Raw genomic sequence first — 115958 nt, forward strand, 5'->3', positions numbered from 1 at the left:
GACGTATTGCCTTAAGTAATGATGTCTACAAGACTACAGCTGATCGTCATCGTCGTTATGTGGAGTTTAAACCAGGAGACATGGTTATGGTTCGCATAAATCCTGAGAGGTTCCAACCTGGTGTTAACACAAAGCTCCATCCAAAGAAGATGGGTCCTTATAATGTGCTGAAACGTATAGGACCAAATGCTTATGTGCTCGAATTACCTGAGGAAATGACCATAAGCGATGTCTTCAATGTAGCTGACCTACATCTTTATGTGGAACATCATTCAGATGATGGTGACCTGGAACAAATGCTAAGGCTGCCCCAACTTACACCACCTCTTGAAGATGTTATTGAAGAGGTTTTGGATGATACTTACAAAACCACTCGTCATGGCACCGGTTATCACACTTTTCTTGTCAAATGGAAGGGACGACCACGGACTGATTGCACTTGGATTCATGCTGATGACTTCAAGCGACTCGATCCTGACTTATATGAGCGTTACATGTCTTTCACCCATTCGTCGGAGACGAATGTTTTCAAGTCGGGAGGAGCTGATGCAGATCTGAAGACCTACATCCGTAGGAAGCAGGCCAACAAGAGTAACTAGAATGTGGCCTTACCTTGTTGATGTATGATAATGAGATCTTCAAGGGCGCTGTCAAGAAGGATAGGATGCTTCCTCTTATGGATAAAATTAAATCTCGTTTACAGGGATGGCAAGGCAAACTCCTTTCAATGGCTGGTCGTGCAGAGCTCATTCGGTCTGTGATCTTAGGTATGCCTATTCATAATTTTTCCATTTATTGGTGGCCTGAATCGGTGATTAAAACGGTGGAACGCTGGATTAGGAATTTCCTATGGTCTGGGGATATTTCCACAGTGAAGAAAATCACTGTGAAATGGGAAGAGATATGCCGACCTAAGGAGGAAGGGGGTTTAGGTATCAGGCGATTGAGGGATGTCAACTGTGCAGTGATTAGCAAACTTGTGTGGCAAATGAAGCATGAAGGATCTGCTTTTAGTTCCTTTTTGCGAGCTAGATTTGTGAATGAAGGTGGAGACCTCAAGAAGGGTTATAGAGCATCTTCAGTGTTTAAAGGAATTGCGAAGATGTGGAATTTTGTATCTCTATCTGAGCGGTGGATGGTGGGTACAGGTGAGGACATATTTTTTTGGAAGGATCGATGGATAGGTCCTTTGTCTATTGCTGAGCTCTGCCCCCTCCCTTTGTCCCATTTTTCCTATAGCAATTGCAGAGTGGTAGATTTTATTGAAGATGGTAAGTGGTGTTTTCCCCCTATTCAGTCTGAATTTTTAAAAGATATATTCAAAGCTATAGGGAATATATCTTTGCCACAGGGTCAGAAAGACCGATGCTGCTGGTCTCTATCCTCCTTAGGAGCTTTCTCCACTAAATCGGCCTGGGAAGCATTGAGAAAGGTTTCTCCTAAAGTGGGCTGGGCAAAAATGGTGTGGAGCTCGGTTTTGATCCCCCGCCAATCAGTTTTTGGCTGGAGACTTATACATGGAAAGCTTCCTTGTGATGACAAGGTAAAAAGAAAAGGAGTGCTGCTCCCTTCTAGGTGTGAGGTGTGCAATAAGGCTGAGGAGTCTATAAATCACTTGTTCTTGAAATGTGATGGAGCTGTCTACATTTGGAGGGCGTTTGCTGAAGTATTTGGTTTTCATTGGTCCTATCAGGGGGATGATTTTTTAGCGCATGTTTCATGGTGGACTCAAAAATCCAAATCCATTGGACTGTCTCAATTGTGGATGGCTGGTTTGATTCTTGTTCCATACTTTATTTGGATGGAAAGGAATTCGAGAAGATTTAGGGGTCTCCATCGATCTTATGGTCAAGTCTTTCATACAATAATGGAGGAAATTAGAAGACGTGGCCCAGGAAAAAATGACAGAATAAAATCTCGACTAGATTCTGAGAGATGCTTGAAGCTTAATATAGAGGTGCCAAGAAGGAAGATTAAAGGGGTGCAAGAAATTTTCTGGCTGCCTCCGATGGATGGATGGTGGAAGCTAAATTGTGATGGCTCGTCCTTGGGTAATCCAGGGAATGCTGGAGCAGGTGGCATTATAAGGGATAGCAAGTGCCAGATTGTAGCGATTTATAGCTCCTATTTAGGAATAGCTTCAAATTTCCATGCTGAATTTCAAGCTTTAATTGAAGGAATTGAGAGAGCAAGAGAGCTGAATTGTGCATCTCTGTGGATTGAATGTGATTCGGGCGCTGTGGTGATCATGTTTCAAAGGGGCTGGGTCCCGTGGTTTGTTTGGCAAAGGTGGTCTTCCCTTATTTCTTATCTCAGTGGTATAAGATGGAAAATCACTCATTGTTATCGAGAGGCAAACCCTATAGCAGATTTCCTGGCGCAGATGGCTGCTAAGAAGGAAGCATCTACATCAGTGGTGGCATGGCCTCCTGAGGTGCTTGACTTCATGGCTGAGGATGCGATGGGCAGATCGCGATTCAGATTTTATTAGTTTTTCTTTTTCTGTTATTTGGCCTAGCACCTATCTTTCCGCTGATGGCAATGCCGTAGGTGGGGATGGGTTCTAGGTGGGGTGATTTCTGGTTGTTTTGTTTTTCTTTGGATCCTCTTTTTATGGATCTTCTTTGTACAGTTTCTTCTTTTTTCCCTTTTCTCTTAATATGCATGACCCTTTAGAGAAAAAAAAGAGGTTCATGATCAATGTGTTCATGTTTAAAAATAAATAAATAAAAAAAACTGTTGTTAGATAAAAATCTTTAAATATTGATAATTAAAATTTTTACATAATAATTAAGCACTTATGAATTTAAGAGTTATTCACCTCTTTAAGATCAAAACTTAATAAAAATATAAACCCATTATATATTCAGAGTTTAAAGGTGCTGCAAACCTGTAGGATCATCTCCAATCAAAATAAAAATGTTAGTAATCATCCCCAAAAAGATCAAAACAAATTTATGATTAGTGTCTTCACGCTATAAAAAAAAAAAAAATGTTGTCAGATAAAAAATCTAACAATAATTGATAATTTAATTTTTTGTCAATTATGCAAGATCATATTCAATTTAAATTTTCCTATTATCCATTGTATTATTGATACTTTTATTTTAATTTCATTATGTCATATTTTAGGGAAACCCAAAAACTCCTTCTTAAGTTGTATGTTCGATGATTGAAAATGAATATTCGGAGGCAAAAAAGTTGAACGATTTCAAACACCTTTCTTCAGCATAAGAATTTAATCGAATAACATTAGTATAATACTTATTTTATTTATTCTTATATTGACAATAATTTTACAGAAAAATAGAAAAATCATTCTTACAAAATCCATTATTTTGGGATTTAGATAAAAGAATTTCATATATACAAATAGTGTGTAATAGAATAAAAAATATTATTTATTAAAGAGGTTTATAATCAATGTGTTCATGCTGTAAATATGAAAAAATGGTAATTTACAGTGCCACCCCTTGGAGAATGCCAATATTATAGGAACACCCCATCTCTTTCACCAAATTAGACTCAGACCCCTTACTGTTAGTCGCTGTTAAATAAGGAGTTAAAATGACTGTGATACGCTCAGACCCCCTACCATCCCAAATCAGATCGTTTCCTACCTCAGTGATAAGCACTACTGCAACTGATGAATTTAATGGCAGTAGTTACCATTTTATGGTGGCCCCACCGCTGGCATGATTAGAGATGGTGAGGATAGCTACTAAAGGTTGATGGCTGAAAGGAGAAAGCACAGAAAACATAGGCCAACCGCCAACCCAATTAGAGTTTCTGTGGGTTCATAGCAAGGATGTGAGGAGTGAAAAAAAACCAAGCAAATCAGGAGGATATAAGATTGGATCCGGAATAACAGAGTTACCAAAAAACCTTATTTCCAGCATGTGGAGTTACACTCGTGGAATTATATGATAATCTGTTGTGTATGGGTGAGGGAAATAACCCCATCTGCTTGCAGGTTTCAGTAGAAAAGTTAGTAGAGGTCAATCCATTTGTGGAAGAGTTTCAAACTTGTGTCCTCTTTCAGTAAGCAATAAAATTTGAATTTCCCATTTCCAGGACAAAGTTCTAAGACCAGATCAATAATTGTGGAGGTACTAACACTCAGGATCCCAAGAAGCAAATAAGAGAAACGATGGAGATCAGCCCTCGCTTGTGGGACTACTAGGGTTGCCGAAACAGGGGGCATGGAAGAAAGTAACGAAGAAGAAGAAATCACAAGAAGGGAGAGAGAGGGGGAAGGACACACAAAGGCCACGCAGGCACTCTTCAGACAAACCCAATTTCTTTCATTCAATTCTCAAATATGATTTCTCCATTGTGTCACAGCAAATTTAAAGAAGAAACACCCTTTCATACAAATGAAAACTACACTAAAACAAGGAAATTAAAATATGAAACAATATCCTAAGTAATCTACCCAACTTGTTAAATGGAGAAGGAAAGGAAAGGTTTTGGAAACGAATTTTTTTTCTGGGTTCTGTTTTGTTCTCAAAACTCCAACTATTAAACAGGGGAAGAGAGATCAGTCTCATAAATCCATTGACAGAGAGGGTCATCGCCGGACCCAGATGAAGAGTCGGAGAGAGAAGAGGAGACAGTCATGTGGGCATCATGGGACTCGAGGAGAGATCAAGCAGGGCGGTCTAAGTCAGCAAGAGAGGAGAGAGACATGAAGAAAGGGAGGATCGAAGATAGGGCATGGATGGTTGATTGAGCCTTGGAAATAGCTTCCCACCATGACTGCATCGGATTAGGGTTTTCGGTCGCCACTGCTTCTGCTATTCACGGAGAGTGATTATCGGTGTTCTGAACGTGAAGGTATATTAGGTATGGATTTTGGGATGGGGACTTATCAAATGGGTATATTAGGTACTTCACCTTTTATAAGGGCATTTTGATAGTTAAAAAATATATATATAGTAGCTGACATCAACATATAAGGTATATTCTGTAACAATGATTGACGGCAAGGGGTCCGAGTCCAATTTGGTGAAAGAGAGGGGGTGTCCCTCTAATATTGGCACTCTCCAGGGGATGACATTGTAAATTACCAATAAAAAACTGTTGTTAGATAAATATCTTTAAATATTGATAATTAAATTTTTTACATAGTAATTAAGTACTTACTATTACATTGTTACTAAATCCAATTTAGTTTCTATTGTTGTGACAATATAATATTTCATCACCAATTTACTATTTGGGCACTATGAATTTAAAAGTTATTCACCCCTTTATGATCAAAACTCAATAAAAATATAGAACTCATTCTATATTCAAAGTTTAAAGGTGATGCAAACGTGTAGGATTATCTCCAATCAAAATAAAAATGTTTGTAATCACCCTCAGAAAGATAAAATCAAATTCACGATTGATGTGCTTACGTTATAAAAATACAAAAGTTGTTATTAGATAAAAAATCTAACTATAATTGATAACTTAAATTTTTATCAATTATGTAGGATCATATCCAATTTAAATTTTCTTATTATTTATTGTATTATTAATATTTTTATTTTTATTTTATGAGTTCATATTTTAGAGAAACCCAAAACTCCCCATCAAGTTGTATGTTTGATGATTGAAAATGAATTTCGGAGGCAAAAAACTTGAACGATTTCAAACACCTTTCTTCAACGTAAGAATTTAATCGAATAATATTAATATAGTACTTATTTTATTTATTCTCATATTGATAAAAAAATAATTCTTACAAAATCCATTCTTTTGGGATTTAGATAAAATAATTTCATATATACAAATAATGTGTAATAGAACAAAAACGATTATATGTTAAAGAGGTTCATGAACAATGTGCTCACGCTGTAAAAATAAAAAAGATATTGCAAATAAAAAAATTAAATATTGATAATTAAATACTATCACACTATTTTTAAATCTGACTTAGTTTATATTTTTGTGACACTATAAAATCTCATCACCAATTTACTGTTTAGGTTTTATGAATTTAAGAGTTATTTACTCTTTAAGGTCAAAACTCAATGAAAATATAAACTCATTATATATTCAAAGTTTCAAGGTGCTGCAAAACTGTAGCATCATCTCAAATTAAAATAAAAATTTTAGTAATCACCTTCAGAAAAATCAAAGTAAATTCACAACCAATGTGTTCACACTATAAAAATAAAAAATCTGTTGTTAGATAAAAAATTTAATAATAATTGATAATTTAAATTTTTTTCAATTATGTAAGATCATATCCAATTTAAAATTTCCTATTATCCATTGTATTATTTATACTTTTATTTTAATTTTCATATGTCATTTTTTAGGGAAACCCAAAAACTTTTTCTCAAGTTGTATGTTCAATGATTGAAAATGAATTTTCAGAGGTAAAAAATTTGAACGATTTCAAGCACCTTTCTTCAGAGCAAGAATTTAATCGAATAACATTAGTATAATACTTATTTTATTTATTCTTATATTGATGATAATTTTACAAGAAAATAGAAAAATCATTCTTACAAAATCCATTCTTTTGAGATTTAGATAAAAGAATTTCATATATACAAATAGTGTGTAATAGAATAAAAAATTTTATATGTTAAAGAGGTTCACGATCAATGTGTACACGTTGTAAAAATTAAAAAACTGTTGTTAAATAAAAATCTTTAAATGTTGATAATTAAAATTTTTACATAATAATTAAGCACTTATTATTACACAGTTTCACTTAGTATCTATTTTTGTGACACTATAATATCTCAGCACCAATTTACTGTTTGGGCTCTATGAATTTAAGAGTTATTTGCCGCTTTAAAATCAAAATTCAATGAAAATAGAACACATTCTATATTCAGCGTTTAAAGGTGATGCAAACTTGTAGCATCATCTCCAATCAAAATAAATATGTTAGTAATCACTTTCAGAAAGATCAAAGCAAATTCACGATCAAAGTGTTCACGCTATAAAAATAAAAAAGTTATTCTTAGATAAAAAAAATCTGACAATAATTGATAATTTTTATCAATTATATAAGATCGTATCCAATTTAAAATTTTCTATCATCTATTGTATTATTGAAATTTTTTATTTTTATTTTATGAGGTTATATTTTAAAGAACCAAAAAACTCCCTCTTAAGTTGTATGTTCGATGATTGAAAATGACATTTTAGAGGTAAAAAAGTTGAACGATTTCAAGCACTTTTATTCAGCGTAAGAATTTAATCAAATAACATTAGTATAATACTTATTTTATTTATTCTTATATTGATAATAATTTTACAGGAAAATAGAAAAATCATTTTACAAAATCCATTTTTTTGAGATTTAGATAAAAGAATTTCATATATACAAATAGTGTATAATAGAATAAAAAAGATTATATGTTAAAGAGGTTCACAATCAATGTGTTCATGTTGCAAAAATAAAAAAAAATTATTGTTAGATAAAAATCTTTAACTATTGATAATTAAAATTTTTATATAATAATTAAGCATTTATTATCACACGGTTACTAAATCCGACTTAATATCTATTTTTGTGATACTATAATATTTCAGCACCAATTTACTGTCTGGGTTTTTTGAATTTAAGACTTATTCACCATTTTAAGATCAAAATTCAATGAAAAATATAGAACTCATTCTATATTCAAAGTTTAAGGGTGATTCAAACTTGAAGCATCATCTCCAATAAAAATAAAAATATTAGTAATCACCTTCAGAAAGATCAAAACAAATTCAGGATCAATGTGTTCACGCTATAAAAATAAAAAAGTTGTTGTTAAATAAAAAATCTAACAATAAGGGATAATTTAATTTTTATCAATTACATAGGATCGTATCCAATTTAAATTTTCCTATTATCTATTGTACTATTGATATTTTTATTTTTATTTTATGAGGTCATATTTTAAAGAAACCCAAAAACTCCTTCTCAAGTTGTATGTTAGATGATTGAAAATAAAATTTCGGAGGTAAAAAGTTAAACGATTTCAAATACCTTCTTCAGTGTAAAAATTTAATCGAATTACATTAATATAATACTCATTTTATTTATTCTTATATTGATAATAATTTAACAAAAAAATAGAAAAATCATTCTTACAAAATTAATTCTTTTGAGATTTAGATAAAAAAATTCATATATACAAATAGTGTGTAATAGAATAAAAAAGATTATATGTTAAAGAGGTTCACGATCAATGTGTTCACGTTGTAAAACTAAAAAAACTATTGTTAGATAAAAAATTTTAAATATTAATAATTAATTTTTACATAATAATTAAGCACTTATTATCACACGTATGGGTGCAAGTTTGGCCCTGATGGCCCGAATCCACCCTTGGCCCGCCTTGATCCTGAACAAGTACCAAACCAAAAATTTTGGCCCTGAGGGTGGCCTGACCCTGAGTCAGGGTAAGGGTCGGTAAGGGTTGATGTCTTTGGCCTGCCCAGCCTACCCTAAACCCGGCCCTGATGTTGACCTTGTTAACCCTGAATTTAACCAAATTTTATATATTGTTTGATATTAAGTCATTGACATCTCAAAACTCCTAATATATCTTCTCACCGTTCTCTTTTGCTTTTTTTTACCAAAAATAAAAAAATCTCTCTAGCTTTTTTTACCAAGAAATTTATAACTATTTTTTTATCTCCTCTTTATTATGAATATTTTTTATTTTTAAGTTATTTCATATTTTGCAGGTTCAGGGTCAGGGTATACCTAGCCCTTGATGGCAAACCAAGGATAGGGTCAATCAGGGTTAGGGTCAGGGCTAGGGTCATCCTGGCCCAACCTTGAAAAATCGGGGCCAATCAAAGTGGGTAATAGTTGGGCTGAACCCTGAAGGGTAGGGCTAGGGTTGAAGTTTTGCAGCCCTGAGTTAGGGTCAAGGCTGGTTTGGGCTCAGTTAAGGAGATTTAGGGGTTGGGATAGGGTTTTAAGAAAATTAGCCCAACCCGGCCTTGTTGCACCCCTAATCACACGGTTACTAAATCTGACTTAGTATCTATTTTTGTGACACTATAATATCTTAGCACTAATTAACTGTTTGGACTCTATGAATTTAAGAGTTTTTCACCCCTTTAATATCAAAACTCAATGAAAATATAGAACCCATTCTACATTCAGAGTTTAAAGGTGACGCAAACTTATAGCATCATCTTCAATCAAAATAAAAATGTTAGTAATCATCTTTAGAAAGATCAAAGCAAATTCACGATCAATGTGTATTATCAATTATGTAGGATCGTATCCAATTTAAAATTTTCTTTTATCTATTGTATTATTGATATTTTTATTTTTATTTTATTAGGTCATACTTTAAGGAAATCCAAAAACTCTCTATCAAGTTATATGTTCGATGATTGAAAATAAAATTTTGGACACAAGAAAGTTGAATGTTTTCAAACACATCTTTTCAGTGTAAGAATTTAGTCGAATAACATTAGTGTAATACTTATTTTAATTATTATTATACTGATAATAATTTTATAGGAAAATGGAAAAATTGTTTTTACAAAATCCCTTCTTTTGGGATTTAGATAAAAGAATTTCATATTTACAAATAGTGTGTAATAGAATAAAAAATGATTATATGTTAAAGAGGTTCATGATGATCAATATGTTCATGCTGTAAAAATAAAAATCTATCGTTAAATAAAAAAAATATTTAAATATTGATAATTTAAAATTTTACATAATAATTAAGAACTTACTATTACACTATTGTGAATATTAGTATTATGTATAAACCTAGTAACATCTTCTTCTGCACCATATACCGTATTAGAATCTCCCGCTCTGGCTGTCATGAAAATACATAAGAAAATGTTAAATCACATAGGTTTTTATTTATTGAGAGGAGACAAAGAGAGAGAGAGAGAGAGAGTTTTATTAACTTTCAAAACATCCTGATATAGATAATTCTCATACGGTGGAATACAATTCTTCTAATTCTTAATTCCAGAGTCAACTATTTGTATATATGAAATTCTTTTATCTAAATCATAAAAGAAGAGATTTTGTAAGAACGATTTTTCTATTTTCCTGTAAAATTATTATCAATATAGGAATAAATAAAATAAGTATTATACTAATGTAATTTGATTAAATTCTTACGCTAAAGAAATGTATTTGAAATCGTTCAACTTTCTTACCTCCGAAATTTCATTTTCAATCATCGAACATACAACTTGAGAGGGAGTATCAATAATACAATAAATAATATGAAAATTTATATATACCTCCCTTTAGGTTTAACCTAATTATATGCACCCTAATTACATATACAATTATCCTACTGGTATGCATCACCCGTAAACTAAATATAAAATGAGTTATATATTTTCAATGAATTTGATCTTAATGAGTGAATAACTTTTAAATTTATAGAGCCCAAACAGTAAATTGGTGCTGAAATATTATAGTGCCACTAAAATAGAAACTAAGTTCGATTTAATAACAGTGCAATAGTAATTGCTTAATTATTATGTAAAAATTTAAATTATCAATATTTAAAGATTTTTATCTAACAATATTTTTTATAATTATTATTATTTTTTACAGCGTGAACACATTGATCATGAATTTGCTTTGATCTTTCTGAGAGTGATAAGTAACATTTTATTTTAATTGGAGATGATCCTACAGGTTTGCATCACTTGACTCTGAATATAGAATGAGTTCTATATTTCCATTGAGTTTTGATCTTAAATAGGTGAATGACTCTTAAATTCATAGAGCCCAAACAGTAAATTGGTGCTCAAATATTATTGTGTCACAAAAATAGAAAATAAATCAGATTTAGTAACAGTATAGTAGTAATTCTTAATTATTATATACAAATTTAAATTATCAATATTTAAATATTTTTATCTAACAACAATTTTTTTATTTTTACAGCATGAACACATTGATCGTGAATTTGCTTTGATCCTTCTGAAGGTGATTACTAACATTTTTATTTTGATTGGAGATGATCCTATAGGTTTGCATCACCTTTAAACTCTAAATATATAGTGGATTCTATATTTCAATTGAGTTTTGATTTTAACAGGGTGAATAACTCTTAAATTCATAAAGCCCAAACAGTAAATTAGTATTGAGATATTATAGTGTCTCAAAAATAGGAAATAAATCGGATTTAGTAACAATGTAATAGTAAGTGATTAATTATTATGTAAAGATTTAAATTATCAATATTTAAAGATTTTTATCTAACAATAATTTTTTTTTTATTTTTACAGCGTGAACACATAAATCGTGATTTTCCTTTGATCTTTTTGAGGGTGATTGCTAACATTTTTATTTTGATTGGAGATGATCCTATAAGTTTGCATTACCTTTAAACTCTGAATATATAATCGGTTCTCTATTTCCATTGTGTTTTGATCTTAAAGGGTGAACAACTCCTTAATTCGTAGTGCCCAAACAGTAAATTAGTGTTGAGATATTATAGTGTCACAAAAATAGTGGTGGATGTAATTAGGTCAAACCTCAAGGGAGGTATATGTAAATTTTCATATTATCTATTATATTATTGATATTTTTATTTTTATTTTATTATGTCATATATTAGGAAGCCCAAAACTCTAAATAAATATGAGCTAATAAAATTAAAATAAAAGTATCAATAATAAATAGATAATGGGGAAATTTACATATACGTCCCTTGAGGTTTCACCTAATTACATCCACCCCTCGCGTTTTATTTATTACAAATAAACCTAGTCAAGCTAACACCGTGAAAGAGATGTTAGTTTTAAAATAGAAAAGACTATGTTACCCTTTTATATCTTTAACTAAAAGATCCAACAACTTAATACCCATATTATCCTTTCCTATATGTAAACCTAAAATCCCTAAATTGAAGGAGACAATTGGTTTAGGGTTTTGTACAATTCCTTGTTCGACAAAGATGGAGAAGGTACATCTTCTGGCAAAGGTCAAGAGAGAACTTTCCTTCTTACTGCTCCTCTACGTCCTCTACTTTGCCAAGACCATCATACCTGCCATCATCAACAAAAGTTTAACTTCACTTAGATATATCAAGAGCACTTGTTCCGACTGGTTCTCAAGGCATGGTATGGGAGGGAGTCTTAAGATTGCCATTAGAGTCAAATCTGAACCACGAGAATGGTAAATCGTACAATTCTAGCACAACAAGCTAAAAGATCAAACCATAATACCATGAATTGGGAAAGTTCAAAGTTAAGCAACTTGGCTTGCATGGAAAAAGACTAAGAATCAATTTGCTTAGATTTCTAGTTGATAGATATGTAGATGATCGTTGTCGTAAACGAATCAAAATAAACCCTAACTAAACTATGAAATAGTGGTAAGAAAGGGGTCGAACCCACAGAGAACCAGAAGGCTAAATCTACTAAGATTGATGCGAATGTTGTTTTGAAAATCAAATTTGTAAAATTCAGAATTGAAATTAAAATTAAGTAAGCCAATTAACAATAATAAGAATTAAAAAGAAGAATTACTTTGAATCCGTTTTGGTATTATTATCAATTTCTGGTTCATATTTTGGTTCACTGAAACTACAAGTTCTAATGCAACCACAAAAACACAACCTATGGCTACATTAAGCATAACCTATTATGTCAAGCACTATCGTCTATCCCTTTCGCTTAGCATGCTTAGTTTGATTGGTTAAATGGCATCATTAGTGTATGCAAAAAATCAACATAAAATACCATTGTTTGAATAAAATAATTGAATTACAAAAACAAATATTCTAAACTAATTTATCTATTAAAAATTATCCACAATGGAAAGGGATCTTTAACATTAAACAATCAAGTATGAATTTCAACCAGAAATTAAATAACAATAAATCAAAACTTCATCAAAACCTAAGGATAGAGAGGGGACTTAGCTACTCATGGTATTAATGAATGAATAGCAGCAATGATGATGGTGGTGATAGAACCTTGATGTAATGGCAATGTCTCTATGCAATACTATCCCTAAAAAATCCATCCCAAGAAGGTGTGATCCCAAAAGAAAGGAGAACTATGAGAACCAAGAAAGAAAAACCAACTAAGGATGATGGGTGTGAAGGGTGTGATATGGCAGCCTCTAACCTAGAGAATGGGTGCGTAGAGTCTTTCGAAACAGAAGGACCAAAAGAGAGATATAGGGAGAAGGAGGGGTGTGTGATGGTAAAGGTGGAATTGGATTAGGAGAGAAGAAGGAGATAGAAGAATGCGTGGGTGAGAAAAAAGAAAATAGGAGAGGGAACCGTGGGCAATAGTGAGGGCATGAGAGGGATTGGTGAGAGATGAGAGAGATTCTAGGAAAATCAAAGAGAGAGAATAGTGCGTGCGTCCGAGAGGATGAGAGTCCAAGAGAGAGAGAGAGAGAAATTTGGTGAGAGAGGGAAACTATGGGAGAGAGAGATCGATAGGGATAGGAAATTGAAGAGAAATTATAGGAGGTGGAAAGCTAGCCAAGTGTGGGAGATATTTTAGGGAAGCGATGGGAAAGAGAGAGGGAAACAGTGCATGGGACGAAGAGATGGATAGATTAGAGAAAGAGATGAGAGAAAATAAGGGAGATGTTTTAGGAAAAGTGGGAGAGGGGGACTCATATTCTGTTTTGGAGAAGGAAAGAGAAAAAACATGAGAGAAAGTAGAAGAGGGAGAAGAGAATGTGTGAAAGAAGGAGAGAGAGAGAACCGTGGGGTTTCTCTCTCTTCCACAATTTCCCCTTTTTTATTTTTTTATTTTCTTTATTCCATTCTTCTCTTGGAAATTCTAAATCTACCTTTGATCCTTTGCCATTAGTTATATACTGAACCATCTCTATCCATTTAGCATCAAACCTGTGTTCATTTCTTGAAAACCCTACAATCAAAGATCATCCAAATATGTGGTCAAATTAGTCATAAAAACCCAATTAAAAATAACAATTGGATATTAATTTCATGAATAATTATGAGCCGATCAGTAAATCACCAAAAATGGTTAGAATCTTTAGGTTTGGAAAGATTTAACTTAAAATTGAGTGAGAGATTACAATAATTTAGCTCGGATTATTGCATGTTTTTCTCCAAAATCAGAGGTGGACTCATCCATCTTGCAACCTAATAGTATGATTCTAATTCTAATTTAAATCCATTGTTTCCTTTTTTATTTTTTATGATTTTAGATCCTTTTCTTAAGCAGAAGTATAGGGTAAGAAGATTTGCCATCTGAGATAGAGGTAACAACAACGACAACCGCAACATCATTAGAAACAACAAGTGTGGTTGGGGATGTTTGAATATGAGGAAGAGGGTTGAGGTCGAATGAGGCAGAGGCAACTACTTAGCAGGAACAAGACCCTTTTTTCAGCCAGAGACTCGACCTCATGGACTTATCTTCTCATTAGACTTAAAGTAGCAACTTTGAGCTAATGTCAATGAAGTTGTTACTTCTGCTGGTTGTGGTGGTGATGGTAGTGGACCCAATGGACCTAGAGGCGACGGTGGCGGCGATGGTAAAGGACTATCTCTACATTAACGGGTGATATCGTAGGAGATGAATGTAAAATAGGGTTCGTAAAATTGCCAAAGATGACACCTCCGCTGGAAGGTTGAGGACGTTAGAGATAGGGTTGTATTGAAAGGGTAAAGGGGTAAAAAAATAAAAAGACATTAAGAAAGGGTAATATGGGCATAGACAAAAATATGGCATAACTTAATGGTTTAAAACTCTGATCTCACAGTGTTATGTTTCTAGGTTTATTTATAATAAATGAAACACAAGGAGTGGATGTAATTAGGTCAAACCTTAGGAGAGGTATATATAAATTTTCCTAAATAATTTTTATGAAATATAACTTCTTTCTAGTGTTATACATCTACCTTTTTCAAACTTCTGAAGAAAAAAAAATTTGACTTTCTCATCTTCGGTTATAACTATATTATAAATTATATCCTTACTAACAAAAAAATTAGTTTCCTTAAGAGAGTAAAGTCCTTTGATAAGTTCTTTGCAATATAAAAAATAAATTCAATGCTAAAATTAATAATAACTGAAAAATAATGTAGTAATGTATCAAAAAACTTTTAAAAAAATTAGAAAAAAAACCATCATATTTTCTTTAATCTCCCTCTTGGAAATACATAACATCTTTCCTCATTAAAATCATATGCAAGTACAAAAGTCTCCCTGGTGGAGCCTTACATAATCTTTTTTCCATAAAAGAAGGCTCATGAAATGATTGTATTGTTCCTAACTCATCAATCATCAAGACAATGCTTGATCTAGGGCTTGCTCTGGTGGTTCAACACTACTCTCTTAGGAAAGTGCTCAAGGACTTGGTCAGTGGATCAAGTCCCAACATTTAAGTCATGGTATTATTGTGTATTAGTTTAATTGCTCTCTATATGGTCTCTTAGTGGATCTTCTATGGCCTCTTGTGAGCCATTGAGCATTGCACAATAAAAAAATATATATCATTAATACATGTTGTACCACGAAATTTAATCTCACATCAACTGTACCTTGGCCATGGAATGACATATAAGTGGCAACCACCTTCACATGCTAAGATGTACTTTAAAGTCATATGGTGAACCTTAATCAAAGCGGACAATATCATAGCATGTAGGGCCCATCGTGGATTGTGGCACTTTTTAGCATTAGAGCCAATGTGTGGGGGAATGTTGATGACATAATCTCACAACAGAAGTGTAGGTATTGTGCCATGGAATTTAATCCCACATCGGCTACACCTTGGCCATGGAATGTCTTTATAAGTGCCACCCATTTTCACATGTCAAGACACATTTTAAAGTTGTGTGGCAAACCTTAGACAAAATGAATAATATCATGGCATGTGGGACTTGCCGTGAATGTGGTACGTTAATATAATGGATGTATGACTAAGAAAACTATTGTGAAAGTTAAAAAAGAGAAATGCACATAAAGGCCATAAGCTTGTATTGGCAGTCATGATAATAAAATACGAGAGAAAATATCAAAATAAAACTCCGCAGTGAGAGCATCTTACATTGGGTACGTCTTTTCTAGAAAATGTCAAAACGATAAGAAGCTCATAGAAATAGAAGAGACTTGATCCATACACTATATATCACACATATATGGTAGGTTACCCGAAGGTTGGGCTCTAGCATAAATCCAGGGAAGGTCGATAGCAGTAGTTTATAGTAGTAGTAGTTTATAGTTGTAGTATTAGAATAAGTGAGTCCCAGTAAGCCCCTTGCTAATCCCTTTGTGGGTTTGCTGTTTAGCTCTTGCCTGGCATAGTGGCCCTTGTACTAACGCCCAATTAAAAAATAAAACAAAAACACACATGCAATAATTAGGAGACAAGGAATGGAGACCATAAGAACTTAGATATAAGACAATAGATATGCACTAAAGAGCATATGCAATAATAGGGAGCAAATGGGTGGAGATCATGGGAGTTTAGATATGAGACAATAGACATGCACTAAAAAACATGGGGTTATTACAAGTATGACATGAAATATGGATATCTATGGGAAAGCATCATATGAGCATTGGTACAGAAAACAATAAAATACACATGATAAAGCTTGGTACTGAGATACAATAATAAATATTGATTTTTTTTGTCTAAAGTGAATTTACTAATAATGATGACCACATGTACAGCCTATGGCTTCAAACTTGCATAGTCTAGAAAGCCACAGAGTGGAATGCAACCACTTTATCCTATACATGATGGACAATGCCTAGCATCTGCAACATTGTTGATAACATGTGGAATATATGTAAATGAAATAGTTTAAAAAAATGATATAAAAATATTTGATGATCTGGAGCACAGGCATCAACATCACATCAACATCGTAGACTTTGTACAAAGATACATAAAAATGTGATCTCAGTTTCTACATTACATGAAACAACACAAGACATATATAGATGAATATCAAGCTATGAAGGTTAAAAACAACATTAAATACAGATGAAGACATGCTTGTAAACATGTTTATAATAATTAAGATGGATATTAAGGAGTGCTAGATATGAAAATATGCATATAAATACACTACAACACATGAAATAACTTATGTGTGGATAATAGCACACTCACACCTTACTTATGGATTTAGGGTATCGGTATCATCATATTAGTGGATACATATCAACCGATATGGTTGTTTTTTATTTATTTTTTTTGTACTGGAACAACTTGATACAGACCAATACGATCGATCCGCGTAGGTATTAGTAGCGATTGATACCAGTGCTAATATTGTGAACAAATGAGTTGCATGACTAAGAATGAATGAAATATTTACCCTGAAAGAAGCTCCACCCTCCAATGATAAGATTGTCAATTGATATGATTTCTGTTTGGTGTTGGTGGAAAAAATAAGAAACCAAAATGGTGCCATAGCGAGAATAATAATGCAATTTTCATATTAGTCGGTATGATTTTTACTCGGTTTGAAAATCCAAATACTTCATTTTTTTCTACAATTGAAATTTTTGGGTACTGATGATGATAATAATAATAATAATAATAATAATAATAATAATAATAATAATAATAATAATAATAATAATAATAATAATAATAATAAAGGAAAATTATGCCCCTTCCTTGTAGTTTGCCGAAATTACACGTGGATCCAAGGGTTTGAACAAATTACGCCCCCCTCCCCTAGCATAAACGGTGTTAGTATGCTGTTAGTTTTAAACACCAAAAGACCATATTACACTTTAGTGAAAAGCGAACTAAATATGATACGACCATTATACCCTCTTGCATTATTCACTTCTACACTCCCCTTCTTCAATCTTTTTTAATACCAAAATTAAAACAAACCAGATAATGGAAATGGAAGAAAACGAAGGGAATCTACGTACCGCTTGAGAGTAGGCATTTTGGATTTCAAATTCCGCTATCACCAATTAAAAGGATAACCAAAACTGAAACAAAGGCAAGTTCCTCTCTCGATTCCGATAACAAACCCTACCTCCGCCGGAGTTGCCCTATGGGCATCTACTGGTGGTGATGGCGGGGATTGGGTAGAAGTAGAGAGGCCTTGGCCGAGATTTGTTAGAATAGAAGCGGCTTCTTTGGCTTTCTCCTTGGCAGCCATTGCCACCTCTGATAACTTCTCTCCCACGCTCTGATCTGAGGTGGCTTCCTTAGCTTTATCCTTGCCAGCCATTGCCGCCTCCGATAACTTATCTCTGATGCTTTGATCTGAGGTGGCTTCCTTGGCTTTCTTCTTTGCAGCCATTGTCACCTCCGACAACTTTTCTCCAGCAGTATAAAGAAAACAAAGGTTGGGCATATAGGTTGAAGTAAGGAACACGTTGTAGCCTTCAATCAAAACCTGTTTTGAATGGGTAGTGGAAATAATCATCAAATGAAGAATGATTGAATCTCTTTTCCTGTGTAGCTTGTGTTAGGACTCCCTATGGGTTTGAGATTGAAACCCTATGGAGGAAACCACACAAGAAAAAAACAAGAACACGAATCTAATAAAATTATGGAGGATCGATTTGTACCTTTCACCTAGTATGCTGAAGATGATTGATGTTGTTCACTCCCACTTTCGCTCTATTGGCTTGGCTATGGATCTTCTACAACCCCTTAAACCTCCTTGGTTCTCTCACTTTAGTGGTAAAGTGGGGAAGAGTGAATAATGGTTGTAGGGACCCAAAACCTAGTATTTATAATACTGTCCTGCACTCAAAACCCTAAACCACAATGGGTTGAGCCAGCATATCCCTAAGCTTGAGAGTGGACCGAACCGGTTCATGCAATTTGACTCTCACCCATTTAATCAACCCGAATAATTAATTTAGCCCATAAATCCAACAATCTCCCACTTGGGCTACATTAATTATAAGGATGTCTTTTAAATTGGTGTGGCCATAGAATCTTATTACATTAACCACTCTTACTGTGATTCAGTTGAAAAACCACTCACATCGAATAACAGCAGAAGATACACCTCAATATACGGCATACAACTTTCTGTTATTACAAACATAAGTAAGTTTCTTAACACGAATCTATGTGGGATACCATCATAGAAATATTGACATATCCTCAAATTACACTGTTGTCATTCTATGTAGGTCCTTAACTGAGATATTAACCTTCACTGTGGCAAATCGCCTTTAACCTGTGGTTAATATCTAACTGTGGCCTTCCGCCTATAAACTGTGACAAATATTGCCTATGAACTGTGACAAATACTGTCTTAAAATGTGGCAAACATTACCTTTTGAATTGTGGCAAAATATTGCCTATAAACTGAGACAATTACTGCCTATAAAAACATTTTCAAATGAAATCATAAACCAAATATTTCAAGAAATAACTGTGCATAATGTAAATGCTAAAACTTAACCATAATTCATCAAACTGTGCCCCAAAACATATGGGCTAAGGTTCAAAACATAAACAAATACTAAACAAAACCAGAACTCCCACTAATCAAGCATTTCAAATAACTGTATGTAAAGAAATCCTAACTACTTAATGTGACCAAATTTTACTTGCTCTCAATTGCTGATGATCAGTCTACCTCACCCTTTCTTAGTATCATTCTTCTTATCAACCCCAGAATTCTTCCTTTTCTCTAACCATTTCTTGAAAATAAAACAGTCCTTCTTCACATGTCCTTTCTTATGGCACCAGAAACACTCTACGTTGTTGGTATTCTCTTCATCCTGAGCCTTTTGAGATGTGTCAAGTTCTTGAGAGCTATTAGTCCTGTCATATGGCTTGACGCTTCCTCTGTTGGAAAAATTTTTGTTCTTTCTGTTTGGTCCACCAGAAGATCCCTTGTGAAAAGTTACATGTGCACTCTCAAACCTAGTTTGTTTCAATTTTTCTTCCTCTTGAGTGCAAATGGAAATGAGCTCATTTAGGCTCCAATCGTCCTTCAGTGCAATGTAGGTAGATTGGATAACCTTATACTGACTAGGGAGGATATTCAGTGCAATGTGTACAATATATTCTTCATCGATCTGTATTCCAAGATCCTTAAGTTTACCAGCATCAGTAGCTACACCCAAAATGTATTCTCTAACACTCCCACATCCATCATACCTTGTATTCATTAGCCTGGTCATCAATGTGGTTTTCTCAGCTTTCTTGTTGTATTGAAATCTACCTTTAATAGCATCCAGGAATTCTTTTGCAGTGTCTTTGATCTCTATGTTCCCACGTATAATTTCAGGAACTGCCTTTTTTAAAACCAGTATGCACTTTCTGTTTGCTTCAGTCCATTTCTTAAACTTGGTCCTTTCAGCACTTCTGCTCGAGTCTGTGAGAGGCTCAGGTTTAGGCTCCCTAAGTGCCAAGTCTAAGTCAAGAAGACCTAAATGCAATTCTAATTCCACCACCCACTTTTGATAGTTGTTACCAGTGAGTATTGGGATGGAAGATACATAACTTGAGGGAACTGCCATCTTACTACAGCAGTAACAACAACACAATACATGCCAAATATCAAAATATAAACCATAATATAAAAGCATGTAATACCATCAATATATTTTAAATAAGAGTTACAACTAAAAATGTATCCCTATCCTTTGGGACAGGAATTAGCTGATGCTCTTATATTATTCTTTTAACTGTGAAAACAACACTAACTTTGGAATTCAATCACCTTTACTGTTGGAGAAGATACAATCGAACTGAATGTACCACTTTGGTGGGTTTCACTCAGTTCTATCATATCTTTCCCATTGGAGATGTATATCTTTATGTTCAAAACATACATATAAATGTCACTAGGACAACAATAACCATACAAGAGTCACAACCGCAACTACATTCCTATCCTTTGGGCTAAGAATGCACTGGTCCTCTTGTAAATTTATATTTACTGTGAAAAGAACAATAACTTTTGAAATCCCCTCACCTTTGGGCTTAGGAACCTCTAGGTTACTGTCATTTTCTTAACTTTGGTGACATCACCTTTGGGCAAAATTTTTTTTTTCTCTCTCCTCCGGCAGCCGGTTTCCGGCGGCGCGTGCCGGCGCGTCCGGAGGTTTCCGGTGACGTGCGGCATACCGCCGCGACCGTCTTCTCGTGATCTACAACTTTCGTGAAGAAAGTTTTGCTATACAGGATCTTTAAGTGATGGTAAAATTACGATTTTTATGATTTTCATGATTTTTATGATTTTCATGATTTTCATGATTTTTAATCAAATCAAGTTTTAAGTAATAATCAAAATCCTCATGTACAAGAAAAATTCAATCGATTCTTGTACCATGTGGTCTGCTCTGATACCACTTGTTAGAACTTCCTATGGGTTTGAGATTTAAACCCTATGGAGGAAACCACACAGGAAAAACAAGAACACGAATCTAATAAAATTATGGAGGATCGATTTGTACCTTTCACCTAGTATGCTGAAGATGATTGATGTTGGTCACTCCCACTTTCGCTCTATTGGCTTGGCTATGGATCTTCTACAACCCCTTAAACCTCATTGGTTCTCTCACTTTAGTGGTAAAGTGGGGAAGAGTGAATAATGGTTGTAGGGACCCAAAACCTAGTATTTATAATACTGTCCTGCACTCAAAACCCTAAACCACAATGGGTTGAGCCAGCATATCCCTAAGCTTGAGAGTGGACCGAACCGGTTCATGCAATTTGACTCTCACCCATTTAATCAACCCGAATAATTAATTTAGCCCATAAATCCAACAGCTTGTCCCAACGTTCAATTTTTCTTTCCCTGAACCCAAAATTTAGAACAGCCGAGAGGATCGATCAATTTGGAAGCTCTTTCAATTGAGAGATCGCCGACTGGAAAAAATGGTGGGGATCAATCTAAAGCCTAAACTGCAAGTCTTTCTATATGGGTAAACCTTCTTAATGGGTGGGAGCATCTGAAAGCCATTGACATTTGGAAGTTGGAACCAAAAGGTACAATGGCTGAGAGTAGTTGCCACCTGTCTGTTTTATTTTAATACCCCCCATCCCCATCCAATGGGATTATTTTGCCAATGGTGTGGGTCGTCGGGTTAGGTAAGGCTAAAGCAGAGAGGTTAATCTCCAAGAGCGAGAGGGAAAGCGAGAGAGACCTACCTGCCTGCCTTTCTTCGGATCATCAGCTCTGCTCTTCACTCTCATCCTATACTTGAAAGGGGTAGGTCTTTCACACCAGAATAAAGTGAGAGAGAGAGAGAGTCCAAGATTTAATTAGTTTCTCTCTTTTTTTATCGTTGCCTCTACGAGGTCAATTTTCAACAGGTATATTGTCTGTAAAACCAAGGCTTGGGGGTTCATCATCTCCTTTGCTTTTTTACCCTCTTGAGTTATCTATCAATTTACTTTTGAAACAATAAGAAGAAGAAGAATACAACTAGGGAATCATCAATTACAAGGGAAGGAGGGCCCCGGAGAAAGCAGGAAGGGATGGGTGTGGTCAAGGCGGTGATCGGTGATGCGGTGTTGACTGCCATATGGGTGTTTTGCCCTTCCATGCTTCGAGCCTCCACCTCCATTATCCAGAAGGTTCTGGGATTCCAAAGCATCGCTTCCGCCCTCGTCATCACCACCAACCTCGTCGCCTCGTCTTACTCTTCACCTTGCTTGGGACTGCCATGGGTGGAGCCAGCTTTAATCCCTCCGACAATGCTTCCTTCTTCGCCGCCGGTATCGGAAGGGTTGACATCTGGAAGCCATGGGTGGAGCCAACCTCTTTTTCAATGTTAATGGCTGAGAGGTTGGGCGGATAGGCTAGATTTGGGTATATAGGCTGACATCTGGAAGCCATTGACATTTGGAAGTTGAAGCAAACAGAGTTAAAGAATAGGATCTCTTTATCCTTCTTTTGTTTTGTTTTAATGGAAGGAAATATAGGTAAGTTGATGTGTTAAAAAGGGAATTTTGGGTATTGGATATCATCATATTAGGTGAAGTCATCAATTAACGGATATAATCTGACAAAGACTAACAGATTAGATCTAATTGTAAGAATCTTAAAACGTGCAGGGGAGGGGGACGTAATTTGTTCAAATCCTTGGATCCATGTGTAATTTCAGTAAACTACAAGGGAAGGGGCATAATTTTCCCCAATAATAATAACATGTGATATTTCATATATAATTATTATACACTTGTATTCTTATGAAATTAATTATCACTAACACAATTGTCTCCCACTATTGCTTATTAAATTGACCATTTGGATCTATATGTTAAGATACATATATAATATATAGCTAAGAAAACGGTAATTGGTCGTGTGGCTACTACACCAATGCCTAAGCCAATGGGAGAGCGCACATGGGTATCCACCAAAGAGTGCATGGGGGTAGGGATCAGTTCATAGAAACCTTTGAGAGGGAATCAGATGAATTACAACTCTTTTTCCCATAATATATATTGTGATACATAATATATTATTATTATACATGTGCATTTTCATTTTGGTTCAAGAAGAGATAATTCGGTATGGTTTGGCTCATACTGAACAATTTTGCATTAGACATTGAAAATCATACTAGGGGTGCACTTGGGCCAGGTTTGGCTGGGTTTTTTAAAATCCTAACCCAACCCTGCATCCCCTTAATTGGGCCGGGCCCAACCTTGCCAGGGCCTAAAAAAAATCAACCCTAACCTTCCCTCAGGGCAGACCGAGTTGGGCCAGGCTTTTGAAAACCACAACCTAGGGGTGTCAACGGTCCGGGTTGGTGCGGTTTCGGTCCGGTTCCACCGGTTTCGGTGTGAGTTTGGAAGTGACCGAAACCGACCCATTAAGGATTTATCGGTTTCGGTCCGGTGTCGGCTTCGGTGCGGTTTGGGTTCGGGTTGGTACCGGTTTGGATTTATTAGGTTCATTTTGGTTTGGATCGGTTTTTTAAACCGGTATGGAGCCATTAGGAAACAACCAAATGATAAATTGTTGAACTTCGGTTTCTTAAATCGATTTGTAACCGGGTTGGTTTTGGTTTTTGGTCTAGTTTGGATTCGATTTTCCATACAAATGTATACAAAACTATTCAAATTTTGATTTTTTTAATGAATTTTGGAGTGTTTCGGTTTCTTACCGGTTTGGTTTCGGTTTCGGTCCGGGTTTTGAGCCGGTTTCGGTTTGGTTTCGGGTTCATCCGGTTTTCGGTGCGGTTCGGTTTGGTTTTGGGGTTACAATACTTGAAACCGAACCGAACCAATAAGGCTTCGGTTCGGTTCGGTCCGGGTTGTTATCGGTTCGGTCCGGCCGGTTTTACCGGTTCGGTTTAGGAATTGACACCCCTACCCCTATGCATAACCATTGGTATGGTATGTGATTCTCACACGCTTCTTGGGACCCTTCACTATTTTTTTTTTTTTAATAATCTTTATTAAAATTGTACGGGCAATAATTCTTAGAGAGTAAGAATAATATTATTTAAGACTTTAAGAGGTGGATATGGTTGCCTCAACCTTTTGGCCAAATGGAAGTGTTCATTCGTATGCTACCAAGAAAAAAAAAAGTTTCAATATTCAATTGGGTGTACATACGAAGTCCCATAGGGTTAATCCATTTTAAGGGTGTCATTTTAGGTTTTGCCTGGTAGGCCTAACCGCGACTGTTTAAAGTTCGAATTGTCCCGACTCATTTATAATCGGTTGTTTCTAGTGCAAGGGTGCAATTTGACAATTGTGTAATTGGGATTGATCAATTATTAATCTGACATATTTAAAATTTGATTAGAGATAAATGATTAATTAGCATGTTTAGCCAGATTAAGGATCAATACCAGATCGACAGTTTATAAATAAGATCAAGATTAGCATATGAGGCCCAATTATTAAAATGGGCCAATCATGGTGTGAGGTCCTAAAGTTGGCAAGCTTGATTAGGTTTGACTGATTGATACCCCTAGTCCAGCCGATTTGAACCGAATTGAATAGATCAAGTCGACTTAGATTTGATGGACACTTGTCCCTTACCTAGAGGTGTCAATCAGTCTCGTTATTATTTTGATCAAGATGAACAGTTTCAATCAAGTTCAATTTGATCTTTTATCGGGTTGGCTTAACGGACTTTTATCGACCTATTATTAAGGTTGTTATATATATATTAAATATGATGAAAAAACATATTTTCTTTATAATAATATTATATAGTTTTTTATCTGATTTTTTTGGTTTTGATTTGATTTTCAATTTCTGTCAGTCAAGTTTAGTTTTCTACCGTGTTTTCATAAAATTTTAAACCTAAACCAAACCAATAAGGATTCAATTTGATACATTCTTCCCAATCAATATAGGTTAACTCTATCAATTTGAGCTGGTAATCTGACATCCCTGGCTGTACCCAATTCAGAGTTTTAAAACCTTGGACAAGAGTGGCATTCATCTTTAAGTGAGACAATGATAGTGATGATAATGATGTTTAGCGGGTAATTTATTATAATCAATAAATTGAACCATGTTTTTATATATGGGGAAGGTTCCATCTAAAACTAACTAGAAGTATCAACACTCTGTTTAGGTCACTTCCATTGTGGGTGGGTTACTAGAAAAGCATAAGATATGATGAGCTAATCAACATGACTTGTCCTTCTGGTTAGATGATTTGATTAGTTTCTTAATTATTTCAGATTTTCTCTATTGTTTAAGGTCAAGTGGGGAAGATGAGATCCATTTTATCATTCAAAAAAAAAAAAAAAAAAAATCCTTTTAACTTTTGGAAAAGAATCTGAGAATGTTGCCATTTCACCAAACACCCCTCACAGCATCCATGTCCTTGTCACTACGAAGACAAGATTCTTTCTTTCTCTATCTCTGTCTTTTTCCTCTTACTTTTCTCATTTTTCACTTCACCATCTTTTCCAAACAATTTCTTTTTCAATCACGTCTTCTTTGTTTTGTTATAAAAAATTTCGTATAAATGATATTTTACACGAAAATGGTGAGCTGTGGTGCCTAAATTTGGGCCGATGAAGGATTGGAGATCGGTCTCTATCGATATCGATACAATACAATCTATACCAATATTTGAAACCATTCCTGATTGTTATCTCTTTTCCCTCCCAACTTATCAAAAAAAAAAAGTAAGATTGCATTTGGTAGTCATCTATAAAAATGTTTATAATGTTTTTTCATTGTATGGAAAAAAAAGAAAAATGGAATAAAGTGTTTGGTATCAACTTGGTGTTTTTTTATTTTTATTTTTAACGAAAATAAGAAAAAAAAAACTAAAAATGCAAGATGATGGAATGACAAAACTTTGTTCTGTCATTTCAGTTTTATTCTAAATTAAAAAAATAAGAACTAGGGTAATCATGCTTGAAACAAGTTCATCAAATACTATTTTGTTTGTTTTAAAATGATATTTTGATACAAAAACTGAAATTTATATTTTTAACATGAAATGTTGTTTTTGAAACTGAATGACTATCAAACGCCTTCTTAATAAATTCATTTACAGTTCAAGATATCATTATCATATCAACGGATATCTGAGACCTATTAATATCGTCAATACCTAAAACTGATACGATCAGAAAAAATTAAAATGATCCAAAAAAACCAATCTCGGCTTGAATATGAATAGCGGATCTTAATTACCAATCTCAATCCGATTCAACCAAATCGGGCAATACATTCCGATTCTTTGAACCATGGTTTTTTGTTTGGTAAGATTCTTTGAATCATGGCTGGAAGGCAGTGGCACTAACCTAAATTGGGGAAGCGAAAAATGAAAGTGAACACCTTCCGATGCCAATCCAACGGTATCTAAGCTCTGATGGGGGTAACTAAAGTAGGTTTGAGGTCTCGTTTATCTGGCACGGAACCTTCCAAGGTGGGCCCACGCACCAGGCATTATCGGAGAAATGGCGGTCAAAGAAATAGAATTCTGGGTTTGAAGCAACGTTGACGCTTCACCCTACACGTGGCATACTCAAGTGGTCTCTGCTTAGCCCTAACAATTTCCCACGTTTCCACTTTCCGTAGCCTATCAGCCCTTACCAACCCACCATATCCAGTCCAGTGTCAACCACTCAACCTCTACCATCCAGATTCCACAGGCTGATGGATCTTAACAAATGGGCCAATCACCTAACTAACATCCATCGATTCGTTAGTGGTCCCCACCATATGATCATCAAATCAGCTTCTAAACTATAGTTCCCATGTTATTTATGCCAGTGTAGGGAGGAATCTACTCACCACACCAGTGGTGGTAATACTTTGACAGCGGCAGCGTTTTTTTTTTTTTTTTTTTTTTTTTTTTTTTTAAATGATAGTAAACTTAATAGGTCAATTTTGGGCATGTCATATGAACTGATAATCTCATGTTATTCATAAGCTTTAGTTAGTCTATGAATGGTGTTTGATTGATAGGAACATTAGGTGATAAGATCCAACCAACTCCCAAGCCCTTAAAATCTCCTCCTTAGGGGTAGAGGTTAAATATATAATATATTATTATTAATATATGTATTATAATAAGTTGGTTAGAATATTAGGGGTAACAACAACTAACGAATGATTCATCAGGTGTAACCACTTAGCTTACATCTTGTCTCAATCTTTTTCAGTTTCAGTCATTGCTTTTGTTTGATTAATATGTTTTGTTGTTCATAGAATGCCATAAGACAGTTGCCATGTATTGTCTTTTAAGTCTTTAATTAATTTATTAATTATATTTAAGTATTTGAGCTTTCTAATGGTTTAACATAAAAAAATAATAAACGTGCAAAATCTGAGAAGATACTACTTGAATATTCTAACATAGAATCAGTACATGAAATTTTATTGAATTTCAAAGAAATTATATTGAGAAGTAATCTGCAAGGAACTCTCAACGCATATGTTTGCTTTTTATTTCTGTAAAAGAAGCATGCTTAACACAGCCCTATAATGTAAAGGTATAGGCATTCGAGTCACATTTAAATTAAATATTGGATAAGGATAAAAACTATTAATTATCTTCTCTTTTTTGAGTAAAAAACTATTACCATTTGATGTGAATCGAATAAGACAAAGGGTAATTATAAATATGATCTTATTACACTTTTTAGTAATGGCATATAAATTTATTTTTACCTTTAAAATATGAAGAAAGTCATTATCTTAATGTCACAGTCTCAGTATAACCAACCGTGATTACACATAGGATAATCCAAAAAATAGAATAACACAAGATTTGATCATAGCCCAAGGATGGGACATAATAACACAAGAACCATGCATCTATTTAATAATAGAAAGCCAATCAACTGTTGGGTCAATTGGCATCAAGCCTTATCATCATTGAACAAATTCAAGTAGAAATTTCCAGGCCTAAAATGATAACTTGATTTAATCATAAGAATATAATCATATATTCAATTATCAAACAACTTAGCTATCAACCCACAAAGCGTGATACTATACTTTTATTTTAGTGTTTAATGAAAGGGTGCATCATGGTGTAATCAAAGTGCTAATGAGAAGTTGTAACTCTTTTTGGACTCTCTTTTATTTAATTTATAGAAGTATTTTAAGTTATGGGTAAAATTGAGTGTTCAAAATAATTTGAAAGTGACTCATATTTATGTCATTTATGAGAGTTGCTCTTGTCTTGCATGTTGTCCGACAACACTTGTGAACCCCGATATAATTTAGCCCATGTTGAAAAAAGAAGCATGTTGTAGTAAAACTCTCAAAGGGAAAAATGATGAGGTTAAGATCTGTTTTTCACCAATTTTAATTACAACAAAATATTTCTTAAAATAAAACATGGTTTTTCCTTGGTGTGATCAGCTCAAATATTAGTATTTTGGGTAACGAAAAAGTAACCCTCAGTATGGTATTTTGCCATATGAGATTGTGATGATTTATTGTCGCCACCTTTGTTACACCAAGATTAACACACAACATTTCCAATTAGAGCAAAACTTATTAGAAAGGCCCAATGGCCCCAATATTTGCCACATGAAAGATTCAATGGGTCCAAATTTTATGGACAAGTAGATCCAAGGTGTCTTGCTCACGTTTAATTTTCGTTTATACAATTTTTTTGGTAAATAGTCCATACATAATTTTTCCTATGGCAAAATAGGGGTTTGAAATGCATGCACATATATAGGAGTTATATTAGACTTTGCATGTATTAGATATCCAATGTTTAGAATTGTCACTTCACCATTCCATGTGGCGCAATGAGATTGGCCACTTTCAATAGCTTATCAAGATCGGACCATTCAAATGACTTTTTTTTTTCTTCCAATTAATATCAACAATAATTATGTAATTAATTCAAAATATTAAATACAAAAAGAAGGATCCCAAGAGATTTTTTTGGCTAAAATTCAAAAGAGTTACTATACTAAAATTTGATTAAATTTACTAAGGAAAGCTAACCATTACTATGCACCAAATTTGAATTCCAAGCTAACTATCAGTTAGCATTTAAAACTGCACATTGTGCCAAAACCTACGAAATGACCATTCTTGATGTGGTTTTAGAGTAGACGTGATTCTTATAGTTAAGAAAGATATCAAATTTAATGGTCTATCTCGTCTTTATATTCCAGGGTTTTTTTTCTCTTTGTTTATTCAAGGGCTAATAATCTTTAAATGATTATAGGTTTTTCACTTTTAGATGGTAGGCTTCGCCTCGCTTCTTCACCCAGTGACTGATATATCTATTCATTACTGGGCTATTCCCACGTACTCACTGACAAACTGTACTAACTGATGGGCTGATCCAGGTAGCTCAGATCTAGGAATGTACTACAGGGAGCATGCTGACTATTCTCATCGACATTTAAAAAGGCATCCTGTTCCCTTCTGCTTCAGCATGGTAGACCTATTCGGACCACACTGTCACCTAATCGTTCACCTAACATATCACGGTTTTAGATTGAAACAAAAAGATGACAACCTTGCCCTAGAATTATTCTAAGTAAAAATCTACAAGTTGTGTGCATATATTAGTATCTTACTCACCATGCCAATAATATACATCAAAATAATTTATTGTGAGAAAAATATAATTTTTTTTGTACAACCATAAAAAGGAAATTTATTAAGCTTCATCAAGCAAAAAAGGATATACAAGCTTTTAGAGATCAAAAGAAAAGAAGATTTCAATAGCCTACAATGAGGGTCAGTTCACAGACCAGTTTGAAATAGAAAGGGCTACAACATTCGCAGCTTTACACACGTATAAAAAGACAAACCTCAAAACAAGTTTGAAGAAGCTGTAATTCCCAAATGATAGTGGTAATCTCCAGCCACTGCTAGATTGAAGCTTCAACAAGGCAATAGACATGAAAAGTGTTCTTCATTTTCCTTAAATTTTATAAGACAACGCATGTCACATTGTAGAGAAAGCCATGCAATTGGAATCCCATTTTACTGCGTAGTGTTGAAATCTACCTCGATTATATTGCAAGGGAAAATAAGAGTACCTGATCGCGTTCTCTACGATTAGACACATCGAAGCTGATTGAAACATCTACCTACCCTTTCATTGGCCCACATGTTGACACAGTTGTCACGTGATCAAGGACCATTCTATCTCCCATATTTTAATTAAAACCATGCCTCCACTATTAGCAATTGAGTACTTTATTCCTAACTGGTTACCTCAATTCAACCTGAAACCTAAATCGTCTCGCTAGTTGCCATTATATTCCTAGATTGGATCCAAACCCTACCTAGTTAACATCAGATCCCTCTGATTACTGTATCCTTCCACTTCTCAGTTTCTAGGTTGAGGTTTCAAAACTTGTTGGATCAACAGAATATACCTACAGAATAACAGTTTAAGAACCACACCCAATTGGCTTGGAAACCTACTTTATACTTGTGTTGGTAAAACCCAAACCTTCAAAGTGAAATATAAAAAGTTTGGTTTTCCAGACAGGCACCTAATTCTACAATGGAATGATGACTTAAATTCCTATCAGAGGATAACCACTGAATGGCCTTAAGTGACCCACAAGTCAAATTTCACTCTTAGTCATTAATTCTCCAAACATGCAACCCCCATATATTGGCATCTTCCCTTGTACATTTAACCATCCATTCGTGGTCCTAATCCTGAACATATTTTTTTTGGTAAAATAATCCTTAATTCTTTAATAGCCAATTCTAACAGGGCTGAAACTTGACACACAAGCAAAGGGCCTCAAGATCTAAATGTCCACAAAATTCTAACATTAACATCCCCACATGCAGATTTGGACATCTACATCAAGTAGTCCTATAAATCTACTCATGTAAAAACCCTACTCTCCTAAACCCTAAAAGGTACCGTGGCCTTGTACCATCATGGGGACCAATGGGAGTGCACAAGGAAACATCAACAGCAGTGAGGACTTCCATTTTTAATGGGGGCAAGGCATCCATCCCACCCCTCTATGTGTCTTGGTGTATAGACCATGCTGCCCTCTAGGTTTCTTTTTCCCAAAATAACAATATCCGATCGCCAAGATCTTAACAAGACATATTCGAGCCTGTAAGTTCTAGGCCATACAGAATTCATCAGACCTCACAGCCATTTTTTCAACTCTACATGATCATCTGTACCAAGTAATCTAGAAAGAGCATGGAAATAGATTAAATGTACAACAATATTAGAATAGCATCAGACACGCAGGGCAGAGGACTTCTTAGAATCGCCGGAATTCCTTAGGAGGCTTGAAGTTGAGTGGATGAGTTTCCGGAGTGGCATTCTCATCTTCTTTCCACATCTTAATGGTTTTATCTGCCTCACAAGTAACTAGCCTTGAACCAGTTAAATCATAAGAGAGAGCATATATGCCAGCTTCACTATCCAGTGACCCTGAAGAGACAAGCATCCATCAGTAAGAACCTTTCCAACCAACAATAATGACCACAAAGAGGACACTTGAGTACCAAAATGCATACCAGGCTGCACAATGGTTTGAGACTGCTGAAAGTTATGCCCACTCTTCCAATCCCAGAACCACAAGCTCCCATTGTCACCTTCAGTAATAATGATAATAAATAAATAAAGAACAAAACTAAAACAAAGTTTCACATTATTCTACAGTCCTAAAAAGGAATGCAAAAAGTTAGTGACACAGATGAGAGACAGCAATCCAGGGCTAAATTTGGCAACCACCAATTAGTAACAAGAGACATATCATGCTAAAATGTGCATGTAACAGATTGGATAATATGTTGTCCTTCTGTACTTAGCCAGTAATTTATCTCTGTTTTGTCTATGAAATAAGCTCTATTAAACATACCAAACCAAGATACCAGATAGCTAGTTGGCTCAATCTTGTAAATTGTGACCTTGTTAACTTAAATTTAAGAGCTCAGAAGGTATTAAGTTGGCAAGGTTACCTCCCGTTACCATCACACCCTCTTCATTGACCGCCATTGCGTTTATGATTGTTTTCTGTTGGGAGCTGGCCAAGAAAACATTAATCAAGTCGGAATCTGAAGCGAAAAATTTAAGCCACTTTTCTCAAACAGATAAAGGTTCATGCACATCACAAATAAGTAAAGTCAATTATGACTTGACTAACAGAAAGATGATTAAAGTATTGAGAAACTAATGATAACTATCAGTTTACAACCTAAATTCACATCAGACTTCAAAAAATATAAACTTGAGCAGTGGACTCATACAACAAATGTAAGGGGAGGAAACAAGAACAAAGGAGTGTAGCTCATCGGCACAATTTAGTCTTACATGATTGCATTGAAGTTCCACGCTAGATGATCAGCAAAAATAATTGCCCTGTATTCCTAGGCTCAAATTGTATACGGCTGACAGACATTTCAATGGGTAATGACCAATGGCAGCTTCATGTGAAACTATTTACTCATCAATGTCGGTCAGATTAAAATTTGATGGTGCAATCAAAGCCCATCTAGATCATTACCCTTACAGGCACGTGTTCAAGCTCCATAATGAGCCATTGTGAAGGCATATCCAATATGCCAGCTTATTTGGTAACTAAAGATTCAGAGCTGATATGACAGACCTAGATTGAATCCATCTTCACCCACTAACCAGCTAGCTACTAACCAACTTCCCTACCCAAACAAAACGGAAGGAAATAACCAATGGCAACCAATCCTATGCCTCAACAGATACCATTAAGATTACTGTTTTGTTATCCAGATTTGGCCTACCAGGAGTATGAATCAGCAAGGTGCTTCCATGGTTTAGGAAGATGACCAAATAAACTTTCACCTTCCATGAACATCAATTATTGTGGATGAAAAAGAAAAAGAACTGCATTGCAGATAAGAGATGCAGAAACCATGGGAAAGGACACCATTAAAATAACCGGATTGTTATCCGGTAGTGGCTGGGAGCATGAATAAGCAAGGTACTTGCATCGTTTAGGAAGATGACCAACCAAAAGTTTCACTTTCCATGAACATCAATTATTGTCAATGAAAAAGAAATAGAGCCGTATTGCAGATAAGAGAAGCAGAACCAATGGAAAACCGAGGTTGAAGTACCAAGTAATCTGGCAGATGGATACCGAAAAGAAATGAGTGAATCACCTTCAACCATAATCAGACCAACCATAGTTTTTAAGGCGCTGCTAAGGTGTCGCCTTACCAGCGCCTTGGCGCTGATGCGGTCTAGAGATGGTAAGGCAGTGCTCCACCTTACGTGAAGTGGTGCCTTACTTTTTTTTTTTTTTTTAACACATTTTAAAATTACTTGATGAAGATTCCAAATATAGATTTTTTATTGGTAGGTGTATGGTTTTGTTAACACTTGAGATGTATGGGATTAGTTTTACTACACCAAAAATAACCAAAACAAACAAAACAAAAACACGATTCAAAAACAAGGTTTGGATTTTGTCAAGGGTTTTAAGAAAGGGCTTTGAGAAGGAATCAAGGAACAAGGAAGAATCACTGATCCAGACGATCATTTTGCTCCGGCAGTGGTGAGCTTCATTCTTCTTTGAGAGGAGTAAAAATATAGTGGATGACCTTAGGGCTTAGGCACTCATTTTGGCTTCATAGAGGTAAGTATTATAAATACTTGTATTTTTTGTCTTCTTTTCTTTATATTTATAATTTTGTTTCATATTTATATATTTATATATTTATATTATATGTTAATATGATTAATGATCGATGATTAATGAAGATGAACTTAGTTTATTCATTTTATTGATTTGTTTTCTTGATGAATATCTTACATTGGTATGAATATGAACCTTTAATATTTATTTTACATATGAGTAATAGGATTCAACTAAGTTTTGAGCCAAATAGATTGGTTTTATAAAAAAATTACACAGGAACGCTTTAGTCAATAAGGCGACGCTTTATGCTCGCCTTATAGCTAAGGCACTCCGAAAGACCCTCAAACGCCTCCATTGCCTTACCGCCTTAAAAACTATGAGACCAACATAATCTGTCATTACTATTGAATAATGAGTTCTAGAGCTCAACAGATGCTTCACAAGTAGAACCGATTCATCTACACACTCATCCAAGACATGGAACCAGGAAAGACTTTGTTTATAATCTATAACTGTAACTCAGTAACGGATAGACATGTATAAATCATTCCATAAAAGGTTATTTAGTCACAACGATATTCTTGTACGCAAGCCAATGATATTCTAGACATCACTGAGAGTCTGAGAGTGAGAATGCAAGTATTTCAACAGAATCATCCCTATCAATCACCCAACAACCTAGTGTAAGTATTGTCATAGGTGTCATAGGGGGAAAGTACAAACAAGCCACGTAAGCGTCCAAATTTCCTGAGGAAAGGCACATGCCCAACTGAAGAAAAGCTTTATTTTGTCAAAATAAAGTCCTAGAAAAATATGGAAAAATAAGTTAAACTTTGTTGAAATAGTAAAATCAAAAGCATGCATAACAATTTGTCAAATTTAAATTTGCCCATTACATAATAATGGCGATGTTCGTAGCACAAATAAGAAACCAAGACTAAAAATCTACAACAAAATGTCTACAAGAAACTTAATGCAAAATCTGTAATACTAAGACAACTCAATAAACAAAAGCCTATATATACTCTTTGTATTCTGTTATTATATGTTTTGGCTATTTAGTCTTATATTCCAATTTAAATATCATACCACATTACCCCTACCAAGAGAGTATAATTGCATAGTTTCACTCACACAATCGCCATTTGTGCTTTTCTCAACACAGCGAGGCGCAAAAGAAGCAATAAAGCACATTTCCAGATTGAATACCTGTGCCTGGAACTAGTGCAAGGCGCAAGCTTGCTTCACCTTGCGCCTCAGATACATCACCTGGATCAACTGAGGCAATAGCACCTAGATTTTCCCCTCACTATGAAAGATCGAACCTTCTTCCAAATCTTGGAACAAATGCAATAATCAAGGTGGCCAGGTATCATGTCTTTTTCTATTCCTTTCCTTGAAATGTTTGGTTTATGAATCAGACATGCTGTGTGTTTAGACCAGCAACAATCAAATGAAATGATCAATCACTTTGGCCAACAGATCTTTTGAACTGCTATTTTATTCATTGATCTGACTTTGTACCTAAAAATTTTCTCCTCAAGACAGACACGCTACTGAATACTTGTTACACACTTTCTATGTTCCATTGTTTAGCATCCGGAGTTTATCAAAGTCATTCTCACATCAACTTTCCGCTTTAGAACAGAAAAAGCAAGGGAATGACTCCAAGGGAACTCAAAAAGTTCAACATGGATGCAGATTCAAATTATAATTAGACATAACGGCAATCATGTAGCCAAACCTCAGTTGGGATAAGGCTCAGTTGAGTCGAGGTGAGTTGAGCTGAGCTGAGCTAGTTGAACCCCATATGGAATAGCATGCACATCTTACATCGAGGGCTATAAACAAACATCTACTCTTTTACAGTATGAAGAAGAAAGGACTCACCAACACCATTCAGTAATAGAGGCCAATTCCAGAATGCCTAATTATTCCTCATATGACATACATGCTCAATAAACTTAGCATTTCATTTACATAATTCTTCCATATATATATAATAAAAATAAGCCTCCAATCCCTAATAAAATTGGATTTAGAAAATGCTTCAGATTTTAAAATATTGTTTAGGCACCAGAGAAAAACGTACATCTAGAATTTCCAAAGGAGGAAATACATAAATAATCAGCTTATTGAATACTCACAGCATGTTGTGCAAAAACTCTCCTTTAGGAAGGTTGAATTTCTTTATGTTGTCAGCTGAAGCAGAAGCAAAAGCATGCCTGAGATATAAAAAAGATGACATCAATTCAGGAAGAAACAAAAATACCCCCCCCCCCACAAAGAAAACAGAATAACACACACACGCACACATATGCATATAGAGGATATCTAGTAGCACTGTCATACCAAAACAAAAGGTACATGGAAAGTAACCAATCACATGTTTAGGTATTTACTCTTTAGGATGTTGTGCCATTGCTCGAACAGACTTCTTATGGTGTGTGAGAGTTACCATTGTTTTTCCTACAAGAAGAAACTAAGAGATAAGATAAAGAAAAAAGCTTATATGGAAAATCAAAATGACCACAAAACAGACAATTACCATAACGAAGGTCCCAAAACTTAATGGTAGTGTCATGGGAGCCAGTTACAACTTGTGGATCCTGAAAAAGAGAAACGAATATCTAAGCTTGATCATAATAAGTCAAATTGTGCATTACATACAAAAATACCTATCATTCTTATTCTAAAGATAAATGTAATATAATGTAAGTTCTCACTGTTAATGTCCAACAAATAACTCAACTCAATTCAGCATCAAAATAACTAAACGGGGTTGACTACATGTATCCTTTTTTTCCAACTGAATTTATTCAAAGCCACACTTGCTACTGTTCTAAGCTATGAATGTCCTTCCTCACCACTCCTCCTAGAGTCATTTTAGGCCTACCCCTGGCTCTTTTAGCTCCTTTCAATCTGAATCAAATCACCCTTCCTTACTAGAGCATTCAAATGCCTCCATTGCACATATCCATGCCACCTCAAACAACTTTCTTGCAACTTATCATGTATCGAAGCAATACTCCTAAATTAGCTCCAGTTTGTTCATTCCTAATGTTTTTTTTTCCCCTATTTTTACCACCATCTATCTCAGCATTATCATTTCAACTACACTAAGTTTGTTTAGATGTTGTTTCTTCATTGTCCAACATTCAACTCCATATATCATGGCTGGTCATATAATTGTTCTATAAAAATTTTCTTTGAGTTTAGAAGGAATGCATCGATCACACAACACTCTGGATGCACCCATCTACTTCATCCGCCCTATTCTAATTCTTTGTGTAACATCATCCTCTATTTCTACTTCCTTATTTATGATTGATCCTAGGTACCTAAAATCTTCACTTTGCTATATCTCCCATCATCAATGTTCACCCCCTCCCTCTCAATTCTATCGTTACTAAAAGTTACACACCATATTGATGGGGACATCCAAGTGTACCAGAGGCGCCGCCACAAAGACTAGCCAGTTTCACTGTGGCTGGAAGACAGCTGCAAGGAATAAGAAGAATACCGCAAGGAAGAAAAGAAGGCTGCCACTAGTCTCATCTCTCTCCTTTATTCTGATTTGTACAGCCAATCGTGGGCCCCACCTTGAATAGCTGGCCTAGATTAGGAGGATGGAGAGTTGGTGTGATTTGGACTATTAGTTAATTACTTTAATTGTCTTTCTAAATTAGTAGTTTTTCTTTACATATCCCCCAAGTCTTTGGGTTAGATTAGGAAGCTTAGTAATCCTTTTACTTTCCCCCCAAGTCTTTGAGTTAGATTAGGAATCTATTATTCTCAAGTTAGTAGTTTTTTTATTATTGAACTACAATTAGGAATTTTTTTTTTTTTTTCCTATATGTGTAAGGCCAAGGGCCAACGATTTGATCATGGAAAGTTTAAGACAAAAAAAAAAAGACTCTCTCTCTCTCTCTCTCTCCAAAAAAAAGAAAAACCTGAGGTGCTGATTCTCTTCCCTCTCTCCCAACGTGAAGCAGTCTTCCCTCTCCCCTTGGTGAGCTCTTCTTCTTCTCTTCTCCATTAATCTGAATACAAGGTACCGATCGAACCTCCCTTTTATTTTCCCCTCCCCTCTCTTTTCTGGTTTCTTCTCTTTCTTCATTCATTGTTCCCTTTGCTGATTTATCTGTAATACCCTATTGCTACTGTTTTGGGTGATTTTTTGACATTAAATTTCTTGCTGTTTTTTCTTTAATTGGTTGATTAGACTGAGGAAAGTACAGCACCTATTCTCTAGAATACTTACTTAACTTGTACTCAAAACTGATGATGTGCTACCATGTTCGCTTCCCCATATTACCCAATTGAAACCTAGTTAACTTGCATGCTTCCTTCAAGGTTATTATTGTTCATTGTTGCACTACTTTCTGGCTTTGACCTGCATGTTCATCATTTTATTATGCTGCCATTCTTATTCCCAGCCCCAGCTTAAGCTCTATTGAACTCAATATAGTCCACGTGGACAGCCATCGTAGGAACCCCTATTTTCTAGGTAAACCCCTACATCACATACACTCTATTTTTGTTCTATTTATATTAAAACCTTTTGATTCCAAGGTTGATCTCCATAATTCCAACTTTGCATTTATCTATGTTTTTTGTACCATCCACCAAAACAATATCATCAGCAAGAAGCATGCACCAAGGGATCTAATCTTGAATGTCTCTAATCAACTCATCTAGGATTAAAGTGAAAAAATATGGGCTCAAAGCTGATCCTTGATACAATATAATTGCAATTGGGAATTTACAACCCTCTCCCTCACCCCATATTTCTTACACTAGTCATTACACCATTATACATATCTTCAACTAAGTCTACATATACACCCGAAACATTTTTCTTCTCTAATACTAGTCAAATTAACTCTCTAAGAACTATCGTAAGGTTTTTCTAAGTCAATAAAGACTATCTGGAGATCCATCTTACATTCTCTAAATATTTCCTTTAATCTCCTAATCAAATAAATAGCTTCTATGGTTGATCTTCCTGGCATAAACCGAAAAATGATCATCCTAAATATCAGTTTCTTGTCTTAGGTGGGTTTCAGTTCCACTCTCCCATAATTTTATAGCATGACTCATAATTTTTATTCCTCTATAGTTATTACAACTTGGAATATCTTTTTTTTTTTTTTTTTTTTTTTTTTTTTTTTAAATCAGAACCACAATGCTTCCCCTCCATTCATTTGACATTTTTTTGGGCTCATAATCCTATTAAACAACATAGTTAGCCAAGATTCCACAGATTCCTACGATCTTCAAAATCTCTACTAGAATACCATTTGGACCTCTTGCTTTAACTATTCTCGTCTTCTCTAAAGCTTCCTTTACTTCAGAATCTCAGATACCCTATTTTTTCGTGTATGCATGTATAGCCTATATAATATTTGTGATTTCTTGATGGTTATACAACTTTCTAACACATTATTATCTATATTGTTTTCATTTATTAAGATGTAGAAATAGATTTTCCATCTCTCTTTAACATGCTCATCACTTATTAATAACATTCACTTTTAATGCATCTAAGATGGTAGAAATCTCTACTCTCCTTTCCCTCATTTTAGAACCTGTTAATAGTGTGAAAGGGAACATAAATCCAAATTTGCATGCATAGGTGTCAAGGCAGTTAGTTCGAGGGGGGGGGGGAAGGCAACACCAACAAAGCGCCTATGACTTTCTGTATGTTGCAGTCTCAACCAAAATCCCATAATCATTTTCTTAAACAAATCTGCATACCGTTGGTCTAGTAAAAACTGAGCAAACTGTGTTATCATGTCCAGAGAGAGCGTGAATCTGCATCTTACTACGAATATCCCATACCTGAGAGGGGAAATGTTTAAGTTGCATTAAAACACAGTAATTCCAAAATATGAAATTAAACAAAATTATGAATCAGTAGGACCAACAATGCGCCTATGACTTTCTGTATGTCTTCCAGATGCATGATGAAGAGCTAAGACGACACAGGAATATATTCATACCCGACAGACTGAATCACGTCCTCCAGTAAGCAAAACGTCAATGGTGGGATGGAGAGCCAAGCAGTAAACACCACTTAGATGTCCATGATAAGACCGGATAACCTGAATGGAGAAAAATATAATGCGAAATTTAAATAATTTGCAAGCTTATTTAGAGAATTGAAACCTAGAGTTCTGGATAAAAGTTTGATAATGAAATAGCAACCTTGTTCTGCTCAAGATCCCAACATTTTACTTGTTTGTCATCACCCGCAGAGAACATGTAAGTATGAGTTTTGCTCACTGCAAGGCCTACATAGGAAAAGAATTTCCACCACAGTTATACCTGATTCAGAAGTGCTTTTCCACAGAAGAGCACATCAAGTTTAGACAACACAGCAATGTCATAACAATTACTACAAAGGAACTAACCACGTATCTGTTCAATGTGTCCTGTTAATGTGAGCTTTAGCCTTCCACTTGCTACATCCCATATCTTCTCAAAGCATCCCAAAAGGAAAAAAAAATGTCAGCTTATCAGAAATTTCTCTCAGCACATCATTAAACAGTATACCTCCAAAAGATAAAGGCACAAATAAAAGCATAAACAATTTTGAAGATCATGAAAACTGTTTATCTCACAACAGAGATACTGTCCCCATGCTGTTTGAAGTACGATTCTTTCAGATGGAGACATTTGTTTCTCATCATCGTAGATCACAGTCCATAACAGTATATCCATCCTGGTAAGATATTAGTAAAATGTTATAGGGTCACCTATTTTAATAAAAAAAAAAAAAACAACAATTATGTAATGGAAACTTATAAGGAGAGCATTTTATGGCATTTCTGTTTACTAAACATGATTTTAGCCCGACCAGAAACTAACTGAATAACAGATTTCCTCCCCGCAAGTCTCTTTCTAGTCTCAACAGATCCAATGATATAGTATTCAGTGGTTCTCAACTTTAAAAATACTGGAGCCACTCCAAACCAACAGAATCCTTGTCTACCTATTCTACGAAGGCACATTGCATACTAAATATTTTCTCTCCTCTATTTTCAGCCTTATAGATTCTACACCTGTACAAGTTCAATTAGGGGTGTCAAAAAGTGGACGAACTGGTGAAACCAGACCGGAACGAACCAAACTACCCCAAACTGAACCGAGAGCTTAATGGGTTGGCTTCAGATCAAAGCTTTTATAACAATTTGGTTTCGGCTTGGTTCGAGCTAAACTGACAAGCCTCACTCATAAGACCAAGCCAACCCGTACCTGAAACCGATCAAGTTAAAACCGAATTTGTACCCTACTATAAAATCTCCTTAACTGTCTAACCCTAATCACTAATCAGCTAAGAAGCAAGCGTAAGGCGGTACTGCATTAAGGACTAAATCCCTAAGCTAATCTTCGTGAATCTCCTTCCTTCTCGATTCTGAAATAGGTGGAATGCTTATGCCTTCCTCTCCTTCAAATCAAAGTCAAGTTTCAAGTTTCATCTTTTCAATGTCCAAGCAGAGAAGAGAAGAGAGGAGAGAAGACAAGCCCTGCCTGAAGTCTGAAAGTCAACTCTGAAGAGAGGATGGACTGGATCTTTTTCTTCCCATCAAACCCGAAGAGATGCATCAGAAATTCTATTGTGTGTTGTGAAATGGATCAGAAATTCTAAAGTTATTAAGGCACTTGCAGAGATATGACTATTGGAAGAATAGCAGCAACTCTTCTTGTGAGCCGATATATTTCATTGTAAATAGTTAACGATGTTTTTACACTATGACAGTATGACGATGACCCGTGGGTTCTTTCTGATAAGCAGGCTTCTTCAAGGAACAATTCTGCTCCAAAGCCTCATTGATGAAGGTTGAAAATACTGTTTTTCCTAATGAAAAGAATGATTCTAATGCAATATAATGTAGCACATTTGAAAAGGCAAAAGTAGTAAGGGAGCCCAGCCCATACAAACCACTTGAAAAACAGAGGAAGGGAGTTCAGCCTAACCCATTCGAAAAGGCAAATGGAGGGTCGGTTTAATATCAGGCTGGTAATGGATTGATTCCGGTCTGGAACCAATCCAAAGTCCAAACCAACACAAACCTGATAAGTATAAACCGGCATCGAACCAAATCCAAACCAGATCAAAACCAAATCTTCCTTAATGGTTTGGTTTCAAAATAACACATTCTCACACCGAAACCGATTCAACCCAACCAAAACCAGACCGAACCAACCAATTGACACCCCTATGTTCAATATAGCCATTCCTTTCGTGAAGATTACTTTTTATCTGCACAACTAAATTTCACTGTTCTCTCTTTTCTCATGTTCCTAAAATTGCTAAATGAAAGAGGCCAGCTTGCTTCTCTCTGAAAGTCTGCATGCAAGCTACAGACATGGAATTGAACCCATATTGACCTGCTAACCCTCAAATTTCATTAACCACAAATGGTTTTGGGCTCTAGGGCCCATATAGGATCACTGATATGTCCCTATGTCCATCCCACATTGAAAAGCTAGTCAATTAATGATTGATATCTGAATTGGTAAATGCATTGAATCTCTTCTGCCTTTTTATTTTGGTTAGTGGGCGAGAATGTGGCACAACGGTTAAGTTGCACTATTGCAACATGTTGGTCATAGGTTCAAAATTTAGAAACAGCCTCTCCTGCGAAGTAGGGGGTAAGGCTGCGTACATTTGCCCCTCCCAGACCCTGCAGTAGTGGGAGCCTCGTACACTGGGTTGCTCTTTTCATATAAAAGGGTATGCTTATCATGGTTCGAAAACTCGATGATATCTCGCAGAAATCTCGGATATTTCAGTTTTTTTTTTTTTTTTTTTTTAAACCGAAATAAAATGGCATACGGAACACAAAAGTACATCATTTCGGTCATTTCATTCAATTTTTTTTTGAAATTTTGCTCGTTTCGGAAAAAAAAAAAAAATGTTCTATTTCGCTGAAATTTCGGCCATCTCAGTCAATTTCTTTCGCTCATTTTACTAATTTCAGCCACTTCAGCCATTAGCCCCCAACATGGCCAAGTGAAAAACATGAAGAAAAAGTACAGTGTCAACAAAATTTCGATGTCCAAAACGAAACGAGTTCTTGGACCTTGATGCTTATCACATCAATTTTTGGGCAGCATGGACTTGTTGCAGATTGAATTAGGTTTTTCCTCTTTGGGCTTTCAAAGTTGCTATGAGTTAGTTTTGGTCTTAGTGCTTTCTCCAGCACCATGTTTGATTTTTCAAAGTTCTTCTCACTTTATTTCTCAAAATAGTGATCAAAGAAGTATTAAGGGATAAGGTGATCGCGGTTCCGAGTTGGGAAACAGTCTCTCCTCGAAGCAGGTGTAAGGCTGTGAACCATAGTTGTCACGGTGCCAAGGCGAACCAAGGCGGTGGAGGGTTGTCTAAGTGCTTAGGCGAGAAGGCGCTCGCCTTAAGGCGAACTAGGCGAACAAGTGTTATTTTTTATTTTTTCAATTTTCTAACATTATTTAGTAAGTTATATATACCTTGTATCATAAAAAATCAAGATTAAGCCACATCAAGTCATTAAAAATCAACATTTAGCCACATCAAATCATAAAAAATTAACATTAAGTCATATTAAGTTATAAAAAATCAACATTTAGAAAAATGCTCTAATTCTATAATAAGTTTGACTGGTCAAATGATTTTATTTTTACATGAAACTTTTTGTATTAGTTATAATATAAAACCAGCTTTCTAACAAGTCTAAGATTACTTAAATCTGAGTTGCAATGACAAAGTAATGCTTCAGTCAAACTTATTTTTAAGTGCGCGAATACTGTTAAAATCGCCTGAATGAAAATAATTTTATGAATATCAAAACAAAATATTTTTTTACCGGACTTTTGGTTTTTAGCAATGTTTTAACATGATAGAATTTATAAAATTTTCATAATTGAGAAAAACCCTAGCATTTAAAAGTTGAAAATTGTCCATATAACCAAAATCCAGTTTTTGTTCTTGGACTGGGGGGTTGACTTTTTATCCTTTTGGAATTTGATTTTTAAACTATTTTTATTGGATTCAAATAGGGGGTATTTGCTTATTTATGAATAATATCTTAAGTAAATGTTCATTTACTTGAATGATATTTGGCATAAATAAGTGCCGAAACAGAAGGCAACATGCAGTGCAACAAGGCGGCTGTCGCCTAGGCCCCAGGCAAACCGCCTGGACGCCTTGACAACTATGCTGTGAACATTATGACCCTCCCCAGACCCCGCAGTGGTGGGAGCCTTGTGCACGAGGTATGCCCTTTTGGAGTATTAAGGGGCATTCAGGTAATCAGGTATACATTTTTTTTGGTGAATAAATAGAACAGGTATATAGTTTCTTCCTCGTACATTTTTTTTAATATGAATCGATTTTGCTGCTGAACCATAGTTGCATGGATCGATGGGATTGAACAAGTTGTTCTTGAGGCTTTTCAAGCAAAGGTGGTAATAGTAAGTAGAGTTTCAAATTTCTGAAGACTTTCTTTTTCTTTTTTTATTTGCTTTAACAAAAAATGTACTATTTAAAGGTTGAGGGTTGGCAGGACAGCCATCCATAACCCCCACAGGGTAGCTTACCAGGCACCAAAGTGGACAAGTAGGCCCCAGTTTACCCCATCCATGTTTTTGCTTGAGCCAAAATAGACATGGCAGAAGCAGAACTGAAGAATATGAAAAGTGAATGTTTTGAAAACAGTTGAACATCTGAAATAAAATAGAAAAGATTCAATGGATTAAAGCATAAAACTGGGATGGGTCATGAAACTTGTGGCCAATCCGAATCAGTCCTTCACATGGCCTAACTCAGGCAGCCCATCCTGCTCCACCTGGAAACATTGCCACCCTGAAAATTTATTTCCCTACGTGAATTATTATAGAAGATTGAAATACTTCTGCATTTTTCTCATATGTATGGCTATTTTCGCTTATTCTTAGGCTCCATACATCTCCTTTTTATCCCTTGACAATTAACTATTCTCTTTACTCAGCCCCCCTGAAAATAAAAAATTTTTAAATCGCAATTTTTTCTTTGTATTATCTTCTTTAATTTTCATCACCTGCCATTATTCTCTTTTATTTACATGTTCCTACTCATCCCTTGATTCATATTATTTCTTGTTTATTTTTCCCTTTCCTTGAACCCTATTTATTGCCTAGCCTATTCAGTATCTGACAAGGTTGACCTATGCCTAGTCCTAGTCTATGTTTCACATCCAGAAGAAAGTGTTGTAATTTACATAAACTTCATCAGAACTTCTATCCGTTCATATTATTTAGACCTTCCACCCAATTCCTTTGAAACCCCAAAACATAATATATTCCCCATCACTGGAAGCACTGATTTTGTATCACCCAATGAAACAAGACAAAATATCTGTCAGAGAATCAAATAGCTAAACTTCGTGTCAGAAGCAACAAAGGAAAAAATTTGCTACTAATTCTTGAACAGTAAAAAACTTAATGATTCAAACCTTTATTGTACGGTCAGCAGAACCGGTACAAAACCACGTATTGCTAGGATCAAATGCAATGGATCTGACCCATCCCAAATGGCCACTAATGACCTACAAAAGTTGAAGGAATGGTGTTAGGAATATGAACATTGGAGAGCAAGATTAAACCAATCAAGTTATAAAGAATATCAGCCATTCAGTCTGTGGAGATCAACAAGGGGAGAGGGGAGATGTATTCATGACTTGTTACAATGATAATGTTGAGCCACCGTACTAAACCAACAGCACAGAGATGAAATTGGTACGAGAACATCATTCGTTACGTTAATTTGTCCAAACAGTGTCACACATAATAAGTTACCAAAATAACAGCAGTTAGCTTCCAGTATCCAATAAACTTACTGTGAATGTGTGATACATTACACCCCAAAATAAATTTCTCAAACGACCCAGTAGTTTATAAAAGGTGAAAGATAGCTAAAAGGTACGGCGTGGCAGTGACCTTATGGGTGTCCTTTATATGCCGGTTGATTAGATGGTATCGAAACGCTTTACTGGAAAACATGAAACTGAAATCCTATACCATCACTTCAGTGCAAACTGGAATATATCTAAGATCCAGGGCCATATTTTCCATTAAATCACAATTTCTAAGATTTTTCTGAGAACTGACATCCTTTTAGGCCGTCCCATGGTTCTTTTAAGGCATTGATGCAGGTCAAACGAACAAGAAGGCAAGCAACAAAGCAAGCCATCAAATTGGACCAAGAATGGACTAAAATGTTTAATATTGAGTATCCAATGGGTTATATGGCCATGGGCTTGGTATCTTTGGTTTTCTATTGTAATGGACCAATTCTAAAAGCCCAAATATTAGGGATTTAGATCCTATATAAGATTTAGTAGTTAGTTTCTAATTTGTAATAGTTTACAGCTTTCTATTTTAATTTCTTTAGAACTCTCTTGCTTGTGCATGAAGAGTTACTATTTTCTTGTGATGTTGCAAAGTTATAAATAGAGTATGGGGATCATACTACCCCAACAATTTTGATAAAAACTATAGCTCTTCTCTGTGAGATGCTGTGACATGCAATGGCAACCTTGGTGGAATGGCAAGGTAGCTTAGTGAGAAAGCCAAGTAGACTGGTGAGATGCTAGTCAAGCTCTAGGTGGGAGGCCTAGAACATCTCTTTTTCTATCCTTTTATTTTCTATCTTCTTCATCTTCTTCTTCTCTCAAGTTTTAGGACAGGCTCTATTGCTGAAACAGCCTCCAGCCATCAGATTGACTCCACATGTTGTTGGCAGTACACTGCCCACTTCCAATGTCCTGCGGCAGCATATGTTGTTGTGATTGCTGTTTCCATGCTAGCAGCTTCTAATTCCAACCTTAGTTCCTACTTTGGTTCCTTAGGTTGCTAATTTCCTTCCGTGATTTTGTTTTCCCTGTTGCTAATTCAGTACTATTTAGTTACTAAATCTTTGTTTCTATTCTCTCTATTTCTCAGTAACTAATCTTTGTTACAGTTGCTAATCTCTGTAATCCCTAATTCTGAATTTCTGTTTTCAACTTTCTTCTATTTTGGATTTACTTGCTATTATTTGTTCTGGTTGCTGTTTCACTGAAGTTGCTAAATCTGAATACAGTATTCCAGCAAGTTGCTATTTCAATGACCTGTTGATTACTCCGAATCTGACCCTTGGATTGGCCCCCAATTTGATTGGGATATTCCTAATCATGACTACTCAAATCAACTAGACTTTGGTCCTCATTGGATGATCCCTGATGAGGTTGTTGATATTGCTCTTTTGGAGGTTATTGAGGACTTGCTGTCCTAGATCTTTCTTGGATATTGATTCTCAGCTTGGGTGATTAGATAGCCATTAGGCATCCACCTGATAACTCTTCACTAGAGCAGTCATTGATCTACACTGCACGACCAACCGATGCAGCCAACTCTCCCCATCCTGTGACTTAGTGGTGTGACCTTAATTCCTACAGGTGTGTTGGTTTCTACTCTTGTTTTTTAACACCCCCCCCCCTCCAATAACATTGCTACATCCTACACATTCATTCCAACATCCTCATCTCAGATGCAGTAATTTTATGTATGGTGTGGTTCTTGACAGCCACATAAAGCATGGATGCTTTTATTCAGTCTTACAAAATACATAAAACTTATTGATTTAAAATGAGTTTATACAAAATGTGGTAGGAGAAAATAAAAAGTTCTATACATAAAAAAGATTGTAGCAAATGTCACAAAAAAACGGAAAAAGGGAAGCAAGTGTGTGTGAAATAATAATAGTTTGATAATAAAACATTATGTATTACAATTCTGACACAATACCTTCATACCTTGCTTTTTGTCAATGACATGATGAATTAAAAGTAATATACCATCAAAGAAAAAGGAGCAAAAAAGAAAAAATACCCTGTAGTTCCTCCATGGAGCATGCCATACAGGACGTGGCCATTTGCTGGGAATCCTTTCCATTAGAGCAGAAGTTGATGAATTTCTAGGGGAGACAACAAATCAAGAGTCATGGTTAACAAGCATATCTTCACGGAGTGAATTGGGTTAAAATAGCAATAAGATGATGCAATCAAATGTCAAAATGCCTAGTAGAATCCAGTAAAACCAGAATGTGAAAAGCTTAGGAGAGTCTCTGTATGTGAACTATCAGAAAAACTGCTGCCTATGTGCAAGTACAAAAAGGTGTTGAATCAGACATACTTGTACAAAGGACTAGACCTAAAAGATTAGTACATGCCACAAGGCAAGTGGCCCTCTAGCAAGTAATCTAACAAAAGTAACGAAATATCCATGCAGGTGGCTACTTGGCAAGAAGCTAAAAGAATGAGTGACTAAATAACCTGCCAACATAAAGCCCTACTAACACAACAATCCCTCAAGACAGGGAAAAATGAGTAGATGGTAGAATATTAACAGAATTTTTATGCATGAAAATCGTGACACCAAAGAGTGAAGAAAAAAATTTGGCAAACACCTTTCAGATGAACCAGGAAAAGAACCAAGCGCTCCAGCCACGCTTTTATCTGAAATACTTGCATCATTTCTGGAAAACATAAAACTCATAAGTAATCATTCAACTTATAAATGCTTACATATGTAAAGAGATGTAATAAAATTTGAATATGAATACACAAACTACAGCTGCAAAGGAGAACAGACATACAGTTTTATTGGTTGCACAGATGGACCAACAACTAAAGCATTTTTATCACCTCCTTTCTGCATATCTTTAGAATCCTCAGTTCCTGCATAGAACAATAATAATCAACAAAATAATGAATATTTTATGCACACTTCCTGACAAAAAATGACAGTACACTACCTCCTCTCATTAATGTATTCTTAAGAAGTTTAAGAAAACAATACTATTAAAGTGGTAAATGGCACATCCTATGTTTTTTCTTTGCAGTTCCAAGGTCAGCTCAAAAAATCTATGCCAATTACAAAACTATAACTTTAAAATTTAAAAAAAAAAAATATATATATATATATATTTTTTTTTAATCCACTGAATTACCCGTTGTTCCACTAAGATTCCTCAGGTCTAATCTCTGTTAAAAGAACATAAGTATCCTTCGAAAATAGTTAAAGAAAATGAGTAACTGCCAAACTAATTTCAAAAGTTTCATAACTATTTTCATAAAAATGCCCATTTAACAATTGATTTTAACCAATAATAAAGGGGAATTTTGCATGGTAGAACTCTAAATCTTAATTTAATAAGAACTAGATATACCTACATGCCTCAATTGGAGGTTAATTTCAGGTTCTTTCTAATTGTTGAAACAATGGGCTCATACATTGATTTTATTTTGTAACTCCTTTCTAGTTTCATACGGAAAAATGGTAAAGAAAAGGTCGTGGTCCGTGAAACAAGGACAGAAAAGAAAATTATATACAGTTGACATTTGATATTCATTAAATTCTTTAAGTTAAACCTAAGATGATAGTTGTAGGAACTCATAATTACATTGCCATCATTAATAGAACTTTCGCAAGTGTAAATAAAAAAAAAGCGTCCTAGTGCATGAAGCTCCCTGGGCGGGTCAAATGTACACAAGTGTAAATAATGGGTTGTAAAAGTAATAGAAAAAGAAGAGGCAAATAGGCAATGACACAAAGCCAGCCAGGAGGGGGCGATGGAGGATGTCTCATATTGTTGCCAGTCATTCTCATATGGGGTTTGCCTATTCTCTTCAATATCAACACAATCTATCATTACCCACACACACACACACACAAACACACAGATGAGCCAGTACCTGGAAGAGCCAGTATTTCAGAAGTTCCAGAAGCTTGATCTTGTCGAGTTGAACTAACTTGACTAGCCGACTGGCTTGGCAAGGTTCTGACCGCTCCATATTCAGCATGCATCTTTCATTGAACCATGCATACAGTCAGAAGTATATGCTGTTGTCATTAAAAGAAAGAAACAGTTTGAAAAAAAAAAAAAAAAGTATGATAGAGCTAGTACTACCTGCAACCCCCAAAAGAATTGTAATGAATTATACGGTACTAGGGATTTTTTTTCCAAGGCGAGGGTGCAATAGAGCCCAGTTAAAGCCCGTTGAATGTTAAATAGGTCTGTGGCCCGGCTAAGGCCCGATTATAGCCCAAAATCCAACCGACCGAATGATAGCCATACCATGCCCGCCCAAGATAAATCCGATTAGCCAAGGCAGTCACAGTCCAACCCTTAAAATTGGTCAAGCCCAGCTAGGCCCGACCGATTGACACCCTTACCTCCTCATCCCACTCAAAATCAGATCGAGTGACTAAATAGTAAAACTTGGCTACATACTCCTCAACTATCATGCTATCATGTCTCAATTGTGCAAACCTGAGGTCCACGCATTGCTTGTAGTTAGCATAGAACTAAATAAGAGGGGAGGGGCAATAGGGAAAATTCAAAGAATAAAATAGAAGGCAAGAGGAATTGTGGGAAGGGGGAAAAAGGGTATCTCCTTCAACCTTGCGACTGTGTGCAAAGTGGAAAACCAGCAAGTTACGGGAGTGAGAACTCTCACTCCCTCAAAAGTTCTTCGATGAATCTATAATTTCAGGTGGAGAGTTGACACCCATGGACCCTTCGACTCTAATTGGTAAAGAAGGATGGTCAAGGAACCTGCAAGGCTGCGACTGCATTTGGTGGTGCGATGAAGAACTAGCAACAAACACTGGTTCAATCTCACAACAGTGAAGTGTTTTGGCGAGTGAATTTTCTAGGATTTGAAATGCAGCTAGTGATAATGTTAACCAGGTACTATAGATTTGACTTCCCACCTTTCAACAGAGAAACTCTTAGTTTTTTCTTCTTCACTGGCAGAAACCCAAGAGGAACTGAAAGTATCTCATACCAAGGTAAGGTTTGGGGAATGGGATTCTAGGATTTAGGAGATGAGGAAGAAGATGTAGTAGTTTGGAACAACATGGAGAGAGAAGGATGGCCATACCTTAAGGGGAAGAGAGAAATTGATGGGGGAAAAAAGATGGATGAGTTACGACCTTGATACCAAATTGGTGGAGGCCCAACTGAGTTGGTTACAAGCATATAAAGAGAAGAAACAAAAAAGACTCCTAACTGGATGTAAAATCCAAACTAACTCAAACTCTATCTCCTATTTCTTACATAACCTATTCAACCGAGGGTGCCTTCTTCCCCTTCTTTTCAAATAACTTCTTTCACTAATAAATTAAAAACCAACAGAAAAAAAAAACTCCCATCACTTCAGCAGTCTTTGCTGGCAAGTCCATCGCTTTGATCTTTAAAGATTCTATTCTATTGCTTTTATTGGAAATCATAGTTGAGCTTTTGTGGATGAGGTTCCCACATAACCCTCATTAATCACTACCCTTTTCAATTGACTCCCTAAGTCACCTATCTTTTTTTACTAGCTTTCCCTGTTCAACAAGTTGGAATTAGTTATATTTCTATCCATAGTGTATAAGCCTTTAGCACGTTCAATTGATCTCAATCATACAACCTCATACAGTTGTACTGTTATGTCCCTCAATATCACATCCAAATCCCATCTGCAGGTCTGAATCCAATTGAAACTCATCCTCCATCACATCAATATCATACTCAAGACTCCCTTGACAACCAAAATGGATGTGTCTCTAATCCTACACAAGCTGTTTGTGGTAATGGTGTTGGACCAATCAATTTATTGTGTGAAATAACCAGGCTCTGAAAAGTGACAACAACAGAACATATTCTCAACAACATTCGTCTCTCTCTTCTTCATTCATCGCTATCATTTCAAGAGGTTTTACATATTTCCCTCATTTAGTCTGATTAGGTATCCATAGCCTGCACTATTTTTCAAGCATGGCATTTTCAATTCTTCACTTGGGCGATTCAGTGTGAAGTACCTCTTCACCTGGAGTTAACAGGAGGTCCAATCCACATTTTGTGGAATGAAGAATAAAATTAATTTATATTATTTTCAGAACAAGCTATTTTGAATTAATTTAAGTGAAAGAAATGACAGAATAAATTGTTTAAAATATCACTAACCTTGTAGCTGATCCGTATCTTCTTGCTGGAACACATGAGAAAAACCAGCAGAGAAGGGTGAAAGATTACATCAGTACATCAATTATACTAATTACTAAAAACTACCAATCGAGGAGACAACATATGCTGAAACAAATACGAAATTAGGGCAGCAAGCCCGTAAAATCAAATCAAGGAAAGCGTCCGGTGAACTGGGACTAGAAATATGACTACGATATGCGTTTAGATTATTAAGAGAAGTGAAGGAAACAGCACCTTTCAGGATCAGAGGGCGCGTATTGGCCATGGACAGGAGAGAAGAGGTCGAGAGCTCTTTTCAGGGACTTGAAGCTTAGCTTCTTGAGAGACTGTGGCTCTACTGGCTCCATATCTAACGCTGGGCCTGGCATATCCCTTCGTACTCTCTCTCTCTCTCTTCCCCTCCCACTCTCTCTCTTAGCTGCGACTCAATTTCAGACACTCTTTCTGCGTCGCCCTCCTAACCTCAGTCTCTATCGTTCTTTTTCCATCCGATCCGCCGGTGGTGTTGGATAAACTTATAAGAGAGCAACCTCCTACTCTACTCCCACTGTCCCAGTCGGCGTAATCGGCAATTCATCCATTACCTAGGTTTTATCGGTCCCACCTATTCCGATCAAATCTCTATTTTTATGGTACATTTTTTTTTTTTTTTAATCTTGCTATTGACGGAGGGTAATTTACAGCACAACCCCTTCAAGAATATCAGTATTATAGGAATACACCTTCTCATTCACCAAATTAGACTCAAACCCCTTACCGTCGGTTTCTATTAAATGAAAAGTTAAAATGATTGTTATACCCTCCCTATTAACTAAAACTCAGGTTTTACCTCCAATATTCAGTATGAGCTCTTCGATGGCGACAACGGCGGAAACCCAATAGCCCTCCCGTGCAACGAAAGATCTAGCTCTCTTAACCAATTCTTCCTCGACAGTACAGATCTAAACAAGTGAATTTGTCATCGCCAATCTCCAAGCATTCAATCGATTAGAGGATGGATACGATCCCGCATGATGATGGTGGTTGTCAACACCCTTGTGGAGACTGCAACGAAATGAACCAGGATGACCTATTTTGGGGGATTCTTATTTATCCAGTTAACTGGATCATCTTCTTGGTTTAGATTTTGGTTTTGTTTACCATTGATTAATTGTTCAATCTCGTTTTAAGATTTTGTTTAATCTAAAACATTTATTTGAAACAAATTTTTAGTTTTCGAGAATGTAATTTGGGAGAAAGGAAGAGAATGAGATGATGATTTATGGATTGTTTCCCCATTGTTTGATTGCTGCCATGATGGCATCTAAAGTATTAGCTCTAGCTGATCATTCTCTCCCATCTTTCATCTTTACATCCATTGGGATTTAAGCCGGATTGGTCAGATATTTTACTTCCATTGTTGGTTATGATTCTCGGTTTCTCCAGAGCTGTGATTCTAAGGTTTTTTTTGGTACCGGATCTTGATCAAATTAATTTTAAATTAGCAGATTGGGATTTTTTTTTAATCGTAGCCACAAATCATGAACTTTGTACAGGGAAAGGAAATTTTGTGGTAGAGACATCCCTAGATTTGGACGGAGAATACAAAGCTCTGGCGTCATCTTCATCTCTAGCTGGTTGGCTTGGATATTTATTCTTGCAGAGTTCACGGCGTGCGGTGTTCATATGGTCCCGCGGCTAAGGCTGACAAGTCAGTGAAGTTAGTTCGCAAGGCATTGAATTGAGGGAGGAAAGGGCCTGCAAAGGGTCGTGCGAGTGTTCCATGGGGAAAGCTCATCTCCGGTGCTCACAGGTGAGTTTAGATGTTTAATCTCATTTATGGGATTTGGATCATTTAATACCTTGCCAAACTCTATACTGCTCCTGGAGATGGATGAGAAGCTCTCCGCGATCGCCAAGTACCGGGCGACATACCTACCACTCGTGCCACTGATACTGGTGGCACTAATCAACCACCTGGAGGTGGTGAAGGAGAAATATGATCTTGGACTACTCTTCCTTCTCCGTTTCCACGAGATGACATCAATGTTTCCGCATCTCATACTCATAAAACAACGGCACCTCGTCTCCCGAAAGCAAAACAGTCCTCATGCCGCCATTGTCGTCGCCGGTGCCGCAGTGATCTCCGGTGCTCTGAACGATCATCGGTGGTCCAAATGATTTGGGGCTAAGGTATAGTAACTATCGATTTGGGGATGAGACTTATTACATGGGTATTTTAGGTACTTCACATGTAGTAAGGGTATTTTGGTATTTAAAATAAAATATAGTAGCTGACATCAGCATATAAGGTATATTCCTTAATAATAACTGACAATAGGGGGCCTGAGTTTAATTTGGTGAAAGAGAGGGGTTGTTTCTATAATACTGGCATCTATGAGAGTGGGTAGCATTTCCTTCCCCTTCATATAAAATTGGATTTTATGTTAATTTAAATGTTTATTGAATCTAGGCTCGATCAAGATCCTATATCCATGAGCAACTCTTCAAGGAGCGAGCTGCCATTGTTTAACCATGGTTTAAGAAATAAAATGAAGGGTAATTTATAGCGCCACCCCCTGAAGGGTTGGAGCGAGCATCTTCAGCGGGTAGCATGGTCTTTTTCTGCATCAATATTTCTTGGCGAAAATATATATCAACAGGTATCATTCTTTCTTCCTAATATGAATTATAAATTATGGGAAAAATAATGTTGCCCTAGCAACGTTCCCTATGCCCACACACAAGGGACAAAATGAATTCCCCATCATCTTGTTGGATTCTCTTGTGCACCACCTCATTGGTTCTACGCTAGGGCAAGGGCCACAAAGTCTGAGAGCAAATCCTTTATTGTATTTGTTGGTGAACTAAATTTAGGGTTGTCATTGTTGAAGTTATGTGATGATGTGTGGTGGTGTTCCAATTATGCATTAAGGCACCGTTTGATAACGTTTTTGCTGTTTCTGTGTCTAGAAACAACAAAAACGATTTTTCACATTTTTAGGAACAAAAATGGATTTGTTGGTGTTTGATAAACTTGTTTCTCGGATCATTCGCACCGATATTTACAACACCAACAATGGCTTCAAGGACTACCTTCAAGGATTTTTTAGCATTTGATAAACGAGTTACCTTTTGATCGATTTTTTATCAGGTCTTGCCCCAATATTTTGGCTCAATTTGTTTATAAAAACAGTAAAACAAGTATAACATGTTTTGCCATTCACGTTTCTTGTATCATAAATTGTCATAAATTTCTATTTACGTTTCTAAAAATGGGTGGAATGAAACAGATTTATCATACGTTTTTAAGGCCGTGCTTCCGTTTCTTTGCACAAAAAAACGCAGAAACACGTTTCTAGGAACGTTATCAAACAGTGCCTAGTTTGACAATGTTCCGTTTCTACCGTTTGTATGTTTTCTTGTTTTCAAAAATGGAGAAACAGCCTAAAAAGCGCTTGATAAAGTTGTTCTATTTCACCTGTTTCTAGAAACATAAATTCAAATTTATGCTTGTTTATAATTCTAGAAACGACTTTGATGAAACAAGTTGGAATTGTTTCGTCGTTTCTAAAAACGAATTTGAGAAAAAAAAAAAAAAAAGGTTGTTGTGCCCAATAAATCCCCCAACTATTTAAACCTAGAAAGAGGCAACCGAACCCTCTCTCCTTTTTGGCCATTCGATGATACTATTGGGTTTTTTAGTGGTATTATGTCTGTAAAAACCATTTTGAGAAACAAGTTTATCAAATACCAAAAAATCTATTTTTGTTTCCGAAAACTTGAAAATCCGTTTCTGCTCTTTTTAGACACAGAAATAGCGAAAACATTATCAAACGGTGCCTAAGTGTTTCACTGGGGAATTGGCACCTCTAGCCGGAGAAGTCAAACAGTGTGTAGATAGTGAAGACATGTGATAATTAAAGCGGACAAAGTTTAAAAATGTTACAGAGGTATTTGGCAATAGAAGATGACATTTTGTAGTGTATTATGGTCTTACAAAGTGTTTGGCAGAAGATCGAAGCAGCATGTGAAGGCCCCATACATTAAAATTGTGATTTCATAGATTCACGCAGTAGTAGTAATATGTTCACAGGTAATTTTGGAAGGCTTAATGGTAGATTTTGGGCAAAGCAAATTGCAATAAAAATGTGTTCCGTTGAGTTTTCTTTCCAACATCGCTGGAATCACGTCATACCAAGTTAGGACGAAGAGTTACATCGATTTTTGTATATAGATATTATGCATTTTCTACCTTTTATGATGCTTTGCTATCGACTATCGATATAATTCTAATTTTCTGATCTTAAGTAGGCCACAGAGGACTAATGACCTAACTTGTGGTCTTCACTGAAATGCTGGACTCATCTTTGAAAGCTTTTGCAATTATTTTCAAGTAAGAACTATTACACATGATAATGACTTATTATATGCACTGGGTAATAGTGTGAAATTCTATCCCTACAAGGAAATGAAATGTCCTAGTTAGGAGCATAAATCTCAGACATTGTGATTGCTAAAGAAATTACGGAAGAAATCCAAAATGGCATACATATTCTCGGACGGAAAATAGGGAAAACATTACTCAAAAATATACTTTACTTTTTATAACATATATTGCTTATTCGTTGCTTTCTCTTTGTTTTTTTTATGATCATCCAACCCGGAAGCGCACAAGATGCAGAAGTCCGAGGCATCTTGCAAGGATTGCAAGAAGCGCAAGGACAATGATGGGCGAAGGTAGACATTTGGACTGTTTGTACAGAAGCAATTGGATGGCTTACCCTAGAGACTAAAGCGTGGATGGCCTTGGGAGATTTTTGTTCTATTAACTGATGGTATAAATAGTATACTCTTTTAAGAATGTATGTATAAGTAAGGTGGGTAGGTCTTTTACGGTTATAGCTCATGGTTTAGCTAGACATGCTAAGTAGAAACACTTACATTGTACTATAGATGATGCATATTTCTCCAGTTTATATGAATGCTAAGTTCGTTTTCAAAAATAAAATAAAAAGATCAACTCTATGGACAAGGCTCCCACTACTGTAGGGTCTAGAAGGGGCAAATGTAAGCGGCCTAACCCCCTGCTTCGCTAGAGAGGTTGTTTCCAAGATAAAAGAATGTATTAGTATGGTAAAATAAGGAAATTTGTATACAAGATGAAAGCATACATCGGCATGGTCCAGTAAGGAAAGGAATCTAGCCATACGATGGGAGTGGGGTCCTCCATAGATTTGAAATGTATCATTGATCAAAATAACCAACTTTTCATTAGGGAAAAGGGACCCCATAGATTTGAAATGTATCATTGATCAAAATAACCAACTTTTCATTAGGGAAAAGGAATTGTACGATGCCATAGTGTATTCTTTCACATGTACCCTTACAAAATCACAGGCCATACATTCTTTCTCCTAAAAAAGGGGCAAGTACTATCACTTCCCTACACTTGGTCTATATTTACGAAAGCTTCTCTACCTTAAACTTTTTACTATACTCTCCTTCACTTGGTAACTGGTGCATTTGAGATTATTTTCCCTTTTTATTATTTTTCTTACAATGTTCTCTCTCCTCCTCCCTATTTGATAGTCCGAAACCTGCAACAAAACTGCACAGAGGCATTGGAAGAAAAGAAACCCCGTGTTTTTTTTTCCCCTCTTTGAAAATACATTCATAAAGTTAAATTGGTGCTTGGTTTTCACATCTTTATATTGCATTTAGTAGAGAAGTAATTATGGTATTTTAATACCTATAACGGTTTCTTTTACTTTTAGAACAATTCCTACAAAATATTTTCTGTTGGAATTGATATTTTTTGGATGTATGTGAAAAAAGTTCGATCTTGATTATTAGAACTTATATATCAATCGCTGATCACACACCACTCCACATGAATGTTATCCCAATCGCATATAGTCATGACTTAATTTTCAAATCAATTTGAATTTTACACATCAATACTATGACAATAAAATTACGCCCCCATTTGGCTAAAGAGAGTGTCAATGTGGATCTTATGTATCATTATTTGAGAGGAAGTGGGAAAGAATCCCTGCTCTAAGAGTGCATGAATTTTTTTCCCTATAAATCTTGTTTGGAGAAAATGCTTTTACACTTTCGGTTCCATAGCACCTGATTTTGGGCTTTTTCATCGAACGTTGTGGTTTATTGTAATACCATTTTTTGTTACTTGGAACTGGGATGCGCTCTGTGAGAATAGACGAGCTGGATCTGTCTAAACTGAGGACAAACTGTTGCTTAGGGCCAAATATCACCCACTTAGTTTTGAAACCAAGAATAGCATGATCAGATGGTAGCAGTAGCATCCTATCTGGGGTACATGAATCAACAATATCCCAAATAAATCTAAATTTCATGTCTGCAATAATCATTTCCCTCTGTTCCTTCTCATGAGAGTATAGGAAAATGAACAAACTTTTATCTTAACATTAGTGTTCTGTAAAACACATAACTAAGCATCATAGAAGAATTCACAAGCAGCATTACTAAAATAGGGAGACTCCTAAAGCCAAAATAACAGAGTAACATTTGGGGTGGGGGGTGGGGGTGGGGGGTGGGGGTGGGGGGGGGCTTCATCCAAAATTCTCACACCCCCTTTATGGAATAAATGCGACACCATCGCTAGATACCAATCTCAAACACTACAGATGGTGGGTCATCACTTGTGTGGCTGTTCCATTTGGTGGAGGAACTTGGCATAGCGGTCAGCCTTTGCTCCTGTCTGATGGTCATAGTACTCAACAACTGCAGCTCCAGCTAATGCAGCAAGTGTAAGAGCTTGTGCATGCAACCTGTGCATTACAGCAAAATACAAGGTTAGCTCAAGGTGCACTGGGCAACAGAACAGAGACCAAAAAAAAACCATCAGATCAAGATTCCAGCCTAAATTATACAAATTTTAATTTAGTTTTGCCATTTCTCAGAGAAGCATTTGTCACACACTAACAAAATCCAGATTATCTATATAGCTGGATTTGAAATTAAAATTTGAGCACATAGGGGGGGGGGGGGAGGCAGAAAGTAAATTGATAGTTGTCATGACTGAAAGGTGAACATATTCGGTGGCAGGCACCTTGGCACCTAGGCAACTAAAACATGGTACCTAAAGAGTGGTGGGTCTGCTGTGAAACATCAAATTATGAGGGTCTTACGTGTGAAATACTTGGTCTTTAGGAGGAATTATGTGTGATGTTAAATCTTTATTTCCTTTACTTACAAATGGGTAGAGTAGTGTATTGTTTCACAGGCAAAACCTAAAGGAGAAGGAATCATCTTCATCGTCCCCTCCCTTCCTCAAGGCTGGGCACCTAAAGAGTGGTGGGTTTGCTGTAAAACATCAAATTATGGGGGCAGTCACAGTGGCACCTGCTGCTGCTGCTTTCTTTCTTCTTTTTCCTTATTTTCCTCATATATTCTCCACTTTTCCCTCATTTCCCAAATTTCCTCCCTTTTCCCCAATTTCCCCACATTTCCTCCCTATTCCCCACATTTTCACCCTTGTTGTATCCTTATCCCCTTCCCTTTTCCCCTTTCCGATCTAAACGTCTTAAGAAAGACCAACTAATCGTGTAGGGTCCACAAAAATGACTTCCTACCCAAATGATGCCTTGACAACTACGATACAACCAGGTCACAGCATTTCTGGAAGGTAAAAAGTCAGAAGAATACCATCCCCATATACAAGGAGTAGGGGTGGTGGGGGAACAGCGCATTCTAAATTGTCTCAAAAAGAATTAAAAATTTAGGAGAGTCCTTCAGTCAATTCAAAAGGGCCTCAAAAAACACAAACACTAAGACTTGGTTTTCAAAAAGGTCCTTAACAAATAATAGGCAAGGAGATTCCCGTGGACCTATGCAGCATTGGGCATCTCTAATAAGTCCAAGGTCAAAGCTCAGTTTTTAAAAAGGTTATAAGAAACTAACAGGCCAGGAGATTCCTATGGGCCAATACAGCATTACACATCTGAGAGGACCATCCAGTATACAACATAAAGCTCCTCACAGGCAGAGCAAGTGAATCCATGAAGTCCAAAAGAAGGTAAGAGAAGTGAACTGTCAGAAACCAATATGAGGCTTCATAAACAGAAAGAAATAACTAATAAAAAATACTTAAATGCTATACAACTTTGAATTCACAAGTCCGCAATTTGACCTCTACATAAGATCCACTGCCGTGTTGCAATTAAGTAAACCAATTAATCGTAGTATCCGTAACTAATACCCAAAAAACCCCATTCCCTCCGCAGAAAACAAGAAAAAGATATGATAAATGGGACTTCATGCCACAGTATTCTCACTTGGCAGGAGATGTAGTAAGCATGCCATAACTATATTGCAGTACATAACATAAAATGAGAGGAACACAGTAGACATGTGAAATTTGCAGAGAAGTCTCATGCAGGGAAGAAAATTACAATTGAAAATGGGTGGCAAAAAGCAAAGATTCCTTTGCTAGGACGACTGTCACGATTCTGGTCATCATCCAAAACTGTTTGTATGGTCATTAATATTAGGGATCAAGGCAAGTTTCCAGTAGATACATTCTTATTAGAGGGAATTTGTAGAATATGAAGAATTTTCATGAGGATCTCTACAAGGTTCAACGAGAATATATCATTATAGGATCATCTGAATGTGAAGGCCCTCTTGGTGGGCTCCTACCCTTCTTCCTTTAAAGGGTATATCTAAAGGTAAAACTGGGAGAACAGAATTTATTTGCCATCCCCTTCACTTTTTTTCAAAACCAGCGGGTGTTTGGAAAATACCACCTCCTTAACTCCTTAGGGATGGAATTTGATAGGTGCATTTTGGGCGACCCTAGTCCAGATGGCATTGGAGGAGCCGTTGGGGATGAATTCAGGAATATTATATGGCTTAGGGCCAAGAGGCTGATTCCCATGGGAGAGATAAGAACATAATGTTTTCCTTGGGTTGTTGAAGGTGATTCAGGGATAGCCTCTTCATTGAATATTGCATTCCAATGGAGCCCAAGAAGCTGCAATTCTCTAGCTCACAAGCTTGTCCAGAATCAGGAGGACAGAGGAAACATGCAACTGGGAGCCATACCTAGTTGGTGTTGAAGGGTCAGGTATTAATTGTAACCTTTTGGGATTCCGTTGTTTAATCTCCTGTGTTATTGGCGCCCTTGCTTCTCTTTTCAATGAATTCCATAATTCTTCCAAAAAGAAAGGAAGGGGGGGATTGGCAACATGGAGCTGAGAAAATTATATCAATTGCTAATTTAGGATTAATTACATTCAGAAAAAATAAGTCAACAATGGAACAATAAAATGGTGATTTGTAAGCAGTAATTTGGGTTTCCAATATTTAGTTAATGGGGAGGGTTTCATATGACGCCCTTGTGCAATGCAACCTGCACAAAAGCCAAGGTCTAAAATCTGAAAGCCCATCCTACCCTAACTATAGCCGCTGCAGGAATCAGGATGGAAGAAGAAATAGGTCTCTATAACCCCCGGTGGTGACGCTGGTGATGGACCTAAGTAAAGACAACAATACGCGTTGGCCCAAACCCTAACAAACCATTACCGAAGAACTCGGTTTATAAGGCTAAGTAGAAAATAGGTCTAAACATAACCCATGGAAATCCGTCTAAATTAGCATCTCTGCGTGGATCTAAGCTAACAATTAACGTCAACACCAAACACTAAAACCTGATCGAACTTCTTTTTCCCATCTTTCATAATTTCCAAGTAAATGACGAAGAAAAAAAATAGAAATCAACAAAAAATCCCAGACATGACCTACAAAATAGGAGAAAACAAATCTGTTAAGAAGAAACTGGAGATGTACCTAGCGTGAATGATCCTGACGCTGGTTTTCATGTTAGGTTGTGACCAGTTGTATGCAATCGAGCCTGTTATACCGCTGAGCCAGAGACATCCTTCACGGAATCAAAGACGTAAACACGAAATCAAAATTAGACTGGAAAACCTAAAAAAAAAAAAAACACAAAAAGAGGTTTAAACTTTTGCAAGAGGAAAAAGTGTGGGGATCCATTACCGACAGCCCGAAGCTTGTGCTCTACGATCCACTTCCTCATAGAAGCGATCTTGCTCTCGTCCGCCATTGTTGTTGCAGAGAATGTTTTTCTTCTTTTCCTCTTTGGGTGAATCGGTTGCAGGAAATGCGAGATTGTGAGAACGATGAATTAGGGAACGCCCACCAAACTGATATATAAGGAAACACGAGACGTACCCCGACTAGTTAAAGCGTGTATTCGTCTAATCGGTGGGCGCGCGTAGCGGTTTTTTGTGGACAATGGATTTTGTTCGGTTTTTTGGTTTATAAAAAAAAAAAAAAGGAATATTATGGCCTTAATGCCGTAAGGATCACGTGCTTCTCGCGAGTATTTGAGTTTTTAGGACACGTGTCTTTTTCTAAATCAGATTCAGGTAATCCAAAGCCCTAACGAATTGGGATTCATCCTCTGGTCAAAAAGGACTTCCAGCCTCCACCAGAGTCGACAAAAGATTGCCGGGTATATTGCGACCCGGTGGATCACGGATTTAGTTAACCGTATTGGTGATGGTATCCGTTGCACAAAAACGACCCATGTTTCTTTTTTTTTTTTTTTGAATCGGGTAAAAAAAAAAAGTAAAAAACGAGAGTTTCGTTTGAGTTGCAAAATAGAATTTTGACACATAAATAGAAAATTCTGATTTTAATACATCATTTCTATAACAAAATGATTGTAGAAGCGTTTGATAGTCATTATATTTATGAAACGATGTTTTGTATCAAAATCAGGATTTTCCTTTTTTGTGTCAAAATTCTGTTTTGACATGGAACTAAAGATTGGAATATGGTTTTTTCATTTTAGGTCTTTTTTTTTTACCCGATTCGTTTTAAAAAAATAAAAAGAAAAAAAGGGAAAATTAATTGTGGACACCAAATAGAAGATCCGTTTTCTTGTCCCCATAAAACGGAAAAACATCATAAATGTTTTTTTAGATGACTATGAACCATAGTCATTTCTAATGTTTTTCTGTTCTATAGGAACGAAAAAAATGAATAAAGCGTTTGGTGTCAACTTGGTTTTTTTTTTTTTTAAACCTAAAAGTGGAGAAAAAAAAACTAGGAAACGCAAAATGATGAACGATTAATCTGTGTTTCGCATTGTTTCGGTTTCATTTCCTAGTACAAAAAAAAAAAAAAAAAAAAAAAAAAAAAAAAGAATAACTAGGGTAATCGTTATTGAAACAGGTTCATTAAACACCATTTATTATTTTAAATGGCATTTTGACACAAAATTTGAAAATTTTGTTTTTAACATGCAACGTCATTTCTGAAACTGAATGACTACCAAACGCAACCTTATATGTTATTTCGAAAGACAATATTGGAAATTCTGTTACTTTGAGAGTACCCCATCTTTGCATGTTCTTTCTTTCTCTTGATCCATTAGGGGTGGAGTAAAGCTGATCCTATACCTTATCCGTCGATCTATATGCTTAAATATAGGTATTGATATTGATATTAATCATGATCAATATCAATATGGATCGAGTGGATACTAATTCCTAAAACCGTAGAAAGGATGGAAAAGGTTTCAAAATATTGGGATTGGGATTGGGATTGGGATTGACAGATTCCCCTCACTGATACTGATAATCTCGGATATAATTCATACTATAATCGATAAAGACGGATCCGGATCTGGATCTTGAAATCAGGTTTTTAAACCCTAGAGAGGGATGACACGGTTCCATGAATATAGTGTATAAATAGGCGTGTACCACAACATGAAAATTCAAATTAGCCACGTCTCACAATTAAAGGTTTTGCAATGGCCCTCAAGGCTAATGTTGACCTACCGACCTTTTTCCCATTTTGACCCGGGAGAGCAACGACTTACGCAAGCACAAACCTCCGTTTAAATTATTGGAATCACGTAGAAGTGTTTTTTTATGATAAATTAACCTAATTTCGTTGATTCACTCTCTTAATCCAAATACTAGGTAAGAGAATTGCATGCTTCATGGGATGGGGCGGCATAACAAGCACTTAATAGGGACCCACAAAGAAAAAGGGTAAAAAGAAGGCATGATATTGCTTGTTAAGCAACCCCAAACCCACCGTGAAGCTATTGATTAATAGTTTTTATGTGGTTAAGACGTGGAGTGGGTATAATTTTAATTTTTATGGGAACTATTATTGGTACCAATTGTAGTTCTTATTAAGGGTGTCAATTTAGGATTAGGTTTTACCAAAAAATTTAAGATTGAGTGGAAATGAATGACGAGGATGAAGAAAATATACTAAAAAAAATTAGGATTAGGGTAAAAAAAATGGATCAAAGTCGATCCATTCATTAAAGCATTGATCTGGTTCTCGATATATATTAGTGAACGAGACGAATCTGTTATGGGTTCTTGGGAGGGATCTCCCAATGGTTACAAAACTAATGACCAATTTAAACCTGACTAGAAGAAACCAATAAAGACTCGTTTAAAACTTACATAAAGTCATATATTTAGGGTAAGTGATTTGGATTTTATATTTTTTGATGTATTAGTATGCTTAGTAATGAATATTTTATTTTAAGTATTTTAGTTAATACTTTATTTATATATATTTTATGGATGAATATTTTGTTATTTTTATATTAACAAAATTTTTTTTTACAACTTCGGACATTATAGTAGAACTGATCAAAAATCAAAACCGTCTCACCAATTAATAAAACAATTATAGATCTTTGGTTTAGAATCAATTAAAAAGATGAACCTGATCCTAACCCATTAAGACCGAAATCAATAAAAAATGGCCAATCACACAAAATGGCTAATTTACACCCTTAGTCCTTATTCTTGAAAATTATTAACATTATTTATTTATTTATTTATTATTATTATTATTATTATTGTAAATTAACACCTTTGATCCAAGTCATATAAATACCTAATTTTTTTTCGGTAAATATAAAATAACTCATTCAGTCATTCCCACCAAGTAATTTTCTTTTTTTCTGTTGATGTGTAACTTTATTAAAAACAGCAGCACAGTAAGATAGTTCTTTCCCAAAAAGAAAAAAAAAAAGAGTCAGGTGGTAACATGGTCAGGAGACTCAGGACTTTAACACCAAAAAAAAAAAAAACAGTAAGACAGTAACATAGTCAGGACTTTAACCTCCCACACCCCTTAAAAATATATATAATAAATAAATAGATAAAAAGTAGCAGGACTCACACCATAGTAAAGACTCAACATAAACAAAGCCATCAAGTTAGGATGCATAATAGAATAATGTTATGGGGTTTAATGCTTTGTTTGGCATGCATCCTCGGAATAGCTTATGGGTCTGAAACATATTTTAAGAAAATAGAATGCATTCTAGACCTCAATTCTATTCTCATAAATATCTATCAAAAATCAAAGTCTTATCTCAATTTAATGGGGTCGATTACATAGAGGTTCCAAGCAAGCACAAACGCAATGATCCATGAAAAATATTGACTGGTTATGACTGAATATAATAAATGCCGATTATCTACCAAATGCACTAGTATAGATCAGTCATGAGCTTATTACAACAGTCTACAATAAGGTATCGACTGTTTACCTGACGAACCAACGTAGATCGACCAAGCCAAAGCGTCCTACATGTATTATATCCACCATCAAGATAATTCATCACCCAACCTACTTTTATGAAAAGATGAATGAACAAATGAATTATTGATGGCCCCGCTAAGCACGAAAGTAACAACTTGAACACACAACTTCACATTGAAAACTATGTAATCAACACACAACTCCTAGAGCACACACAATGCACATGCACCACTAGCACAAAACAAATGGACTTCTGATGGCATGGTAGCATATGCATCCTGTACCAAGTCACCTCACACCACTACAATGGCAAGCAAGAGACGAAATAAGATTTAAGGGGCAATGTCTTTCTATCCAACCAGGTATGCAACACCGGAACCTTGTCATGTTCTTAACAAAGGCAATTTTGGCCACATCCCAACCCACATGGGTATATGTGCATAGGGATTCAATGCACAAGCAAAGAACCCACTACCACACGCAAACCAAAAGCCATTCATGGGCATTATTTCCACCCATGTCGCTTAGTGTGGGCTTCTAATCTCAAATCCCTCTCCAAATAGTTAATGGAACATGAATACCGGTGCACACATTCAATTTCTAATCTCAAGCAATCTTACAAGCTACAACATTAGAAAGTTAAAAGCTAATTACATTTTTATATGGCTCATACAGATACAATCATAAATATATTGGTACATTGTCTCACATGTTCACATGTGATGTTACACCAAACATAGCCACACTAACTTGCCCGAAAATCCAAGTTCATATGACTTTTTATGATATAGATGTAGGATCAAGCGCTTGCCAGTCATCCAAAAGCCCGGACTTGTGGAGAAGGTGTAACTTTATTTCCTTAATGTCCAGCCAGCGCGACAGCGGTTCGAGCCGGGATCTGGGCAGAGACTTTGGGCCACCGGTGCGACGCCCAATACAGAGCCCCCATGCGCACCGGTCCCAACAATCCCCCCCCCAAAGCGACGCCCAAATACCAGAGCACCCATGCGCTTGGGGAGACTCGAACCTGCGACCACCTGCTCTGATACCAGTTGTAGGATCAAGCGTTTGCCAGTCATCCAAAAGCCCGGACTTGTGGAGAAGGTGCAACTTTATTTCCTTAATGTCCAGCCAGCGTGACAGCGGTTCGAGCCGGGATCTGGGCAGAGACTTTGGGCCACCGGTGCGACGCCCAATACAGAGCCCCCATGCGCACCGGTCCCAACAATAGAAAGCACAACAAAATAGAGAAGAAATAATCACACAAAAGCAACGCAAAGATTTACATGATTCGACAATATGTAATATGTACTATGTGATCTTCTTAGCCTCATTCGTTTTGTGACTGATGCGAAGATCTTAGTACCGAGTCACGCCATCTCCTCTAATTTAAAACTGTGGAATTGTCAATATAGATGAGTGGCAAAATATGGAAGCAAACTTGATTGCAGGTTTTCATAATCCTTTTTTTGACATATCCAGTTTTGCTTTGTGCTGGTGTTACTAATATTTTGAACTCATCCTTAGGGTGTGCGTATGAAATACCCGTATTCCTTTAAAGCTTAAAGAAAAGTTTTATACGACTGTAAAATAACCAACTATGATGTATGGGGCAGAATGTTGGGAAGTTAAGAAGTGTCATATTGAGCAGCTGTGTAGCAGAGATGAGGATGTTAAGATAAATGTGCGGCAAAACTAGAAATGAACATATTAGGGCACCATTTGATAACATTTCTGCTGTTTTTGCAGCTTTTCACGTTTCTAGAAACAAAAACGGATTTTTTGGTGTTTGATAAACCGATTTCTTAAAACGTTTTTTGATGATAGAATGCCACTAAAAAACCCAATAGTATCATTGGATGCCCAAAAGGGAGAGAGGGTTCGGTTGCCTCTTTTTAGGTTTAAATAGTTGAGAGATTTATAGGGCACAATAGTCTTTTTTCTCTCAGATTCATTTCTAGAACGACGAAAAAGTCCGATTTGTTTCGTCAAAGTCGTTCCTAGAATTGTAAATAGGCATAAATTTTGATTTATGTTTCTAGAAATGGGTGAAATGGAACAACGTTATCAAACGTTTTTTAGGTTGTTTCTCTGTTTTTGGGAACAAGAAAACACAAAAATGACAAAAACATAACTTTATCAAACGGTGCCTAGGAGTTGCCCCAATCAATGACAAGCTCCAAGAAAGTCATTTGAGGTGGTATGGTAATGTACAACGAAGGTTGTGAGGAATGACATGCATAGTTTAGGTATCATCTCAAGTATGACCTCAGGTAGAGCCTACTGGAGGGCAAGGATTTCATGCTGCCGACCCTATTTAGCTGATATTCTCCTAACTTGTTGGGTTGTGACTCTTTCCTCCTACTTTCATTTTTCATTCTTTTCTTTTCTTCTTTTTTCATTTTTTATGTTTCATTTCTCATCTCATTTCCCCTCGCCCTTTTTGCATCTCTTCATTCTCCCCTTTTTTTGTTTGGACCTAAGTTTTCCTTACTATGTTTTGTATGGATCCATGTAGCTAACCAGCTTGACCCCATTAAGTACGAAGATCATCTCTAATTGAAAGGAATAAATCATATCGATTAACATCCATGATGTACATAAAGGGCAGCATAACGTATGTGTTAAGGGAAAACTTCGATGTCAAAACAAATTTAGGAAAAAAAGGGATAGGGGAGAATGGTGAGGGCAGTTTAGGAAGAAGAAAAGAGATAATTAAGGAAGGACAAAGAGATGAATCGGGCATGGGGTTACTGTCTCCTACTTGGAGTCTTCTTCTCCAAAGCTTGGTGATGAAGGAGGAATTCCAGGAAGACAAAGGCGTAGTTCCAGGGGCTCTGTCGGAACTCGCGGGAGAACTTTGAACTAGGTGCGAATGCTTTTTTTTTTTTTCTCAATCTTAGTCTCTTGCTCTCTTCTCTTCTTTTTACCTTTTTTCTGTCAGAACCCCTAGGAGGTAGAAAAGGATGGTGGGGGAGCTTTTGCGTGGGAAAGGGGATCGGTTGAAGACAGTGGGTGGAGAAGTAAGGGAAAATTTATCGTTCATTTTTTTCTTTTTATCGAATTCGAATTTCTAGGCAAAGAACAAAAAGAAAATGGGAAAGAGAATAGGGGTTAGGGAAAGAAAGATTGATGGAGTGATCACAGTCCAGTCCACATGGATCCACCCAATGCTGAAGCACCTGAGCAAGTATGGGTCCACCTTGTAGAGACATTGCAAGTAGAAATGGCTGAAGTAAAAAAGAATGGATTGGCTCAAGTATTGCACCTGTTACATAACCCTCCCAGGACTGATCCCAGGGCTGACCCGACTTCGATCAAAGGAGAGCAGGAACAGAACAGGCCCATGGGTTAGGCTCATCAACATAAATTCTACTACAACTACTCAAAGAGAAGAGGTCGAGGCAGAAGGAATCTTAACAGGTATGAAGATGGCGGCCCACAAGGGATGGAAGATAGAAGAAGTCTGATTCTCGGAGAAAAAACTACTTCAACTTCTTCGAAGACTAAATGGAGGGGCATGGCCAATGCTACATATTACTATTTTTTTTGCAAATTAAGAATCTCTCAGACACTATAACTTTCTATTGCATTCTATTGCAAAGATATAGATAACTGGCCACCTATGCATCAGCTACTATATGTAATCCTCTCAAAAGAACCTCTCAGGGATAAGTAAATAAAATAACTATGTAATCCGAGTGTTTTTAGTTTTTTTTTTTTTAAATAATAATAATAGGGAAGCAAACTAGAAGCAAGGAGAGAGAGATCGCTTCTGGTCTCTTCTTGTAGTTAGACAGAGCATGTATGTGTGGCCCTGTGGGGTGTTATTTGATATGTTAACTATCATAGAATGCAGTGTGAGGATACGCTGCACTGACGCTGTACGCCAAACACGTGTCCCATCTCAGCGTACATGCACGGCATACATGCAGTGTGTAAATTATTTATTTATTTAATAATAATAATAATAATAATAATAAAAATGGGTACGTACATTATTACATTCAATGGATGGATGAATCATCGGAAAATTCCAAATAGGAAAATGGGATTTTTAGCCGATACTACTAACACGTAATAGTATTGTATCAGCATCGGTCATAAATAACATTGTACATATCTCTGCACAAGAATAGGTACAATGAGAGTGTACACATGCTTATCAACCTGAATGAGAATTTTATTTCATGAGTAGGACAATAATTTCATGCATCCTTATGTTTGGAACTTTAGACGTCGAATCCACGTGACCAGACATCCTTCTTTTTTCCTTTTATTTTTTAATGAGATTTCTCTTTTGGATTTTTTTTTTTTTAAATTGCTTTGTTGGATATTTTTGGAAAATACATATATTCCTTATTTTTGTCAGGAAGAAATATTTTCCGAGGGTGAATGTAGATCATGCACATGCATTTCCAAAAGGATTGCATAAGGAAATATTCACAAAAAAGTTATTTTCCCTTCTATGGGGACTGGCCGGTCATTTTGCCTCCATGTGTCTAAGCGCTTGGGCCACACTCCTCCTGAAAACATTTTCCTTTTATCAATAATCCTTGATTTGTTTCACCGAATATTTCCTGCAAGAACAATGCTTCTTTATATATTTAGAAAAAAGATTGAATTTCAAAATTTGGTGCCCCCTTTTTTCAGCCAATAGGACTTGGAACACAATGAAAACACCCAAGGCCCAAAACAACGAAACAGAGGAGGATCTAAAGTTCCTTATAAAAAAAAAGAGGATCTAAAGTTTCTTCAGAAAGTTTTTCTAGTCATGATTTTTTTAATAACAATGAAACTTCACCAAGTACAGTAATTACACTTTTTAAAAATTTTCAAATAAATTCTTTAATCATTTGGTTGAAAAATAAATTAAAATAAAATTTAATTAACATAACTAAATAATCTAATAACATGTTGAGTAACACACAGTTATTGGCTTATTGCAATGGTGACCTGATGCCTGACCTTGTTAAGGACAAAAAAGTTGAAATGGAGGCTTGATTGGAAGCTGTAACACTTATGACTACAATAGTATAATGCATTAAAACATTATCAAGGTTTTCTTCTTAAAAACCAAATCAAGTCTTTCAATCTGGAATGAGTAACTTGCCATTTGTTACTTCCATCAGTATCTTCTCTGTCACGAAGACTTTCGAAGAATTTCCTCGGAAGGAATCTCAAGTGTTGCTCCAGCATGCTCTTTACCAGGCTTTATCACTGCAACATTCACATTTGTTAAAGGATGGTCAGGAATGTAATTAGTAATGGAACATCAATAACAATGGAAATAGGAAAGGATCATCCTAAAGCAATTCAAACATAAACAAAAACCTTAAAGGTAACACAAAAAAACTTACTCGTCTTTCCATAACATAAAGGACAGCCTTATGACCCTTATCCATGGCTCTTCCCAATCAAGGATTAAACAATAGGAACCGGAGTCCCACTTCTGGCCTATCCAACTTGGCTGATCCCCTTACAAAACCTAGGGTTAGGGCATATTTTGGCTGGCTCATCACCGATCCTGCGACGATTCCAATCCTGTTCCGGGTCTTTAATCCTTGTTCCCAACGCATGGGAAATGGAGGAACCCACCGGTAGAATAATCAACTACTACCTGAATATTCTGGTTGAATCATTAGGATGTCCAACTAGGCCTATCTTTTGGCACTGGAGAAATCTTAGGTGAGACCAGGATCCATCACAGAGGGAATCTGACTACCTCAAATGGCCATTACTAACATTATTCAAGGCATATACAAGGTTATATCTCCCCAAGAAATGAATTTCATTGACAAGAAAAATTCCATGATTCAAATAAAGTATGATCTTAATAGAAAAATCACAGTCCAGTATGTGAAAGAATATATGAGATTGCTGTGAAATAAGAGCAACAAAACTTCCATTTCACTAGAAAAAGATTCAGTACTAAGAGGGCAAATGAAATAGAAAATAGAAACTCTGTTTGGATGGAAGTCAAGTTTAAAGGGGGGGGGGGGGGGTGGTGGGGGGGGGATGTTGATTTCACTTCACTTTGACCGTTGCCGCGCACTTTAATTCTAACCAAATGAACCAGAATAACCGTGAGAACTTGTCCTTTTGGTCCAAGATTACACCCAAAACTCCAATAGGAAAGGAGGGACCTCTGTTACAGAAGCCAATCCTAAAACATGGGATTCAATTGGATGGTGATCTTGCAGTTATTCAAGGAAACCTTCATCTAGCAATTTCAATAGGCCCCTCCTACCAAAACTCTCCAATTTAGCCCAATTTTATCCGATGCTTAATTTTACATAACAATGCATCATAAACTAGCAGTGAAATCTAGCATCCCAGTCTAATAAATCATCTAAATCGGAACCAATTTCAGTTTCTACCCCTCCACAACACAATAGTTTTACTGCCCCATAAGTTCCATACAAAACAATCTAAATGAACCCAAGATGCAATCTTTCTGCACAAACACGAACAGAAGTTATCAAGATATGTTGGATTTATTTATATTTTTTTCTAAATAATTCTCATGCCAAGGATGGATGTGGGTGTGGTCTGCACCTATATAGGGATGTACAGACAGACTTGTACGTGTACAAGGATGTTTGTACACATACAAGCACGTGTACAAGGACGCTTGTACACGTATAGACACATCGGTATATTAACAGATACACCCATAAGTGAAAAGGTGCGTTATCTATATATTTTATAGATGGTCTAAAAATTGTACAAATGGATTTTAAAAAAATGTTTTTGTTCTTCCCACTCTATGTTTTGTTCTTCTAAATCTCTTTGGGTCTGATAATGAGTATAGCCTTCGGACTTCCCAGTGTAATCATATATTGGAGTGCACATTATGTGATTGGGAGTTGTTTTATCTTGGAGGTATAAATGCAAATGATCAATCCGGTTGCACAATTAAGGACGTTTAAAAACCATAAGAATAGTATCATTCTGATACGACTCAACTCAAATTATGTCTGTTCCTGATTCAAGATGAAGGATTACTATGATGCTGTGAATTCGTGCATCATCCAATCCAAATACAACATATCCAGATAAGTCTTATAATTTGCCCGTACTTATTTTCTAACAAGATAGTTTCCACATTCCACTGGTCTATTAGGTTGTTAATAAGAAAATGGAAAGAATTCAAAATATATTAGTGTGAATTGACAGAGGAAATTGAACAAACAAGTGGTGCGCATCATAAAAGACTCAAATAGACAACCTAACCAACCGAAAAGACCATGAAATTTTGATGATTCAAATTGAGAAGAGAAGGTGTGGAAGAAATTAATTACCGTAGCCACCACCGGAAGGATTGAGTTTGGCCTGAACGATCATGTTGGAGATGAAATTGGAAGCATCACGAGCTTCGTCAAGGAGCTTCTTAATCTCAGCTTCAGATGTAACGTTTCGGTTCTGCTCGAATTTCGTCCTGACCTCGATTGCCGATTCAGTCAGCATCAACTTGTCGCCTGAGAATGATTTCCGAGTCGCTCGAAGCAACGATCTGTACACGCTCAGTACTTCTCTTCCTCCACCCATCTCTCCAGTTGAATACTAAAACTCCCGTAAGCCGTGATTCGTTTCTCAGAGCCACTTTATTTGCCACCTGGCAGGTTGTGATAGGTGCTATACATCCCTGTTGGATATAGTCAAAAGATATTTTGTCCTCGCGTTATAATCGGTTCGGTTTTACGGAATGGTTTGGTTCAGGATATAACATGTACCATTCGGTTCGATTTTATTTGGTCTCTGTAACTCGGATTAACATATTCGTTTCACTTCTTTTATGGTTTAGTATCGGTTTAAGATCGATTTATACGGTTTACCCTTTATTAGGTACGATTAGATTCAAACCAAACGGTTTTTAACCTACAATCAAAATCAAACCAAATCAAAATTTGTAATTAGATTCAATTTCTATTTTAAACGGTGCTAAGAGAAGAAAGGACAAACCTAAACTGAGTATAGAAGAAGAAGTAAACATATGATATGGAAAAACTTAGACCCAACCCAAGTATGACTTCAGATAGAGTTGTTTCGAGGATAAAGATCGATGTACCTGACTCCTTTTAGGGGAATGTTCTCGAGATGCTGCTCTAACTTTGTGTTATACATCTCATTTTGCTTCTTTTACCTCTTCATTTTTTCTTTACTACCTTCCATTGCCTTTTCTTCTATTACTATTTGCTTCTATTGAATCCATGGAACTGATCCCATTCAATTGGGATAAAGTTATGATTGTTGTTTTTCTAATTTAAACGGCCAGTTTCATTCCCAATTTTTTTGTTCTAGTTCAACATTGCTACTCACAAAATAAAACACAATTAGTTTAAGAGTTGAATCTTGAACCTGTAGTTGCTACTTTTCGGTGAAAAGAGTAAGTTGTTAGATTTTCCAATCAACATCTTTGTCGAATTAGAATTATGGCTCACTTTAGTTGCAAGGGGGATTGATGGGAAGGGAAAAGAAATGAAAATTTCAAACCAAATAAAGAAACTTCTGTAAATATTGCCCCACATAATTGTCACCAACTCCAAATCATATTTTCACAAAAAAATAAAAAATAAAAATAAAAAAATCCAATCATTCCATTTTTAGTTATTAAATTTCACTTGACATCTAAAAGAAATGTTTACACCATGTGACTATATCATCAACTTCAAATTATTTCATATTTGATTATTAAATTTCACTTAACTTTGCATTTAAAATCCTTTACTATAATACGTAAAATTTAAAATTACATGTCAATTGTTTCATTATTAATATAGCTAAAAAAAAAATAGTATATACAATCACATTGGATCACATGATTATAAAAATTTCTTTATTAAGTATGAAAATTTTACTCCCCCTCCAAATAGAATTCCTATGTGACGCACCAGGGTGTCTGGCACGCAGCCAATGGCCATAAACACTCAGGCAGCCCAAATACACTTGCCCTTAAATATCATTTGCAACAAAACATAGCCTCGGTAAAAAATACATACGGAATAGTTAAAACCGACAGGCCAGAATACCCTCTCCTTACCTTCCCCCCTTGACTTTGATCAGATATTTTGCTGGGATGTTCTTAAAAGTTGCAGGATTTGATGACACTAGAATCCAGAGATGCGCAAGCAAAGAATCAAACATCAAATGTGAGGAGATAAATAACACAAAAAAGGGCTCGCAAGGAAGGAATGAAGTAAAGCCATGTGAAAACTGCTATTTTGTCATATCTGACGCAGATCTCCAACCAGAGCCATTCTCAGTTTCAAGGAAGGCAATTGATCCTCAAATTTCAACCAGGGACGGATAAATTCCATTTTAATGGGGAAAGTCTGAGATTAAAGAGGCTTAGTGAAATCAATCAAAACACTTTCATTACAACAAAGATCAAAACTTGAGAGACGGAGGATGATAGTAATCTCTATTTGCAGCTCCTGTTGTCATTTTCAGTTCTCAATCGTTAGACTTGAAAGATTCGAGCTCCTAAAATTTGCAACCATTGCCCTGAGAGTCTGCAATCTGATCTCTGATTACCAAAATGCTTCTCTTCTATAAGATGAAGCCCCCTCAACAATCATCAATGTGGCAAACTTGATCCAAAATAAATAATGTTCCAACCATTCATCAACCCTCACGCTACAAGTTCTCCAAATCAAATCATGATAGCAACAGCCATGGATTCAGACAAAAACATTACAAGCATCTAAAAGCCAGCTCAATAGCTTATACATCATCCCTTTTCGGGTGGGATCAACAACGAGACCGAGATGCACTAATAAAAGCAAAACCCTTAATCTAAATTGGAGGGGGCTGGGGACAGCCAAACAAAACCAACATGCACATCTGAGTCACATCACAGTTGGACATCAAAACCAACCAGAATACCGGCAAGCAAATATCTTGATGCTATTAATCAGGTTTCAGGCAGAGCCTACCCATGCTCTGATACCAACCTGAACAGCAATTCATCGGGCCTTACAATGGCAATTAATGGTTGATCATCATATAACCGCACATATCCTCACACAAAAGGGAATCAAGTTTAAAATATAATTCTCTCTTTTTCTAGTCCAAAATGTACAGAAGTGTATGTAGTTGAAGCGCTATACAATGTTCACAGAAAAGAACAGAAAGGCGGCAATGCCAAAATGCCACATCAATGAAAGAAGACATTGTAGAAACTCACATATATGCCCAATGAAGTGACAAAGGCTGGAAACCAATAATTTCGGCTGAATGAACAGCAAATACTTGATAATATAACAATGAAGTCAAGTACTTTGGAGAAATATTGATCACCTTATCGGTTCAGTCATTCTCCAATCGTGCTTCTTACGCCTACACCTGTGATGAGCTTTTTGGTCTGAAAATGTGTTCTCCCCAACGACCTCCATATGACAATCTGTATTTTAAGGAGAAAAGAAAAGAGACCATGAGCCACATTGCCAGTCCAATCAGATAAATTCAGAGATCTGGACTACCAAATGCCACACAGTTAGACATAATTTTCCGTGGATGTGGTGCCACATGGACACTCCAGGACTCAGCATCCAAATAGTGCATAGATATCCAGAAATAGGATTATGAAATCAACTAATAACCTTAGCCATCAGAGGAGATGATACAGCACCCATAGGGGTAGCATCAAATGCTAAGCATTACAAGATCCCCCAGATGCTGGTCCATAGAGGTTAGAAGTGAAGAGTTATAGTACATTTTTCTGGAGGATTGGTTACAGTCCACTCATTGTCAGGCTCTCTATCAGTATCAGGAACTATTTATGGAATAAAAAATAGAATGAATAAATGAAAGAAAGAACCCACGCAACGAATATCTATCCATAAAAAAGGGCGTACCAGTGCACGAGACTCTTGCCACTACAGGGTCTGGGGAGGGCCATAACTAGGCAGTCTCACCCCCGCTTTGCGGAGAGCCTGTTTCCTGACTCCAACACGTGACAAGCAACCTTACCGTTGCCGAGGTCCACCTCTCTATCCATCAATATAGATATATTTGTGCTAAAATGTATACTTCCTAACACCAACATTCTAAATTACATGAATTGTTTTCTCCTGGTCCAGTCAAGCTAAGGAGGGAACAGCCAAGAATGAGCTTGAAACATTAAGTCAGGATTCACACAAAAGAATAGAAAAACAAACAAAAACTTCTAGCTCAGCTTGCACCAAACAATATACGGCAAACGAACAGTGCATCGACAATTTATGGGATAACCTATATAGATGGAAATCCAAGATCGATGAACAAGTAACAAACTATATATTTACATGGTGCAATAATGAATAGATAATAATATTTCATATCTAGGTTCAACATCAAATCTTGTGTCTGTTTATTACACTCTTTACATCCACAGTCATAGCCAAACAATACCCCTGACAGCATATAATCTGTTTACATAGAATAACAAATAATAGCAATAAGAATAATTATAGTAATTATTAGTTCTCCATACACTAGTGGTATGGTAGCAGTGGGTGGAGATGATTTAGATCTAGACCCAAGGTCAACTATGCAACCAATACAGGGCAGAGTTGTGAAAAAAGGTTATTAGTCATGTTAAACTATAAGTGGGTAATGATGATATTGTGAGTAATTGCAGTCCAAATGGACAGTATGATCCCCCTAGACTTGTTACACTTCGATGTGGAACAGATATTTTCAGAAAAGAAGAGGAATTTTAATGCAACCCCGGGTTCGAATCCTGCTTTTTGGTGTCTATGGTCGCACTAAAATGACGAAATCCCCATATAGAAAGATGAGTGGCAATTTCATAATTTCTGTCAACAACTTAAGAGTAGAGTAATCAAGTGAAAGGACCAAACTGGAATTAAAACTTTGAAGTGGGGGCTTTCTGGAATTTAAATAAGAATGGGGATGAAATAAAACTAGAATAGGGAAGATGACCAAATCTAGCAATTTGAAAATTGAACCAGAAATAAGGGTTCCAACTGTTGTAGAATCAAGAGAAATAAGAAGTAAGACGAAGAAGAATAGTAGTAGAACAGAGGGTAAGAGTAGCACCTGATAAAAGCATATTGGAACAAGAAGGAAGAAATCAGGTATGGGATACCAATCCCGTATACAGTGCTCAACAACACCAAAACTTCCGAAAAACTCACATTTATTTGCTCAAAACATCCTTAATTGATGGGGATTTCTTACATACATAAATACCTTCTAAAATTCCTAAATTGACTCATAAAAGGACTCCTAATCACTCTCTTGCACTCAAAACAGAAATCTTAAAAACTATAAAGTATTCTAATCTAACTCAAACACTTAACTCTAAACCTGTATACTAACTTCACCCCCACTTTATATGCTTATAAATTAGGCCTGTTACTATGGAACCCAAAAAATAATAAAGGCAGAACTTATAATATATCTATCTCCAAAGGTCAATTTCAGCCCATCCTTGTGGGCCTCCCAAGCTTGCACATAGTACTCCGTATAGGATTAATGTCTAATGCAACTGCATCATCGTTTCATGGGCATCAAACAATTTAAAGCTTGTGACAATTGACATCAATGCATACTTCTCCTCCCACCAGAATGGCACATAAGAACAACATCAGAGGAGGCGGCTTATCCCAACGCACCATGTGGTTCAAACTAACACAGGACAAGATCCCTGCTGATGCAAATTAGTTTGATATCATAAAGTGAGGGATCTGTATGACCTAGTTCCAATGATCAATTTTGACTATGAAAGAAAGCCATAAATGGGAATAAAGAATACTTGGTTGTACCCCAAAACTAGTTTGCACCAGACAGAGGGAGCAACAATTTTTTACACCAAAATACTCACTTTCCTTCAAAATCCTCAAATGGTTATATGCAATATCTTCTTGGCTCTCAAGAACAAGATAGCTATGTTACAAAGATGCATTAGTGATATAAGTTCATGACTTGTAATAAAACACCTGGTTTATGTCAGTTGCTGGCTTTATTAAAAAAAAAAAAAAAACTTCTCTAACGTAACATAGCCCTCGGTATTAAAAGTAAACCCAGACCTCGGACAAAATTACCTAAGAAAACTGATGGAATGGTCAATTCCATTATTGATTCTATTTGGTTCCCTTCCTAAGGACACAGGGAGTATGCTATCTGAGACACGGGGAAACCAACTGAACCGATTTTGAAACAATGACTCTAAAATCATTTCTATATAACAGAATATTATCTTGTAGCCATAAACAGCAGTTGGGGAGTGGTGGGGAATCACCAACTACTTAATAAAAATACAAAATTCAGGCAATAGAAACAGCAGAAGTTGAAGTACCTCCAAACCGATCGCCCCAGAACACCAGGCGCCCGTCATCCTCTTCCTCGTCAAACTCATCACCGTAGCCGAATTCCGCATCCCCTCTGTAACCGGGTTCACTCCCATAACCGGATTCGTTACCTTGAGAATCAAAAACCCCAGCTTGAAAGGACCCAGAACCCAAATTCTCCCTTTCCCCACTCCCAATATCCTTTCCATCCCTTCTACAATGCTTATTAGCCTCACTAACATCCGACGTCCAACTACCATCACCATTATGCACAAACAATTCCCCACTCGAATCCGTACCCGCAGCAACCGGGAAGTCAGAGCACGTCGCATGAGCAGCGGACGCCCCAACCGAGCAGCATCGACGGGTCCCACTCTTGTCGCTACTCCGTCCGGAGACAGATCGAGAGCCGCGCCGCCTCCGCTTCCGGGCGATCCAGCGTAAGCTGTTTCTCTTGTAAAGAGCCCTGGGTGTCCTCTCATCTTCCATCAAACTCAGTTTGGACAGATCTATGCTATCGATCGAGAAACTGGTGGTGCGGTCAGAAAGGCAAGGCCTCTTGCTATGAAGGACGCCATTGGGAGGGGTGGTTACAGCGGTGGGAGTGGAGTAAGGTTTGGGAGCGGAGAGTTCTTGTTCAAGTGTTTTGGGAAGGGTTTGGGACTGAAAGGGCCTCCAGCTATGGAGCTGGAAAGTGCATGACTCTAAGGCATGGCGTGAATTCAGGGAAGGTTTGTGAGTCATCGCTGCAGAGATTCAGACAGGATACATTTTTGTTGCGGTATGGGTTAGGGCTTCGTGGTTGGGAAAGAAGAGATTCTGAGATTTGATCGACTGCCCTAGAGGAATTTGTCCTTTTCTCACAAGATGACAAGAAGCAATCGGCGAAGTGTCTGGGAAACTGTCTCTGTGTATTGCCCGCGGCCTAGCCCTCTCAGCTCCCTGAAAGCTCACTCGCCACGTACACATGGATCAGGGGTGTCAATTGGACGGTTCGGTTTGGCTTCGATCAGGTTGAATTGGTATCAGTCTAGGAATGAGGGAGACTAAAACCAATTCGTTAAGGAATTTCAATTTTTTGTCGATTTCAATTTTGATACAGTTTAGTTTTGATTTATTTTGGTTTTTCAATATCTGGTTAATACCAGTTTAAATTGATTTATTATTAGCCTTGAATCATAATGAAATCTTCCATTCACAACTTATAATGACAATATTTGACCAAAAAACACTTTAAATTTATGATTGAATCATGGTTTATTATTGTAAGAGAATTAATATTGAAACCAATGGATAACAAATTATTAAAAAGACAATTAATATTGAAATCACAAAATGAACCCCATTATCCCCAATCATTCCTTTAACTATCCAACAAGTTTTGTATGGTGAACAAGGAAATCAATGGAAGCATTATTACAATTTACAAATTAATTTTATTATTCATAACTTAATATTCAATGATTTGTAACAATTCCCCTTACAAAAAAAAAAAAATTCTGACTGACATTGTGAAAAATGGATAGTCAATTCACCAATTTATAATATCATAATCATTTATTTTTTTTATCGATTTCATTCGGTTTGGTTATTGGTCGGTTCAATTTGGACCGATTTTCAGTCGGTCCCAATATAGCTCAATCCAAAACCAATCCAATAAGGATCGATTTGGTTCGGTTCAGGTTCTATTAATCGATTTTATCGATTCGGGCTAGGTTTTGACACCCCTAACATGGACAAAGACGGTTTTGAGTCTTTTGACTAAGGGTGCAACAGGTCGGGTCTGGTTGGGTTGGGCTGGGCTTCTTAAAACCTTAGCCCAACCCTAAGTCCCCTTAATTAGGCCCAAACCCCCCCTAACCCTGATTGAAGGCCACAAAATTTCAACCCAGGCCCAACCCTTACCTGCCCTGATTTTTCAGGGTCGGGCCAGGGTGACCCTGATTGACCCTGACCCTGACCCTGACCTTGACCCTAACTTTTATTTGTCATCAAGGGCCAGGATGACCTTGATTGATCTTGACTTTAGTTTGCCATCAAGGGCCAAGTATACCCTGATTTTGTTTATTATTATTATTTTTTATATAAAAAAAAAAAGCAAGGGATTTTTTTTTTTTAATGAAAAAACAAGAGAGATCGGTGATAAGATATATTAAGGGTTTTAAAGGTGTCAATAATTCAATGTCAAACAATATTTAAAATTAGGTTAATATCAAGGTTAACATCAGGGTCACAACCAAAGTCAACATCAAGGGCAAAAGTCAGGGTAAAAAAATCAAGACGGGGTTCAGGGTGGGCCAAAGACATCAACTCTTACCCCACCTTGACCCTGACTTAGGGTTAGAAATTTCAGGGTTTGGCCAACCCTCAAGGCCAAAATTTTCTGGTCAATATTTGTTTGGGATCAGGGCAAGTCAAGGGCGGATTTGGGCAGTCAACGACAAACTTGCCCCCTACTTTGATTGATTGACAAACAAAGTCATGGAAAAGATTCCTCACGATGTAGCCTGGGAAGAATCCCCACACGGGCACGCGATCGTTGCACCCTCGACCATGGATCTGGCTCCTCTCCAACAATTACACTTTCTAACCACCCTCCAACGATCCACCAAGGGTTGAGAGGGCTTGGTCACACATCCTAACACTTGTCAATACCTAAGGATACGTGTCCAAGTACTCCCAACCATTAGATAGATCATTGGTGTTGGAGAGGATCTTTTTCCCTCAACTATGGCCCTGTGACCTGTGCTTTGTTGCATCCTCCTCTCTCTCTCTCTCTCTCTCCCCCTCTTCGATATCCATTGGGAACAAAACCGATCCAATCTGAATTGTATCGGGTCTAGATCGGATATTTTTACTCTTGGTTCGTACTAATCCATCGATATCGATGTTATGAGAAAAAATAGATCCCAAATATTGTACCTAGGGATGCAAGTTTAGACAAACCCAAACCTGCCCAAGTCCACCCAGAGCTCAATAGGGCATGGGCTAGGCTATTTAAGCCCATAGGCTGGGCTACGATTGAGATTTCTAGGCCTGAGAAAGTTTTGCATGGGCCTAGGCTCAGACCTCAGGTTGTGCCAGCTCGGTTTGGCCCTATATGGAGATATGCATTATATAATTATGGAAGAAAGCTTGTGCTTGGGGGCGTGGTTCCCACGCCCACGCTCTCTTTTGTGTCTCTCATCCTTCTCTGAAAATGACTATTATGCTTTCTATAGATTGAACCAACAATGGAACACTAATTGATTTTTACACTGGGTTGAACATATTAGATCCATATAGCCGATCTTATTTAGTTGGGATTTGATTATGATTGTTATTGCCCAAGCATGGGAGTTGTACTCCCAAACAAAAAACACTCCCCCTATAATTTTGGATAACAAAATCTTATATTCGGTGAAAAAGCAAGGCTATCCTGATCTACCCTAGTCCTAAAATGACAAAAATAAGGGTTGATAGGATTAATCAGGGCCAACCCAACCCAGCTTGACTCAATCAGGGCCGGGCTGGGTTTGGTTGAGCCCGGTAAAGTTACCTAGGTTAAGCTAAGGGGAGCCAAGGTTGAACTCGGGTTAAAACAATCCGACCCAACCTGGCCCGGATGCACCCCTAAATTGCAACTTCCTTGGGTCAAATTTTCTATCCAGGTAACACACGCAGGGAGAGAGAGAGAGAGAGATGGCTTCAGGTTGGGGGATCACAGGAAACAAGGGAAGGTGCTACGACTTCTGGACGGACTTCAGCGAGTGTATGTCTAGTTGCAGGGAGCCCAAAGACTGTTCACTTCTAAGGGAAGATTACCTCGAGTGCCTTCACCATTCCAAAGAGGTTTGTTCATTTCTTTCCCCTTCACCATTCCAAAGAGATTTGTTCATTTCTTTCCCCCCTTTTCCCCCATCTATCTCGTTATTTTCCTTCAAATTATCAAATCGTTTGTACATATTTTTCTCCGATTTCTTCAGGATTTGCATCATCACATTGATCCGTCGATCTTTGGAACGACTCCTTGTTTTACTTTCTTTGTAAATGTTAAATTAATCGAAAACCTAGGTTTTGGATGCGAATTAAGTGTATTAATCTCTGTATAGCTATCTCCGTAGTTAAATTTTCCTGTTGAAAAATCGTTGGGTGGGTTTTATCTGTTTATAACCGCGTCCTCGTGGCTGAGTGCATTGATTGGCGGCTTGCATTCACTGTATGCTGGGTATTGTCTGTTCGTCATTCTGTTGTGAAATCCAGAAGAGAAATACTAAATTAGAAATCCTACGATACTAATCTCAGCCAACGTTCACATTTCTAACAGGCTGGTAGTGAATTAGAACTTAATCTAGTGGACTGTGTCTCAAACAATGCACCTGTGCATCTCAGATGATACACACATCATAATGTTAAAGGATGATTTTGTGAATAAGTTTCAATTCCATTCATACGGTGGACGGGGCTCTCTAATGCCATATTTGCAGAACTGTTTGGCAAAGCTGATGGATAGTGAGGTGGGCTTGATGATGACCAAATGGTGGAGAGGGAGGCTTATTGATGGTTTGATATGGTTTTCAACTAATGCAGCTTTTTATCATCAAGCCAAATGAGTGATTCCAAACTCAACATCGGCTGGACATAATAAAGCAAAAGAAGTGAAACAGGCTAGTGATAAGACTCTTGAGTCTTGCCAGAATAGTTATCACTTCCCTGTTGCAAAAAGAGATAAATGGAGAATAAGATGCTTCAAGCAACTTTTACTTTGGTACTCTATTGAATGGTCCACTTTAAGAGACTCTACTAAGAGAAAAACCTCATATTATTAACCCTCAGCTTTGGTTTATTCTCCTAACAACTAATCTGGAGCATCTAATGTAGGAATGGATTTGGACAACCAAACCAGACCCAATACTGCAGGAACTTTTAAACCAAAGAACAACCAAGAATAGCCAAAGTAAGGCAGCAATATAACAGATCAGAATTAAGGAAGAAACAGATTTTTGTAAATCAGAATTTCGAACCCAGAAACTGGAATTTATGAGTTCAGACTATAAACCAGATGAAAGCCTAACTCAGATATAGGAATAGGGTTCTAACAGACCATAAATCAGAATTATATCCACAGAAACAGAAGATGACAGAACTTCCAAAGACCAGAATTTTAAGAAGAAATAATTTTCTGCAACTGAATAATAACTAGGATTTAAGGGATTAAATTCCCATCTAATGAGACCAATTCAGTGAAGAATAAACCAGCAACCAAATAACAATATTCAGAACAACTCAGATCATTATTCGGGGCAGAAATAAGAATCAGCCAGATTAGGAGAAATATTCATAACTCAAGAAAACCTGGTCTGATTGGCTTCAAAACAGGATCGATCCACCCTCTTACTTGGCCTAACATGAGATCAAAATTGGAGCACCATCAGATGGCTGAGTGCTCAGATCAGTAAAGGCCGATAGGAGAAATCTGGGTTTCCTAAAACCAGAATTACAGAGAGATCAGATCACTTACCTGAGATGGCTGAAGAAGAATAGTAACAATAAGAAGAAGAATAAAACACTTGAAAGGAACCTCTTGGGCTTTACACCGCAGAGAGTCAATTGGATCAAACACCAATTCCTTCAGCCTTGATCAAACACAAGACAAATCTCTATGACGAAGACAATAGTAGCAGCCATTAATTTGTTTTTCAAAATCATCTAGGCTTTTAGGAGCCTCATTTTCTTTATTTATAATGTTAATGAGGGAGGGAATTACAAAATAGAAGGTTCCTCATAAGGAAACCAAATATTCTCCTAATACAATAGTTACTAAAAACTGAAATTAAAAACTAGTTGAAAGAGGAAACTAACTACTAATGACTTGACTCCTAAAGAAACAAATATAACTCAAATCAAGCCCAACTAAAAAGGAAACTAATGAAAATGGAAATTAACTAGTAATCCCGTATTCAATCTTAGACCCCCAATTTTAGACCCATAAAAGTGGTCTATTACACTCAAAACACATGGGATCAAAGGCCCAACATGTATGGAACCCAACCCTAAGCTTATTCCTAATAAAACAAGCCTATTTTGGTAATTAATCTGCATCAGCATCATTTAGAAGTCTAAAAAACACTAAAGAACAAAATAAGAAAGTATCCCCAATATGATTGAATGAGGAAATAGAGACAATTTCCCCAAATTAGGCATTTTAAAAATTTTACATGTGGGAAAAATTTATTTGTATTGAAGTGGATCACCAGATCTCCTTGAACATTGGCTACTTCTGGGGTTGATCAACCCATTTGGTTCTGGAGTTGGCTAATCTGGTATTTGTCTATTGTGAGACCTGATAGTGACTTTCAGATTGTGTTCTGCATCGGAAGTCTAGCTTTGTGGTGACTCAGTACAATCCTGTGCTTGATTTCTCCAGAAAGCACAGAAATATCTATTTACACTGATCAGACATGTCTAGACCCAGGAACTGACTTGAACTTTTTAAGTGCATGATTTCTGTGGATCAATCATTAATCTTTTGTATTCGCAAAATTCAAAACATTTCAGAAAACAGGTGGACTGCAAATTAAACACAAAGACTCGGCATTCTAGTATTATTTTTTATGAAATGAGTTTTTCATCCTTTTATTGCTTTTAGTTTTATGAATATCAAAGTGTTTGTAAACACTTATGGCTCTCTCTGGTTCTAAGTAAAATACTGAAAACTGATATGAAATATTTTATGAAGAAAAGATGTTACACAATTGTTACTGATAATAGTTGCATTTAGATAGTAATTGAAGAAGTAAAAATTTCGGCATTGTCATACTTTTTCTACTAAAATCTTGGTAATTGTTTTGAAAATTGAAATAAGATTACTATATTCAGATATTTTTTGAGTGAGTACATGATTATTATTGGTAATAATTAATTGATTAGAAAAGTTCCCCATGTCTTTGTTTTGGTTTAGAACATTCTACATCCAGGCAGAGGGAGCAAATATTGTGACAAGGCAGAGCATGGGTAGCCCACTGTTCTGGGTTCCCGACCGTTGGCTCTTTTGGCATTATAAGAGCTGTTGGTTGGATATATCCCAAGTACCTTGTAAACTGTTTTGACCACCTCTGATTTGTATACCTATGAGATTTGGATGGTAGACTGATCTGGGATCTTGTTTGTGCGCAACAGTTATGTTTCCTTTAAAGGTAGATAAAAAATATACCTTCTGTTACATGTAGGTGACCAACAGTGTCAACCAACCCTCTCCTCTTGTCTCCATTCTTATGTGTAATTAGATTATGTTGGTTCAATAGCAACTTAGCAAGTCAATGGGAATCAAACTAAACAGCAAATGGTACACTTCTGCTTGTGGTTTATGATACGTATTTGGGAAAGAGTTTTAAGGGGAAAATCATAAAAGTAATAAAAGAAGGGATTATTCTGACTGGGATTATGTTGAAGCTTGGTGACGGCTAAACCATTTGTTTTGGCGAGAGAACACAACCTTATCCAAATGTGTCTGACTGTGTTGTATTGCATTTGAGAACCCAATAGGGGGAACTGTCTTGTAAATCATAGACTATAACCTTCTTCAAATATTATGAGTTGCCCATATATTGGTACATTTGCACATTTCTTCTGACACCTGTGGCATACAAATGATATGGAGTCATTTTGAAATTAATACAAGTGCATGTGATCATTTTCATTGTTGGATGATTTTTTCCTACCAGTGGTGATTCCTAATGTGCAAGTGACCTTGTATTTTCAGTTCCAACGGAGAAACCGTGTTTACAAAGAAGAGCAGCGTCAAATAAGAGCTGCTGCAAGGAAGGCCAAAGGAGGTGGAGATGGCGAACACAGTCATGCGTAGGATCCAATCATTGGTCATCTTTTGGTTTTTGTGAATAAAGATTGGTTTGCCCTGTTGCATTTTGAGGGGTACTGGTATGTTTTTGTAGACTGTTTTCTGTTGCTTCCAGATTGAATTAGGTTTCTTTCTGTATGCAAAAGGGCGTAATATCAATCTATACTTGGATTGGAAGACCATTGATCACTGCTTTAACGAGAACTTGAGCTTGCTTTGTAAATTGCTTATTTGTTTCTTTCACACGTGGGTTATGGTGCTCGAGTTCTTATGTTCTCTTTATTTTGGATGGTTAAGAAAGAATAAGATCATGTATCACGTACTCCTGAACATAAATCTTTTCCATCTTAAGGGTTTGAACAAGATTCCAGCATTCACTGTTGATCAATAGATGAACAGCCATAATGTGGCTGAGAGCCTTGAGACTGTTATACTACCACAAGAAAATACAATATAGTAAAATTACATCCTACCCTTCAGATACATCTAAAAGAGGCTTAACAGTTCATTCTCCTTCTGTGGATCTACGAGGGCATTTTTTTAGTAGACATTGTAGTAACAAATGTGCTGATTGGTTGCTGAGATGCTTTGGTTTGGCTCTTTTGGTCTGTAGTTGCATGATCTTGGGCTTTAGTGTGCTGCTTGTGTTTTAAATCACTCTTCATATTGTGAAGTTGGCCTTAACGTGCCTTTAGAAAGCTTTGAATAAGAAGGTGAAGGAGACGAAGACAGCAAAGAAAGGAAGTTGTTATCACTGTCCACATTGGAGGCCTTGCCCTTGCATGGATTCAAGGATTGACCCTAGACAAAAGAGCATTAAAACAAAGTTGTGCCATTTAAATCATGATTTTCATTCAAAAGTTAACCCAATGATCATTATGTGACCAAAGATTAGTGAGGAGGTGATCGATCAAGTTGAGTTGAACCATAGTGTGGAGGTGATCCATTGAGTTGATAATATAGAGGGTACTCATTTGGATTTTTCGGAGTAAGCGTCAGACCCGAATGATGAGGGTGGTCATGTTGTCTTTAGAAACCTGACCCATCTAGTCGTGAGAAGTTTTCTGTGACAAAGCTGTCTCATGAAAAGTGCATGACACTATTTTCGCTCTCGCGATTGGGCTACTTAACTCTTCCATAGCATATTTATTCTAATTGCACAATCTTTACTTTTTATATTTCATGAATCGTGTTGCAAGATTTGTCATACTTGATTTAGGAACTTCTCCTATTTTCTTTTGGTCTGTCCAAAGAAGGTTGTAGCGGTTGCCTTTCTTTTTCTTTTTATATATTTTCTCCTTCGGACATACAAATTACTTATAAAAGAAAAAATCTTTCCTTGCTGAGCTTGTACAATACCATGTAAAAACAGAAAAGATATAGAGTTGAGATGGAATCTATTCCGAGAAGGCATATTAAACGCAGCCTATTTGAGATGTATTAATTTCTTGTTTATTTGCCCATTTCACATCGAAGCAAACAGATTGGGCATGATGGATATTATATTGTAGCCAACAGATGACAGACTAGTGTCATGGAAATGCTTGGTTTGAAGAACCATGGTTGGATAATTCCAAGTCCGGGTGACTCATCGGTCGGGTTATTACACTCAAATCATCAATTCCCGGTTCAAAATTAGAGTGGTTTTTGTATGCAACTTCCCAAACGAGTGGTTTAAATTACATCACCATTAAAAATAATCCGAAGGCCTAAAACTCTAATGGGTGAAAAAAAAAAAAAAAAAATATGAATAAAGTTTAAGATAGATTTTTTTTTTTTTTTCACTAACATCAAAAGTGAGTTTCACCGTTGATAGTCCCAGAAAGGATATTTTAAACCTCCTATAATAGGGGATGAGAACTAATCATGATATTCACAATTAAAGCATCATGAGTGATTACTTCAATCTAGAGGAAGGAAAACTATGATTGGTACATGCTGCCAATTTACAGAAAACTGTTTGCATGTTCAACCCTTCGTCTTCTATTATCCTCTTGGGCGATAGAACAATGAAAGGGTGACATTGAAAAGACCAAACAAGTAGACCAATGAAAGGGTGTGCAGGAGCATAATCAGCGCTCACAATTGGGAGACACCCAAGTCTTTTCGTGCCCTTATTGTTTGAGTGTTTCTTGGGCTAGACTGGTAGAGTTTTTTTTTTTTTTTTATCTTTTTATGAATTTTTAAATGAATATTAGGAAAAGTCAAGGTACACTGTGGGGCTGCTCAAACTTGTGTCACTGTCTCTCTCCCTCACCCCATGAGAAAGATGCCTATATCCATTTGTGTCCGATGCTATCAATGGTTGAAGAGCTAGTGGCATGCCCAACCTCCATCCATGAATATTTTTGAAATAGAAATAGTGAAGCACATGTCACTTTGTGATCGGGTGGGAAATTTTCCATTTGGGTGTTTCTTAATTAATAATTTTTTGAATGTCTGAGGCAATTCTTAAGTCTAATGAATGAATATTATAATATGTCGCTTTCCCATTGTGGGGCGAAAATGAGACAACTCAGCTTGCCCGGATTGAATTTTTCATATATTAAAACTTCTGCCCGCGAAAATGGTTTGGCCTCACACTCACTCGTGTTAGAGCATAATTTCCCACTCATATGAGTTTTCTTATTATTTCTTCTCTTTGATTAGGTGGGTTCCATGTGAATGATACCTTATTTAAAGACAATTATTGATGTAAGGTGTATATATATTTTTTGGTTGAACACACCTTATATATATATATATATATTCTTATGAGAAGTTTGTGAGAGTATTATTCGACCTTTGATGTGAACCCCTTATATATGAATCCCATATGTTCGTTGCATGTAAATCCCTCAATCATATTTCATATCGAGTTGCTTGTCCTGAAGTTCTAAGTATTGATATTGGATGGGGTGTATTGATAGATTCATATCAACATCGATTGTGCCTAATACTGATACATGCTTTGATCGTATATCAGTGAAACAATTCTTACTCAGGATAAAATTATCCAAATTTTTTATTTTTAAATCAACATTAAAGGTAAGAGAGCCAATTGTGTTGTTCCATATCATTATTTGGTATCCACGACATCAGCCACCATTGCCGATACCTTGTTTTATGGCCTTGACTGCCAGCAGAGTTGGTACCCTAATGGAAAGAAGCCTTTGCCTTGACTCGAATAGTAACAAGTAGTGTAAGAATTTATTACCACTACCATAAGGGTTTTGATCTAAGGGTTATTGCCACTATCATGGGGCATTTTTTAAAAAAAATCCCCTCGCTTAGAAATTTGAAATCAACGAGCCCTTTCTTTAATCAAGGTAAAGCAAATTCGAGGAACCTTGATTGTAGTGTAGCTCTTACATGCCTCGACTCCAGCAGTGATAAAATTACCCTTTTATCCAAACTTTTGACCAAAATTAATTATCATCTGGACTGCCTTTTCTAGCCAGTCAACACAAGTAGTGGTAGCCAGTGGGCACAGATACCATCACCGACCCATCAAGACATGTAAAGAAGACGCGTGGCAAACTAAATTAGCGTATTGGTGGGGCGCAGGACCAGCACTCGGCAACTGCCACGCGTCTTCTTTATTAAACTTCACCGAAACCACATGTACGCGCCTGGTAGGTTAGAGCTCTACTTAGCCTAGATATCAACGATCGATTTAGATAGTTAGGGCCCACACACAGATGACTTTCCTTCCTTCGATTCGCATATTTTCGACCAATTTAGATGAAGTTTCTAAATTTCGGAAGATGTGAGGAAATATAGAGAAGGAGAAACGCGTCTTCTCCACATGGTTTTAAGAACAAAGCCATTCACAGAGGACGAGAAGCAAACAGAGAGAGAGAGAGAGAGAGAGAAGAAGAAGAAGAAGAGAGAGAGAAAGAAAGAAGATTTGAAGAAGATGATGGAAGGAAGTGGAGCGGCGCCGCCGCACGGAGTACTAATAGCAGTGGTGGTGGGAATAGTGGTGGGAGTGCCAATGCTAGTGGGAGAGCAGGGAGAAGCCATTACTGGAGCGATCTCGGAGTTGCTAAGTCCCATGGGTCTCCTTCTTGTCCCCATCGTTCTCCTGCTCGTTATACAGTTCCTGTCTTCGGATCGAGGCTCAGTACTATCAGGTATATTCTCCACTGGGGAACCAGATTCCATCCACCGCCTTAGTGGATCTCCTGTAGGTGTGGCTCTATTCCTAATCCTCCTCATCTTTCTCCTTTACTACCGCGTCTCTTTATTCGGATCTGACGAAGATTCCGATGATTAAATCAAGTCAAGTAGAGAACAGAGAGGGAACAGAGATGGAAGATCTTTTCTTTCGTTTTCAGAAGCGAGGACTTCGAATCGGGGATGCCATGGATGGACTGATGGAGATGGGGCGTCTGTGTCTATGTTCAGTTCTCACATTGTAGCTAACCTTACCAGATTTATAAAATCAAAGCTTGTAAGTTGAAGGGTCTTTTTCTTTGTTCATCTTTTTTGGTCCAATCCAATTCTTTTTTGGATCTTAAACAGTGGAATGAAAAGATTGTCGGTGGGAAAGGATTCCTGCTCTTTCTCCCTCCCTCTTTCTCCGCCATTTCTTTACATCAATTTTTTCAAATTGCTAAAGAATATATTTAATAAATGTAGTGGGGAATGGGGATTTACTTCAAATTTTCAACAATTACTGCGAAGATCGGCTGGATTCCATAGATGAGAAAGAACAATAACACACACTCTCTCAAATTAATGCCCAGCTATAATCGATTGCAGAAGTATCCAAATGGGAAGGAGGACCCAAAAATTAATTTACTGTATCTTTTTAGGTTATGAAAACATGAACGCAGATGACTGGTAGTCTGCACCCTGCAATGGTACTTCCCCAGCTCCCCCCACCCTCTGTTTCAGTGGGGTCTTCTTTAGGGTATGTTTGGAAGTGAAAAAAGGTAAAAATAATACAAAAATATAATAAGACAAAAAGCATAATTAAATAATAATTTCTTTATATCTATTTTTATTTATTTTTTTTTTTAAATTTTATTTTCATGGCCTTCAAACATAGTCTGAATTTTGTCATCAAAACATTTCGGCCTATGGGATGAATTCGGACCCAAATCCTCTATGGCTGACAATGAGTGACAATGAAGATTTAACATTTGAGAGGGCATTGGGATGCATCTTAGTCATTAGATACTCATTGTCACTCACTGGCTATCCATAGAGAATTTTGTATGATTGAATTGTTGTTTGGAATTCAATCGTGTAGCGGAAGGGATCGGATTGTGATTTTTTGTATTCAAAATCATTATACAAAAAATTAATTATATGTGAACGAAATGGTTTACTTTAAAACTGCAATTGAAATTCCTTCTCCAAATAATAGTTGTTTCACATTTGAACAATCGTAAAGATTGATCTCAATACTTTGAAACACAAGATTTTATCCAACAGGAATCGACTCCTTTTATGATCAATATCAAGTAAATTTGCATACATGCGAATCTAAAACCAGACAAGCTCAATAGATAAATAAATTGTGTTCCTATGGCCAGGGGACGAATGTCGACAAGCCAAACTTTGAATTGCAATGTTTAGTTGTTAGTTGTTACTAGGGTTCAGTTAATCCATCATGGGAAGACTATAAGAACAAAATCTTGTGTGTGTGGCTAAAGATTGGTAACGGAACCACTTAGAAAACTTCTAACAGAAATCATTCGGATCGTCTAATTCAATACCGATATATTGGTAAGTTCTAAGGGTAAAAGATATTATAACAATTTAAAAAAACTAAGGGTAAATTTGTTCAGGATGATCCGAATAGATATTGAATCAGTATTGGTAGAGTTCTTGTTCAGTTCTTATTCCAATTTGGGGGTTCATGGTGAGAGATTTGAGGGCATTTTCATACTCTATGGGAAAGTGGGATACAACTTTGTTACAGGTGAGAACATCAATCCAAAATCCTCCCGAGCTAATGGTGGACGTAAGAGTGCCTAGAAAGTATGGAAAGAGAGAAAAGACCGCCCCAAAAAAATCATCAACTTCCCTCTTTTCGAGAGTTATCTGTTTGAGTCGAAAGAGCAGACTAAATCGATAGTAAAGGTAATCAGGCACATGGGGGACCGGAACCTAAAAGCGTGAAATAGGGCACAATAGAGGACCCTCAAAGTTAAAAAACCTAGAATCAAGAATCGAATTAGTGGCAATCCCTAACTAGTTAAAATGGGGATAAGAAGAGGAAGAATTTGTGTAACATTTCAAAATTTGAATGGAACAATAAAAATATGGTCAAACAGAAAATGGCATAAAAACGGTATGAATGTAGAAGTTTTAAAATTTTTACTTCAAAGATATTGAACTTTAATAATGGCTTAAATTGTGGGATTTTCAATTCTTGCAATTGGCAGATGTCAATCTGGATCAGACTGATCCCAATAAAAAATTAGGGTAGTTTTTTTTTTTTTCTTCCAGATTTTCACCGATCCAGACCAATTTTAATGTAAATCCCCATTCCTGTTTTTCAAAATCCTAATCTATCCCCAAAAGTTTAATCCTGTTCATTTTTTATTTTTGATAATTACCCTATTCAACGAATTATGTGACAGATAATTGTTCTCTCCATGAATTTAATAATAGACGTCCATCCATAAAAACTACTTTCATGATTGTAAATAGGGACAGCAGACCTTTGGTCCTCCACCATGAACCACATGGATGGCTGACCATTAGTAGTAAAAGGTCGAATTTCATGTCTAATCTCAATCATGTGGTCCACAAGGATCATGATTTGATTTAGTTGTAAGATAGCAAATAATTGGATTTTCAACTGTTACATATCTCAATTCTCAATTGGAGAAGTGTTATAATTATTTTTTATTTATTTATTTTTAACCAAGGTGTTTAGCTAGCTTATGCGTATCTTGACTAATCATCGAAAAGACTAACGCAGTAATCCACCGTTACAGTCTCCACTTAAATCGTAAATGCACAGATAAAGAATTGAACATGTGACCGTACGCCTATCCATACAAGAAGGTGTTATAATCTAAATTGATATCACATATATGTTGTTTGGACCATTGTTCTCCATACTTCAAATAACCAATATTTACAATAAGGATGTTAAATGGTGAGGTTTCGATTCAAGAGATTCGGATCACAATGAAGCTCCCATATCTATTTTATTTGAAAGGTGCAAGATAGGTTCTAAATTGAAAAAACTCTGAAAATTTATTCAAATAAAATAAATCTTACTCTTTACAATTATGAAGGGCGTAATCAACCACTAAGTTAATAGCTCATCATGCGGGGGAGTTAGACATTTTACTTTTCTTGGGTTTGACTACTCATTGATTATACTTTTGTTTTTTTTTAAAGCATTCTGTAACATCAGGAAGGCTCAGAAGAACAGATTCGATGTCAAATCAAACACTAATAATGGTTTGAGGTCCTGTCCACTTGTGCACTTGGTGGGTTATCAGATTGAAGGAAAACGATTGATCATGATTAGACTTAGTGGATGGACGGCATTTATTTCTCATTATTGCTTGATCACGACCATTTTTCATTCTTCAAGTGGGTTATCTTATTCATATTGGTTCCTTCACTTTGCCAAAAGCTTATCCTCATATCAAGGTCTAGGGCTAAACAATATCCAAGATGCACAACGATATCGAAAATTAGAAAGTGTTATTTATTTAATGGGAGAGGGATAGGTATGCCGTTGATATTAAGTATACTAACGGATAGTATCAATAGCAACACATGATGGAGTATCATTTAGGAAGGATATGAAGATCATTTCAGAAAAAGAGAAGAGAGATAAACACAATAGGTATTAGCATACTTGATATCGGTGGCATACCCAACATTTTTCCTTATTTAATATATAAATCAAAACTTTATCAATTTAAATGGTTACATAGTTAAAAGCAAAATTAAACCATTCATTAAACTGTCTCATTGTCATAACAAGCCCTGACGCCAAGCTTTCAGTAACCAGAATTGGGAAACGTATCAGTCTCAGTCGATTCCAATTCCGTCAGAAAGACCAGAACCCTAGAAATCCAGTATGGATTGACTGATTCAGATTGACAAGAATCAGGATCAAACTCAGCCAATTTGACCGATCCACTCTGATTAAAAAATCCCTACCGCTTCCCTTCATTCTTTTAATATTGTTATTGGCTGTATAGAAAGTGTTTCCTTCTGAATGGAAACTATAAACTCATCCATCTTTATCATGGCAAGCTTACCCCATCCAACAAATCAACTTTATCATTCAAAATGAGGAAACTAAAGCCTTGATGGAGTTTCAATTCTGAAGGAGGCAACCCTCTATAGACCTCTTTGGAAGGAAGCCGCGAGAAGTAACCAACATTTGGTTTGGAATCCACCTCCAAACCAAGGTTGTAAAATCAAGCATTTCAGATGATATAGATCCATCCAATACTTGCAGAGTATTCAATATTTTACTTCAATATCAACCGATACGCACCAGATCAGCCATTCTGTTTAGGAGTCAACAGTATAAGATAAGAGTTTTAAATCTTCAGAACAAACCATCTCACCTTATTTATTACCTGCAGTTAATGACTGATCCAGTTAGTTAAATGAGATGGACACATTTGAGGGCACCCTCATTGGCTCAATGATATACAGGGCACCTCTCCTTTTCCTGTTGCAAGCAAAAAAAAAAAAAAAAAAAAAATTCAAAGATTAAACATGTTCATGCTCTCCCCATAACTACATAAGAACAATCCAGGATGGAGATGTGTAAAAAAATTATCAGTCGATGGACCATACTTTTCACACAATGTGTTGCCAAATTTGCTATCCATATTTCCTAGAAATGCACTTCTAGAAGACTCTAGTATTCGCAATAGTACACAGGCATCAACAAATGGATAATCTCAATGTAAAATAAGCTCTACAAAATTCCAGTTCCACTACTAGATTAATTTTCATTTCCATAAAATGTGCTAACATCAGGTTACATTCCAAGTACTAGGCTAAGAGGCAGTGTTTCCATATCCAAGCATACACAAGTGCCATATGATGTGGACATCCTGAGCTTTCTTTCCCCTCTTATCTAAGATGACCCTTGCACCATTGGCCATGAATGCAAGTCAGTTGGGAACATGATGGCCAATGCCTCAATCTCAAACAACTGGACACTGTTATCCTCGCTATCAGAGTCCAGTTGAGTATAGACGCTTTGTCATGTCATAGCGAAAAGGTCCAATATTCTCACTGTAATCCTGTAAGAACCCAACAGGAAAAAAAAAAAAAAAAAAGGAACAAATATATCAGCTTCAATTGATCAATCACAATAAATTTCTTGACCACCTTAGGACAGGGCCAGAAAAGAGAAAAAAAAAGAGGAGGGAGGGTAGGGGGGTGGATACATATAACTAATAACTAGTTCATTGCTTCATGTCTAGGATCCAGGAACCTGTAATCATTAACCTATTGGTCAAATCATCAAGAAATTGAACCTTTCCACATAAACATAAAATAAATAGAAGTGCAACAAATAATCAAACGCTAAAGATGTAACCAAGTATATTCTTAATTATCCAAGAGTAAGTTTTCATTAGCTTTGCCATAGGAACAGAAGAAAACATTTTCCATGACTTCATTCTTTCCTCCAAATTGTTCCGACAGAATATTCCCATGGCAGAAATTAGGTAAGTAAATGAGGAGGAGAAAGCAACAGGTATTTCAAGGCAGAGTAACAGCTGCCAAGTTCAGAGGTTCATAATATTCAAAGTTGATAGATATTATGCAAACCATTACTTGATTAGTGAATAAGTAACAGAATCAATTTAACATCAGTTCACTCGATTTATAAGATTGATTGTGACGTAGACAAGCATTACAGCAAGCATTATAGCCGTAAGCATAAGAAGAAGAAGGCCCATACTTGAGCCCATGGATCTTTAACTGGACTCTGGTCCAGGCCAGACCAAGCCCATGTGGTATGGGTCAGTTCGCTGGTTCACTAAAAACCAGAATCATGGGAGGGTTTTAATTAGATACCACTTAGATCTTAAGTTGTCTTTCCTACCACTCTACTAGTAAGTCTTCTCATCGTACAAAAAGCTCCCACTATATGTGTGGGCCTCTTTCAATAACTTTCTATTTCTGCTAGAGCGCTACAAGCACCTATTTATCTTAAGGGTCATTGGTCTATATACTCCACGATTTTGATGAATGAAAGAAGTTTGGTTTTGCCATGGAAGCTGCGAGATGCAGTTGAGAGATGTAAAGCCTTGGTGGTTAGTGAGAGGCTAACCAAGGCCATAGGTGAGAGGCCTTGGTCATATCCCCTTTTTTCCTCCCCCCTTCTCTTATATCCTTTTTCATTCTTTGTTTCTATTTTCAACACTGGTACAAGGTCTGATCAGGGAGGATAAAGCCACCCTTTCCACACTGTTGTTGCTGCTGTTTGAACACTTGAACAGTATCCCATCAATCCAATAACAGGAGCTGAGATTAAAGTTTTCATCCATCCCCATGACACCCTCTATTGGACTTCTACTGTAGCAGGTTGCAAACCCTATATGATCTGGCCAACAGATTGGTTTGATATTTTGAGAACAAAGTCCATCCATTGGATGCCTCCTTCCAGACCAATTTCAGCAACATTGAGTAGTTAGATCTGCCTATGGTTTGTAAGTGATACAACCTCAGACCTAGTTGAAAATATGGAGGACCAAACCTCACATCCCAAAATACTTAAGAGGTCAGCAAGGCTCAAGGCCCACAACATTAAAACTGGAATTCGTTGTTATATTTGTGGAGAATTAGGTCGTCGTGCTAACAATTGTAAGAACGCAAAGCCTCGTTCAACAGGAAAGGGTTTACGGTTGGAGAATGAAATGGATGAACCTGAATTTGAGGAGCTTGTTGAGCCTGAACCTCTTGGTGAAACTAAATTTGATGAATCTGATAGCAATGAAGCTGACCAGATTTTGCATGCTGATCATGGAGAGCTATTGATGTTACGACAGGTTCTCTTAACTCCATGACAAGCACCGGGCGATCAGTGGTTGCGTAGCAATATCTTCCATTCAGCCTACACTATTTCAGGGGAAGGTATGTCAATTAATAATCGACTCTGATTGTTGTGAGAATGTGATTTCTAAAAATGCCGTGCGCAAGCTAAAGTTGAAAGAACATCCCACTCCATACAAGATGACATGGCTTAAACGAGGTATTGAGATAATCATTTCAAAACACAGTTTGATAAGCTTATCAATTGCCTCTACATATTTTGATAAGATATGGTGTGATGTGTTACCCATGGATGCAAGTCATATTATACTTGGCCGACCTTGGCAGTTTGATAGAAAGACCATACATGATGGGTACAAGAAAATGTACTCATTTTTGTATGAGGGGAGGAAAATTAATTTTGGCACCCTCAAAGGAGCCTATTAAAACCCTTATTCAGAAAATTCCTCTCCTAATTTTCTTACATTGAGGGATTTGCGTGGTGGCATGGGTGACGTGGATGTTGTTTACGTCCTTAACAAAGCAAACAACAAACATGTTAAGCCTGAAATACCTGATAAAGTGAATCCATTATGAGCCCCACTACACATGAAGAATTGTACAGACAAGTAGCAGAGTTGATGGATAAGGGTTTCATTCGAGAAAGCCTAAGTCCTTGTGTTGTACCTGCATTACTTGCACCGAAGAAGAATGGCACATGGATGACGTGCATCAATAGTAGAGCGATAAATAAAATCACAATCAAGTATCGCTTTCCTATTCCAAGGCTCGATGATTTATTGGACCAGATTTCAAATGCTACTATCTTTTCAAAGCTAGATTTGAAGAGTGGCTACCATCAAATTAGAATCAAGCCTGGAGACGAGTGGAAGTCGGTGTTTAAGACCCGTGATGGACTTTTTGAGTGGCTGGTTATGCCATTTGGATTGTCTAATGCACCCTCTACTTTCATGCATTTTATAACACAGGGTAGCACTAAGTTGAGGGTGCAAACCATTGCGAAATTGGGCCACTAAGACTTCTTCATCCCACTCAAAGTCAGAACGAGTGGCCAAATAATAAAATCTAGCAACATACTCCTCAACGGTCAAATTCTCTTGTTTCAACTGTGCAAATCTGAGATGCATGCGTTGCTTGTAATCAGAAGGCAAGAATCGCCGATTCATGACTTCATACATTTCAGCCCAAGTAGTGACCAAACCAATGCCTTGGGTTCGATTCTGTTGTTGTTGCTTGATCCACCAGACTCAAGCCGTGCCTTTCAGTTTGGCCTCTGCAAATAGGATCTTTCGAGCCTCAGTCAATCCGTACCATCTGAAGAATGTATCTAAACTGTGAATCCAGTCAAGGTACAATTCTGGAGTATTGTCTCCATAAAAATCAAGGACATCCAGTTTTGCTGCTCTTTCTGCTCCATCATCATGTCTACCAGTCCCATATGGTGGTGGAGGTGGTGGTGGTAGTGTTACTGGCAGATCCTGTGGAGTGATGTTGGAAGAATCCCCAGATTGAATGGGATTCTCTCCTTTATCTGCTGCCACCAAACGATCAATAGAAACTTGCATAGATTCCACCAATGTTTTTAGGGACGTGACCATGTTAGTGAGAGCATCAAATTTTGTATCAATTTCTCTTTTATAAGAATTCAACTGCTGAACAACTTCACTATTGGCAACCATGGTGATGATTAACAAAATAGCACTCAAGAATATATGGTAGAATAGGAAATAACTCTTTTTTTTTTTGGGAAGGGCAGAATTGCAATTACTTGAGATTCAAGTAAACCACAAAGGATATCAAGTGTGGGGTAGGGATCTAAATGTAAATAAGAAAAAAAAATGAGGGATAGAAGGAATTAATAGATAAAAGAGGGGTACTGTGGAAAAATCAGAAAATAAAATAAAAGGAGACTCAATGGAAGGGTAAATTTGAAAATTACAAGTAAATATGGAAGAAAAGAAATAATAAAAGGTAGGGGTAGTTTTGAAAATTCAAGGTTAAAGCTAAAGGGGACGGTTATCTCACGGATTGGGGTGAAAGATGTTGAAGACCTGGAGTTGTCTTCTACCGGCAACGGAATAGGGTCGACTTCGAAGGAGGCGGCTGGAGCTGGAGTTCAAACCAGGTATGTTCGATTCTCTTTGTGGTTCTTCCTCTCTTTTTTTTTCTTTGTTGTCGGACACAGAAAGAGGAGGTGGTGGCTGCTGTCGGAAGGGAAAAGAAGTGAAAAGAGGAGGCGGTGGGATTTTCTGGTTGGGGAATCGAAGTGAGGAGAAAAGGAAGGGAGGCGAGACACTTCAGGGGTCCGACGGAAACCAGGTATGCGTCTCTCTTTGTTCTACTTCTTCGTCTTCGTCTTTTCTTCTCTTCTTGCTGCTCCTTTTCTTTTTTTTGGCTGCTGCCGGAAGGAACAGAGAAGGCGGTAGGGCAGGGAGGTTTTGGGATTTTTTTTTTGCTGCTGTCGGAAGGAACAGAGGAGGCGGTAGAGAAAAAGGGGGTTCAATTCTTCTCTGGACAGAATCGGGCTTCTTTTTTTTTTTTTTTTTTTTTTTGTTCTCAGTATCGGTGGAATCCGACACAGAGAATGGGAAGGGAAGAAGAAAGATGGGGAAGGAATAGAATCCTTCGGCTCTGATACCAAGTTGATGGAGAACCCTTAGGGAAGGGAGGGGAAATCAGAATAGAGAGGGGGAAAAGAAGAATCACACTCAATACATTCATTCAATAATCAAAATTACTCTCTCTAAATCTTCAATCGATTACAACCAATATATAGGAAAATAGGAACATGAAATTAGAAACTTAACTGATATGGAAACTAGCCTAAACTAGGAAACAACTATAAAAAGGAAACCAAAGCAAGGAAATAAATCCTACTCCTACGTTCAAGTCTGGAAAATAAAAGCATGAAATAAAATACTAAGTAAACTACTAATTTTATTTCCAACCCTTGTTGGACCAAAACCTTGGGCTGGACCGGTTCTTCTTGGCTCTTGGCTTCCAAAGCCGGTCATGCTGGTCCAACCAAGAAAGGGCAGCCGTATCTGCATCACTTACTAATCTCCAGATCATTCCAAAGGAGCTAAGTCAGCATTCCAGAAGACTTGACTTGGAAATCCTCTAAGATGGCATTAAGTGGATGCAAATTCAAACCACTTTTTCTTCCCACTTGTCTTGAATTCAAACCTGGCACCCACAATTTGAAAAAACCCTACTTTGAATGCCCCTCCTTTTGGACTTTGGGCATTAGCAACTCATATGTCAAGAAGAGCTTCGAAGAGTCCTAATGATAGTTGGCTTTGTTTTTGACAATAGATAACCATCACCCCCCATTATCAAACTAGGACAACCAAAACAAGGTGAAATTTTCAACATCCAACCTCACCTTGAAGAATATGGGACTAAGATGTTGGAACATGAATCAAGTCAGTTTTTAGAGTCAATATTGCCTTCTTTGTTCTCTTTCACATTGTAGTATGAAAAATGTCACACAACCAATGTGACTTTGGCTATTTTATTTTCCTATAAATTGTAAGGTAATGTGGCCTATCGAAGAGATGAAAATTTAGTAAAGATTTGCTCTATTGTTGAGTCATTTTGAAACCTTGAAGAGTTTCCCCCATCCTTATGACCTTGAAGGGTCATTCCATAGCCTAGAAGAGCTATAATCCTCCTTAGTTCCATTGTCCAGATTATTGCATCAACTTCATGAGAGATTTCGGGTGTCCTACGAACGTTTTCTGAGAAAACTTTTGTCACAACAATTGTAGAGCTGTGATTCCTTGTTCCATAGGTTCCGGAACCACATCATTCCGACATGTATTGAAAAAGATATCATCATATTCCTGTGGCTGCTCAACCATGAAAATTCTACACGCCCTGTACTAGTGTTTTACTTGTGTTGTTCGACTCTCCCGGTTCGTAGCTTCCCACGAGGCTGCATCAGTAAGGTACTAACTTCTTTCATGAGCTGTTCCACCACATCCACCCATCAACCCTTGCTGATTTTCTGAAGTCATAATGAGAATACCAGACCTTCCATCGACACAAACTGTGATTCCATATGTTGTTTCCATAGGCTGGTCCTAAAGGATTAGTATTTAGCAACTACTTACCAATTCTGGTTTGAACTTGTTACCTGTGAACTATCCATCAGATGACTCAGATAATATATGGGTATTGTACTCGAGGGTATCAGTTTAGGGCTTGTGAGTTATACATATATGATATATCTAATTTTTTACAGCAAGTTGCTATTTCTTTTGATCTGCTGTAACTTTCAATCCAACTGTTGGATTGGTACCATCTTTTTTTTCTTTTCTTTTTTTTTGGGGGGGGGGGTATAATACTGTTGCTGTGTCCTTATTTTATACCTAATTTTAGGTCTGGTCCAAGCCCTGATATTGTGATTATTAAGTCCTCTATATTGCTGTATAACTGTAGTCAACAGTCCTACTTGTGATTAAGTAGTTTATACAATCACATGGGGTAATGATTACAAAAGTTCCTTTTTTAGGTATGAAAATTTTTACTTCCCTTCCCTTTAGTTTCCTTTGCAACCAAACATAGCTCTAGTGAAAATAAGTTATGAATTGGGTTATATGTGTTGGGCCTTTGATCCCATTGGTTTTCATCATAATAAGTTGTTTAGATGTTGGGGAGTTAAAGAGGTATAGTCTCATATCGGTTATCTAGGACCTTGGATGTGTCTTAATATACCATTGGGTCATCTCCACATAATTCCTTAAGGTTTTAGGTTGAACCCCTAAGTGGTATTTTGCGGGCTATCCCACTTTATTTAACATATGCTACTTTAATGAGCCTACAATATGGGTAGGAGGTAAGAATATGAAATTAATAGAGCGGGACAAGTTTACTCCGAATTCATGGGGTTATTTGATTCAGGCTTTATTGTCCTTTTCATGTTAGAAGTTAACTAAGTCAAGTCCAAGAGTTATAAGGAATATTGGTTAGGTTTTACTATTTAATTATGCTAAGGAATTTAGAGCCCTACTTTGATTAGGAGAGTCAAATACCAGTCTAAGCTATTCTGAGTAGTAGTTTGAGTTCCTACTCAGTTCAGGGGTATGTATATTAAATCTATATACAGGTGTAATGGCCAGTGGCCTAACCCCTAATTTTATAGTAATAAATTCGAGTTATTCAACTATTCTGCTGCAAGAGATTACAGTGCTTGCTTGAGCGGGATTCTCAGGTGGCTTGGTGGATTCCAAGGACTAATTGCAGGTGAATTCCTGAGATCTTTTACCAGCAGGATAACCTCATCCAATAGGTGACTCGACCTGAATCCATATAATCAGTCTTCTGATGGTTTATGAATTTCTCTATTTGAAACTTCTAGTTTTAGTTGTCTGTATATCTCGAGTTGGAGCTCCTATTCTGCAGTTCATCCCCTTAGGTTCTATTCTAGAGTCTGAGGAATCAGATTTTCTATCATTACTCTTATCTTATTCTTTGACTGAAGTATGGCTAGCCTGATCGTTTTTGGTTATAGGTAGATATTTAAAAAAAAAAAAAAAAAGGGGAGGGAGGGGCGAACCCAGTGCATGAGGATCCCCCCACTATGGGGTCTGGGGAGGGTCATGATATGCACAACCTTAACCCCCACTTCGCAAAGAGACTGTTTCCTGAATCAAACCCATGACCACTTGGTCACAATGGTGCAAACACCATTACACCAAGGTCCACCCTCTTAGGGGTAGGTATTTAGTCATCTAGATTTATTTTAATTCAGGTCATGAAAAGAGTAGCAATGTAGGATGTTCATGAGGGAAGGAAACCTGCATATATCTACTGTTTGCTTGTAAATTTTGAGCAACTAAGAGTTCTCTCACCAATTGACTATGCGATTAATTCAATTTCAACATTTCTTCTTTTAATCCACTAAAACACACTAACCCTACAGAATCAATCCTACTTAACTCAAACCCAACCCTTCCTTTAAAATACCTGATTGAGATGGTGGGATCACACATCCTACATCACAAACACGTCTTTATCATCCTTAACCATAATTACTTTAATTCAGAGTAGTTAATTTAGTCTGTACATTAACACCTTGGTCTCCTGCACAAGAAATGGTCAATTAGTCAATCACAAATCCTACAAATAGAAACTAGCAGCAGAAGCACTTAAAAGGAACAATAGGGCTAATCAGTCAATTGGGCCCACTAGAGCACTAGTTAGATAAATGGACCAAATGGTTTTGGGAAGGAATAAAAACGGTTTCGTTGGCTCCCCCCCCCCTCCGCCAACGCTTGATGGGTCTGCTGGCGCTCATCCTTGAGTCGCGATGTTTGAGTGTGCTTTGGTGACTGACCTTGCCATGCTCTCCTCCCCACCTCTCATGTTCCATGGCAGACCAACGGTGTTCCGGTGACTTTGGCATGCTCTCTGCAAGGCTGCAACCCGCAAGGTTGCCAGTTTTGCACGGCCAACAGCCACCTCGCTGACATCCTCCGAAAGGCCCACGCCCCCCTTCGTGGCTGTCACCTCGCAAGGTCAGATTCTCTCTTGTCCGCGGGAATCCCGATTCAAGTCTTGACGGCTGGAAGGAATTGTGATGAGACCTGTTGGTAAGGTTTGGTGGAACCCTACCTCCATTTTTCCTAGTTTGCCCCTCCTCCTTTGAGCTTTTGGGTTCCTGTTCTGCCCATGTGGGCTTTTGGCCTTGTGGGCCCTGTGTAGTTTTAGACATATCCTTGTGACGTGTCTTCCACTCGTCAAGCCCACTTAGCCTTGGTTGATGTCCTTTTGGACTTTGGTCTCCCTTTTGGGCTTGTAATCTCCCTTTTGGGATACATTTCCTTTTAATGCATTTACTAATTCACCCAAAAAAAAAAAAAAAGAGGATTGGTTGGTTCTCCAATTTTTTATTCTGGATATTTTTAAAATTGGCATATTAAAGATTCCCTAGAATTTTGAAATTTAAGCTATAACCTACTCATTTTCTGTTGAGGTTTACATCATTAACAACATTCTTGTTCCATGGTTAATTTTCTTTCCACCAAGATATTTTTATATAAAGCTAAGTATTTCTTGGTAAATTTTGAGATTGCATCAAGTAGTCAAGCCTGCAAGATTTAAAACAGGAAGGAAATGGGTACGCATCCAGAAAAAGGGAGCATCAATATAAGCTCTTGTACAACAAGCACAAGCAAAACCCGGAGGTAAATTTGCAGCGGAAAAAGACATTGGTCTGTACAAATCCAAACTCAAAAGCTACAAAAAATTTGCTAGTCAGACTGATGAAAATGATAATGAAAGGGGGGAAAAGTCCCACTTGGAAGTCACATTCACATAGAATACAAAAGATATTACTCGAAATGTCTTCATTTAGTAAGCTGCAGAAATAGTTTTTCCATCTCTTCTTAATGTCCTCATCCCATATTTGTACTTTATCTTATCCACTTTTAATGCATCTTTTATTATTAGATACACTAAAAGTGAAGACAATAAAGTACAAATAAGGGACGAGGACATCAAGGAGAGACGGTATTAAAAGATGCATTAAAAGTGGAACGATAAAGTACAAATAAGGGATGAGGACATCAAGGAGAGACAGTAAGAACTATTTTTAAAACTTACTAAATGAAGATATTTCAAGTAATAGTATCCTAGATGGTTGCAATTCCCATCAAGATACCACATGTCGTAGATATATATGAAAAATTAGGGTTCCTGAAGTAAAAGACTTAAAGGAGGATGAAAGTAGGTAAGGAACCAGATCCATATGAGGTTTCAATAGAAGTGTGGAAGAGCTTAGGATATGTGGTTTATCTTGGCTAATTAAGCTATGGAGGAAGGAACGCTACATGTTTGCGTTCCCAATGCCTAGACACAACCCCCCTGTTTTCAAGGGGCAAGGGCGTCTTTTCACAGCCCCTGAAAACAGGGCACTGTGTCTGGGCTTGGGGAACACTAGACAAGTAGCGTTCTTTCACCCTTAAGTTATTTTAATAAGATTAAGAGCACAAGAGACATGCCAAATGAATGGAGAAGCATTGTGATTCTGATTTAAAAAAATAAAGGTAATATTCATAGCTGTAATAACTATGGAAGCATAAAACTAATGAGTCATACTATGAAACTATGGTGAGAGTTATTGAAACTCGCCTAAGAGAAGAAACTAATATTACAGATAACCAATTTCATTTTATGTTAGGAAGATCAATGAAATAAGCTATTTATTTACTTAGGAGACTCATGGAAAGATTTAGAGAGTGTAAGAAGGATCTCCATTTGATCTTTATTAACCTATAAAAAACTTATGACAGAGCTCCTAGAGAGTTAATTTGGACAGTATTAGAGAAGAGAAGTGTTTCAATTAAATGTGAACATAGTTAAAGATGTGTATAATGGTGTGGTGACTAGTGTACGATCTACATGGTACAAGATAGAGAATTCTCAATTACAATTGGGTCAAATCAAAAATTAACTTTAGCCCGTATTTTTTTGCACAAATCATGGATGAGTTGGCTAGAGATATTAAAGATCAGACCCCTTGGTGCATGCTTCTTACTGATGATATTGTTTTGGTGGATGAAACAAGAGCAATAATAAAGGCCAAGTTAGAATTATGGAGATCAACCTTTGAAGAAAAAGAATTTAAGATAAGTATAACAAAAACAGAGTTTATGGTGTGTAACTTTAGTAACAATAGAACGGATAATGAGGTGGTGAAAATTGAGGAGAGGGAGATATCGCAAAGTGATTATTTTAGGTATCTGAGCTCAATCGTACATAAAGAATGATAAATAGAGGATGATGATACATAAAGAATAAAATTAAGATGGAAGAAGTGGAAAGGTACATCCGGAGTGTTGTGTGATTAATATATTCTTTTAAAACTTAAAGGAAAATTTCGTAGGACAATCATACAGCCGACAGATAATGTATGGTGCTGACTATTGGGCGGTAAAGAAACATCATACAGATAAACTTATTGTAGCAGAGATGAAGATGTTGAGATGGGTGTGTAGTAACACTAGAAATGATAAAATAAGGAATGATCATATGAGCTGATTTAAGAGTAGTTCTAATACATGATAAGCTGCGACAAGGTAGCATGGGCATATGCAATGGAGGCTTTTAGATGCTCCAGTACGGAGGAGTGATTTGATTCAGATTGAAAGAGATAAAAGAGCAAAAGGCAAACTTAAAACGAGACTAAGAGAAGTGGTGAGAAAATACATGAATACCTTAGGCCTTGTAACAAGTATGGCTTTGAATAGAGGTGATTGGAGGATAAGGATCCATATAGTTGACCACATTTATTTGGGATACGATTTGAGATCACTTGAATATTTTGCATAGAATACTTTAATAATAAAACAGTACAAAATTCCAAAACTTTGTCCACGGATTTTCCACACTATGCATAAAGCAGCAAGAGGGGAAAATAACAAACATAACATGATATATTATCAGTAACAAGAGAACCGCTCTAACCTTCACGCCGTTCCAAAGCTTCGTAGCCTATCACAGTGAGGTGTTGGATAATTCCTATTCCACTGCCGCCGTTGAAGTTCCACATGACAATAGCGACCCAGTGTCATCTTGTAATCCCTCACCACGAGATCCTCAAGGTCAGCACGAGAAGTACTTCCAAGTGGGAATTGTTGATCAAAATCAGAAGATTTAACATAAAATTCTACCCCATGTTTCTCAGTGACCTTGGGAATATAGTAAGAATAAGTCTTCTGCAAAGAATAATTAGGCTCTGAGAAAGGAAGATAAGCTAGCAAGAAGATCACCAGGAATGGTAAGATTTGAAGAAGAAGAAAAAGATTAGGCCCTCCTCCATTACTATTTTCCCTTTGTGGACTAGCCGTTCCTCTAGTCCTATAAACATGGGCAGTCCGAAACATGTCTGCCTGGCCAAAGAACGACCTGAATATTTCATCGGGGTCGAAATCCTCATCAAAGTAGCCATGTGCAGTTCTCCTCCTCCTCCTCCTGACATTGTGTTGCTGATTGTATTCGAATTCTTCAACAAGACCTGTTTGATCGTACTGCTTCCTTGAATCTTCATCACTCAAGCACTTGAAAGCCTTGCAAACTTTCTTAAATGCCTCTTCAGAACCTGGAGCCTTGTTCTTGTCAGGATGAACCTTGAGAGATAATTTCCTGTAAGCTTTCCTAATCTCCTCAACCGAACAAGTCCTCTCCACCCCAAGAATTGCATAGTAATCCTTGTTTTTCTTCACTTCACGGATCAGCTTAACGTGCTCTTCGGTATAATTCCCCATTCCATTTGACAACTCGGGAGATTTAGATGGAGTAGGCTCTTTCTGATTTTGACCTAAGGGCCTTTGCTCAGTGGAAGAGGTGGATTTCATAGATTCTAAGTTTTCACAAGCAGCAAGAAGAACATCAACCTGCACATCTTGGATAAGGCGTTGAGCAATCCTGATGAATTTCAGAGCACGCTGCTTATCGCCGGAAGCAATAGCAGCTTCAGCGATTCCGATGCATCTCGCTGCTTCATCCTTGTTACCATCCATGATTGATGTTCCTATTCAAAATCCCAGTGCCACAGAGAATCCAAATCCCTAACAAAAAAAATTCCGAGTCGCGGAAGGTGAAATCAGATGATCTCTTCACCTATGAACCCTCAAATTAGAGAATCAGAAACCTCAAATTATCTGATCTCAGCAAACACAAACGGATAATCCCCAAACCCAGAGAAAAATACAACCAGAACGCAAATTCAAGTCCTGGCCTCCTCGAGCAACCAAATAACCAAACACCGAAACTCACGAATCTAAAATTGACCTTACCATCTCAAACATCAAAGCCAATTGATGTTTCAGAAATTAAACCATTCTGAAACCCAAATTCATAACCAGAGATTACCGTAAATCCAATCGACTTGAATGTAAAGCAAAACCTAATTCATCTTCAGCTTCATCCATCCAGATTCTAGATTCCAGAATTCAATGGCGGATTGAAGCTAACCAGGTGGAAAACCCAAAACTCTACTTGAGACTTGAGAGACGTCATTTATTGTGAAGCGTGTCCTCGTTTCCGATCCGACCGGATATCTTTGAAAGCCAAAAACTAGACCGGCACAAGAAAAACAAAAACTTGCCACGTGTTTTATAAATTCTGATGAAAGTAAAAAAATTCAAAATGATCGGTAGATTCTCACTGTCTAATCTATGATTTAACCTTCAAGCTTCACTAAAATTTTCCTGGCCGTCCAATAGATAAGACGTAACCGTGTATACAAATTTAAAAGGGAGGGTTTACTATGATGCCCGTGTGGGGAATCGCCCCACACCAATTAATGCGAAGAATGGTAACATTCACAAAGGACCCACATAATCTGTATTCGAATAGGCAATAAATTAGAATAGGGAAGAACCTACACACTACCAATGGTTTGGTCTTGACATCCCCCACATGATTGGAGATGGAAGGATTGCCTCGCCTTTTGTCAGAATGACGGCTTATTCATTGTTAATTAATGGACGAGATGGTTTCGTCACCAACACCTTCTCCCATTTGTTTTGTCTACTTCCTAAGTTACTCACCCTAAATGACATGCGCTAGACTTTTTTTTGACTTATATGCTTAAGACCATTGCTCTGGATAAAAAACAGTCTCTTTTGAAAAATATTATGTTCATGACACCCACAAATTAAGATTAGGAGAAAGAAAATAATAAAAAATTTTATATAAAAGATAATTTGCATTCTAACATAATGGGGAAGTTTTTCCCGTGTAATTAAACCCAAGTGGAAAGTTGTGAAAAGGGTTCAACTCGACACATCCCACTGTCTCTTGTTGGTCCCGCAAGAAATACTTGTCATATGGGGTTTTTGGCCTAGGGGCTATGATCACCACCATAAAACACCTTCCTTAGTTATAAAAAAAGTTCAAAAAAAAGTAAATGTACGAGACCTGAGTATGAGATATTCTTTGGGAAATGGTTGTCTAAGCCATTGAGGTAGGGTATGTTAGCACCTGTGTGTCTATCTCTCTCCTCACATAAATGACCTCATTGTCTTACTATGTGCAATACCATTTTGTCACACCTCATTGGTACACTCCCCATGCTGCTTGGTCCGAAAAATTCTTCGACAACTTTTGCATGGACAGATAGTGCCACACAAACTAGTTTTCTTCATCGGAATCAAAAGATTGTCTTCTCCTCACAGATTCCAAAACTTCTGAAGGACGATCCCCTCTAGAAGCTACTCCTCCCATGGAAGACTTCAGCTTGGGCATACTAATGGATTGAAGATATGGGGAAGCTACACCCATATTCACATCCCTGAGCACAGACCTGGCCGTAGCTTCAGCTGCAATATCTGCCATTGCTGATGAGACTTTCAATGCACTTCCTAACTTCTCAGCTAACATGTCATGAACATCTGTTTGATTAGCCTGTTTGGAAACAGCAGAAGCATGGCCCGTAGGTGTACGATATCCATGAGGTCTCTGCATGGTGGAGACAGCATCAGCTACTACAGACTTGGCCTTGGCTGCTTCATACTTCTGAATGTCATAGATGAGCTCCTTTTGAAGTTGCTTGTCAGCAACTAGCATGTCTTCAATCTCATTCTTGTAGTCCTTGAGAAGAACTCGGAGGCATTCCATGAGGCAACCTGTGAGAGGACTGTTCTTGCTCTCTAGTAGCCTCTTCAATTCTATGAAGATGGGGATGGCATTCTGAATCAAACTCTTTTTAACGGCTTGTATGGCCACCTTCCCTCTGACAGCAGCCAGGGCTACTCCACCGTCTCCACCTTCCTCATCCATCTCTCCTGTGTCGCTCGCAGATCCACGGTTGGACTGGATTCGCATCTCTTTACATGCAAGTATTTGAAGAGCATCCTGTCAATATGATTCATGTATTAATTTCCAAACAACCAATACCCACAACTGTATGCATATAAACTTGTCCTCTCATAACTAAAATTGCAGAAAAACAAATGAAATCATCTTATAAAAGAAAATCACTGTATAGTAGTGTGAAACACTGTTGTGATACATATATTAATATATAATCACACCTGCATTACAGCCTGTCCTGTTACATCTTCAAGATTAAGCAAGCCATCTGATGCAGCAGCAAGGATCTCTGAACAGAGCTTCGCAGAAGTAGCCAAAAGGTGCTCCGGAGCCATTTGTTTCAGCAAAGCAATGTAAATCTGCATCCTTTGTGACCTTGACTTTTCATCATGACCTCTGCAACAATTATTACTATCATAAGTTCTCCTGACGTCTAAAAGGCAAATTACTCTTCTCTGACTCCAATAGCCTACCGGATTGAGAAAAGTCGCCTCTCGGATTGTGAGCTCTGAGATTCACTATGTCCCGAATGGGCATGGCAGTCATTCAGGACAAAGATGGCTTCGACAAAACTGTTATACGCCAGGAGAGGTGCCTTGGCTTCGGATCCATGAAGCACAAATCAAATCCAACAGCAAACTTGTGAGGTGATTCCCATCACAAATTACATCAAATAGCATTCAAGGTAACGAGGTCTATGACATTTATTTTGGGTGTCTAATATGGTACACAGATACAGGTTATCCATTAGACAACGGATGTGAAAATTATAGGCTTGTAAAGGCATGTAAGGGTGACGGTGTCAGCAAGGACACTTTTCTTTGTCATTTCCGGCTGTGTAAGCTCATGCAGGACAGCAAGGTGCAAGTCGGCAATTCTGGACTTTTTATACAGTTTTTTTTTTTTCTTCAGAGAATAAGGAAGAGTAAGCTGCCGGGGGGGGGGGGATTCCTTGCAGGGAGGAAGCAAAGAGGTATAACTCGATATATTTGACTGAAATGAAAATATAATCCTAACTGATGTTGTCCATGGGAAAACGTAATTATTTACATATATGGAAATACCGTGTTAGGATTGTGTCTGAAAATGACACTAAACCTATACCCATGCCATTGTTATTAGTTATACAGATAGTATGAACTATGAAGACCTTATCACAATATCACCTTTTAAGATGTTCCCGAAGAGAAATTCTGCCAGCTGCCTAATCTTCTCTGATTCATCAACAAGTGACAAAAGAAATCGAAGAAAGAGTACTCCTCTCCACTTCACATAGTCCCTCTGTCGATGAAAAATAGAATTTTAAAGTTAGTAGTCTCCATCCAAAAGAGCATACTATTGAATAAATAATAAAATAAAGGGCAAGAGATCGCTGCCTGGTTACATGGCCCCTGCACCAGCATGAGGGCCAATGAGAGCACAAGCAGGGGCATAAACATGGATGGGACTTTTATTTCGCAGGGCAAGGCAGTCCTGTGTCTGGACGCAGGAGCCACATGACCAGGCAGTGTTCTTTTTCGCTAAAATAAATTATAGGATTCAGGAAACAGACACAAACCTGTGACAATCTTGAAAGCAGAATAAATGTCTGCCTTCTCACAACTTCACAAGGATCACGAAGGCAGTAAGTAATCTTCGGTATATAACTGCAGAAGCATAAATTCAATGATGTCACCCATTAAGAAAGCAAAGATGTTATTTAGAACCAATTCTGGTCTTTGTCTACATCGGCCTCACCAATCAACTAGTGCAGTGTAATGTACACAGAAATCTGCCATTATCACAATGATATTGTTGCGAAGGGCTGCACAGTCACTTTTTTCAAGCTCCTGAACAGGCACTAATAGCAAGTTGTTAGTCAAACCAATTTAAAGACCATGTACTAAAGGCAGCATGGGATTGAAAGCTGAACCTGCACAAAAAGAGGAATATAACGCTTTGCAAGTCTGGCATCAGCAAGACAGATCTTCCCCATAGTTAGCCATGATTGAATGTAAAGTGAAGGGTCTATCTGCTTTATAGAAATTGTAGGTCCAGGCAGTTTTCTCAGTTTTGGTTCAGAGTTCCTCGAAGTGATTATAGACTGTAAAATAGGAATGATGCCATTCAAATCTGCAGAAGGACAAACCATAACCAGAGACCCAATAGTGTATACAGCTATAATAGCTTTCATCAAGGAGCGAGACATGGTTGCCGCTCTCTTTCCTGTCCTACCCACACTTGTAGGTGGTGTTAGGAAGATACTGCGTTTGTTTGCCTCTGAGGCTCCAGCTTTGTAGGTCTCAAGAATTTGCAATGCTTCAGAAAGCAGAAGTTGTACCCATTTCAACACAAGTGCATCACCCTCCTCCTTGTTCAAAGCCTTTTGCTTACACAAAGTTCTGAGGGCTTTTACATGAGCATTAACCTGCAATAAATTTCTTAGTTTTTGTGAGGACAAGAAGCATAGGTGGTCTACAGTTTGCAAAAAGTTGGATCTAGTTCCAGATATATGGGAGAAAATGTCAAAAAGAAACTCAGAAGCATTTTAAAAAATATTGCTTAGAAGTTCAAACTATGCCTGTATTCATGGAAAAAAGAAAATAGTAATAAGTGAATGTAACTTATTGACAATCTTCATCCTGGGTAATTTTCTCATTCACTGACAAAAAGAGACAAATCAAAATAACTCAACATTTGATTGTCATAGACAAAAATTACTGCAGTCTGCCTCCTTTTTTCTTTTCTTTTTTGACATTATCAGTCTGCCTCATTGAAGATGAGTGTGGCCATAATGGAATCACTGCTTACTGCCAGGGTGGTAAGAAGAGCTTTAGCCTGAATTTAAATTGAAAAAAAAAAGGCTAATCCATCTAGGTTGAAATCACATACCTTCCCTGTCACCTGGAATACAATTTTATTTTTGTTAAGTACTTGTCTTGGCTGGAGGTCCGTGGACCTCCATAGTGTGGGATTATGGCTTGTATGACTAAGTAGGAGTTTACCATGGGATTGTGTCTTGTATTACTAAGTAGGAGATCAGTTTATTTTTATCTCTCGTCTCTTATCTCTTTAGATTCCTGTTATGATTAGGATTTAGAATCCTAACCAGTTGATGTAATTATCACAGATATATAAAATCACTGGCTGGGGCAATAGGATTAATATTCCATCGCACTGCCTTCTTCTCTCTTTCACTCTCTTGGTTTTCCTTCTGTCTCCTTTCTTCCTCCTTTGCTCTGTTGTTTAGCTCATCAAGTTCTGATATCATTACAGTTTTGAATACAAGTTTGACTTGCAGAATACAGGCCTAGGAAAGACCTATTTATTAATGGTGCACCCACACAATCTAGATGTGCATAATGAACAAAAATGTGACAATATACAGACAGGACACAAGGCCTAAGATACGCAAGAAATAGGACACTAAGAATGACTAGCATCCAACAGCTATTCCGAATATCAGGTTTCTGGTTGATTACAGTGAGTTACGATTAATAAAGAGGAAAGCAGAAGTATAAAGGAAGAAGAGAAAGAAGTGTGAAATGGAGAAGGGAAGAGAAAATAGCAAGCTGCTTCCCCCCCCCCCCCCCCCTCCCTCCCTCTTTGTTGTTTGTTTAGAATAATCACAAAGGACCCAATATTGAGGTTGCTCTTCAAATGAACAGAAATTCAACATGACCCACCTAGAATACTGACTGGTTTTGAACCAGTCTGCAACACAATTTCTACCACAAAACAAGATTTTATTACTGCTTTAATGTTGATATAAGTTAAAGTATTTAAGACATTAAGTCATCTGAAGTTGTTGCATTTAGACTGGAGACTAGACAGTGTGGTATTTTTTATGGAGATGAAGGCTGTTAGAGGCACAAAAATTTTCTCATTATATTCAGCATGGGTATGTATTTATTGCATCTGTACATTATAGATCTCTTACCTGCAGAAATTAGACATTTTGGGTTTATAACTTGAACAATCAGTGTAAACTGTACAAGGTTAAAATTATCCAGTGGGAAAATACCTCAGTGGAATGCATGTTGAATTCCTCAACCCGTTTGAGCAAATTATGAGCTAAATTTGCGGCAGGCTCCTGAGGTAGCTCCAGTGAAACATTAGAAATTGTTTGCAAGAGGAAAACACGATCACAAGCCCATGCAGCAGGATTGGATTCAATCCAATTACCCTCTTCATCCACATCTCGCACAAGTGGGCTATGAACCTCAACTTCTGAGACTATCTGGTCAAGGAGCTCCCAGTGATGGTGGAGAAACTCCCAATCCACTGCTTTTGGCAGGAAAGCTGACACCTCAGCCAGCAAAAGCCATGCACCAGGAGGAGCAGTCCATTTCTGTATTGGCATAGAATGGCTCAACCACAGAGACTCAGATGTCCTTATGATGTTCTGAAGTGCGATGGCAATGGCAGGCTTGAGACGTTTCTTCTTTCCAAGGCTCACACATATCTTCTTCACATTAGGAGTCACCTCTCCATCACAAATCCCTTTCAGCAGTATCAACACTCCTTCAGGAAAAACCAAATCAATTTCTTTTTCTAAATTTTTCTTCTTTACATCTGAAGTCGAATAATGGTTCTTGGAATTACTCAAATCCAGTGATCCAACTTTGGACACCCGGTCCAGCACCAGTTCTAAAAACAAGTTCTCACATTCGTCTTGAATGCTGGACTCATTGTCAGTTATCAAACATGGAACAGACTGAAGCCATTCAGTAATTACACTTCCATCTGTGAATTTTCTAAAAACCTACATACAAATAAAGATACCAGTGCAAGATCAATAAGTGAATGAAATATAGCTTGTGACCAGGAGTAAGAAACTAAATCAAGAGGGAGAGATGGCACAAATTGAATATAATCATGTACCTTATAAGTAATTACAGTCAGGATATGTTTGGTTACAGTGAAGTGTAGTACAATAAAAGCCAACTTCTATATAGGATGTACAGTTAATGTGAAGAAATGATGTGAAATTATTGAATTAAAACATTCATCCGGATCATACAAATATGACAATGCAAGTAATTATCCGGATCATACAAATATGACAATGCAAGTAATTAAAATTAATGTTTGGTGGGTGGTCTCCTGGGTGAGATGTCCTAGAGAATACAAGATATTGAATATAAAATCCCAACAAATACATGATAATCAATACCTTACTGTTGGGACCTAAGAAATTCAACTACCATTTGTAGAATCTGAAACTGATGAATCAAAATCATTAGGGCTGTGTCTTGATGAATAACAACACGTAATATTGAAGCTGCACCAACTATGGAAATCTATCAGTCAATAAAGGTATAGAACAATGTCAAATCTCCAACATTTACCAGCCTGAGGACCCATGATAAGTGAGGATTAAAAAAAGTATCTTCTACTTCCAAGAGCATGGTGCCTAAGCTTGAAACTTTTGAAAATTTCAAAACGGAAAAGATTCTTTCCTTCAGAAAGTAGCCCCTCCCCC

At 37.0% G+C, this 115958-nt stretch overlaps 8 protein-coding genes, 1 long non-coding RNA gene and 1 other non-coding gene across 13 annotated transcripts in view; 4 read left to right on the forward strand and 6 right to left on the reverse strand.

Annotated features, from left to right (window-relative positions):
• Window positions 1–31339: 31339 nt before the first annotated feature.
• On the reverse strand, window positions 31340–52476 carry LOC122057715 (protein pleiotropic regulatory locus 1). Its single transcript, XM_042619934.1, has 17 exons — window positions 52202–52476; window positions 51947–51971; window positions 49689–49800; window positions 48590–48671; window positions 48401–48469; window positions 47824–47908; window positions 45408–45500; window positions 40344–40407; window positions 40138–40223; window positions 39933–40034; window positions 39688–39771; window positions 36476–36536; window positions 36330–36396; window positions 36075–36152; window positions 32270–32334; window positions 31826–31903; window positions 31340–31739 (listed from the first exon to the last, which is right to left on the reverse strand). The coding sequence occupies exons 1-17, from the start codon at window positions 52333–52335 to the stop codon at window positions 31567–31569; spliced, it is 1458 nt and encodes a 485-aa protein (XP_042475868.1). The 5' UTR covers window positions 52336–52476; the 3' UTR covers window positions 31340–31566.
• A 152-nt stretch (window positions 52477–52628) lies between these two features.
• On the forward strand, window positions 52629–56952 carry LOC122057717. Of its 3 annotated transcripts, XR_006133600.1 has the most exons (4): window positions 52629–54139; window positions 54420–54609; window positions 56261–56342; window positions 56617–56952. It is a non-coding gene; the product is annotated as an uncharacterized LOC122057717 (long non-coding RNA). The 3 variants fall into 3 exon arrangements; XR_006133599.1 differs by having other exon boundaries at window positions 56261–56952; XR_006133601.1 differs by lacking the exon at window positions 56261–56342.
• On the forward strand, window positions 53212–53298 carry LOC122058493. Its single transcript, XR_006133791.1, has one exon. It is a non-coding gene; the product is annotated as a small nucleolar RNA Z102/R77 (small nucleolar RNA).
• A 1416-nt stretch (window positions 56953–58368) lies between the features above and the next one.
• On the reverse strand, window positions 58369–62174 carry LOC122057327. Its single transcript, XM_042619378.1, has 3 exons — window positions 61991–62174; window positions 61781–61871; window positions 58369–58761 (listed from the first exon to the last, which is right to left on the reverse strand). Exons 1-3 carry the CDS (start codon window positions 62055–62057, stop codon window positions 58629–58631), a joined length of 291 nt encoding a protein of 96 aa, XP_042475312.1. The 5' UTR covers window positions 62058–62174; the 3' UTR covers window positions 58369–58628.
• Window positions 62175–70405: 8231 nt separating this feature from the next.
• LOC122057584 (mitochondrial zinc maintenance protein 1, mitochondrial-like) lies at window positions 70406–73177 on the reverse strand. Its single transcript, XM_042619736.1, has 2 exons — window positions 72850–73177; window positions 70406–70765 (listed from the first exon to the last, which is right to left on the reverse strand). The coding sequence occupies exons 1-2, from the start codon at window positions 73094–73096 to the stop codon at window positions 70689–70691; spliced, it is 324 nt and encodes a 107-aa protein (XP_042475670.1). The 5' UTR covers window positions 73097–73177; the 3' UTR covers window positions 70406–70688.
• Window positions 73178–75589: 2412 nt separating this feature from the next.
• On the reverse strand, window positions 75590–79722 carry LOC122057089. The gene is made up of 2 exons (XM_042619084.1): window positions 78852–79722; window positions 75590–75950 (listed from the first exon to the last, which is right to left on the reverse strand). Exons 1-2 carry the CDS (start codon window positions 79585–79587, stop codon window positions 75844–75846), a joined length of 843 nt encoding a protein of 280 aa, XP_042475018.1. The 5' UTR covers window positions 79588–79722; the 3' UTR covers window positions 75590–75843.
• A 2754-nt stretch (window positions 79723–82476) lies between these two features.
• LOC122057390 (NADH dehydrogenase [ubiquinone] iron-sulfur protein 5-B) lies at window positions 82477–86923 on the forward strand. Its single transcript, XM_042619468.1, has 2 exons — window positions 82477–82674; window positions 86585–86923. Exons 1-2 carry the CDS (start codon window positions 82525–82527, stop codon window positions 86684–86686), a joined length of 252 nt encoding a protein of 83 aa, XP_042475402.1. The 5' UTR covers window positions 82477–82524; the 3' UTR covers window positions 86687–86923.
• Window positions 86924–90460: 3537 nt separating this feature from the next.
• On the forward strand, window positions 90461–91235 carry LOC122057389. The gene has a single exon (XM_042619467.1). The coding sequence runs from the start codon at window positions 90468–90470 to the stop codon at window positions 90936–90938; it is 471 nt and encodes a 156-aa protein (XP_042475401.1). The 5' UTR covers window positions 90461–90467; the 3' UTR covers window positions 90939–91235.
• A 3979-nt stretch (window positions 91236–95214) lies between these two features.
• LOC122057387 (chaperone protein dnaJ 49-like) lies at window positions 95215–108683 on the reverse strand. 2 transcript variants are annotated; one of them, XM_042619464.1, is made up of 2 exons: window positions 107144–108683; window positions 95215–95330 (listed from the first exon to the last, which is right to left on the reverse strand). In XM_042619464.1, exon 1 carries the CDS (start codon window positions 108196–108198, stop codon window positions 107146–107148), a length of 1053 nt encoding a protein of 350 aa, XP_042475398.1. In that variant the 5' UTR covers window positions 108199–108683; the 3' UTR covers window positions 95215–95330; window positions 107144–107145. The 2 variants fall into 2 exon arrangements, with proteins under 2 accessions (XP_042475398.1, XP_042475397.1); XM_042619463.1 differs by lacking the exon at window positions 95215–95330 and adding an exon at window positions 95474–95913 and having other exon boundaries at window positions 107144–108682.
• Window positions 108684–109343: 660 nt separating this feature from the next.
• LOC122057384 (condensin-2 complex subunit D3) overlaps window positions 109344–115958 on the reverse strand; it is a 9272-nt gene continuing 2657 nt past the window's right edge. Inside the window, exons 2-9 of the mRNA XM_042619461.1 lie at window positions 114498–115238; window positions 112407–112901; window positions 112232–112323; window positions 112053–112140; window positions 111661–111775; window positions 110968–111094; window positions 110716–110890; window positions 109344–110536 (exon numbers count right to left, since the gene is read on the reverse strand). Coding sequence (XP_042475395.1) covers window positions 109814–110536; window positions 110716–110890; window positions 110968–111094; window positions 111661–111775; window positions 112053–112140; window positions 112232–112323; window positions 112407–112901; window positions 114498–115238 — 2556 coding nt within the window. The 3' untranslated portion in view covers window positions 109344–109813. The remainder of the gene's footprint in view (window positions 110537–110715; window positions 110891–110967; window positions 111095–111660; window positions 111776–112052; window positions 112141–112231; window positions 112324–112406; window positions 112902–114497; window positions 115239–115958) is intronic.

This window comes from Macadamia integrifolia, chromosome 12, assembly GCF_013358625.1.
Source record: "Macadamia integrifolia cultivar HAES 741 chromosome 12, SCU_Mint_v3, whole genome shotgun sequence".
In the NCBI taxonomy this organism is placed as follows: domain Eukaryota; kingdom Viridiplantae; phylum Streptophyta; class Magnoliopsida; order Proteales; family Proteaceae; genus Macadamia; species Macadamia integrifolia.

What these genes read in the sequence shown, in the direction of transcription:
- LOC122057715 (XM_042619934.1), bottom strand. Translation starts at nt 52,335, where the DNA reads ATGCCAGGCCCAGCGTTAGATATGGAGCCAGTAGAGCCACAGTCTCTC. An exon ending in TTTCCTGGTTCATCTGAAAG is followed by an intron (nt 47,909 to 48,400) that starts GTGTTTGCCAAA and finishes TGTCTCCCCTAG; the next exon opens with AAATTCATCAACTTCTGCTC. An exon ending in CAGTTTTTACTAGACCAACG is followed by an intron (nt 36,537 to 39,687) that starts GTATGCAGATTT and finishes TCTCTTTTTCAG; the next exon opens with GATCCACAAGTTGTAACTGG.
- LOC122057327 (XM_042619378.1), bottom strand. Translation starts at nt 62,057, where the DNA reads ATGGCGGACGAGAGCAAGATCGCTTCTATGAGGAAGTGGATCGTAGAG. An exon ending in GCACAAGCTTCGGGCTGTCG is followed by an intron (nt 61,872 to 61,990) that starts GTAATGGATCCC and finishes GATTCCGTGAAG; the next exon opens with GATGTCTCTGGCTCAGCGGT. An exon ending in GTCAGGATCATTCACGCTAG is followed by an intron (nt 58,762 to 61,780) that starts GTACATCTCCAG and finishes TGTAATGCACAG; the next exon opens with GTTGCATGCACAAGCTCTTA.
- LOC122057584 (XM_042619736.1), bottom strand. Translation starts at nt 73,096, where the DNA reads ATGGGTGGAGGAAGAGAAGTACTGAGCGTGTACAGATCGTTGCTTCGA. An exon ending in TCCTTCCGGTGGTGGCTACG is followed by an intron (nt 70,766 to 72,849) that starts GTAATTAATTTC and finishes TGAATGTTGCAG; the next exon opens with TGATAAAGCCTGGTAAAGAG.
- LOC122057089 (XM_042619084.1), bottom strand. Translation starts at nt 79,587, where the DNA reads ATGACTCACAAACCTTCCCTGAATTCACGCCATGCCTTAGAGTCATGC. An exon ending in CTGGGGCGATCGGTTTGGAG is followed by an intron (nt 75,951 to 78,851) that starts GTACTTCAACTT and finishes CTTAAAATACAG; the next exon opens with ATTGTCATATGGAGGTCGTT.
- LOC122057390 (XM_042619468.1), top strand. Translation starts at nt 82,525, where the DNA reads ATGGCTTCAGGTTGGGGGATCACAGGAAACAAGGGAAGGTGCTACGAC. An exon ending in GCCTTCACCATTCCAAAGAG is followed by an intron (nt 82,675 to 86,584) that starts GTTTGTTCATTT and finishes TTGTATTTTCAG; the next exon opens with TTCCAACGGAGAAACCGTGT.
- LOC122057389 (XM_042619467.1), top strand. Translation starts at nt 90,468, where the DNA reads ATGGTTTTAAGAACAAAGCCATTCACAGAGGACGAGAAGCAAACAGAG.
- LOC122057387 (XM_042619464.1), bottom strand. Translation starts at nt 108,198, where the DNA reads ATGGATGGTAACAAGGATGAAGCAGCGAGATGCATCGGAATCGCTGAA.